Source organism: Meriones unguiculatus, chromosome 6 (assembly GCF_030254825.1).
Source record: "Meriones unguiculatus strain TT.TT164.6M chromosome 6, Bangor_MerUng_6.1, whole genome shotgun sequence".
Taxonomy (NCBI): domain Eukaryota; kingdom Metazoa; phylum Chordata; class Mammalia; order Rodentia; family Muridae; genus Meriones; species Meriones unguiculatus.
The window spans coordinates 72,140,749-72,266,954 of NC_083354.1; the positions used below are offsets into that span (position 1 = coordinate 72,140,749).

Here is a 126,206-nt window from a genome sequence, read left to right on the forward strand (position 1 = left end):
AATTTTGGTGTCTTAAAAAAAAAACAGTAATGTAATGGGAATATGTTTTTGTTTTACTCCCAGGTATGGGAGATGAGGCTGCTTCAGAGCAAGTGATTATGCTTTTGCCTCAAACACTGGCAGGGCTTTGGTTTGCCAGTGGAGGAGAGTTGACATTTAGAATTCTGGAAATTTTACAGAACAGATAAATGCCAGAGCCTCAAGAGGCCCAGGGATCTCCAAAGAGGTGGCAGCTGTTTCCCGGGCTGCTCCTGGTTGCTGTCCTGTGGTTTGCTAAGAAGTGGGAGGTATTCTGACAACGAAGAGGGGACTTGCCCCCAAGGAATTCAATGGCCCTGATCAGCAGGAAGCAGTCTAAAGAGGCCTGCATCCCTTCCCCTCTAACCTTCTTTCTCTCCTATCTAGTTGGGGGGGGGGGCAGGTGGAAGGGAGATATAGATACAGAAACCAAATAAAATAGATTTAGAAAATGCACCAACAACGTTTAAATAAATATTTCATTATAAAAGTTACAGGAATTTCTAATAGTCATAAGAACACTGGAAAAATGCAAGTTAAAGCCATGGCTATCCTTTTTAAAACATTTACTTTTTGTGTGCATGAGTGTTTAATCTGCCTGTGTACTTGTGGATCATCTGCAAATCTGGTGCCTATGAAGGTCAGAAGAAGACATCTAAGTCTGCAACCACCATGTGAGTGCTGGGAACCTAACCTGGTCCTCTGCAAGAGCAACAGGGGCTCTCAACCACTGAGCCATCCTTCCAGCCTCACTGGGTATGTTTTTCGTTTCCACTAGCACGGCTGAAGCCAAAAACAAAGGCAGTAACGAGGGCTGAACAGGATTTTGAAAAACAACTCTCACACCTCATTGACGGGGATGAAAATGGAAAGCAGCTTGACAGTTTAAAAACAGACTAACACACGTGCTATCCATTCTGAAGTAGGTGCCTCAGAGAAAGAAGATTAATCTGCTGAACAAGGACTTGCATGCAGTGCTCGCCGTGGTGTTTCTGATAGCTAACCATGATGCTAACTGAAAGAGGCCGGATCACAGAAGAGGATTCGGTGGTTGTGTTCTATTTACACGTACGGAGACAGATACTACATTAGTGGTTGCTGGGGGCTAAGGGTCAAATGGAAATTCACTATTAAAGAGAGGAGGTCACGTTAAAGGTCATGGGACGTTCTAAAGCCAGGCTTTGGTGCTGGCTACGTAACCCTGCTATTTATTGAGAGTAATTGAGGTAGCTGGACTTAGGGCAGAGGCTCTTTTTGTGAGATCAAGGCTAACCTAGTCTACGTAGCAAGTTTCAAGGTAGCCAGGGCTATGTATAAGATTTTATCTTGAAAAATAAAATGAAATAACCCCACCCCCCAGCAATGAGCGAAGAGACACCTTGGTGGTGGTAGCGTTCTTATATCAGCTAGGGACAGAACAGGTGGCAGGCCTTTGTTCATCTTAGCTTGATGCCTGGCTTGGTGGCCAAAGCTGTCTTATGTCTGAGACGCATAAAAATCAAATCAAATCAAATCAAATCCAGGCAGCTCAAGAGGAAGAAGACAGACAGAGAACTTCGTTTCATCTCGACAGGCAGTAGGGGCGGGCGAAGATGCGCGCAGACCTGTCCTTCATCCCATGGCACAGGTAGACCTTAGGCACACAGAGCCCACCTACCACCAGGCAGTGCAGCAAGGGAGGAGCAAGACAGACCTCCTCTCTCTGGCAGAGGTGGCAGCTTGCAATGCCACATGCAGACCTGCCCTTGGGCACACAGTACAGGTGGGGGGGTGATGCCCACTTGCCACCATGCCGCGCAATGTGGACTGAGGATGTCACCCAGAGGCCGACCAGCCAAGCGGCCAGCCTGCAGCAGGAGCCACCACAGCGTGCAAGTATGGGGTGGACAGATGGGAGAGAAAGAGAAGTGGAGCAGCTTGAGCATTATGAAGAGAGAAGGAACTGGGGACTCCATCTCCAGCGCTGATGAGTAGCCTGGTGTGGCCAGCCCCACCACCTGGAGCCATGGTGAAGTCCCTGCCTGAGCTGCCACTGAGGGCCATGTCTGGGGCCACAGCTATGCAGTGTCAGGGGTCGGCATCGCTGTCCACGAAAGGGTTAGGCTAACTTTGTAAACTATATGTCTTCTAAAGCCTATAGTTTTGAGTTTTAGGTCCAGGTTAAGCTAAAGCCTCTTAGTACCTTTCCAGAGAGTGAAGGAATGTGACCCTATCTGTGAGGACAGATATAAAAAAAGGCAAGCAAGCAATGACCTTCACTAAGCAAAAGAAGGACCAGACCCTTGTCTTTGAGATAGCGTTTCTTAGCAACGAACCTAGACTTCTTCTGAGTAGCTTTTGACCTCCAGCCAAAAGTCTGTAGCCCCTAATCTTCAAGGATGAGCTAACCACCCCCACCTTCAATTGCAGCTGCATCCACACTTGGCAGGACTGCCCAAGCTTGAGCATCTAAGACTAACCAATTATCTTACTTTATAGCTTCCTCATCCAATCCTAAATTGCCAAGACTGCAACTTCAAATTGCCCACAATTTTTCTTTTAAAAACCTAAAGGCCTTTGTCTCCCAGTGTCACTCTTTGCTGACCAGCAGGGGTGACCCCATTGTGCAATGGTTAATAAACCTCTTGCTTTTGAAACGAGTCTTGGTCTGGGGGAGTTTCTGCAAAGGGCGCAATCTTGAACTCCTGAGCTGTGAGACCCCAGGTCTTACATTCATGCCTCATATCACCGCTAGAGAACACGGCTGTGTCCTGACAGCTGCTGGGGACCACGCGGATATCCAGGGGCTGCGCAGAGCCATCCCCGCCCCTCGCTGGCTGCGGGCCCCACCTCTCACCTGCAACAGCACTTGGGAGAGTGGCCCTGCACCTCAGCTGAGCAGCACAGTAGAGCTGGTCCTGGCGGCAGAGGTGTGGTGAGACAGCCCCAAGGTTATGTATGAGGGAAGGAGAGCTAGCCCTGCCACTCACTCGTCTGCTGTTTCTGCTGTGCGGTGGCCTGGGGGTAGGGATGCTCTCTGCCCCCTCACCCCTTACCACCTGAAGCAGTCTGGAGAGCTGGCCCAGGGAGGTCATGAGATCAGGTGAGTCGGCCTTGCCGCTTGCTGGCTGCAGCACTCAGCAAAGCAGGGCCCTGCAACTTGTCTGCCGTGAGGTGCTCTTCCCTCACCTCCAGAAGTAGTCAGGAGACTTGGCCCTGAGCGCATGAGAGCAGAAGAGCTGTCCCTGCTCCCTCACTGGCTGTAACACTTGGGAAGGGGAGCCCAACACCTCGCCTGGGCAACACAGTAGAGCTGGCCCTGATGTCGCAGGCGTGGATCAGCCCTCCCCCAGGGTGTGAGGGGGGGAGGGCGGGTCCAGCCTCACAGCACAGGGAAAGTAGGCTCTGCACCTTGACTGGGCAGCACAGTGGAGCTGGTTCTGGAGGGGTGGGTGCAGGTGAGCCGGCCCTGAGAGCAGGAGAGCAGGAGAGCTGACCCTGACTCCTGCCAGTAGCAGCACTGGGTAGCCTAGCTGGAGCAGTGCTGGAGAACTTGCCCCGGGGGTGTGGATAAAGGAGATGCAGAGGGCTGGTCAGCTCAGCTACCCCCTCAAGCCCAGATCCAGGGCTCTGAACTGGCCCACACCAAACTCTTTATCATGTGCAAACAGTTGGGACGCATGCAAAGGCTGGTCTTGCTGATCCAGAGCTGCAGGATCTCCATGACACAGGGCCACAACAGGATAACCGCGAGGAGGCCCAGTGAGGACCCAGCATTGATGGCATCACAGAAGCCAGAGACCTTGATCCAGACCAATGACTCACTGCAGTGAACATTTGCAAATGAAGATGTGTGGACACAGGGATATACTGTGGGACACACTGTGACACACATTTTTCATGCGGTCTCTGTGTGTGTGTGTGTGTGTGTGTGTGTGTGTGTGTGTGTGTGTTTTGGGGGGAAGCTGCAAGAGTGAAAGGGAGATCAGTGGAACTGGGGTGCATGGTGTGAAAGCCATAGAGTCAATATAAAAGAACTGAGAAGGGAAGCAGAATCAGGCTGATGAGGGAAACGAAGGGAGGGTAGTAGGGGCTGAATGAGTGAGAAACTATAAGGACACATGTATGAAGATGTGGTATAACTAGTTACTTTCTATGCTAATCTGAAAATGAATAAATAGACACTAGAGTGAAAAAATTAAAAATTTTTAAAAATTAAATTACACAACAAAATAATTGAAGGGGTGGTTAATAGTGCTCGCTGGCCGCTCTTCCGGAGGATCTGAACTGAGCTCTCAGCACTCATATCGGTCGGTCACAACCACCTGGAATTCCAGGTCCCAGAGATCTGACACCTTTGCCTAGCTTCCTCAGGCACCTGCACACACATGTGCATGCACACAGACACACTTGAACACGTGTAAAAAATAAATTATAAAAAGATAATCAGATGCTTACAATGGACACATTTTAGAGTATTTAAGTTAAACATATTCAAGAGCTTTTAAGTTTTAAGTTTCTGCAGAGTATTTATCTGTAACTTATTAATTGACCTTTGAACCAATGAACCTACCTTACTTTGCTAGCATGTATTCATTTTTTAGCAAACTAGCATCATAGAGGATGATGTTGAAACGCTGTCACTCACCCTCACTTGCCAACTGAGCAACTACAGCTATGAATAGACTTTCGAGTGTATGCCATCCTCCATCAGGCCCCACTTTAATCTGACAATGTTAGGCAATGTCTTCAGGCTCTAATATTTCACAGGCAGATCTGTTTGAAATGCTAACTCCTAAACCCAAAAGAATGGCTTTGCTTTGTTCATTCAATTAAAAGACTGAAAGCTAAGTGCTAAGAAGAGAGCACATATTTTAATTTTATTGTGGTCGACTTTTGTCCCCAAAGTCTGGGTCTTGTTTTACCTAGCAGAATGGCTTCTCCACATGAAGGGGGCATTAGCAGACTCTGGTTTTATGTTGGCAGCAGGTCAGAAATGTTCATCCTCCAGTCATCATGTGGCCTGCTTAGAACTGTGCTATTTTAGTAATGAGAATGATCCACCTAAAAAAAGGAGCCACAGTAGATGGGGAAAAAACAAAACAAAATACCCCCCCCCCAAACATCAAAACAGACCACAAGTAGTGTCAGTAGATAGGATCTTCCTGCTTGGGCTTCAGTAACTGGGTTGACACTGTACCCCCTTATCAGATGTTTCCACACTGTCATTACACAGGCCTCCGCTGGGCTCTATGCTGCACACAGGGACGAGGGAGTTGTCTAGTCTCTCCTTTACTGAAAAATTGACATCAACTGTTCTTTTCAGATGGGATTACAGATGCAAATTAGATTGTCTCAACTAAAGACAACTGAGCACCGTATGGAGGTAGAATGTGATGAGGGCCCCAGAGTCTGGCTGCGGAAAACCAGACCTTCTTTGCAACATGCCTTTTTATTCTGATCTGAATCTTCTCACTTCTAAGTCCACCACCAGGACTGAGCCACGGTTCGCAATGTCCTTCCTAACTAGAAACTCTCTGACTCAGCCTTTACATTTTAATTTGGCAATACATCACCCCTGGGGAAAAATGGGCTCTGTGATCTCATGTGTTCCCTGGAGCTGAGCGCCCCATGAAGTCCCTGTGGCTTCCTCCCTGGGGGCAGGGGTGCCGCCCCTTAAATGTTCCACTCCCTCATTCTTGCCCCTTCCCCTGTGGGCTGTCACTTTCCTGCCTCTTTTCCTTCCATTATTTTCTCCACATCAAGCTTCTTCCTCCTCTTAATGCCCTTTCCTTTCCCCTGGGGACCACAGTACTTGCTGGACCATGAGGGACAACACCAGGCTGAGGAGCGGACAGAGTGTCCTGCAAACTTGATGACTTCCTTCATGTTTCAGGCCTCTGTGCTCTGTAAACACAGTGTTTATTCTTCCCTCTAGAACATTCAGACAATGACCTATCATAGCAAATTCTGTTACGTAGACACCTGGTTATTTGAAAGTAATTTTTTCTGTGATTACCAATAGGATCATGAGTGGTAAAGTAAATAAGACCAAAGCTTGATGATGATTTCATTAAAAAGCATAAGGTAGCTCCTTAATTACTGACAAAGAACAATGGTCATTTGTAGAATAGTATGACCAGAGAAATCCACATTTGTTTTTTAAATTATATGTTGTTTGAATGTTGTTGGAAAAAAAAAACTGGAATAATTTAAATGGCACACAGAAAGCATTTGCTTTGGGTGAGAGTCAAGGACTGAGGAATAAGGAAGAAAGTAAAATTTTTGCTTGTATACTTTTAAATTGTTTGACTGTCTTGAATCAACATTTATTTAATAATTTAGCCACAATACCCACTTGGCTACCTTTGGAAAGCATAGCCTAAAGTAGGGCTTTATTAATAAAATTTAAGTACTAACATAAATTTTCTTACCTACTAGATATTATTTTAGTCCCCTTTAAAGCTATATCCTTTAATTATATATATATATATATACATATATGTGTATAACAACTGATATATTATATATAATAGATGGATGGATGGATGGACACATGGGCAGGCAGGCAGATGGACAAATGGATGGAGAGACAGACAAATAAGGTGACAGAACTGTCTTGTTTTTGTGTGTGTGTGTTTTGTTGTTGTTGTTTTTAAGTGTAAAATGGCCCCAGCTTTATATTTTGCCTTCAAAAACAAGCCTTCCTCCCTTTGGCTTCTCCCCATTTCAAATTTCTTAATCTCCTAACCATAATTATCATCTATCCCCATGTCCTAGCAAGACTCAGATTCCAGGGACCTGAAAAGGAGCAGAGGTGAAATTTGGGAAGAGGAGCTGGAGAGGTGGTTCAGTGGTTAACAGCGCTTGTTCTTGAAAAGGATCCAGGTTGGATTCCCAGTACTCACATATAAGTTCAACACCTCTTTGGGCATCAGGCATGCATATGGTGCAAAACACTCATACACATAAAATAATAATAAAATAAATCTAAATAAATATATAAAAAGGTTTTTTTTTAATTTTTGAGAAGGGTAGCTTTCTCTTGAGACATCTTTTGAAATTTCTTTTTCCTTATTGGATTCAAGCCAAAGCTTTATATAATTAACTCACCATCTAGAGAACAGACTCAAGTTCTGCTTCATTGGCTCTCGTTACTATAGATTGATTTTAAAAGTTATTTCAACCCTGTTTAATTTGCTGTTGGGAACTTTCGACACACCATAAAACCTACTACAGTGAGGTTGTGTATTTCTATCACCAAATAAAGCCATTTCCCTGAGTATCTTCTCTAAGAGAACCTTTATCAGCTGGCTTTGTTTGTGACAAGCTATGGTGACACAGGTCTACTACAGCGGTGGATACTGTAAAGCTCCAGCGGCACACACATGGAAGTTTCCTTCACTGCCCCCTCCCCACACCGTCTGATACATCTTTATGTGAGAACCACACCCCCGGCATCCAATGTCCAAGGAGGAAGTTAGTAAGGAAAACCCGAGGGTGTGATCTGCTCCCACATCCTGCTACTGTCCAGCCTGCTTGAAGACAGCTAGCTATCCATAGACAAGCTCATTGCCTTGGAAGGCTCTGCTAATTCTCCTGACAGGACAACGACTCAGCACTCTGGAGTGCCTATGTTTACGGTTAAGATAGATGTTCTCCTCTGGCCAGATGTGGTGAGTCAATGGGAAATGCATGCTCTCACTGCACATCCCTGAGAGAGCGGTTAACAGTGAGTGTGTTTCCTGGAAACAGCATGGACCTGAAAATACCCAGTTCTCATAACTTAAGAAAATGTTGATGTAACTATGAGACGTATGCATCTCTAGATTTAGCCCACCTTTCCTCCTAAGAGCTTGGCTGCCACCACTCTTATGAGGCCACCTCCATCTTTTTCCTCTGGCCTGCTGCGCTGTTGCCTGATTCATCCCCTGCTTTGACCTGGCCCTGCTATATATGTGTGTTCTACGCATAAATTTAAGAATGTATGTCAGATCCAATCCTAAGCTCACCGCTGAGCCTCCTCCATCATGTCCCCACCGTGGACCTACTGCCCCGCCCCTGCCACCCACCATGGTCTTGGCCCAGCCCCTACACATCAGCTGCCACTTCCCAGCTACACTTTTGAGACCCAGCACTTTTGCTCGTGCTGGCTTGGCACTTTGCTGTGCTCTCCCTCCACCCCCTTCCTGAGACCCTATCTCTAGAGCTCTTCCTTGGTCTCTCTTCTTCTCTGTCTTCAAGATCTCCTTAGAGATGCTGCCTCTCACCCTGCAGGAGAGGCTCTCTCTGCTCTCCTCCACAGCCTCTTCCTCTTCTCTCTGCTCATACCTAGCATCCCAGCAGCTGTTTACTGCCTGCCTATCTCAGTCTGTTGAAGCCTCCTGAGGAGGCAGGCTTAGGGCTGTACCAGATTCAAGCTCTTCCAGCCTAGAGAGCATACTCTATTGCCAGGACAAGTTATCATGAGCTAGTTTTCTGTTCAACTCCCAGACAGAAAGCAGTGGGTCTTGAGAAAAGAGGGGTGCATTGAACAGCCCAACAGTTTGAGGGGTGTGTTGACCAATTTTGTGACTGGGGAAGATTCAGACATAGCTCTAGGACAGGATGTAGAAGGCTCATTCCCTTCTCCCAGATCATACCATGATTAGACAACATCACGGTGACCTCACTACTTTATTTGAAAGAGTGAGAATTCCAGGGTCATCCAGAAAGAATAAGTGAACACTTCAATCTTCTCTTACACTCTCTGTACAACTGCACCCTTCTGTTTATACAACCTTTTATATTAATATAAAATTTTCAATATTTTTAGCCTTTAATAATAAGGATTATTTATATAGTTGTAAAAATTTAGTCAAAATTAGAACTGTGACTGTTTTATAGGAACTTGGGACTTGGGTTTAGGTACAAAAACTCAACATGAAACGATCATATATATATATATAAATATATATAAATTCATATATATATATGAATTTCAAGCACAAGTGTAAATAGCCACTGGAATCGTAGACTGAGAGGTGTATAGAGGTCTTAAAAATCACAGAATTTATAGTGAAAATGTCCTTCTGACAAGAATAAATCAAACTCCTTGTGTCATGAGTTAATCCCAGATAGGCAGGTAAGCTGCTGTGCTCGCCCAGCCAGCGACCCAGATCCCTGACTCGGGAACTCAGTCTTTCTTCTTCTAGGCTGCCTCCTTTTCTAATCTAATTGGAAGAATTTTTCTTGAAGATCATGTTTTGTTTTGTATGTTTTTCCCTGAAGTGATTTTAGTGATTATCTATCACTGTACTATCATGAAACACCCTTACAAAGAAAAGAGGCTTCTTTAGCTCATAATTTGGGAGGCTGAAAGTCCAAACAGCCAACTCTGGTGAGGGCATCTCCAGCTGATCTCCTCACAGTAGGTGGTCTCACAAAAATGAGAGAAAATGTGAATCACATGGTGAGAACAGAAGGCTACAATGCTAGGAGATCATAGGAATTTTCTAGATCTCACTTGAGCCCTTAGGAAAACTATAATAATCAGCCCTGGTGACATGCCAGCAGTTGCCTGAGGCCCTTCCCTAGGCTCTCCTTTGTGAAGTATGTTCTCAACTTCACCGCACCGAGAGCTAAGTTTCCAACACACAAACACCTAAATCACAGCCACAAACTGAGTCTTGGGGAGATCACAGTTTTTGCTTGGGATAAAAGGCACACGCCGGTCATAAGGTTCTGGGGACCTGTTGCCTCATTGCTGAGGAAGGCTCTTTCCGGCTTGTCTCTTGCAATTCCACACCCAGGGATGTTTAGAACCATCACTAAGCATCACTGTGGACACTCTGAGCAGGACTCCATCTGATTCTACCATTGGCTGCAGTACTCTGAGCAGGTAGAGAGATTTCTAAACAGTACTGTGGTGTCTGTCCTCAGAGGCAAAAGTAAGAGGCTCCCTGCTCCCTGTATCCCGAGAAAGCATTCTTTTATCCTTTGAGGTAGTATTACAGAGAGTTCCTGGGAAAAGTGATCCTTTGGTGCTATGGAGCTTGTGAGTCTGTGATCTTTGTACAATATTTTCAAAGCAGTAAATTTTATTTTCCTAGCACTAACGCATCTCCGTGCTTCTCCACTGTTTCGGATTTTTGTTTGTTTGTTTGTTTGTTTGTTTTGTTTTTTTGAGGGGAACTGATGTGATTTTGCTGGAGATGGGGGTTTTTGCCTTAGGAACTGAGACAGCCCCAGGGCTTACGGAACTGGTCAAATGCAGGACCTGCTACCCATCTCTTTCTCATGGCTTCTTGTTTCCTGAGCTGCTTCTGTTCAGTTTCCTCTCTCTACTACCTGGTTGACACTGCCTGTGAGGGATGTCTAGACTTCCTGGATTGTGGTTTTGCATAGGTTTCACTTGGCATGGCCCCAACTGCCCCTTAGAGTACCTCTGTGAATACAGAGCAAACCAAATTGTTTTTCCTACTATACTCCCACACAGACCTCTACTCTAATCAAATGTGTAGGGGCCTTGAGTGTTGCTTCACAGCCAAGCAAGCAACCAGCACCGGGGCACCAGCTCAGTTCTGACACTGGCTGCTGGAACATACCACCAGATCCCAGACTGAAAGCTCAGTCCCACAAGACAGGCCCCTGCTTAGATGCCAGTTTTAGGCCATATTGTTAGGACTGTGCTTTTGCTTGGCTGTAAATCAACGCCAGGCTTGAATGATGCACTGCAGCGGCTTACAGACCTCAGAGAAACATTGCCATTCACTGTCTGAATTGTAAAAGGTACCAGGGAGGAGGCAGATATGGCGATTCACAGGACAAGGAGCTTTGCACCTCTAGCCCTCTCTGGGTAACTAGCCTTCAGGAATTTCCACATGTACCCAGCAGCTCTAAAACTCAATCCTTTTTGTTTGGGGTTTTCAGGAAAGCTTTGTTACATAGCTTAGCCACTGGTGATCAACCTGTCAGCACTGCTCCCCTACCTCCCCAAGGCTGGAAATAGGGAATGGGAGCCGAACATCTCAACGCACCAATTCTATCTCGGTCTGATCTATGACAAATTCCCAATCTTGAAGCTTGCTAGAAGCTGCTAGCCCATCAGTCATCTTGCTGACATACAAAAGGCATCACTTTGAAGATTCCAGGATCTTAGGAGTTGTATACCAGGAAACAAGGCTGGAGAACAAATGCATATTTCATAATATCACAGCACAGTCCATTTCTACTCCTTTTGCTATGGGCCCATTCTTTTTTTTTTTTTTTTTTTTTTTTTTTTGGTTTGTTTGTTTCCTTATCCAGTTTTTGAAAGATGAGGAATCTGATTGGCTCCATTCATTGTTTCCAAAGGTACAAATGTCACAGACACTCTTTGGCTGTCTGTTGGTTGAGTGCCCACCTTATACCAGTTGAAGATGGTTTCTATCACACAGTAAAATAGGGGTCTGCTGGTGCAGTGGATTCTTTAAAGAAGGAAAGACATTGTATGCCCAGAGCATTTGGTTTGTTTGTTTTGTTTTAATCTTCTGGAACTGAATTTCTTAATTGGCATTTTTTTGAAGATTTTCCATGATTTATACAAATATGTTATTCAGAAACTCTTTATTTAACTGCGAGTCCCAGCAATGCTGCTCCCATCTGTGAGCTGGTTGGAACTTTTCCAAGAATCTATATTGGCTTCCATTCCCTCAAGCTGAAATTTTAGTGTGACTCTGGTAGGGAGTGAATCCATGTGCTCTGGCCCCTGAGCTTTGTCCTGGGGCCTGGTGACTCCCTAACTGGACCACGCCTTGGTGACATCTTTCCTAGAGGTCCTTCCGTGCTATACCTAAGCTTCATTCTCCTGTACAAGCCCTATCCCACGGCCCCTGATAGACTGCTGACTCAGGATCCAGAGAGGCTACACGGACATTAGCAAGAGAAGCAGAAGAAGGGATCTGGTATTCACTAAGCGTCAACCTGGTGGGAGATTCTCCTCAAACAGACAAGGAAGACGAGAAGGCAGCATCTAGCGACCTGCAAAGGGCAGAGGAGAGGTGGAAATCAAGTCACATCTACCCAACTCCCAACCCCATTCTTTGTACTGACTCAGACTGCACTGCTGAGAAGGGGAAATATTCCAGGTGAAGAGAGTGTGTCAGGACAGGGTGCAGCTGTGAGCAGTTAGAAGGTGTGCAGTAAACACTGAGGGAACAGAGTCTCACGGAGGACACAGAAAGGTTAGACATCTGTAGCACATGTTCATTCTTGCACAATAGAAAGCACAGGCTAAAGAGTCACTGACATATTTGGAGGTCATGGGCAGTCACAGAAGGCAAGGCAAGAATGACAGCTCTGAGGCAGCTGTTCCAATTAAGAGATTAGTCTGGAGACAGGTGTCACATGGGTTGGACTAGGAAAAGCTAAGGATGACTCAGACATGCAGCTCTGGAGGCCTTTTAATCTCAGGGAATGTTTCACAATTGGTTTAATACTCCCAAGCATGAAACCTATGCCAAGTTTCTTCTCTGTAACACTCACAGTCAGTTCTCTGTGTTAAAAACAGAACACAGTCTCACCTTGGATTAAGAGAAATACAGGTAATTAGCAGTGGTGGTTCAGACCTTTAATCCTAGCACTTGGAAGGCTGAGGCATGCAGATCTGAGTTTTAGGCCAGCCTGGTCTACAGAGTGAGTTCCAGGACAGCAGAGTGAGTTCCAGGACAGCCAGGGCTACACAGTGAAACTCTGTATTCAGAAAACAACAGAGAACTGCTGGTAATTTCTTGTAATAAATCCTACCAGAAGCTTCCAAAATTGATTTTGGATAGATTTTGAGGGACATGGGTGGTTTGTGTATGTGTGTATGTGTGTACTGGTATACAGACACATGTGCCCATGGAGGCCAGAGGTCAGCTATGGGTAGGTATTCCTTAGGAAATGATCCACCTTGCTTTTCTGACAGTCTCTCACTTGCAATAAAGTCACTAGGCAGATTGGGTTAAGAGCTGGTGAGCTTGGCCACCTGCCTGTCATTGTCTCCCCAGTACAGGGATTACCAGAGAGGGTCCCCACTACCAGCTTTCCTAAAAAGGACCTAAGGATCAAACTGGGGTCCTCCTAGTGCTTGAATGCAAGCACTTTACCTATTGAGTCACCTCCCCAGCCTCCCAAAACCGAGCTTTTGATTTTTAAAAACAGAACTACTCCGAAGGGTAGCGAGTACTGAGAAGCTGAGGCTGTGGTCTAAGTTTCCCCCGAAAGTGTTAACCACCAGTGTGAGCTTGTATCTGTATCAATCACACCATTCCCAGCCCTGCTCTCTGTTCCTGTCACCCAAGTGTGAGAAGAAAGATGATTAAGATAAAGGAGAAGTTCCTAGGACTTTACCTTCTAGTTCTCCTTTTTCTTTCCACAGTAAAATGACCAAGGAATTGTAAGAAGTTGTAGGCAGCAGCTACATTACTTGTGGGTTTGTCTGGGGATGAACAAAATAAGCAAATTCAAATTTTCTTCATACATTTTGCAGCTACTGGGGCTATTCTTATGATTTGGGTGTGCTACACCAACAACCCAAACAGTGCTGGCTTTGAAGGTTGTATTTCTGTCACCAGAAATTACATATAAAGTATGGAGGAGGGTTAGTCATCTTTCTTGGTGAGAAGAAGAAAGAGTTTTAATCCTGAGACCTTGAGGAGGTCAGTGATTATGTAGCTTCAAAGCTAGTAAATCAAAACAGAGATAGACTCATGCCTTTTGCCATAGGCGAAATTTGGAGCCTTTCTTCCTTGACATATTTTAATAAGCCAAACTTACAACTTTGACAAAACCACAGGGAGAAAAGTCTTTTGTGCTATCCTCTGCCCAGTAAAACAGTAATAAGGCCAAATGAGAAGCATTAACTGGCAATCCTCGATGTGCAAGCCACTGTGCTGGAAGCAAACACCAGTCTTTTCTAACAAGTTCAATGACAGTGATAACAAAGCCCCTCCTGAAGCAGAGGCGAGTGGTTAAAATATCCAATTCCATTTAAGGCCTCCGAGGAGGACACCTGCTATCCGGTACTTCCTCAGCTGAGTTCTGACGTCAACTCCTAGCACCACCAGTGCTCAAAGCCTGGGCTATCAGAATCTACTACATACATGGCCACAGAAGAAGGACACATGTAGTGGAGTCTTTAAAAACTCAGTTGTGCTAACATGCTTTTGTTTTAATCCCAGGTGTGGGACATGGGGCTGCTTTATTGTCCAGAGTAGCAGACAAATGCCTTGTGCTGGCTCTGAGAGGGATGTGATCATTGCCAGCTGCAGAGAGTTATGGGGACTCTGAGAGGGAATAAAGGCCCTAGCCCAGAGGGGGCTGGGGCTGCTTAGAGGAAGAAGGCTGCTGCTGCTGCTCCCCTTGTTGCTCCTGGTTGCTGTTGATGAAATTTGGTGATAGGTTGGAGATATCATGAAATGAAAATTGGACTTGCCCCAAGGAGCCTGACAACCCTAATCAGCAGGAAGTAGCTAAATAGAACTATGCCCCATCTCCCAACTAGCCTCTTTTTCTCCTGCCTGGGGTGCTGGAAGGGATTATGGTGAAGGGAGGTAGAGGCCTAAGAACCCCCCCAAAAATTTTTTTAAAAAATACACACCAACAGACACATATTCCGGGACTGTGTGGACATAAATGCAAGGCCTAGCCGACAAGTCAAAGGTCATTACTGCTGTGTGCGCACGAGGACCTGCTCATAGTGTGCCTCAGTTCAGCAGCTTAGGGTGGCCTGATGAGTAAATTCACCATATCTTCTTTAGGCTTGGAGTTTTATGTGAAATAAATAGGAAGTAATAACAGAACACAAAATGACTTGGCCAGAGTAAACTCTTTGCATTGTGCTGGTGGTAACTAGTTCAAACCCAGGGAGGTTCAGGAAGGGTCTCATGTATACATTTGCATGTATTAGCATTTCAAAATCTAGGGCAGACCAGCCATAGCAGATCTAATGGTTATTGGTGTTTAAACTCTATGGGGGGGGGGGAGGAAGTTTGAAGAAGAGGATATTCAGGTCTGTGTCAATGGCTCAGAAGGAAGAGAGCCCCACTGAGCATGGAATTCTCTCACTAGAGTAAAGAAGGGATGCAATTTATAGTACCCATACTGAGCACTCATTGTTTTTTCATAACAAAGGGGCATCTTTGAACACAACAAAGAGCCATGTCTTCTTTTCCAAGGGAACTTGTCAGTTTCTATGTGGGGAATGGGTCAAGGGGCTGTACAACCTGTGGTTGCTCGGGGGCCAGACAGTCAAGGTCGTCTGCAAAAACTGAAACTGTTTGGGATCGGGCCAGGGTCCAAACTTGGAAATTCTGATAGGAATAAGGCATGCTAGGGACAGAAGGAGAATTGGGGACAGCAGTCATGAATGAAAGCAATTGTTGAGGAGTAGAACACTGCAGAAGTGGAGGCAGACAGAGGTGGGTGGACAGGGTTAGGAGAAGGAGATAGCAGCGGCCAGTGGGGGAAAGAAGACATGGTTTTAGTGACAGAAATACAGCCCTGTGGGGACTTAAAGCTCAAACCCTCTGTGGCCACCAGCCAAGTTTTAGATATCAGTATGGGCTGTGTAATACACATAAACAAGGGATCTTCTGAATTGCTACTCACATATTGGCTCCTGTGAAAACGCTACCATTTTCACTGGTTTGGGGATGTGAAAGGTTTAGGATGGTAAACTTACACACATTAGACTGGGAAGTCTGACAGCTGCTGTGGTCAGGGCACACAGGGGGCACTCCAAAATGAGCTGTTGAGATAAGGATTGCCCTACTGTGTGGAGAAATTACCTACATGCCTGCCACAGTTACATAACATCAAAATATATAATTCGGTGCTTTCTGATTGCCCCTGAAAGTTTGTTTGCCAGGGCACATACACTAAGAGGGGCTTCTCATCCTTGGGTCAGGTAAGGAACCAGAGAGGCTATGTGGCTGCAGATACCTGCTTTAGTTACTGCCACACAGCTGAGGATATGGAAGTCCTAGTCTGGTCAACCAGCTCTCTCATCCCATAGCTTCTGTGCCCTAAAACAAGAAGAAATCTAGAGCTTAGTATGCAAGGCACATCTCTTTATTGAGAGCCACTTAGCCATTTAGAATAACAAGCCCATTCTTGCTTTGGGAGAACTTCCCTTCAAAATGAGCAAGTTAAGACAACAGTAGCATTGTTGGCCATCCTGAAAGAAAGCCATCTTCCACAAAGAGCTACGATCTGCTGGGGGGTTCGAGGTAACTTTTGTCAATCACTGAACATATTACAGTTGCTATGATCTTACCATTATAGCTTGAATGGGAAATATTCCCCATAGGCTCACATGCTGCGTGCTTGGTCCTCAGCTGCTGGTGCTATTTTGGGAATTTCTGGAAATTTCAAAAGATGGGACCCAGCTTCAGGAAGTAGGTCACTGGTGTCTTCCTGTCTCTTTGTAGCAAAGGAAATCCTTTGTCATGCCTTCCTGCCACCATAGTGGTTTCTGTGTAAATGCATAGGGGCAAGTAAATCTGAAATTATTAGAAACCATGAGCCAAAATAAATCCCTCTTCTCTTGTTTGCCAGGGTAGGAGCAGAGAGTTCTACCAGATTCACCAAGCACATCTGCATCTCTTAGCTCTCGGTCTGTTTGGTGAGGCCAAGTGGCACATTACCACCGTTGGCTGAATGGCAGTGTGGTCCCTATGGTTAGAAGGGTCTGGTTTCCCTCTGCTGCACTCTCTACTCATACTATAGCTATGGCTTCTGTAATGAGGGTTAAACAATCTTTCCTGTTGCTGTGGTATACAGGGAGAAGGCTCGTTGTGAGCATCAAACACAGTAAAACATTCAAAGTACTATTGAGTTCAGAGCTTTCTCTCAGAGCTGATCTGTAGCCACAGGGTCCTTATGCCTCTGCGTTTCTTAGCTGCTCCATGCTCTCACCCATAGCACAGGGGAGCTGCACTGTTTTCCTCATTTTTACAGTGTTCACTCAGAAAATGGGGAAATGCACCGATAGCTCCTGAGGATGCTGATATACCAGACCACCTCTGAGAGGTTCAGAGATGCCTCAGCTGTCCCTCTGAAGTTATGCTGCTCGAAAGAGAAAGCAGCACAGCATTCGCAACCGTAGCATTACTAGTGCTTTGCACAGCTCTTTCAGGACAGTAGTGGGGGTGGGGAGGAACACTTCACGGCCCAGTGCTGTCATTCATTTTTGTCCTCTGAGGAGGCAGGCACATTCTTTTCAGATTTGATAGTGCTATGTTTTGTCACAGTTATTGCATAAGCCAACAGGCAATGGTTTTCTTGTAAATGGTGCTTTCCTGTGTCTGTAACCACAGCCTGCAGTTCCAGACAGACAGCATCAGAGCAGGTAAAAGACTAGATAAGCAGGAAAAAGGCAAATCCCCAGATACACTGATCACTGCGTTTGCAAATCTGAGAACAGGCAACAATACACACAGAGTATCGCACTCTTTCAGAGTCAAGCCACCATCAACCGTTACCTCGCTTGCCTTGTCTTCCTGGAGTGGAAAGGCAGCAAGTGGCATAGGCTCCAACAGGCTCTCCCTTAGCACATCCACGGGAACAGGAGATGCTGAGACCTTGGGCACACCCCAAAGGACACTGGCCTAATTATTTCAATGACCGCATTTTCTCTTTCTGGGCAAAGAGGACAAGATGATTCTGGGGGGTGAAACTTGGTAACCCTGGATTGAGAAGTGAAGATCACCTTGTTCTATGGAAAACGAAAGAGGAATTGAAGCAAGGAAACCAATGCTCTTCATTTAGTCCCAGAGTCTCATCTTTCTTCTTCCCTTTCCTTGAGTGCTGTGATTACAGCCCATGGCTTCAACTCTGGGTGAAATGTTTTGCTGTGTCTAGTAGAAGATACTCAATTACTCAAATCCCACCATTCTCCTCAAAGACTACATGGGGGGGGCACCAATTAAAATATAGTAAAGATAAATTTCTGGTGTGCCATTTTGAATTTTACTCAATGTTTGGACTCATGCAACCAACAACACAATCCAGATGTCCAACAGTTCTGACCACAAAATGTAGTCATGCTATCTACCCCCTTGTTAATAATAATAATAATAATAATAATAATAATAATAATAATAATAAATATGTTCTCCCACAAAACCTCTTATAATCCAACCTCAGCATGGTATTATCTTTTCTGGAAAATTCCAGAAACAGAATCAAAGGGTGTGCATATTCTAAGACTGTCTTTCTTTCTTTGCTCACTATATACCTCTGAGAGTCATACATGCTTTTGTGTTTATCAACAGCTAACTCTCTATAACCAATGAGAAATAGTCTACTGTTCTAATATGTATTTAAGGTAGTGTGTCTCAGTATAATGCAAAACCGATGAATCCTAGGAAGAAATGGTGCATGGGTCAGCAAGTGAGGAATTAGCTATGATTTGTTCTTCAAGCTCATTGGTTACTTGTCGTAGTTGTGCTGAATGTTCATGTGGGGATCAAAGGGGAGCAAGCTGGTCTTTGTGCAAGAGCAAAAGGAGTGCATGAGAGTAGAAGGCCCCCTTTAGTCAGCATTGATAGTAACAACTCCCCCACAGGCAAGCTGTCTATGTGTTTTGACGGTACTCTCTACGGTAATGGCTCTCTGTACATGGTGAGCGTGTTCCTCCTCGTGACTCATGACAGAGTCTGGAGACTTTGACCATGACTAGGGGATGCTACTAGCATCCAGTGGGTAGGGTCCGGGGATACCTCCACTTGACCAGAACACAGCAAAGATTCATGTGGCCCCAAATGATGGGATACGCTACCCTGTCAAAGGAGATTTTGCAGAGCGTCTTGTGTTGGGCCTGACACCCTTAGCAGAAGAAAGGTTGCCTTTTTGTGAAAACCTATTTGCTTTTAAGACTTAAATGGCAGGGAGGGAAGGAGAGGCAGAAAGACGAAGGGAGTGATTATTCAAAACTAATGACTTGTCTCAGCCCCCTTCTGAACAACCCTCACACTCCTGTTGCTCCCAGTGTTGCTCCCCAGCGCACTGCGGCTGCCTTCTCAGGGTGAGCACTCATCCCACCTCTAGCTCCTTCATCCCTCTCTGGAAGGCTTGTCTGACAGGTCGCCCTCTTAGCATGTCTGGAATGGAGGTCTTTCCTTATGGCTCACAATGCTACTGACGTGTACCTGGAATGTGATCTTCTTTACCTTGTCTTGAATCTGATGTCACTCCTCACTGTGGCATCTTCTGTCCAGAGTATAACACATGGCATCAGATGAGGCTCACTAAGTAGCTACTGAATTAATAAAAGCACTTTCTTGATGCCTGTTTGTTTACTACATATTTTAGTGAGCACTTACTGAATTCTAGGCAACCTCCTATATGATTGAGATAGAGGAGTACAAACAGAGCTTTCAGCCAAGAGGATACCAAATACCTACAGCTTCGTAGACTGTGATAGTTATTGCAATGACTCAACTCTGCCATTGTAGTGGACAAGACAGTAGCTGCAGCCAGACAAGGCTTCTCCTATGAAAATAAGCAAGTGGGATTTTGAACACAGGTTGAATTAGGTCCTTCTTCTAGAGAAGTAACTATGAAGTAACTAGATATTAGATTTGAGTAATGAGCATGATTTGATTAAAGATCAAGTAAGTGACAGAAGGCAGAGTGTGCATATGCAGAGGGTCTTCGAGGAACGGCAGAAGGTGCCTGTGTGGTTGAAAAGTTGCAAAAATTTGAGGGCAGGCTGCATACTACGCGGACTTTGGGATTACTACTCACTGTGCTGGAGTCCTCGGAGGTTTCAGGAGGGAATAGCATGTCCCTAGCGCTCTATATGCTGGTTGGTTCTTGTCAACCTGACACAGACCTACGCATATCTGAGAAAAGGGAATCTTAATTGAGAAAATGCCTCCATAAGTTTGGCTTATAGTCAAGTCTGTAGGGTATTTTCTTACTGATTGATGTGGAAAACCCCACCCATTGTGGACAGCATCATTCCTCGGCAGGTAGTCTTGGATGGTCTAAGAAAGCAGGCGGAGCAGGCCAGTAAACAGCATTCCTCCATGGCCTGTGCTTCAGTTCCTGCCTTGACTTTCCTTGGTGTTGAGCCAAGAGTTATAAGCTGAAACAACTCCTTTCTTTCCCAGTTTGCTTTTGGTCATGGTGTTTGATCACATCAATAGAAACCCAAAGACATTCTCTATCAAACAAGAGAGGAGAGGATGGCAGTTCACAACTCTATAGTTTACACAGTGGGTTTAGGTGACTAAAAAGGCTGCATCATCTCTTAGGCCTCCCCACCGCCCCTCATTGCACAGCTATGCACCATTGTCTGTGGTCTTCAGGGCTGCCAAGGTCATGTAAGCTGAATGGCGTTCCCGACCCTCTCTAGGGTTTGCTATGTGGTATGCAAACTGTTGTCCGATAAGGAGACTCAGGGGTTCTGACTTAGAATCTGAGGAAAGATGGAAAGGGATTTGATCTTATGGGTGCCCCCCCCAACCCCGAGAGAAGTCTCAGCTAAGTCCTGAGACCATCAGCTGTTAGGAACAGAGCCCTGTCTCCCACATACAGAAACTCGTGAAAAGGAACCTTCCAGTGCTGATGGTGGTTTTCATATTTATTCTTTGTGAAACTATTGGTTGCCAGGAAAGAACTACCGCACTTTTGCAGGCAGGTTAAGTTTCTTTAGCTCCGAGCCACGGAGGAGAGTAAGAGTAGGAGTAGGAAAGTGATGTGCCTTTCACCATTCTGTTATTCTTAGCCTGGAATAAATCAGGCCCTGAGCTCTCTCTGGTAGTAGTTCTAGCCTTTTACTGTTTTAGATGTGTGGTGTAGCTGAGAGGAAAGGACGAAGGGAATCGTTATTGCTATCACTAAATCACAAAGTTTGGTGGTGACAATGCTTTCAGAACTGCTCTAGACCAGTGCACTGCGGCTCCATATGTCGTGCCCCTCCCCCTCTCCCCCAACCTGGTGACATATGAGCAAATGTCTGCTCATCCCAGAAAGCTAGGGAATGATAGGCCAGCTTGCTGAAGCAATGAGTTTAACTGGCATCACCGTAGCAAGAGCAAGGAAATACCTACAGGAACATGGGCAGCTTGCAGATGGGCACCACCACAGAAAAGTCCCACCCCACCCCCGCCGCCACCAATGACTTACATTACAGATGCTCAGGGAGAGGTGGGCCCTCTTGAATGGTTTTCTGTGCTGCTCATGGACCTCTTGTAGATATGCAGTGAGCCCACTCCCTCTGTCAGGGAACATTAGTGGGCCTGGTTTTGTGCACAATCACAAGGCTCTAGTTTTGAGACAGTGATGCCCATGACCAGAAGACAACATTCCACAGTTTTTCTTTTTTTTTTTTTTGTTCTTTTCTTTTTTTTTCTTTTTTCTTTTTCTTTCTCTGTCTCTCTCTGTCTCTGTCTGTCTGTCTGTCTCTCTCTCTCTCTCTTTCAATATTTCAAGACAGGGTTTCTCTATGTAGCCTTGGCTGTCCTGGACTCTCTTTGTAGACCAGCTGGCCTCAAACTCACAGAGATCTGCCTGCCTCTGTCTCCTGAGTGCTGGGATCACAGGCACGTGCTGACAGCACATCTTTTAATTTCCCAATGCGCTGGGGACATTGTGAAGAGTAAGTGCCCCCCTGGTAGTAAAGATTCCCCCAGAGCCGGACCACGGAGTCATGATAAGTTTGCACTTCATTCTCCGCCATTATTCATTGTCTTCATTAGCTCTGCAGTTTGCCCTAACCTCAGGTGCATACAGCTCTTCACTTCCTGCCCTTTATTCATTTGCCAAATCTAAGAACAAGTTGGATCAGTTTTAAAATGAAAATTCCCCAAAGCCAAATACAGTAATATTAATTAGGTAGAATATTAATATGGGCAAAAGCAATCAGATAGTATGGGTCTGGGTGTGATGAATATCTCTGAAGCTGGAAGAAGATGAGGGGCACACCCCAGCGCTGAGCATCAGCCCTGGAAATGTCAAACCAGCCGACACATTACTGTTTTTAATTTGTTCTTGGTGTTATTTACAGGTAAAAAATGCTTGCTAAATATTCTTTGTTGAACAAACTGGGAAAACAGAAATGTACCTCAGGTTGCAATAAAAATACGGGTTAGCTATTCTTGCCTATATCCTCCTTTGAGAGGTGCGAGTCATGTCAAAGGCCACAAAAGATGCTGGGCTGTGAGGCAGTGCTGAGAAGAAATGGGCAGCTCCAGGTGGCCCTCCTACTGTCCCGGGTTGTAGCCCCATGATGGCTGGAGAGGAAGATGGCTTTTCACGATGTCGCTTTTCTCATCTTGACCTGTTCAGTTCTTTCTAATAAGGTTAGGCTAGGGAAAGCACAGGCCTGAAGAGAACGCTGGGTTTCTACTAAATTCCAGTTAAGTGGCCTCTTGTCTGACTCAGGAGTGGGGGGTGAGGCGCACAGGAAGCCAAAACCCGTCACAAAACAACCCAAAAGGGGACCTAACATTGTTCTTTTTAAAATCTCTATCTCTTAAAGGGAGAAACTAATAGAATGATGGAAGAAAATAGAAGAACAGAGAAAGGGGAAAGAGGAAGTAGAATTCAAGAAGGGCAAAAGAACTCAAAGACCTCATTCTAGTGACTTGTAACAGAAGCTGCAGTTTCACCTCCTCTGCCTTAGACTGGCTTGTTCACTAGCCCTGCAGCCCAGAGCCTGGAAAGCTCATGCCACCTGCTGATTTAGAGCCATCACCATGGAGGAAATGGGCAGTGTGAGGGCAGCAGGGTGCTGGCTGCTGCAGATCTCATGCTCCTCATCTCTCCAAAGGCTCTGCACAAGAGGATGTCAGTGGGATTACATAACTGATCACTTGAACGTCAGGTCTGCCCTCTAGACACAGAAATGTTTGGAGAAGAAAAAGAGACTTTTAAAAGGCGAGGCAGGAGGATCATGAGTTAGAGGCCAGCATGAGCTAGCCAGTGTGGGCTACACAGCACGACTCTGCCTCAAAATAAAGAAAATAGACAAATAAATGCAGACCTGAATACTCTCTATGAAAGTTTTGTATCTTTGGGCTACACCTATGGCCCACTGAGTTCACTATTCAGTTCTGAGAAGGTAGCAAAGGCTGTGGAACTCACAGGGGTAGATGCATTTATTTTTCCTCAGGTAAAATGTCGGGCAGAAGCAAGTTCAGGAGGGAATGATTTGTCCTAGCTCATGGTTTCAGAGGGATTTAAGTCTGTCCCAGTGGGGAAGGCACAGTGGAGCAGTGGGACAGAGAGTAGAGGGTGTAGATGGGAGCCAGGGACGGGCTAACCCTCAAAGGCCTGGCCTGACACAGGCCATACCTCCTACAGGTTCTACAGCCTTTAAAATCATGCTACCAGTTGAGCATTCACAGCATGACTCAGGTCATGACAAGAGGTATGGCAGCCCAGGGCTGCTATCCATTCAACAAGGTTACTGATTTTAACTTGTCCCTTTGTCAAAAAATATCTTGGTCAAGCATGGTGGCATGCACCATTAGAGAATCCTAGCACTGGACAAGGTAAGGCAAGAGGTTCTTGAGTTCTGACTGAGTTATAAAGGAAGACCATATCCTACCCCACATCCCAAAAAGATAGATGTTGCAGGAGTAAGCTTCGTGCTACTGATTGTGAGGCCATGGTTATGGGTCCAAGAAGTCATTTTCTTTCTGCACAGTACAGTAGACTTTCTCTCTCTGCTTCAACCCCTAAATACAAAAGTGTACACAAAGCCTACTTAACATCATATGCAAAGAGAAAGAATTTTAGTCTTCTAATTTAGTTTAATTTCAGATTTCTATTGGATTTGGGACAGCCCAACATGTCATTTTAAAATATAATGTGAGATTGTGATGAATGGAGGAAGTCTTGAATGAGCAAAGTCCTGAGTGAAGATGTATTGTTTGACATGAGCACAGCCATATCAAAGGCCAAAGCCACAGACCCAGGGGAAAATGGCAAAGGTTTCCAGGGCTAGGCTCATGAAAACGGTAAAGCCATCCCTCCTGGTCTGAGCGCCAGTATTAATAGTGTGAGCAGAAAATGTCCACCATGGATGTTCACAGCCTGAGACTGCTCTTCTATAAAGAAGTCTCCTTCAGAGGTTAACTAAACTTGCCTCCTTGTTCAGCTTTAGTGTCTCCTTCTGCTGTACGAAGTCCTCTTGAGCAACAGTCCTTGTCCTTTTGCTCCTCCCTGGTGTTCTGGTCTCTGGCAGGGATGTGTTTCATCTGAATCTCAACCTCATTATAATCAGTACTCTATGAAGACTCAGTATGTAAGTTTCATGCAATCAAACATGACCTCTGAACAATTCTGAACAAAACTGGGCAGAGCTAAATGACCAGGATACTATGATTTTCCTCACCTGAATAGGGACTATTCCAGTTGAAGTTCCAGTGAGTCATCCAGTGTCTTTGGGTGTACAACGGCTCTTGCACTCATGTGCTTTCTGCAATGGAGCAACCTTATGGTTTCTCTCTTCTAATTATCTACCAATCAACATTAGATGACTCTTAACCCAGGTGAAAACAACATTCTGCATCTCTCCTAAGGGACACCCATGTGGCCTCAGTATGAATCTCTGTTCTCTCCGAGTTCCAGAAATGGAAGACATTTTCGAAAACCAATACTCCTAAAAAAAAAAGAAAAGAAAAAAAGAGAAGACTCTGGCGCCCTCTGCTGTCTCTTCTAAGTTCTGCTGTAGGTTGGAAAAACACAGCATGAACAAAGGCGCACACACGTACACACATGTACATTCAGGCAAGATGTGATTAAAAACATGTTTCCCATTGATAGGGGAGGTCTTCCTCCCCTTCCAGCTGACCCTAGCCTATCAGGTCTCATCAGGACCGGCTACATTGTCTTCCTCTGTGGTCTGGTAAGGCTGCTCCCCACTGGGGGGGGGTGGGGCCGTGTCAAAGAGTCAGCCACTGAGTTCATGTCAGAGACAGTCCCTGTTCCACTTACTAGGGAACCCACTTGGACAGTGAGCTGCCATGGACTACATCTGAGCAGGGGTTCTAGGTTATCTCCATGAATGGTCCTTGGTTGGAGTATCAGTCTCAGAAAAGACCCCTGGGCCAGATTTTTTGGTTCTGTTGCTCTCCTTGTGGAGCGCCTGTCCTCTCCAGATCTTACTATTTCCCACTTCTTTCAGAAGATTCCCTGCACTCTGCCCAAAGTTTGGCTATGAGTCTCAGCATCTGCTTTAATACCCTGCTGGGAAAAGTCTTTCAGAGGGCCTCTGTGGTAGGCTCCTGTCTTGTTCCTCGTTTTTGCCTGTTTTTGAAAGCTGTGTCTTCCACTCCCTGGAATCAAAGCCTGCATTTGTCCTCTGAGAAGCAGGTAACACTGGCCCAGAGGGTTTTCCTGACGACTCAGTGAGACAGGCATCCAGAATGCTCTGCAGGAGCCCGACAGACAGTAAGCCTTGCTATGTGTTGAGTCATTTCTTTATTAAAATCAACTCTGGCATACGCAGCCCTGCTTCTCTTGAACTCATCTCCCAAGCACCTCCAGATCAGTAGTACTTCCTAATGATGCAACCCTTCAATACCTCATGTTCTGGTGACCTCCAACCATTATTTCACTGCTCTATAACTGTAATTTTGTTACTGTTATGAATCGTAATGTAAATATCTGATATGCAGTTGAGAACCACTGCTATAGATCAAAGAAACAACTGGGATTGGAGAGATGAAGAGGACCCAGATTCAATTCCCAGCACTCAATGCAAGCTCACAACTGTCTATAACTCCCACTCCCTCACACATGCAGGCAAAACACCGTGCATAAAATAAAAATTAGCATATTTTAAGGAAGGCCTTACCTATACCACTGCACATCAGTTACCTCGGCACGAAGATCTTAAAACAGGCATGATGGCTGCTCATCAGCAGACCAGCTGCCTTCCTCTCAGGGAAGCAAGGATTTGGAAGACTGATATTTATTGTTCACAAAGTTGTTTGTGGTTTTTCCTTTTGTTGTTGTTGTTGATGAGTGGTTGTGACCTAACAATCAGAGCCATATTCATTTAAGGCATTACAGCCATTTAAATGCTATGTGAAGACACAAGATACATCGGGGACAGGAAGCATGGTCTATTCTCTAAGGCTTTGAAGGTGAAGAAACTAAAGCTTTTGCTGTTGTTTGTTTACAAAACACCAGACATACTCGGAAGCCATTATTTTCTATGAAGACAGATTTTTTTTTTTTTAAGAGGCTGTGTAATGCTTTACCAAACATAGGCAAAATCCTATGAGATGGGCTTCCTGAGCAGGAAGAAGGCCTCATTTAATTCTAAGTGCCACCTACTAAGGTGGTGAAGAGAGCTGACACAGCATAGCATAGCACTTACTAAGTCTGCCTGCTTCACATTCACTGAGTTCATACTCACTCTAAGCCAGGGCGCTGGCTACTGGTCCATTCAGCAAATGAGGAAACTGATGGCCTGCAGCTGCCCAGTAAGCCACGGCAGTCCTTAGTATTTGGAAGTATCTTAGGAGGAGCTGGTTCAGCCTCAGCAGAGATGTCGTACAGCGGGGAGGACACCAGACCAGGAATCTAGTGTACCAGCCCAAGTTAGCTCTGCCAATTGAAACAAGTCATTTCTTCAACCTGAAAGCTGAGGGAGTGAGAGACTCAGGAGGTTCTCCGGCTCTGAAGTTTCTGAGCAAATGGAGAATTCTTGCTGAGAAAAACAATAAAGTGAACAGACTTGGATATGGCCTCAAGTACAAGTCTGCAGCACGCCTGGCCTCTGCTGGGTTCAACATCTGTCTGGGCCTTCAGAAACAAGAACAAGTGAGACGGCTCCTGGTACCTTTTGTAAATGATAAGCACAACTCATCCACGGCTGTGTTTCAGACGCTCACAGAAAGGTGACCTGCTGTCAAGAAAGTTTTACAACAGCAGTAATAATCAAAGGAATGATAATGCACATAAAGAAAAATACACAGCAAGTAAGGTGACACACAGGACCAAATATTTACAGAATTAAATACAAAACCAAGCATTCCATGTATTTAATTGGCATTTTTGGCTTGCCAATGACAAAAGCAATAATCATTTTAAATTTAGCATTAATAGTTGTGAAAGCTAAATTCTAGTTTGGTTTATATGCTGAGAAAAAAAACACACACAATCTCAAGTCTGCACAAGTACCTTTTATTTCTTATTTTAGAGAAACATTAACTTTACTGAACCTTGAATGGAAATGTCAAATCATCTAAGCACACACAGGCAGCATTATTTTGCGGATGGAAAAACGATGGCAGAGATGAGACAAGGCGTTGGCTATTTTCCAACATGGTAGAGATCTGAACTCAGCGAGGACGTCACTTGCAAGGCATCTCTCCTGTGAAAGGTCAGTCAAGGTTGGTCAGACCTGGGGGAATTCCTTCTACAGGTCTGTGCTGGGTTGAGTTACAGGCTGTGGCCCTGACCCTGGGGCACCTGACCTAGGGGCAGCTGCCTTTCTGTAATGCTTCCCCTGCTTGAGCTAGCTCTTCTGGTCAGCATGTCACCACTCAGGGGAGACATGCTGACAACAAACACAGGCAGAGTGCCACTGAAGTAAAATGCCTGGCATCTTGGAGAAGCCAGTAATTCACTCGAAGTGGGCGCCTTGAAGCAGCTCTTCCAGAACAGGAGGTTGAAAGAGTTACTCAGTCAGTAGGGCCTGGTTGAGAGGTTGTAAGGTCCGTTGGCTGATTGTTCTCTTCTTTAACAGCAACACGTTGGATTTCTTATCCCGGGGGACATGGCAGAGCAGAGCATCCAAAGTGTAAGTGGTGACTTGGCCATTTATGTGCAGCTTCCCGTACATCTCATCAAATTTGGCTGTGAGGGTGGGGTTGTCCTTCAGTTTTGCCCTCACTTTGGTCAGCTGGAGAAAGAGTAATCACTACATCACAATGATGTCTTCATATATTCCAAGAAGCACAAACAGACATGGAGAGATGCACAGCGTACACATATAGATAACACCAGAGCACACAGGCATGGCTGCCTACAAGAGCCTCTCCTCTGTAAGCCACACACAAAGAGCAGAACCAAGCCATTGGATTTTACCTTATAAAGGGAACTCAAATAGCATGTGCCTTACAGTGAGGCCTAACCAGGGGAGGCCAAATGCCAACAGAATCAACCAACCGGGTAAGAGCTGGGGGCAGGCCAGATTATACAGGGTGTCACACATAGTCCATGGAAAGATGCTTGGAATCCACCCTAAAAGCTAGGGGCATGAGGAGGGCTAAGGTCTGACTGAGACTTAACATGCTGCACAGAGAGTAATTGGGGAGGGTGGCAGGAATGTGGAGTTAATTCCAGAGTCCCTGTCACAGCCCAGAGGAGGCTGATTTAGAGTGGAAAAAGCACAGGTAAGATGGAGAGGCAAGTGCACATGAGGCAGGCAGACTGTGGGGTTGCAGCAAAGGACTCACTGCTAAGGAGCTGAAGGAAAGGGGGCTAATGTCACCTTCCCAACCTGGGTCTTAGGAGCATGGTGATGGACATTGTGATTTACTGAGATGGGGAGGAGAGGGAGAGCCAAAATCAGAGGGAAGAGTCCGGAACTCTACTCTGAAGGTAAGACATCGAGGTGGACATGGCAAGGACACCACCGGCCATCCAGGGCTGAGACACAGAGCAGTGGCAAGGCCGGAGCAATCGACCGTCGTCAACAGTTGAAGACACTAAGCCCACAAAAAGGGGTCATCTCACAATGAGAGTGTGGTGGACCTCGCTCTACAGGTCTAAGATAGGTGTGACGTCATTATTTAGAAGAGGAAAGGCACCTACGGAATAGTGCAAGACAAAAGGAAATGGTTCCCTGAGAATTCCAGAAACCATATTATGCCAGGAAGAAACAGTCTTTGCATGAACACATGAGACTTCCTGAAACCTCAAGGGAGAGACTGCTGTGTCTGACCTGTTCTTCTCAGGACGGTGACACCAGGCGAGCGTCTCAACAGGGCTCTTGCACTTAGTGCCATCTACGGCCACACTTACCACTTCCTCTGAGAACATGTGTCTTTTCACAAATTTCGATAAATTTCTGTCAAGAGTGTCCTGTAAGATCTTTATCAGGCTTTCCATCATATTTGACTGGACATGGATTAACATCTGAATAAAAGAACAGACAAGACTGAGCTGGCATTTCAATGTTGAGAAAAGCCTGCGCTTACAGGCACCCCTTAGTATTATTCCCTAATTTATTAGCACAGATTGGCTTTTGTTTGTTTTTTGTTTTTTAAGTGCTTTGCATGTACACTCACCATCCAAAATGTACTTTCCTATAGCTAATGACATCACTGTAGTTGGGGCTAGTAAGCTGCCTCACACAACAGAGGTGCCTGACACACAAGCCTAGGTTTGATTCCTCAATTTCACAAGAAGAATCTCTCTCTCTCTGTCTCTGTCTCTCTCTCTGTCTCTCTCTCTGTCTCTCTCTCTCTCTCTCTCACATACATACACACAAAGAAAACAAAATAAATACCATAACTTGAAATCTTGCTTAACACCTGGGTGGTGCCTGGCTGAAATCTCCACACTAGCAATTACCAACTATGTGACATTGGACCATCTGCAAATTCCACTTTTAACTTGCTCATCTGTTAGAAAAATATTCCCAAGGCCCACATTTTGCATTACTATGCACATTAAGTTAAATACCAGCACACGGGAGGTCCACACACATACTCCACTTGCTTTCCTCTATAATCAAGGGCCATGACAATCAAGCCATTGCCTAAGTCTGGCTGGAGGACTGTTAAGTTACCTGCAGCACACAGGCTGTGGCAGGCAGAGTGGAAGTTGGCTGAGGTCTCAGTGAAGCCTGCCTATGTACACTGCACCCATTAAAGACCCTTCAAAGCTGGGTGCCAAACCAAGCTTTCAAAATGGCACTGCTAACCACTTCCCGTCAGCTTGGCACACATAGCACATGGAAAAGCAAGGCTCATTTCCCCTCTAATTATCAGCACTCACTAGGACAAATGAGGCACAGAGAAAGGTTTTAAAGATGAGAATAACTGAGAATTCATCAACCAATGTCAATCACTGTTTATGATTTAATGTGTAATCCTCAAAATGTATTTTCTATAAAATTGGATCTTTCCTTTTTCACGGACTAAATAATCTTGCTTAACATGAGAAATGATTAGAATAAAACCTCACATTGAATAAATGCATAGGAACTAACCATGGAAATATACCATACTGTATTTTATTGACTGATGTGTATACATGGAAATAAAAACTTGGTAGTTTCCTGGACTTGATGAAGTTATTAAACAAATGGAAGAGACACTTTGAAAGCCCTGGTCCCTATGGAAGGCAGCATCTCCTCCTCCATACTGAGCTGGCTGTACTGTCCCCCACCTCTTCTGTAACGTCTGTCTGCTGGGACAGCTGACGCAGGCTGTGCAGGAAGGGAAGAAGCCTGTTAACTCACAGTTCTGGCGGTTCAGGGCATGGCGCCGGCCTGCGCTCAGCCAGGGAAGGTGTTCACCATGGCAGACGGCGAGGAGTAAACACACATGCAAGCAAGGTCATTATCTCACAGAGGAAAGCAGACAGCAGATGGTGGGGCCTGGCTAGGCTTCTAGAACAACGTTCATATTCAGTCTGTCAGTCTCTGTCTCTCCCTCTCTCTCTTTCAAGACAGGGTTTCTCTGAATAGCCCTGGCTGGCCTCAAACTCACGCATTCACCTTTCTACCTCCCAAGTGCTGTGATTAAAAGCATGCACCACCACACCCAGCTTGGAACAACAGTCTTACACTACCCCCATCCTCTAGGCACTGTCTTTTTCCTTCTGGTTAAAAAAAGTATTTTTTAAAGCAATTTCATACATGTATATAATACATTTTGACCACATTCCCTTTCCCATACCACTTCCTCTGGACTATTTCCTCTTTCCAACACACCCCTCCTGTTCTCACACCCTTTTAAGGAGTAACCCGCTGAGTTTATTAGGGTTACATGTGCATGAGTTATTTCCTAGGTCTTAGGTAGCTTATAGTGGCTACACTCCTGAAGAAAAATGACTCTACCTTCTCCAGACACCACTAACTGCCAACTGTTCCATGCATAAGGATGGAGCCTCATGTAGGTCTCCTGTCTCCTGAGGGACAGACAAAATCTCAAGCCAAGCAGCTCATCGTGGTCAGGGGTTACCTTTGATGCTGAACAGCTTCACAGCATTAAAACATCTGCCTGCATTAGCAAATACACAAGAGGAGTGGGCAAACTAGTCACTTGTCAGCACCTCTGCGAGGCAAATTCTGCTCCAAACTGAGTCTCTAGTTAATGTCATGCCAGATTTCTAGAGAAACGATAAGGATCCAAATGCAGTCACAAAGTTGTCCTGTACTTACTGGCCTCTGCTGCTCTCATAGACCTGAGACACTGAGTGGCCCAGCTGAGGAGGGCTCATGGCTCTTCTGAGACTGAAAGCGAGTCAACATGCATGTGTCTTAATGAAATCATAGGCTAAATGAATGCAGTATGTAGCACGTATCAGCTAGAAAAATAAACCAGGGCCATACAGGCAACAGAAGCAATTCAGATATAAGTTGGAGCAGGATTAGATAAGTTCAACTTCTAATTCATAGCTGCAAAATATTTAAGTCATTGATGTTTAAATAGATCAAGAAAAAGAAAACTTTCATCTACTTTTGCTAATACGGACTCTCTTTTGTCAGGTTAACAAACTGTTTAAGGATTCCAAGTAGATGACAGTCTTGGAAAAGCTGAGGGCCATTATGTCACTTTAAAAAGCTTGGCTTAATAAAAGAGCCAGAATCTGAAGGCCTCCTCAATGAATATAAACTGTCTTCTGGTCATCTCAGAGGATGATGACACAGGTTTATAATGCAATACAAGGAATTTAGAGTGGACATTTGGAAGTTGCCCAAGTGGGGATTCTTAAATAATAAGACTATCTTATTAAAGTTTTCTGAAAGTGGCTAGTTCCTTTTGGGCATTCAAGCCGGGGATCATATTTAACATTAATTCAAGGTTCCTTACGCACAGTCCTGGAGCATGACACGCTGACCCTACCCAGGTACTAGCTGGCTTTCCTCCCACATCAGAGAACAGGAAGTGTCTTGCAGGTGCACATGTGCCCTGCACCCTATCCCAGGCTCCACAGCTCTTCCGGCTCTCAACACCACAACATTTCCCCACTTGGAAAACAGAAATCAGTACATTTCTGTAACAACTGAGAGACGGGTATGAACAGTGATCTAGGCCCACAGAAAGGGCCACCAGCCCTAGTAGTGGTCATGCTTGTCATTCCTGCGATCTTTGAGTAGTGAGGCGTGGCACAGCCTTCTATCTTCATGGGTCTCATCTCTCTGGGCTTCAAAGTCTCTGCCAGTGTTAGAACCCTGACTCTGCTGTCTACTTAACTGTGAGAACTTGGCAATTCACCTGCCCTGCACCACCCCTTTCCACATCTGCACACAGAGTAAAGCTGTCCCAACACAACTCTGCAAAACTAACTAGCAAATCAAAAAGCACTTAGTCTGGTACCTTGACTAAACCTAAAATCTGCCTATCTCAGGCTCTTCGGCTTCTCCAGCAACTTCATCTCTTGTGTAGGAAATGCCAACAGTAGCTCTCCCCACAGGCCCAGATATACTTTTCCTTGCTGATACCACAGCCACGTGGCTAGCTGGTGCCAGCAAGCATCCCATCCCAACAGGAAGTGAGCACACTTGCAGGGTACTCTCTAGTTACTCTAGGTCACTCAGTGCTTGCTTACAGCAGTTACACACTGGACACAAGAGCTGTCCATCGCTAATGGGAACCAAGAAGACAAAAGTAATACAGTCCTTCTCTTGAGATGACTGACGAGGGGGTTATGATGCAGTTAGCCTGGTGCAGGAAGTAGGCAGTTTTTGATACTGGCAGCATTTGTTTGACATGGAGTAAGTTAATAAAAGGAGTCTTTTTGTAACAAGCCCTAGGATCGGGTTCAGACATAGCTCCAAGCTTCTGAGGAGACAGTAATACTTACAGGTAATAACTTTCAGCTCTGCCCATAGGAATTATCCTCAGAGGCTCCCCTGCACCAGTACCCACAGGACTTTCGGGACTAGATAAGCTTTCAGGGCACACTTAGAAAGCTAACGTCAGACACAAAGTCTAAGACAAGAATCCTGTAGATTGGACCCAGGGACTCAGATCTAGTAGGAGGTGGTTATTAGCAAGCAATCAACCGTGTATTCTTTTATCAAAGGTCTCAGCAAAAGCAATCTGTGGGAAGCACTGTCATTCCACCTAATCCCTCCAGCCCCACAGCTGGCAACAGAACACATGAGCCAGCAGGGGATGTTTCAGTTCCAACCTCAGCAGCCCTCCTTCACGCTCTGTAGTTTACTCTGCAGCCCGGCTGTGCCTTTTCTTGTCTCGAGACACCTACTGCCTGGCTGTGGCCTAGTTCATATCACACGGGTGCTTACATATTTCTATTCCACAAAGCTGTATTCTGTTCTTCAGCTTAACCCCTGGATTGTTTTAGAAGACAAGATCTTGAGAAGTGAAGTGAAAACTTAAAGGATTGGAGAGATGGCTCAATGGTTAAGAACACTTGTAGTTCTAGCACGGGATTCATTTTGACTCCTAGTACTCATGGAGTAGCTCACAAATGTCCATAACTCCGGTTCAAGGGGATCTGATATCCTCTCCTGACCTCTATAAGCACTGGGCATGCATATGGTGCACATATATACATGCAGGCAAAATACCCACACAATAAATAAATAAATAGTTGGGAGCTTGTCTTCCTCAACTCCACACAGCGCGCGCACACACTCAGTACACAGGGAAGGGGCTGTGTACTGAGTGGGGCTGGCTGAGTGGGGATATGTTCTCTTTAACTCACTGCTTTAAAATGAGGAACAGTGACAGGGTTTGCTGTGATCTCTATTACTAAGGTGCTCCTAGCGTTCTGGGAGAAAATTTTCATTTTCAGTTTGTATGTTTCATGTCTTCACTGAATGAGTGTAGCCCCTCAAAGACCCACACAACAAGGCCCCACAAGGTGGCACAGGAGTCCAGATAAGCTAAAGGGTGGATATCCCTGGCAGACTGACAATAAAATAGGACTGCAAACTGTGCCTACTGGCGGCATAGCAAGCATACTAGCTTACCAGTCACAAGCACACCACGACTGAGTGATCAGTCATGGGATGCAGTTAGCACACAGGCTTCACCCAAGGCCTGGGAAGGAACCTTGTAGGTCTGTCCACCTTAACCTACAGCCTTCTCACATGTTCAGAGTATACCTGTCATATACCTGAACAGATCCATCTCCCACCATTCATGACAACAACTCTCCCCCCCCCCCAGCAGAAACCCAATGGTGATGACTTCTCTCACAGGAGTGGTTCTTCACAGAATGGAGTTTGGTAAATGAGTATTATTTTGAACTAAATGACAGTGTTGGACAATCAGGCCATTGCACGCAGACATGTTACCACATTTCAACTCACTTTAAACTGTAAGGAAACCACTTACATTTAAGTTAGTACAGGCTATACTTTCTGGATTCATGATTTGAGAGAAAATGGACATAGCTTTTTCCACGTCGTTCTGGAACAGAAAACAAAAGTCTTACTCCAAAGCATGCAGCCATCATTCTGTTTTCCTACAGGTCACTTACAGAAAGCAGATGTTCCTACACATGGGGCCTCAGGGTTTTCAGTCAACAACGAAATGTTTTAAATAACCAAGTTAAACAAATATTATATAAAGGTTTTTACCCAGAGACATGGCGTCTTTTCTTTCAACAATCTCTCTGAACCTAGTTTTTAAACTGGAGGCATTTCATTAAATAGGCATTTTCCTTTCTTCTACTGGAGCCAACTTTTGGGGAGCAGGGCAAAGAACAATGAGAGGCAGAAAGCAAACCTCATCATTGGCATTATTGGTGAAGCCTCAAACCACAGAAGTGGGTATATGGTCAGAATCCTTGGAGATGGAGCCCAGCAAGGTTGAGGGGGGAATCAGGCAAAGGTCCTACAAGCTACAGAAAGGGCCTCTACATTCTACTTTCCAGGGGGTTCTCCACCAGTACAACCTAAACTCTATCACTTAAGTGCCTGCCTACAGTGACTGGTGTTAACTTTAGGACAAAGGGGCAAATCTGGATCCCTAGGAAGGCACAGGTGAGTGGTGGTGCAGGTTCGTCACTAGGCTATATTTGCAGCAGAGAAGAGGCTGCATCCTGACATCCTGTTGCCATAGACCAGGAAGAAACTATGTGGGCATGCATACGCAGGACTGCAGCTTACAATGTGGAGCTGCTGCACAGCGCAAAGCCTGCCGTCCACACTAGGATTCTGGGGTTCTGCCTCACTGATGTGAATTTCCTGCCAACAGTTTCTAAAAGAAATTTATACTTTTGAGTGGTGAGCAATCAAAAGAGAACCAGTATAAGAAGTGGATTAAAAAAGTTTGAAAAATAAAAGAGGAAAAGGACATAATAATAAAACAAAACAAAACAAAACAAACAAACAAACAAAACCTGAGAGAATGATTAGTAGAGGAAGCTCTGGCACAATGACGTGCCAGAAACAGAGGACAAAATGAGAACGGAACAAGTTTTCATATATCAGGTATAGAAACGAAATCAGACAGACCTCACAGGAGCACCGGGGCCAGACACATACAGAAGACAGAGCCTAAAAACAGCCAACACCCTCCAAAGCAGGTGCTATCTCAAAATGCTAAATCTGGCAAAAATAAAAGTCAAGAGCTCAGGTAATATGATTTGTTCGATGAACTTACAAGAAGGCACGCTAGAGGCAAAGGGTCTGGAACTCTGGAAGAATAGCAAGCCATGGCAATGAGCAAAAAGCATCAAGACACGAAGGCCCACAACTGTGCAGATTAGATTACAGAACTGTGTGAATGCTATGCACCTGGAAAGGAAGGGAGTACACTACACAAAAGGAAAACAAGGGTATAAAAAATTTAGAGTGCAGTATTCAATGCCTCTCCTTCACTTCTTCTTTAAAGCTAATAAACTGGGTATATTTAAGAGAAAGGCAAACACTGCAAAAGGTAACTATCAGCTAAAATTCCACTAAGAAAACACATTGACTTCACTATTGGTATCTGCTGCCACAGGAATTAGATTGAGAAAAGCATGTAACAACAGGGCTTTGGCCTAGGCAGTAGAGCGGGCTCAGGACGGGATGACCTGTGATGGTGACTCAAGGTTTGCTGAGGCTGCGCTCAGCCCATTCAGAGCAGCGTCTCCACCCAATTCTCCAAAGTTCAAGATGAAGACCGCCTAATACAAGGTTTCTCAGGACTCTAGTATTAATGAGGTAGAGTAGCTGCAAGGAAATACAGGGGCCACGCGAAGAGCAAGCCTCCCCACCAGCTCTGGTTTGCCTCACTGGCTGGCACCTAGTTATCTACACACTGAGCAAACCGCCTGCAGAAAAACACTGTCCTTCCTTTCACAGACACAGCAGAGAAGTCACTGTCCTTCTCTAAGCACCTGTCCTTCTTCTTCATTCATAAATTCACCAACCTCACTTTAAAAGTAACGTAGTAGTATAAAGCAATGAAAACCAACTACCAGAAAATATTTTAAGTTCTAAACACTCAAAGCATCAAATATAATTCCACCTAAGATCCCACTTGTCATATGAATATAAACAGATTAAGAAAGACTAATGTCCTATTGGAAAGCCAAGTTGAAGTTCTGCAACATATAAAAGATATACCTAAACCAAAATGATTCAGAAAAACTTCAAATAGACTAAAAAGGTGTTGGTACACAGATGCAAATGTGATCAAAATGAACAGAAACAATGGCTGATGCTCTTAGACAAGGCTGATGCTAGGGAAGAGTGATAAGAAGTCCTGAACAAAGCTCAGCTAGAAGATTCAAACACATGGCAGGAGGTTTATCTGCATTCATAAGAGCACTCTTGCATTCTGCAAGAGCTACAGAAAGACTGGGACACGTGTCTCAGATGAGACTTCAGTATTGAGACATGTCATTGAGCAGAGTAGGAAGACATGAAACAACTTCCTCAGACAGACAGGCGAACTGCTACACCAGACACCTCATGCCCAGTTGGTGCCTGGTCGGTGTACCCTCGTAAGCCGTCCCCAGCTTAGGGAAACCATCATCCTGTCAGTTCTAAGTACCTATTCTAATCAGTTTTAAGTAAAAGCTCCCAGCCTTGTTTGGCCAGCTGGGCAATAACTGAGTGTGGTTACAGTTTCATATCGTAAGATTTTCATTTTTCACATAGCAAATGTGCCAAGTACTTCATATATTTTCGGTCTTCCAACAGGGAATCTCAGAGGTTTAAGACAGCAGGTGTTCCTGCACTTTGTCCTTCACCCAGATCAATCTCGAGGGTTTCACCTTTCTTTCTGGGCTTTGGCTGCTTCATTTGTCAGTGAGGGAGGGGATAAGGGACTAAAGGAATGCTAAGGCTCCAACTACAAAATAGCAGATGGATCTAACTAGCAAGGACTGACTCAGGAGTCCTTGCTCATCTAACTTTGGAGAGAACTACTTTAAAAAGATCTGAGGACGCAGCACAGGAAGCATATGTAATAAAGACACTCCCTTAGACTGCAGCTTCATTCTGAGTCTTCACAGTATCTTGGCCCAACCAATCTAAATAGAAATGCATGCTGGGTCTTCAGCTACAAGTAAAAAGGTTATTTGCAGGCATAGGCATAGCAGCAAACTGCTGTGATAAAGAGAGGAATTACTTTTTTTATGGAACTTCTTTCCAATACAAAAACAAATGAAAAACAAGAACAAAGAAAAGCAGTAATATCCTGCCCACTTCTAAGCCCCTTCTGTCTCCTCTGCCCCAAGGCCTTACCTGATTGAGAGCTAATGCCACTGCAAAACAGGATGCTCTCCTGGAGATAATGTCTCCCTTAATTAGGGCTTCTTCTCTTAAAGTAGTACAAATCTTAAAAGATTCCGGGCTATTCTGTGAGGAGATGGGATTGCTCAGTCAATGTCATGAACTGTTAAATGTAATGATTAACCGCGTTTAGTATCTCAGATTTCCTTCTGTAATAACTTCCCAGAGCCTACCCGAAGTCACTTGAAAAATTAAGCTCAGTAGACATGACAATGTGGACTGAGGAAAGGCCGCAGGCTTCAGCCCTACGCAAAGATTACAGGAGACTAAGGAGTGTGCAGAGTGGAAAAACAGTCTTCCCAGGGAAGAGCACATCCATTGGTTGTCCAATATCATATGGTCAGCCCTGATGACATGCATACACGTTATACAGACTGGGCAGGTTGTACTGTGGAATACACACATCTACACATATACATACATGCATGTAAAAACGGATTTAAAAAAGCCACGAAGTTGAAAGAGAGCAAGGAGGGGTATATCAGAAGGTTTGGGAGGAGGAAAAGGAAGAAGAAATGTTATAATTACATTATAATTTCAAAAACAAAAGAAAAAAATTAAGTTATACCAAGACCATTTGCAATTAGGTTAGGCTATCTATGTGGTAGCAGGGCTCAGGATATGGTGCAGTATTAAGAGCAGCTCTTGTAGAGGACTAGGGTTCAATAGCCAGCACCTACAAGATTGTTCTTAACTCTGTGCAACTCTGTATCTGGGAGGTCAAATACCCTCTTCTGGCTTCCACAGGCACCAGGCATGCATGTGGTGTACAGAATGCGTACAGATGAAACCCATGTAAAAACAAAACAAAACAAAACAAAAAAACAACAGTACTGAAAACAAAACAAAAAAACAGCAATCATATGTGGAGCTCGCACCCAGGAGGATGGCATGGTTTTCAGAGGGCAACAGGAAGGCGGGTCTAGATAGACTAACCTACAGGGACTCCGGAGCTCAGCAGGAACCTGTCTCCTGTCTTCAAGACTGCCATGCTTGCCAAAGAAGGGCAATGATCACTTTCCCCATAATAAAATTATCTGACAAGGCTAACTTGAGTTTTCTAAAAATGGACACATTTAAAAATTAAAATAATTGCTCCAGCTGGAAAATAGAGGAGAACCAGAGAAAGAAAGAAAAAAGGAAAGAAAGGAAGGAAGGAAGGAAGGAAGGAAGGAAGGAAGGAAGGAAGGAAGAAAGAAAGAAAGAAAGAAAGAAAAATCCTCTCTGCTACTACTCAATTCCCAGTGCCTTGAGAGTTAAGGGGAATAGTCTCACCAGTTTGTAGCAAATTGCAAAAGCAAGGATGTAAGTGTCTTTGCTGAACCTTACTTCCTGGTTTTTCATTTCAATCAACACTTCCAGTGCACCTGTGAGAAGGGAAAAGTGGCCAGCAGGGTTAAAAGCAGCGCCTACGGGCCGCTGCCAAAGCTCTAACCAGTTCAGCACCACTTACCAAAAGCAGATTTCATCAAGATAAAAGCCCTTCCTCACAGTTAAATAGCAATTATCTAGGTGTTGAATTAAACCATAGGTCAAGCAGGAGGAGGAAAGTCTGCTGGGGTTTTAGATAACCTGGGGTGATTCATTTCAGCCACCACACATGAGATGTTTTCAAATTTAAGGAGTGAGGTCACAGTAGGCTCCTCAGTAGGAGCCTAAGGGTCACTTCTACGGCCCTTCCCACCCCAGCTGCTGGTCCACTAAGTTTTTCCATAACCACAGACTGTATGTAATACTTACTTTCATATTTGCCTTTGGTAAATAATATATCCATCAAAATATTGAATGATGTTGAGTCTAGGAAGAAACCTCGTAAATGCTAGTGAAGAGAAACAATACAGTCTGGTCAAAAGTTAAGACTATTAAGGGGATGCCACATACTTATTCTTTTTTTGAGATCAGGTCTCACTAGGTAGCACAGGCTGTTCTGTAACTCATTATGTAGATCACTGGATGGTCTCAAACTCAGAGAGACCTACCTGCTTCTACTTCTCCTGTACTGGGATTAAAGGCATGAGTCACTTTGCAGGGCCTACATCTTATCTACAAGTTTTATTTTGTGGCTTCCTAAATTCTCTAGTAGTGTAGTGTACAAAGGATTTTTTTTTTTAAAGCTTAACTGCTGAACACTGTTATAGCTCTGGGAATGGCCCCATTAGACAAGAAGCAAGAAAACTCTTGGTTTCCTGAGTAGTGAAGAAGTAGGAACGTGGCTGTGAACCTGTTTCCAACGAGTAATACCAAATAGCAGCAGCAAGCTGATTCCAGAATAAAGGAGAGAAGGTCCCAACTGTACTCAGCACAGGCATGTGATACACAATTATCTACTTCTGAAACAGTGGCTCGCAACATTATTTTTAACATATTAAATAGACAAAACCATCCTGTACTTAAATCATTATATTTGTTTTTAAAATACACCCAAAGCAGAACAGCTAAGTCAGGTAACATTTAGTACTTAAGACCTACTCAAGAAACTTAAAGATCTATTCTCGTCATAAACTTTAAAGGATAAATTATGTTACTATCATCACCATGTTTTACAACAGTTCAATTCTTTTACATCACAGCATTTTGAATGACATAATGTGATGATATTCATACATCATTAAGTAGTTTTCTCCCTTGTTCTTTCATGAGAGCCTACCGTGTAGATCCTAAATGCTGAGAAAAAGGACCGATAAACAAGACAGTGGTGGTGGCGGCGGCGGCAGCAGCAGCTGCGGCGGCGGTGGCAGCAGCCACACATGCCTTTAATCCCAGCACTTGGGAGCAAAGGAAGCAGATCTCTGTGAGTTCACTCTGGTCTACAAAGCGAGTCCAGAACAGCCAAGAATACATAGACAAACCTTGTCTCAAAAAAAAAAAAAAAAGTCCGCTATAATTGCTAGTTGGGTTTTAGTCTCGGAGAGTTTAGGTGGGTCGGGGAGACAGTGAACAAGGGAATAAGAGAAGTGAGAAAAACAAAGCCATAGTCTCAGTCACCACCAGGGGCTACAGAGGCCAGTGATGAGAATATAGAGACAGTGGAAGGAAAACTGTTATAGAAGCAAGATTAGGCCTCAGGCCTCAGTTCTAATTTAGTTCACTCTGTTCTACAGAAGACCTTCTTACACATGGAGTTTCCATATATAAGGTCTAAGAAATTACTCACATTTGGTTTTATTGTCATATTCATAGCTTTGGCATAACAATAAAGTTTATATTGTCTTTCAATTGTGACATTAAAATAATTATTTAAAATATTAAATGGGCACAAATTACATAAAAAGTGAGATTTTAATAGTTCTTACCCTGAAGACACAGTTTACTTTCCAGATTTTAATACACACATACTACTAGACTGTAACCATGTGTATGTGTGGATAGGTATGCACATGTATGTCAGTGTATGTGAAGGCCAACAACCCTGTATATCATTTTCTTTGCTTGCTTCTACCCCTTTTGTGTTTTAAGGCAGAGTCTCTCATGGACTTGGAATGCACAAGTAGGCTAGGCTAGTTAGTCAATGAACCCCAAGAAGCCACATCTCAACTTCCTAGGTGTTATGATCGTAAGTATGTATTGCTATGCTGGCTTTTCTAAAATATGGGTTCTGGGGAGCAAACTCAGCAAACTCCTTTTAAGTACTTTTTCCACTGAGTATTTCCCCAGCCCCTTCCTCCCTTCCTTCCTTCTTTCTCTCTTTCTCTCCTTCCTTTCTTCCTCCCTCCCTTCATTTGTTCCTTCCTTTCTTTCTTAGAATATAATATCAAATAGTGAAACTGGTCTTCAATTACCTTTCCTCTACTCATTAATACACTACGCCCATCTTCTGCATGCATGGTGTTCTTAAAGAAGGGCAACCCTAATGGCAGGGTTGTACATATCTGTGATCACACCATTCGGGAGGCCGCGGCAGGAAAATTCAAGCTAAAGGCCGGCCTGGGTTACTTGTCTCAAAGAAAAATGCCATGGAGGTCAGAGGACCACTGTGTCCTCGATTCTCTCCCCTCCACATTTACACAGGTTACACAGATTGAACTCAGGTCATCAGGCTTGCATGGAAAGTACCCTTATCTCATGGGTATGCAAAATTATGTTTTGTTTTTTTAGAATAAGAAAACAAAAATATATAAAAGTATTTTAAACCCTGACCACTTTAGTCTTCAGTCAAAAACAAAGAACACAAAAATAAGTGTAGATGCAGGATAGAAACTCCTGAGATGTGTCCTGGGTCACCACCTGCATCCAAAGTAGATAGCCAGCAGGACATCACTTCTGCACTGTGTCTCACTTCCTGAGACACTTAAGTCTGTTTGTGAGTCAACTCCAAGGAAGCACTGAAAAGCAGAGAGCTTGTTTGTTCAGCCCAGTAGCGTTTCCCTGCAGGTCCAGTAAACAATATGCAATGGAAAGGACTTCTTTCCTAATGGCCCCAGAGTGCCAGGCCGCAGTGGCGGGGAAGGAGTAAAGTTACCTTGTCTTTGATGAGCTCTGCAGCAGAGTCTTCCAGGTCCATCTCATAGCACAGCCTCATGAAAAGGGGCCCAAACTTATATTCCCCCAAAGTGAGATTTCTGTTTTCTGCATGGTACCTGGCAATTAAAGTTACTCCATGAGCAAAAAGATGGGCATAGCAAAAACAGATACAGGAATGAGTGGCTCTCAACCAGCAAGCAGAAACACCCAAGTCTGGATCCCCAGCACCCATGTAAAAGCCAGGCTCATGCATGTGGAACTCAAAAAACAAGGTTTAGGGTAACTGAGAAACATACTTGATTGTGACTTCTAACCATGTATGTGCACCTTCAGATGCAAACATATACACACATGAACATGTATACGCACACACGCACACACACATACATGCATATGTGTACACACACATATGTATACACACACACATACAGCACACACACAAGGACAGACACAGATCGCAATGTGCACTCTACTAGATGCTGGGAACACAATGAAGAATAAGGAACTCCCAGTTTAGGAGAAACAAGGATTTGAATAAAATCAGGAATTCCAGTGTTTAGTATACTGGGCATTGAAACAAAGAAGTTTTGTTAGAGGCCAACACATTCTGTGAAATAAAAGAAGTAACACACACACTGTAATCATCCCCTAAATTAAGCAACTACCTGCTGGGCCAGGAATGAGCACAAGCATGTTAGACACAGTGGGGTCTCCTCAGAATGGGCCCCACCTACACAACAAAGGACAGGAGCTGGGAGGTGTTCCTTGCTCTCAGGTGGCACCGTGCCCACATAGGATGTCATACAGCATCAACCTCTGCTATTCTAAGTTCATTTGCTAAAAAAAATTAAATGCACTTTTAAAGTTTTCAGTCCCAGGGAAAGGCTAATTTTAATGGCAGTGCCATCTGACTACACGGCCTAAGGTCTACAAGTGGCCAGTCAGCCATCTGAAACTAACCAGCAGAAAACTACTTCCAGTAACCAGCCAGAGCTGCTATAGGCATCTGCGATGACAGTCTGGTGACCAAAGGAGAGCCTCCTGATTCCATGCGAGTCAGATTTTCATGATGTAAATGACTTTAAAATGTAGACTTTCCTAGAGAACATTTCACCTTCTGCTGGAATAACAGAGGAAAGCTGGGTTGTATTAGGGCTGGGGTGTTGTAAGCACCACAGGCCAAATACAGTGACAGTAAACATGTGACCTGCTTCATTATAATACTTGAGAATTGAGTTATTAAAGACAAGAAAGCATAGCGATTAAGGACCTCAGACTGCTTCGGTGTGCTGGCTCAAATCTAGCTCTTCTATTTACAGACTATGTAACTGTGAGTAAATCAATGAATCATCTGGAGTAACAGCTCCTCATCTGTGAAGTGGAAATAAGAATTCCAGTTTTGTGCAAACTGGATACGGTTTGCTTGGCAGGTGGCAATTCTTTTAACGTTAGCTCATGTAAAAACATAAGGCACGTTCAATATCCGTAAGTATTTCAGTAAATGACAAACTTGTGTCAGATTAAAAACAGAAAGCCAAAGTTTCCCTGATTTGATATCCACATTCAAAATGACACCAATAACAGGGCGGATCTGAAATCTCCCAGTAAATCAAACAACAGCAGAATAAGGCTATGAGGAGGCCTACGTCACTCCCATTTGTGGCTCAATAAAGAGGAGCTTCCGCTTCAGCTCAGCACGTCTCAGGAAGACAGACAACAGGTTGGTTAGCCCTTCTTCCAACCTCCTCAGCTGTTCACAAAAGTGCCAAAAGCAACTGGGTTATGTCGTGAGCCTCAGCAGAGAACTACAGTCACACTTTGGATGTGTATGGTGAATATAAAAGCAAAAAGAGTATACAGAACTTTTATCCTGTTGTATTATTCTTTATGGCTTTAGGGTAAGAAAAAAATATAAGAGAAAAATAGCCAGAGAGTCTCAAATGATAACATAAAATTAGTTTTGCTGACACAACCTGCAGGTTTATTGGTAGGCTGTGTCATAGTTTGAATTTGGTTGCCCAATGTGGAGTCTAATGGGATGTCCTTAGACCAAATGGAAATATTGCTCTCAAAAAGGATTAAGTATTTTTCACGTGATCACCTCAAGTTCTAGAGGAGTTATCATAAAAGCCTGAGTCTGGTCCCACCAGCTTTCTGGCCTCTGATATTGAGATGTGACTGTTTACCAGCACTGACCAGCACAGTATGACCTTTAGGAGACCTAGGCTGATGCCAGTGTCATGCCCTACAATGTCCAAAACTGTGAATCAAAGAAATCTCCTTTCTTCATTTGTAGATTGTCTCAGGTATTTCATTACAGTAATAAAAAAACTGATTAACACACTCTCTGACTCCAAACAGAAACAAGAGTACCTAAGTTTTCTACAATTACTCACCATGACATTATTTGTGCTGAGGAAAAACTAGAAGTAATTTAGATCTCTAACAACAGGAAACAGTTGTTTAAAATACCTAGTTAGTATATGGTGGAATACTGTATTGCCACTAAATTATGGTTTCTTAATATATAAATAGTTAAGATTAGAGTATGTTATATTAATTTAGAGAATACTATCTTTTATATAGTAATAACTGGGACTAAGAGGAACTAAGTGTCATGACACATGGCTGTAATTTCAGCATTCAGGAAACCAATGGAAGAAAACTGTGCATGCAAGGCCAGTCTAGGATAACAGGAGGCCAACCTGGGATAGGTAGCAAAGCCTGTCTCAAAAATCAATCAAATAAAAAAAAACCCACCCGAACTATATAAAAGAAAACCTACCCAAACCATACAACATTAGCATTTTAAAAAGCCTATGAAAATAAGTAAATATTTGCAGATTGGCTTTAAAGATAATCCCATCACTTCCAGTCTACCCAACACGTTCTGCTGCCCCAACTATCCAGAAGTGGGATCCCTTTCCCTACATCCAACATCAGTATGGCCAGACAAATCGCCTTAGCTAGGAGAAACTGAGTTGTGTGCGGTGCTGCCCCAAAGCCCAGCAGTTCCCAGCTTTGTGCAGGCTTGTGCTGCTTACACCAGGCAAATGGACAGTGGGGCATGAGAGGGAGAAAGGGTGAGACCACATCGAGGAGCATGGAAGCATCTGAAATCCAAGGGAAATCTTCTCGGTTTGTGCAGTGCTTCCTTTCTGACAGAGTTCTCTAGAAATACCTAAAAGCAGACAGAGCGGGCAGGAGGGCAAGGAGGCCACTGGTGCCAGGGAGAGGGGAAGTGACAGACCATGCAGAAATAAAGGCTCCTCTGTGACTGAGGCTGCAGAGGAGCCAGGGATGGGAGCTGGAGGACTGGCCAGCGTGCTGGTGGTGTCTGAGCTGCTTTTCTACACTTGGCCCCTGAGTAAGTATCAACATCCGTAGCTGAAGGCAGGCTTTTGGGTAAGGTATGTAGAAGTGACGGTGGATGGGCTCGCCCTGGGAAGGGCAGAGCAAGGGGTGATGAAGGCTGGTGGGGTTCTCAAGAGATGCCTCACCTGTAAATGACAGCCTTCGCCAGTTCTACATCCTCCCGGGACTGACACAGGTGAAGCAAGGTTTTCAACTCTTCCTTCAAAATGAGTTTGTTCTGGGTCAACTTCTCTTCCAAGTTTCTGAAATAGATTTCTGTAAAGAAGCACAATCTCTCAGGATGAGCGGGACTGCAAGGAGGCTGACCTCAGTGACAGGAAGCCTAGCCACAGCTGAGAGGTACCAGAGGTACCTCTCATGTCATGGCTCGCTTCACTGGCCAGCATGTCTAGAGCAGTGGGGTCTGACGACGGTCTCCAAGGACCTGTGTCGTAGGCAATTCTGGGCCATGTTCCACCTGAGTCTCTGGAAAACACAAACTGAGGGGGTAGCGGTGTCTCTGGAATTCTTTGGGTGATATTCAGGCACTCTCAAGTTGGACAACTACCATTCAAGTCCCAATAAGTAAAATACAGATGACTCATAAGAGGAGGAAATATAGCCAGATCCTCAAACCATCAATTAGCAAGAAGTGAAGTAAAAGAAAAATATGAATTTACAATGGAGTTAGCCAGTGGTTAGACCAAGTAATTCAGGCATAGTTTGTGGTCTTGCATTTAATTCAGCTTTTCCCCTTTCATCTTCATGGCCTGTCTTTACTATGTTATAAGAAAGTAGCCAAAAAAAAAAAAAAAAAAAAAAAAAAAGAGGGAAAACAACAAAGATAAAACCACCAACAACCAACCAAAAGCCAACCAAAAACCAGTTCTCTAAAACTAGCACTCTTTAGCGACAGAACCATTTTCAGGTCATCACTATCTCTTTTGGTCCCTTGTCTTTGCACTAATGACAATCTCTAGAGTAGTGTTTCTATGGGAACAAACACCAAAGGGAGCACGGCTTCTGAGCAGTACTTTCCTTAACACTGTTGTGAGACACAATGCAGGAAGCAAAAGGTAGGGCTTCCGGGTTCAGGAGTTGCCAAGAAGTTGCCAAGGATTTGCTACAAGGCCCAGAGCTTTGAAGGAATGCTACTGATGTACACTTGCAATATAAGAGCGAGAGCCAAGTCACATGTTTTTGGTGTACAAGGATAGACCTATATGGTTTGTGACCAAGGCACTGGAACTTTCAATCTTTCCCCTCAGAACCAGGTGATCATTTTACAGATGACCTGACACACACTATGAAAAGACCCTTGTCTGTGAAATACCATTCCTCATGCCCAAAGCAAAGTCCATGGTGCCTATACCTCATGGGATTGCATGAGGATAAGTACAGAAAGAATTTGGCATGGGGCCTACCATATAGTAGGTATTTACCACATAATCATAGTCCGAGCAATGCCTCTCTCACACAGTTATGGCTCCTCCCGCAGAGCTAAGTCTACGCAGGAAGGCAGGTTATTGTCATACAGGGCAAGTGAATGAATGATACCAACACAGCAGGAAGAGTCTTGTTCTCACATCTGTTGTTATTCTGAGCAAGACAGAGGGTTTCCTGGAAGTAGGGAATCTCAATAAACGCCGTGATGGGACAGTCTGTACAAAGTGTGGCCTGAAAATAAATGTCATTGTGGGTTCCTAAAGTGCTGAAATAGGGTCAGAACTATGTGAATACCAGTCTGACTACAGAGTAGATAGGCATGGGCTTTTAGACTGAATTTCAGAATACGTTCACAGCTGTCATAGCTTTGTGAAGACCATGGCAATTAGACATAGCAGACAATTGCAGGGAGTCCTTCCTAACTGCAAACCTCACATAGCTAAAAAACACCCAAGATAAAAAGATAAAAAGAGATGGCTGCGCAGTTAAGAGCACTTGTTGCTCCTGCAGAGAACTCCGGTTCAGTGCTCTCGAGCTACATGGCAGCTAACAACTATCCGTAACTCCACTTTTAAAATATTCAACACCCTCTTTTGGTCTGTGTGAGCACTGCAACCACATGGTACATACACAGACATGCACGTAAAATACCAACATACATAAATTAAAAAAAAAAAATCTTTAAAAATATGTGAAAGAAATAAAAATTTTAAAAACTTCAGTGACTCCACACTGGGTGCACTCAAGTGAAGATAAAAGTATTCTCCCTGACTGCTAGGGTTCATCTCTGGATTCCACAGTGGCACCACCACAGGATCAGTAAGAAGCAACGAGAGGACCGCAGGATGGGAGGGATGGAGGCATGAAGTGCCAGCCAGCAGCTCTACAGCATCTGGCATGACAGGAAAGAGAGCTGGGCCTCGATCTGAAGAAATCAACTTATTTCACTAGGTCACAAGACAAGCTAACAGACATGAAAGGGAGAGAAGGCTCTGGAAGGGATGGCAGGGAGTGGAGGGTGAGAGTGGTTAGTATGTATCACGGACGGATGTAACTCATCTAAGAACAAATTTAACAAGTCAACAGTGACAAACAAGAGCTCTCTTAAAAAGGAAACAAGAAAAGCCAGAAGTCTTAGATATCCTTATAAAGGAATTTGAAGTTCTAAAAAAATTCTACCTGTAAAACAGAGGGAATGAATGCAGCAAGATTGCAAGATGTTTTTTAGTGTTTTAAAATTTAAAAGTATTTTAACTAAATGCATTTAATTAAACCTCTGAGCATGGGTTTGTGCACATTTCTGCTTGCAAAGACCAAAAGAGGGCATCAGGTGACTTGAAGGTAGTGTTCTATGCAGTTGTGAGCCACCCAACGTGCATGTTACAAACCAAACTCAGCTTCTCTTGAACAGCAGCAATCACTCTTAAATCCTGAACTCTCTCTCAAAAGTAGGAATAAAAACAAAAAACAATATAATAACCCTCAAGTGCCAATCAGGCCCAACAAATACCAATAGTTTGCTAGTGCTGATTCTTCTATACACCCTAAACACAATGGACTTTTCAAAGTAAATCCCAGATTCTACAGGAAAAAAAAAAAAAGCCAAAATGCACTATTACACTGTGGTCTCATTTACCTACAAGTAAGGGCTACGTTCCACCAAGGATTAACCAACATTGGAAAGCCAGTCACCTGGATCTTGAACTAGTGAATACAAATCATCTTCTGCCTTTCTAATCATATCTCCATCCATCTCCCAATTGATGTTGATGCCAGTCCTCAAATCCTATCCTGAGGGGCACAGATCTAGATGATTAGCTACAGGGCTAATTTTACTATTTCCTGGGATCCCAGGGGGCAGGGCTAAGAGAAGAGTTTAAGTAGCAGAGTATGAGATAAAAGGTAGACTAGGAAATTAAGCAAATGTTCACTTTCTTCTCTCTTTTTGAGGGGTTTTGAAAGAATGACTAGAGACAAAGAGGAAATTTGAAAGACAATGGATAAAATAATTTGTAAAACTGATAACATTACCTTTGGTGCCAGGAAGGTTATACGCAACAGCCACCTTCTTATGTTGAAATTCCCTTAGTTTCACAACGCTATCTGTGAGTAGGTATCTTTTAGCTAGAAATGAGAAAAAGAAAATAAGTGAAATAATTTTGACTGTTTTTTCCCCCTAGCAAATAACATAAGAGCTTGGTTGCCTCTAATGAACTCATCTTCACTTAGTACATTAACAATGATCCATCCATGGAGGTATATATATTATAGTATTCGTGGTGGGGAAACAAACACCGGTATACTATTGGATGCATATTTTGGCAAAAGTCTTACATTTGGAAGAATGTGGTGATTAAGGGAGTGTGAAGACTGGTTGACAAGATGAGATGTGAAGGACAAACGGGTATTTGCCCTGTAGTAAGGTCTAGCAACTGCACACACACACACACACACACACACACCCTGTAGTAAGGTCTAGCAACTGCACACACACACACACACACACACACACACACTTTCCTTTACTTTGGGAGAAGCATGGGATACTGGAAAAAGCTACATCATGACTTCCAGTTTTGAAACTTCTGAATTGAAGACTCGGTACTGAGTCCAGTAGCCTTAAATCAGAAATCACTGACCACAGCTTAGCAAGCCTGTAACGTATCCTTCTTTCAGCATCCTTAGCTGTGCATGAGATTAAAAACAGATGAAGGTTGGCCAATAAAGCATGCACTGAGTTCTGTTACGATAAGGTAGTAACAAAAACAGCCATTTATGAAAAGGCAGTCCTGTGAAGCTGTCAGACCCGGGTCTTCAGTTCAAATAGTCATCTGCCAGCTCCCTTGGGCAAGTGACAACCCTGACTGTTTCCTACTTTGTAGACAGGGAAAAGATGTGTACTTCTGTCACTGGACGCTGACTGAAAGAAAGGAATTCATTTATGTAAAAGACCAACAGAACGTCAAATACTTTTACTGTCACTCAGCAGTCTCACGTTTAATATTTTCAGAAAGGTGGTAAGGAATAACTTGGGGGATGAGGGCGCCTGCCTCGAGTCTTTTAGAATGTACGCAGCGTGGCTCGGGTTCCCATCTCTTAAACTCCGTACCAAAACCTTGCAGAAAAGGACACCCAAGGAATGAGGAATGTTCTCAAAGGGCAACGTGGGACTTTGCGAGTCCAGACCCTAGCTGCCCGTGGCTTTCCAGGCACCAGGTGAAGGCAAACCAGGATGCTCTCGCGTGCAGCTAGAAAAGGGCGCACCAGCCTCCTCCAAAGACAGACGCCGCTGGGTTTTCACGCCCCCGTCTCTTCCACCCTCCCTCCTTCCGCAGCGTGAAGCCGCGGGTACCTCCGAGAGCGCGGCGGAAGCAGGCGGAGCCCGAGCCCGTCGCCCCGGGACTCAACGAAGGACGGGGCGCCCGCAGCCGTTCCAAGGGCCGAAAGACCACAGCCATGTTGTTCCGGGCCGGACTGCACCAACTGTGGGACTCGAGCAGGGGGGAAAGCGTCCAACGTGATCTTCCCACTTCCGGCGGGGGCGGGCTCTGTCCCGCCCTCCTCCGAGCCTCACCCCCGGGCCGGCGTTTCACTGGGTACGCTTCAAGATGGCGGCCCCCATGGTGCGGTGTGGGTCGCTCCTGGCTCGAAAAATATCGAGGTCTCGCCTTTCTCTCGCAGGTTGGTGACGGCTGCCTTGGAGTTGCAGCTCCTTTAGACGTCTCAACACGCTGTTCGCTGAATGAAGGGAGCGATGGGCTTTCAAAGAGAGCGTAAATGCTTCTAGGATCCGGTTGCTAGAGAAGCCGATTAGGGTATTGGTACCGAAAAAATTAAAAAATAACATCTCCTTAAGGGTAGAACCCGCCAATCCAAATTTAAAGAAGTGTAGGAATGCTGTGACGTGAGAGGTTTTGCGTATGTCTTGCAGGTCCAATATTTTAAACTAATAGGTCTTTGGCTGAGCAGGAAAAACCCGAATATGTTTACTTCTGGCGCTAGAACTGTTTTCTTCCTCCTGAGATTTCTTTGGAGGGGCATCAGGCAAAAGTTTTCCTCACTGCCTCGTACTTGATGGTCCGGACTCTTGGTCGTCACTTCGTGAAGGAATTTTTCAATACTAGCCTCACTTCACCTGATGACCTTGGTCACAACGTCTGCCTGACGTTTTTTTAGTTTTCCACGTGTAGGTAAACAGGTAGAGCATGTTGGGGTCTTGAGTTGACATCACTCAGAGCCTTTTTAGTGGACCTCATGATGAAAACATATTTTAAAGTATTTACAAAAGCTAAGTTTGCAGTGGTCACAACCGCATATTATAGAAGTGAAATGTACCAACCACTCTTGGGTGTTTCCATTGCTGCTTATCTCCTGCTTTCAGTCGACCTTCCTTAACACAGGTTTAAAAAAAAAAAAAAAGCAGCGCACTTGCTCACACTGCTTAATGTACAGCCATTAAGAAACTTCATAGTTGGCCTCAAGAGTTTTCTGAAGATAAAGTGTTTGAACTACCTGGTAAGAATGTTGCATATCCCACATTTGACCCATTGATAGGAACAATACTTGGCACCAAAGTAAGGATGCTTTGTAGAGCTACTCAGGATATTTAATTATGATTGCTGGTAAATTCTTTGAAGTCAAATAAGACCCACTGTAGTAGATAAGGGAGATTGTGTTGGTTGCTTATAGTGTCTGGGGCAACCATTCTAACAGCGAAATGGAAATTACATCGAGCAACTTGACAGAACCAATAATTTAGCAGTTTGGTTTCAGTTTAAACTGGTAAATTTATGGTAAGGTGCACCCGTGCTACTCCAACACTCAAGATCTGGATATGTGGATAAATGACTTACAGACATTGAAATGTTTGAGCTGGAAAAATATTCTGCTTTAGACAAATTCATGACCAGATATGCAACACTTTGAACCTTCTATCTAGTCTACTTAAAATAGGATAAAAGAGTACAGCTAAAATGAACAAAAAGATGGAATTAAATGAGATAGAGCAACAACAACAAGACAAATAAATGGAAAGGTCAGAGGAAGGAAGCTTGCAGGGTACTATTACTTAGTAGACAGTAAGACACTAGTGAGTCCTTAACCACCATGCTCAGACAGGCAGTATTCTCTCATTCTGTGTTTGAAGAAAAAATCAGAAGCGCTGTGTGATTTGCCCAATTTTTTATAGCATTTATTATTAGCAAGGCAAGAGTTAAAAGTTAAATTGTGACACTAAAGCTTATCCATTTCCACAATCACATTATTTCCTTCTTTTAAAAACAAAGCAAGCACGATGCTTGGAGACATTTGATTAAAGGCCTAAATAGAGCCAGATGTAGTGGCATACACCATTTGTCCCAGAACTCCAGAGGCAAAGAGGCAGAGGGTGGCGGATCTCTTGAGTTCAAGGCCATCATGGTCTACAAAGGGAGTTAAAGAACAGCCAGGACTACACAGAGAAACACTGTTTCCAAAAAACAAAACAAACAAAAAGGCTGAAATAACAAGTGTGTAAGGATTTAAATGGAACAGATATGATTTTCACCAAATTTGAAGTTCTGGTCTTTCAAAGTATTATAGAATTCAATGGAGAAAACATTTCTTTTTGTTCAGGACACTTATTAGAGAATATTGTTGCTCCAAGGAAAGCCATCTAACAGTAATAGGCTTGGGAAAATTTTAAACACTCTAGTCTTTGAGGCAGGGTCTTGTATGTAGGGCAGGTTGGCTAGAAACCCTATATAGAGCATGTTGGCCTTGAACTTGTAGACACTCCCACCTTTGCCTCCAGCCTGGCTAAGCAAACATTTTAAATGCATGTACAGAGAGGGATTGGGCAGGCTGAGACCTAAGCCTGAATTCAGATGTGGTTTGAGGACTTTCATTGTCATTACCCAGTCACTTAGATGTGTGGAATCTGTCTGCTCTCTAGACATACTGTTGTATGAGGTTATTAATATTTACTATTGGTTTATCTTCTAGTAAAGCTTGCTGTTAATCTTAAACAGCTGTATAACCAAAGCACCACACAGAGACTGGTTTTTTAGTTAAGCTAGAATACAATGCTGGGCAATATTTACTCCCTCCTAAACATCCAAGCCCTCACTCAGTTTCCTAACATTTAGATTTCACACATTATACTTGCTTTTTGTGAAATCTTAGGTCTGGTTCATGCTCCACTTCCTCCAAGATCTCTCCTCCAGCTCTGCTCTCCTAGCTCTCCTCTCTCCCCTTCTCCCACTCATCTCCTGCCTTCTGGCTCCTCCCTGCTCAATATTGTGTCTAGTTGCTTTATTTTGTCCTGTTTACACAAGAGTTGAGACAGGTTGCTTAGAGTGAGTATCACAATGCGATATCCGGATTGAAACCAGAGAGTTGGGGGTGGGGTGGGGGGAGAAATCAGTATTTGAGTGAACAAGGGTAAGGTGTATACATAAAAAAAAAAATTATACCAGCAACATACAGAACCACTGTATGTTGCATTTTAATGAGATTCATATGCAGAGTAAAGTTGGAGAATCTGATCCAGGTCTTTGCTTCTGGTCCATTTCCGTTCATCTTTTGCCCACAGCTGTAGAAATTCTTCGGTTGTAACATTAATATACAGACCCTCAGTTAGTGTGCAGTAATGGAAAAACCTTTGGTCTATATGATATTCATAAAGCATCACTGAAAGGTTAATGTGTTGTTTTATTTTACTTATAAAAAAGTGTGTGTGTTGAGTATGTGTGTTGAGTATGTGTGTATGCATACTTGTGTGCACATGCTTGTATATGAAGGCCAGAGGTCAAAGTCAGGTGTCATCTTCAGTCCTTCTCCAACTATGTAAAACTCAGGTTGTAATGCTTGGGCCATCTGTTAGGATGCTGTGTATCTGCCTTTTATTTTGGAGTTCTTCTTTTCCTTTGCTTGAGGTAGAATTTACATGCTGTTCAATTCACACATTAAAAGTATACAGTTCTGAGACTTTCAGAGTTATGCAAGCATCTTTACAACCAATTGTGTGATATTTTTATCACACCCCAAAGAAATCTATATTTATTGCCAGTTACTCTCACTTTCTCAATCCCCATTCCCAGTTCTAGGCAACTTGTAACCTACTTCCTATCTCTTTAGACTTATCTGCTCTGATGTTTCATGTAAGTAGAATGTAGTATGTGCTCTTTTGAAACTGAAAACTTTTCACTTAACATAATGTTTTCAAAGTTCTTATCTTTAAATTGCTGAAATGTTCCATTATAATGATGTACCAAATTTTGATATATAACCTGAGGATATTTTGGTTATTTCTGCTTTTTATCCACTATTAGAAATACTTCCATGAACATTGGTATATAAATTTGATGCAAATTTAAGTTTTCATTATTCCATCTACCTAGGAGTAGAATTGCTAGGTCACTTGGTAATTCTGATAACATTTGGGGGTGCTGTCTGTTTTCCCATGCACCTGCACTACTGAATAGTCTCACCAGCAATGGATAAAGTTCTCACCCCTGACTATATTTTTGCTTTGTGATTGTGTTCTTCATAGTTGGTGGCTTTGCTTTCTATTTCCCTACTGGCCAGTTTTGGTAAGCATCTTTGCTTGTGCCTCTTGATTGTTTGTGTGTGACAGTGTGTGTGTGTGTGTGTGTGTGTCTGTGTGTGGTATTAGGAATTGAACATGAGGCCTTCCGTTTGCTGGGTTAGCATGCTATCACTAATTGCCCAGCCCTTTTGTACTAATCTTCAAAAAGTTTTATTACATTATTTATTTACTTTGTAGTAGAGGGGAACACATATATGCTCTGGTACTGTGTGGAGGCTAGAGGGCATTCTCCCTCCATCCAAGCGTTGAACTCAGGTTGCCAGGGTTAGCAGCAAGCCCTAACCCCTTGAGCCGTCTTACTGGCCCAGTACTTGCTGGTTTTCAGACTAAGTTGCCTAGGCTGACCTTGAACTAACTCCGAAGCCCAGAAAGGCCCTGAGCTTGGGAACCTACTCCTTCAGCCTCCTCCATGGCTGGGATTATAGACTTGTATCACTAGGCCTAGCATACCCCCCCTTTTTTTTGAGAAATATCTGTTCAAATCCTTTGCCCACCTTTCAGTCGGTTGTCTCTCATTGTTAAATTGTAAAGGTATTTTATGCCCCTGATACAAGTTACTTATTTTTTTTTCCATGTTGTAGATTATTTTATCACTTTCCTGAGAATATGCTTTGAGATGTAGAAGGTTTCACTGTTGTTGAGACTGCCATCAGGTCTTTCTCGTTTATTCTGGGAGTCCGTGTAACTGAGCACTGTTTATTCCCAGCTTTGGGGAATCCAGCTCTGCCACCTGTGTGATACTTCTAATTCACCTTTCAGGTTTCTTTTATCTTCATGGGGTTCTGGGTCGCTGATAAGATACTTTTATTTCCTTTATGCAAAATATGGATAAATATGGTAATCTAAGTCAAATAGAGATGTTTTCAGAATTGATAACTCATCCATTAATGATTAACAATAGTACTGCAGGTTATTTGGGATCTGGGAATGATTTTAGGACTCTGAAAAGCTGGGCTGTAATTAAATAGCATAAATGACTTTCAGTTCTAACGTTGAAAGAAAATAAGCAGCATGCTCACCTCTGAAACTGTCGAGAAGCTTTTCAGCTTGTTCTGCATTTTGTCGTAAACCATGTGGTATTCATTAGAGCATTATGTTAGAATTTGAAGAAATACATACGCTGGTAATTGCAGATATGACAGAAGTCATGTTTGGTAAAGGTCTGTGAAACAACATGCCTTTTGAGATGATTGTCTCTCCCTCAGGTAAAAGATGCCTGCTTTCCGCAGCTTACATCGACAGCCGCCAGTGGGAAGCCAGAGAGAAGGAACAATTCCACCTGGGTAGGTGCTGCCCCGTGTTCTGTCACTTATGGCACTCCACATGCCTCGCATCATACGCTGTCATGATGCATACATGAAAAGATACTTTTATGATGACTCAGCTCATAGAAGTACACGTTCAGTCTTAAAAAGCTATGGTCACACATGGAGGCTTGCCTTTGCTACCCCTTCCATTCCTAAAACTGTCTTTATTATTTGCCTTGATGGTTACACCACCAAGGTTGTATAAACATTTTTTTCTTGCTTTTTGTTCATTGTATTCTGTAGTTTTCACACAACTTGTCTCTGTTTACAGAATTTTACACTTTATGTGTTTGTCTTTTCAAACTCATTGTTTTCTTAACTTCTATATCATTGCCAAGTGACAGATTTGGAAGCAAATTTGCAGTCTCATGGAAGCCATGAAAAAATAGTGTCTTCCCTGCAGCACGCTCCTCCGCTCCCTGTTTCTCTTGTTCAGATTGCAGCCTTTCTTGTATGAATTACCAGGGCCTAAACAATGCCACTGACCCCTCACAAGCACCTTTTCCAAACACCACACACTTCCCACTGCCCTGCCAAACATAGCCCATCGTCAGGGTCCTGCAGAGTGACATGATCAGGGACCGGTTATGAGACTGTAGCGCCCCGAGCACGGAGGCAGACCTAACATATCCCCACCCACCTCCACACACTCGTTCTCTCACTCTCCTCTGTGCCTGTGTTAGATGAGAGCAAAGTCTTCCTTTATGATGGACTCTTCCAGAAGTGCAGGGACATAGCTGTCAGTTCTGACTACCTTTTTGGATGCCAGCAGCTCTGGAATGGGCTTATGTGGACAGGGCCAGGCAGAGCAGAGCTGGGCAGGGTGTAAAGGTGAGCGATCAAGACCTCCACAGCCAGCCTACAGTAACTTAAGATTAAATCCACATACAATGCTTTCTAAACATGCTTTTTAAAATTTATACAATTACCATGCTGTAAAAGAGAAACAAAATGAAGTAATTTGATGAATAATCGTGTTTTGAAATGTGGAGAAATATTTAGGCCTCACTGAGGACTTGGAAGTCACCTCATGCTTTCATTCTGCATGTACAGCTTTGAACAGAAAGGACAATGCGCATGGGCACAGATGTACTATACTGGTGAAATCGGACATCACAAGTGTACATAGACTGACATTTTATTTAGAAAACAAGCAGCTTTTGGTAAAGCTCTGAATAAGTCAAAGGCATTGAAGAATGCATTAATGAAAATGCGGCCTATTTTTAATTATGAAAGAAGTACTTTGTGTTAATGTGTAAAGTGAAATCAGTTCCATTGATTAGAGACAGGTTTTTAAGTAGTAAAAAATAAAAATGTCTCTCACTGAACTTGGAGGTGAGCTAGCTACCAGCAAATCCAAGCAGGCTTCCCACCTCTATCCACAATGCCCTAGAAATGGAATTACAGGCCTGCACACAACCTCTCTAGGCTTTTGATGTGAGCTTTGGAGATTCATACTCAGATTTTCACACTTGTGCAGCAAGTACTCTTAACTTACTGAGTCAGATCCTACCCCTGGAAGTAATTTTCAGCTTACAAAAAATTATCGAGTTTCTCCTCAACCTTTGCTCATATTCACTTTTTGGTACCATTTTGATGTATTTGCTCTTGCATTCTAATTCGTGTGTGTGTGTGTGTTCTATTCTGTTCCTATCAGGGAAGTGTGCACGTGCTGTTTTTTTAACTATCTGAGAGTTTGTTTCCTACATTATAGCTCTTTATCTTAAATTCTTCAGTATGCATTACCCAACATGTTATATACCATAGCACATTTATTGAATTCATTAATTAATGGTTTTTTTCATGTCTTTTATTATTTGACTCTTTATTATTTGACTTTTTATTGTTTTTTCTTATCATTTGACTTTTTTATTATTAACTGTCCTTAATCACATTTTTTCTACTCCAGGTTCATGTTGCATTTAAATCAAGTCTTTAATTTGAAATTATTCCTTATCCTTTTTTACCTCTTATCTTTATGATTAGGTGCAGTTTTGCCTCCCCAGACAGGCTGCTTTCTGATGCCATGACCCTGTCAGGTTGTCTGAGCTGCACACAGCTGATGTCTCTGTGCCTCCACCAGGCATGTCAGCTGCAGTCCCCTAGTCGCATGCATCTGATTTCTCAGCTGCATGGCTTTTTTTCCTCCCTCTTGACTAGTAGGCTGTAAGTAGGGAGACATTTAACATAATGATGACTCCCTGCTGCTTCTCAAGTTCCCCTAAGATTTTTTCCCCATTCATGCTTCTAGCCTGAGTCAGACTATATTGTGAAGGTTGCAAAGTGATGATTTTCCAATTCCCACAACTCTGTACCTACTTAGCACCCAGCGTTCTCCTTAGGCAACAGCCCTTGCCTTCTTTTGTGTTTCTTTCTCATTTATGCATCTGCGTTCATACATTGTGTTGACATCTTGTTGATTTTTGTGATGTTTTTCAGTGGTTCATTTCTGTCATTATGTGGAAGTGAGTGTCCCATGCCTGTTGGCTAGCATAAATGCCTTCTCCTTCTCACTCCTTCCTTCTTACTCATTTAACTGTGTTGTCTTTCCCTTCCCTAGCCTGGGCTCAGCCCTTTCTTGGGAACTCTTTCCAGTTCTGTGTGGAGTGGGTGGTATTGGAACAGGGTCTGGTGTTAGATGCCGTTGATTCTTACCTGCTACCCCAGTCTCCAGCATCTGCATGGGGGTCCCCTGGTCTAGATGGGGTCTCCTGTCTGCTTAGAGCTTGGCTTCCAAGAGAGGCAGCATTTTTTGGGGAGAGTCACACCATTGCATGTTATGCAGTTTCTCTGTCTTCTACCCAAAAAAGTACCAGCTATGTCTTCTAGTTATCGTGAAAGTCACCGATAACCTACACAAATGTTAAGATGCCCTCTGAGTCAGTTTTTCTCTTAGAAGCCTCTGTTCGAGGAATAATTCCAATGTAGCTTCAGCTAGTTATATAACAAAGGTTGTTCTCGTGTGCCAAACGAGTTTCCCACAGTGCTATGGAAATATAAATATGGGAATGGTGCATTCTGGGAAAGCTTGTTGTTAAACATTTTTGTAGGTATGGAGGAAAGGTGAGGAAATGGAGACAGCTGCTGTTTGTGTCTTGTGTCAGGTATAGTTAGGTCTGTTATATGGACAAAAATCGACGGATCCTTGTCCTGGTTACATGAATAAACAAGTTGTTTGCCAAAGAATGGGATGATAATCTGCGGCACATGAGCATCACCGGGAGGCAACCGTCTCCTCTCTGTTAAGACTAGTGTTTGGGAAAACAGGAAATTACGATTTGCTGAGCACCTCCTGTCCTTGCCTGTCTACCTCCAGTGCCTTGGTACATTTAGTCAGAACTGTTTCCCTACCCTGTGTCTGTTTGTGCTTTCCTTAGGTAGCATGATGTGGATTCTGTAGCTAAGAGGCTACCATCTGAGTTTGTGTCCCCGCCCGTGTCTATGACTATAAGTCGGGGGTGGGCGATGTCTGCCTTCGTTCCTAAACATTGATCCCAGAAATAGGCAGAATGAGTGAGTCCCTGGGTCCTTAGTGTTTGTCTCTGTATATAATATTTCATGTGAAATAAAGTTTGGAATTCAGATTGCTTGGAAGAAAAAGAACCCTTCGGGGACTGTATTTTCCCATTGTATAGTAGAAAGTTAACTGCTTCCGCCTCTGCTTCATACATGCACATTTTTCTGTGTGACAGCTTGCTTGCTTTGAGGGTTGAGATCCCCCTCTGCTGCATCTCCGCCTGACGGGCAGTAGATGGCAGTGTGGTCCTTATGAGAAACGCTCTTCCTCCTGCGGGTGGCGCGGGCCTATGGGGAGCCGTGCGCTCATGTGGAGCACCGTGATTGGACTCGGGGCTGGGAGGGCCGAGAGGTGCTCGGGTCGGGCCCCCTGATTGGAGGAGGGAAGAGGGCTGATATGAGGCATTTCGTGCTGTCGCGCCCATTGGCACAGGAGCGGGTGTGGCGTTCTTGGCTCCGCCCTCCCGCCCGACGGGGCCTGGAAAAGCTGCTTCCGCTGTGCCTGGGGTCCTTGAATTTAAAATGCTGCATTTCTGTTTTCTTGAAAGATGCTTGTTGCATTGTCTTGTGCATTCGAATACAGTGAGTTACCACAAAGTGAGCACACCTGTCTAGGAGATGGAGCATTCTTCACGCTCTGGAGGCCGGGTTGTGCCTAACTCTCTTCCGAGACACCCGAAATCCTGACTTGGGACACCATAGGCTTCTTTATAAAAGCGTTTTTCAGGAGAAAGTGTAAACAGGAAAGTAGAGACAGTGCTGTAAAGAATCCCGTGACCAGCCGCCTGCTCTCAGCAGTTATCAGCTCAGTTTCTTTATGTCTACTACCCGTCCCTATTTTTTGGATTGTTTTGAGGCAAGTCCCAGGAAAGCAAATAATTGCTCACGAGTGTTTGTGTGTGTTTCAAAAGGATAAGGATTTTTTAAAGCCATTGTTACATATAGAACAGTCACGTAAATATGAAATAACCAGCGTCTGGTGTTTTGGTTTTTGAGACAAGGTCTCACCGTGTAATCCTTGCAGATCAGGCCAACCTTGAACTCGGATATCCATCTGCCTCTGCTTCCCAAGTGCTGGGATTGAGTGTGTGTACCACCGCGCCCAACCATATTCTGTATTGTTATAAACACAGTTTTAATGGCCTAACTGAACACGGACCCAGCTGAAGCATGCCAATACAGTTGACTGTACTTTCTCTTGACTCTTCAGTAAAATCTTTTTGTAGAAACATGGGGGTGAACCAGATTTAACAGTTAGTAATTTGATTTCATCAGATTGCTTAAGTAAATCTGTTACCTAATCATTTTTTATGTATTTTGATATATACCTCCAAAAAGATGAGTGTTTTTGAAGACAACTATAGTGCCATAATTAAATAATCCAGCACACATTTCCTCATGTCTTAAACATGTTTTCTTCTTTAGAGAGGACTTACGTGCGTGTCACACTCACCTTCGAAGTCTTGCCTTTAGTAGTGTCTCTCACATCCTAGACGTGCTTGGTTTTCCATCTGTCCTGTATAAACGGTAAGGTAGTTATAAAAAAGTAATTTGGTCAGATTCAGGACTTGGTTTTGGTTTTTGTGGTTTTGGTTTTTGTTTTTGTTTTCATGGTTGATCTGAACTTATTTTTGGTCATATTTTGTTTGTGATTCGTCTTATCCCTTGTTTTTGTTTTGTTGCTTTTATTTATGTTTGCATGGGTTGTAAGAATCCACATCTTTACAAAGTCTACACGCGCCGACTTTGGAGGTCAGTACAGCCCAGGGATTCTTAGACATCTCGGAAGCCGGGGTACAATAGCAGTCTCCCAGGCTGATGGCTTTCATTCTCCACAGTTACTGCAAAGAGTTAGTCCTTGATGAAAGAGCTAATTGGTGACTTCTGTGTATTTGATTTAGCTGCTTGTTACTTTATGGCTTAGAGAGATTCTATGTTAATGCATGGAGCTGAGTGGAGAAGGCTTCAGAAACAAACTCAAGGTCAAGTTTCAAAAAACATCAGAGCTTCTGTTGAAGTTGGTGGAAAGCTCACGGCCTGGGTTTCCTCCCTCACCCCTTCTCAGCCCCGGCCTATCTGCAAAGGCAGGAGGAGAATAACAGTGCAGTTGGACCTATTTAACCAAATGGCCAACATGCACTCCCAGCTTTAACCCATGTTGGAAGATTACCACATGCACTTTATTCTGGCCTACCTGAGCAGCCATTTCCCACAAAACAACAGCAGACAGTGAGGTGGACTGCTGTCTGGAGAGCTCTCTAAGAGTGCTATTTGGGGAGCTTAATTCTTTTAGACACAGGGAGATATTTTTCTTGGGTATCATGTTCCTGTGATAGGTGCACACTTCCTGCCCACTCATCCAAGTTTATCCTAAATCCTCTACTCTGTGAGTGAGTTCTCTGAATCCCAGCTCTAGCCTGCCGTAGGCCCCAGGGCATCCTTCTTATCTGAAAGGGGAGGCCTCAGCTGGGGCAGGGTTGAAGCTAGAAGTTGAAGGACCCCAACTCCTGTTCTTTCCTGGTTCTCCTTGTCAGTGTTCTCTGCGCCAGCTTTCTACCACTGTGACAAATACCTGAGGAAGACAGCTTTTAAGGAAAGGGAGTTTATCATATTCCCTGGTCTCGAGGTTTTGGCCCATGGTTCCTTCTCTCTTTCTGAACTGTGGTGGAAGCCTATGGAAGAAGGCAGTTCACTTATATGACAGGCAGAGAGTGCCTCCTCCAGTCCCCTTCTCTTGCCTTAGCTAGAGGTGGTTTGGTTTGTACTTTTTTTTCCCCATTCCGCTGGTCTGAAAGTTGTGTCCTCTATCCCCATTTTCCAAAGATTATTGTCCTACATCTTCTAAGGTAGTTATTTAACTCACATGCTAATGCTCACCACTTTATCTTTTAGGACAGCTCACACACACATGCACACACAGAGTATGCTAGTGTTCAATGCTAAAGCTTTATCCTTCAAAACACCTCATTTAAGCAGCTATTTTGACATCTTTATTTACTCCCAGTTTTTCTGCTGTCGCCTTCTAAAGATAAACCTGCTAAAAATCAACCCCGGAGTGCCTTAGCGAGTACTGCTAATACATTTGCTTTGTTTGTTTAAAATATCTTTACATTGACTTTTTTCTAGGTGTACAGCGCTTGCCTGTTAGCGTTCCCTTCTGTCATTTTGCTCATCTAATTTTATTGCTGCCTTGGGTAGTTGAAAATTCTGCTAAATGAAGAACTTATATTTCAGATCCATTTCCCCATAGTCTTTGCTGTCCACAGCCATCAGCTTCAGTATGTGTTCCTGGGGAGCTGAGAACCTAGTGAAATGTCTTTGGCACAGCCGGTTGAACAGAACTTGGGCATCTGTTGGCCCCTCCCTAAAGCAGAAAGTGTGACTTTGGCTGGGGAAGGCCACGGTCCAGAAGCCTGTGGTGCTGGCCTTCCATATGCTGCAGCTGTCCTGCCTTCCTAGCCCTCCCGCCCTTGCTGTTTTCTGCCTCATTCATCACACTGTTGCTGTAATGCAGGGTGATTGGTCCCATAGTGTATTTGCAGCAAGTCTTTCTGACTTGCAGTGTTTAAACGTTACTCATCGGATGCGAGCTCTGCAGCTGTGGCCTCTTTTGAAGCCGCGGCCAATTCTACTTGACTGAAGATGCCTGGGTGTAAAGTCTTCAGAGAGAATCTGGTTACCATGCTTGGAGGTGATCAGTGGCCATCTCAATCCTGTGATGGGCGAGATGCTGTGCGGGCTATGTGAAGGGACAAGAGAAAGGACCCTGGAGGCCATTTTAATTAGGACAGCATCTTCTGATCTTGGCTTATGTTTGTTTGTTTATTTTAATACAGCATAAATTTTGGATAAAGGGAGGTGATTCCTCATATTGGTCATTGATGTGAGTGGTCATAATTATAGATTTGGTAGCACAAGAGAGTTATTTGGTATCTAATTAAGAGCAAGTACACTTGACAGTATTGATCCCTGATAGGAAGGGGTTTTCAGGATCTATTTGTGGGTTTTATAGATGCTGTAGTCACCCGTTTCAATACTTTTTAAATGGTCATTTTAAAAGGCTATTTCTTTACATCATGTCAGCTCTTAGGAGTTTTACCAAGTTGTTTTTCCCCAGTTGCTATAAATCAGAGGGGAAATTTCCCCAAGGAAAGAAGAAAAAGTACTTAATGTGCAGTAAGAGGTTACCAGTGAACAGGTGTCTGTTGAGTCTCTGAATGGCTCAAGATTGTTCCACTCCCCCGACGCCCACCATGAGGAAGCCTGGGAAGTGTAATCATTTATTCCTCATTCTTTCTTCCTTTGATTCCTGCCTTTACCTATTTCCTGAGTGCTTTTCATGGAACTGTCCTGTAAAATGACTGTAGGTTGGTGAATTCAGTTCTTCCCTGACACTTTTAACGTAAGGGAAGGAGAGGACCATCTTACATGGGCATTTGTAGTTAGTAGTTTTGGTTCAGAAAGAGGATAATAGGATCTGAACTGTTTAAAAGCCTCCCTCAACCTGCATGCTTGACAGCAGTTCAGTTGTAAGGGTAAGGTGATGTGTGCATTTGCGTGGATGATGCAGCCTACATGTGTATCTCTGCATGTGTGGGCGGAGGCTAGAGGAGAGCCTTTGCTTTTTAGGACAAGATTGCTCACTGGTCTGGAACTTACCACATCAGCTGCCTGGCTGACCAGATAGCCCCAGTGACCTGCTGGGATCATAAGCACATGCGACCATGCCTGGTGTTTTACATTTGTGATCAGACTTGGGTCTTCACACTTGCTCGGCAAATGCTTTACCAACTGAGCTATCCCCTAGTACCCTTTGATAATTAAAGTATGGTCAGGCAGTAAGAGATTGAAAGGGCAGCAATGGAGATAATGAAATAAATGTATATATTCAAATCTGAAGCTGATAGGTGTTGTTGGCAGTTACTTAGAGAGTGTGAAAACCAGTGGGATCAAGGGTAGCTCCTTCTTTTTCGGCTAGCCAGCCATCTCTTGTTACCAGGAAGGGGAAAGCATATTTAGAGTGGAGAGTTTTAGAATTTAGAGGACATGCAATTGAATGGCCTATTAGACACACAGATGGAGATATCCCTATACAACTGGAAGTGCAAGTCTGGAATGAAAGGCCAGTTGGGGTAGGTATTTACACACAGAGCCAACTATGAGGCTGAAGCTGTGGGAGAGACTGCCATCATGCAGCACCTGAGGCCAGTGAAGCCATAGCGGACTCCGCTCGGAGACCCGGGCATTCTGACATCTAGAGACAGAGAGAAGAGGTGATCCTGGAGAGGAGCCGGAGAAATGGGTGGAGGGTGCAGGATACATGTTTCCTTAAGGATATCTCTAGCTAAGGAGAGGTCAAATAAGAGAGGCTGGAGAGCTGCCATTGGCCTGGGAGATTTGATACAAGGATGATGTTCTCTTGATTAGTTTGGCAGTGAAATGGGATAGAATCATCAGCTGAGAGTGAGGGGAACTAGAAAATACTGTAAACTTGAGGAACAGTGGTGTGATGTGACATAAACAATTTGGAGTGTGTGTTGCCTAAGACTGCAGGTGATTTTTAGCATCTGAGATGAGTGTAATGCCACAAGTTCCAAGTGTCTCCAAGGATGTTCTGTTGAGAGGCACTAACACCTAGATGGTGGAGGGTACTAATCAAGAAGGACAGGCAGGGGCTTCTCTGCTTTGCTCAGGAAACGTATGAAAGTGCCCTTTGTAAAACCTTTAGGGTAGCTAGCTGATTTGACTGGTGGGCACTGCTGGGGGATAAAAGACAGTGACAGGTCCCTATGCTTGCCCTCATGTAGTATCTGTTCCTGGACTTGACAAACATAATACTTTGTGATTCCTTACAGAGGGACCTTATTGATCCATTTTTTAAGAGCTGAATTTGCCCTTTTTAAATTATTATTTTATATTCTCTAGTTCAGCGAATTATTTAAAACTGTGACAACAGTCAGTTGTCCTCAGTTTCTGAAAAAGAGCAAGAGTGAGCATCTGTTCAGATACTGACTTTGTAATGTTCACAGCCATCTGGCAGGAGCCAAATCTGTTAGATTTTTATGAAATGTGTATGTTTAACAAGGTTCTTTCTCCTTTGTCTTCACAGCTGATCTTGCATCCTTAATGGACAAAGCATATGAAAGAAAGCTGCCTGTTAGTTCTTTGTCAATATCACGGGTAAGACCATTTTAAACCTATTTTCAAAGAAGGAAACAAGCAAGCAAGACTGCATACAAGGCTGTGTTGTAGAAATGTGGAAACATGGGAAATATAATTACCAATGGATAGTTTATGATATAGTGGCTGAAAGGAATGGAAGTAAGGATACCAGACTCAAGTTAGCAAGCACGGATTTATAAAATATTTTTCTTCAGGTTACATTATCCTGTGTATTTAAAGTTAATGTATCCTTCAGTGTAAGAGTAGTTAACATAATTTCAGTAGCTGATACTAATGTTGAGCTGACTGCTGCTAGGTAGTGGTTAGGAGGACAATCAGGCCAGCCATCAGGAGTGGTAATTGGTAGGAACCACTACAGAGCCCTTCCATGGCAGTTACTCGTCTAGTTTCTTGCCATACATCATGTTCATTTCCAGAGGAGCCATGTGAGACAAGTGTGGTATTTGTGAGGGATAAATGATGAGGGAACTTTCCAGAATCACAGTTTGTAGGCAGAAAGGCTGGAACATCAAAGCCTACCTCTGTTGCCTTCATCAAATGTGCCTGGTCTTGTTTTGATGGTGATATAAGGTTATGATACTGGGCAGCAGTGCTCCTGGGTTTCCCCATTTCCAGGTTGAGGGTGGTTGTAGCTCCCTTGGAGGTGATGACATCTTAGGAACGCCTTTTGTGGAAGTGAGCAAGATCCTTCTATCAGGACGTCCTAAACCTAGAAGAGGGAAAGGAAAGAATGAATCTTTGCAGCCGTTTCTCTGTGTCTTTTGTCCTCTTAATATGGAAACAGTTCAGCTGCCATCAGTTAGATTTGTGGGGCTCAGATCTGTCACAGTGGAGAAGAAATTGAGAGACCATTGTTTTCAGGGTGGCCACCCCTCTTTCGTTTAAACATCACTTGGAGCTTTAAAGCACTTTTTTTTTTTTTTTTTTTTTTTTTGTGCATGTTCCAACCTGAGACTCATAGTCCTCAGGGCGGAAGCCTGTAGCTGTTGATACAGATGGAGCAGCCAGGTCCCAGAGGGGCCGTGCCATCTGTTTGTGTGAGAGCAAGCTATCAGGAGAGCTGGTTCTCAAGCTCAGGGCCGGTGCTTGCACCACATGTTATCTGCCCTTTAATGGGTTTCTAAATCAAACCCACAAGTCCTGGTTATTTTTAGAACATCTCCCTTTTTCTCCCTTCTCTCTCTTCATGGGGTTTTAGTTACACTCACAGCCTGCCTAGACTCTCGTTCTGTCCTCCGGCTTGTGATTCCCACCTGAGAGCAGAGTCTATCCTTGGGTACTATTTTCTACCCATTTAAACACATTTAGGAACATACTCAGAGTTTTCACATTTTTGTTTTCAAGTGCTAGAGAACGAACACAGAGCCTCATGAATTTTGGTCCAGTACTCTCCACTAATGAGCTGCTCTCCCAGCGACAATGCTCCACAGATTTTGTAGCTTGATGAGAGCCCTCAGTCCTGAAATGCTTGTTCCATATCGGCCCTAAAATCAGAGTGAAAGTGGTGCACACTGGGTTCTCTACACTCTAGGTGTTTATTGTTCCAGCGTTAAGAATCCCCACCATTTCAACCTTTGTTCCCTGAATTTTGGAGCAGAAATGATGTAGAGGAAAGAGAAAGGGGCAGGGCTGTAGACAGTACTGGGAACGGCTCGTGCTATCTGAGCAAGGCTCGGGTTTAGCTTTTCCTGGCTGCTTTGTTGTTTGGTTTGGACCAGGATTATTCTCTACATATAGGAGAAGCTACGGTGTGTGTGTGTTTTCACCAGTGAGAAGGGTTTTTAAGGTGGAGGCTTACCACAGGGGGTATCGTTACAGTAAGGAGAGTGCATATCTTCTAAAGAGCAGTGTATGAACTAGACAATGGCATAATTGTATTTTTTCTCTCTCCTGTAGTTTGTGGACAACATTTCATGTCGAGAAGATATAGATTCTGCAGAGTACTATCTTTACAAGTAAGCTTTTCTTCACTGCTGGTGTCACACCCACTTTTAACACTTTGGGTTTTTATTTTTTCTTTTGTAGTACTGAGAAGTTTGTGAGAAAGAGAGAGAGAGAGAGCTTGAACCCAGTTACATTAACAAAAGATTCATGTATTTCCTGTTCCCATGTAGACTGTGTGAACTCCTGTTCACGTCAAATCCAAGCCACTGTACTTTGACATCTTGTCATTTGCTTTAGTCAGAACTAATGCTCTTATTAAGATATCTTTTTTAAAAATCTATTCTTTTCATTATCAGAAAAACTGTTTCTCAGCATTTTTTTTTTTTTTTTAGAAAACATTTTTGTGACTTTGTGGATGTTTTGTGTCTTTAGGGTTGGGGTAAACCATGCAGGGACAGTGATATTGATGTATGCCAGCTGTCTAAATGACTCCTTCCCAGTCTCAGAGTTTATACAAAGCATAATATAAAGCCTCAAAACAAGTTTTGTAAAAATGAAAAGTTACAAGCTATGAACTCTTGGAGTTTCTCTTAAGTAACTGAAATTGGGGTTTAAGCTAGGACACCAGAGACCTGACCCTCTGAGATATTTCCACTAGGTAGGCCTTCTGTGGTTCTTGTGGCTAGCATCCCTAGAGAATGACTTTTGACTTCTCAGGGGGACCTCAAAATCACTGGCCTAACATGAAGGCATATTGAGCAACTTCTTAATCTTAGCCTACAGCTTCTGGCTGTCCTGCCTGGAACAGTTCTTATTCCCTAAGCAGGCCCATCACTTAGAGCATAGGTTTTCAAGCTGTGGGTTGTGACCTTTTGAGAGTCAAATGACCCTTTCACGGGGGTTACCTGAGACCATTGGAAAACACACATATTTATAATTCCTAACAGTTATGAAGTAGTAATAAAGATAACTCTATGATTGGGGTCAACACATCATGAGGAGCTGTGTTAAAGGGTTGCAACATTAGGAAGATCAAGAACCAGTGCCTTAGAGTAACCCTGCTGCCATGGCACAGGCTCACCACCGTCCCTGTCACAGCCAGTAGCCACCATCATGTTTTAACCGACCGATGGAAAGCTGATGGGCTTTCTACCGTGGATCGGGGCACAGGTAGCAGCTGCAAGTTACCTCAGCTCCCAGGACCTGAGGCACATATTCCCTTCTCATCTTATCCCAGGAGAACATTTGAAATTTCTCGACATCACAGATCTGAAAGCTTGGGAACGCCAGTATCTCTGGGTACCAGGGATCTTTACAGGAAGTCTGTTGTTGAGGCAGCAGAAGGGACAACAAACATCTGGACATTTGGGCATGGGCTGTACACTACTCTGTGGGAGCTGACCACAGTGGGATACACTGCTTAGGAGAGAAAAGGAGCGGATGATGTAGTTACCACGGCAAACTGCAGGTGTTCAAGGCAGTGCATTCGTTGACAGAAATCCAGAAATCTTACATCTGAAGGGAAAATAAGAGTAAAAGTGACTCAGACAGTGGGGAGGTTAAAACTGACAGTCAGCACTTGGAAAACAGGGCATGCGGAGAGCACCAGCAGAAGTAAAGCATGTAAAAGACAACTGACACAGGAGAAGGGAACTGAGGCAGACACGTGAAGTGGGTGTGGTTTGGCTTCGAGGTTGGGAAACAGGCCTGGGAGTGCTGCACACGTGCTCTTCACCCCTCTAGAGCACTCTTCTGGAGTGGTCTTCAGGCCCTCCTAGCCTTGGGTAGTGGGTAGGGAAAAATGAGGACGAGAGAGCCCAACTGTGCTGCCATGGGCCCTTCGCTTCTGCGAGAGAAGTCATGCCTCCATCTCCTTTCTATGTTGGGGTCTGCAGAGAACGTTTCATAGAGATCTACAAATTGGGTAAGCATGAAAATCACATTTTAGCAAATCAGTAATGCTTAGCATTTTCTTCCGTTGTGAGTATAGATGGCAGATGCCTGTACTATTTGCAGCATTTGTCTTTCTCACCAATTAAAATCATTGATTTTTTTTTTTTTTAACCGTATCACATTTTTAGCAGATGTTTTAAAAACTGCTTGTTGCAGCTTAGAAGCTGGTAGTTAGACCTGGTCCTGGCTCTGGGGTCTCATGCACTGATGATGCAGCACATACCTTGCCTCATCTGAAAACCTCTTAGTATCTTGATACTTGTGTCTGGGTAGTTGGTTTCAGTTGTGAAAAAACAGTTTTGAGAATTTTACAGTTTTAACGTGGACTGTGGTTTCTAGAAAAGGCATGGCGAATGTTGAATCCATTGTCACACTGTAGAAAAGGCTGCAGCTCTTCAGGGAAGGATCTTTTCCTCAGAATCAGAGGCCTGCTGTCATGGAGAGCAGCGTGCCAACCAGTGATGAGCGGAAGGCTCAGCTCAGGGTCTGGCTGTGGGGCGGCAGCACATTCGTCCATCCATGCTGCATCCCGGCCATCCTCAGTTGATTAGCTGGCCTAGCACATAACAGGCGTCCCTGGTGGGGGTGGACGACAGGTCAGGAACAGCTGGGGGAGGCAGATGGCAGCCTGCGTGTCTCCGGGTCCCATGGTGGCAGCCCGCCGGAGGACCAAAATAGCTTCATTTTTCAATAAGCAGGAACGTTGTGATGGCTCCTTGGAAGGTGCTATGGGGAGAGTGTCTGTTAGGGGTGAGCTGCTTGCAGATTTACACAATAGTTGTTCTCTTTGAGGTCTTGGAGATTGTGTTCCACAGCCTTCTTACATTTTTCTGTTAACATATTGCTTGGTCTCTGTGACACACACTTTTTTAAAGTCTAAAAATCAAAGGGCAGCAAGCAGTTCCTAGAGCTTATTTTTTTAGGAAGAGTTCCCTTTAATACTTTTAAGAACAGCAGCTTTAACACTGTGTGCTGTCATTGTTTTATTTGCTAATCCTTACCATAAGCCTGGGAGATAGTTAATTGTAATTAATGCTCTGTATTAGACAGGAGCAGATTAGCAAAATTCGTTCACGCCTCACCAGAGATTCATGAGGGCTTGGTGATAAGAATGAGAGCTCTTGGCTTCTACTACTTGAGAGTCTATACTTCCCTCTGATCGTTGAGCCTGGAGCTAGAAACAAGAATATGGTGTGAGTTCATATACTTCCCCAGGTGTGGCTTACCGTTCCTCGAGTGATCTGAGGTGATTGCCGCCTTTATTACAATGGGGAGATGACTTGCCACCCGTAGGGGCTCTTGTTCTAACAGGCCAAAGCAGTCCAGGCTGTTAAGAATATCTATGGATCCATCTTTGTATAGACGTGTTTCTCTGGGGTGAATTTGTAGGAGAAGGGCTGGAACATATAGAAGATACATGTTTGACTTATAAAGAATTTGATAGTTGTTTTACAAAGTACTTAGCCCATTTTAAAATCCTAGTGGAATCTCATTCCTCTCCACTTTAGCTGACAGATTAAGCTGGACAAATGTATATTTATTTTGGTTTAAGTTTGTAATTGCCTGGTGATTCCTCCGTTGACAAAATGTTCAGGTTTTTGCCTTGGTTTAGTGGTTGTTTTCTTTTTACTGACTTTGAAAGTTTTTTTTCTGTGTCTTGTGTTTTTTTTTCACTTAACATATTTTTCAAAGTAAGATTTTATCTTTGATATAAATCAATTTTTCCCGAGTTTTGTTTTTTGTTTGTTTGTTTGCTTTTATGGTTTTGGTGTCATCTAAGAAATCTTTGCCCCCACTGAGCGTCAGAGATAATTTTCTCTGATATTTTAGTATAGAATTTTATAATTTTAGGTTCTATAGTTAGATCTATAAATAATTGAGGGGTTTTGTTGTGTTTTGGGTAATTGTTTGGTTTGGGTTTTTTTTTTTTTTTGCTTTTTGTTTTGTTTTTACATAGGATAGAAAATCAGGGTTTGTTTTGTTTTTCATAAAAACATCTGATTTTATCTAGACTATTTACTGCAAACACAACACTGTTTTTGAACACTGCCTTGAACCTCTTGGTAGTAATTTTCATGTCTTTTTCTTCCATTGATCTCTGCTTTGATTTATTTGATGATATAAATATATTGTCTTGGCAGCCATAGCTTTTAATGTCTTTTCAATAGATAACATGGATCTAACAAGGCTCTGCTTTAGCAAAGTTCTTTTGGCTAATTAGGTCTTTTCCATTCTATATTTATTACATGTATATACACATTTGCATTTCCATGTGTTTTTTTAAGATATATTTTTATTTTGTGTATGAGTGCTTTAACTACATGTATTATATATGTGCACTCTGTGTGTGCCTCGTGCCCATAGAGGCCACAAAAAATGCATCAGATCCCGTAAAACTGTAGTGTGAGCTGCCATGTAGATGCTGGAAACCAAACCTTTTTTCTGCAAGAGTGGCCATTGATCTTAACTGCCGAGCCATCTCTCCAGCCCACACATGCTTCCCTTCTTTTGTTTGTTTGTTTTGTTTGTTTGCTGTGATAGGGTCTTAATGTGTAGCCTTGGCTGACCTAGAGCTCACTATGTAGAGCAGGCTGGCATCTTACAGAGATCCACCTACCCATGTCTCCTGATGCTTACCTAATGCATGCCACCATGCCTGTATGCAACTTTAATGTGGAAGTGACTAGAAATAAACAGTTCAAGCAATATGTATTGAATGTCTAATATATATTTAGAAAAAAAGGGGAAAAGAGGTAAATATAAGGAACATGAAGGGAAAGATTAATTTTGTTAGTCAGATATTCTTTTTCCACTGAAACAAATACACTGCTCTGATAATGTTTGAGGTGAAAATACATGAGGACAAATACCAATTACTGGATCCTTAGGATGAATCAGCTCTGTTTATAGGGGAAGTTCTAGAGCCAATAGAAGATAAAAGAGTGTTTCTTAATTCGCTAAAACTGTAGTGTATTCAGAGGAAAGATGCTATAATCAGTACAAATCCAGAAAGACTGCAGATTGTTAAGAATAAGTGTATATGTGGAGCACTTCAAAGTCCAGACAGATCCCAAATATACTAGGTAAATTCTCTGTCTTTTTATAACAAGGGTTATGTTTTAAAATACGTTTGGGGTAAACCGAAAGAGGGAATGTTGTCAGCAGCAGATGGGCATAAAAAAGATAGGGCTTGACTGGGAAAGCTGAAGTGAAGACTGACCACACGGCCTGCCATCAGAGAGAGCTGCCTGAGGGAGGACTGAGAAGCAGGGCTGATAGACAGAGGGAGAAAAGGATTGCAGAAGAGAGTTTTAATCTGTTATGATTATATTCATATTAAATTTGTAAATTGGCACACGCTTACATCTCAACACTCAGGAAGCTTAGGGCAAGAGGGTCATGAATTTGAGGCTAGCCTAGGCTATATGGTAAGATCCTATCTCAGAAACAAACCCAAATTTATAGAGGGATGTTTAGCAATATAAAACTTATAAATGCATATAGTCTTAGATCCAGTTGTAGTTTCAGATATTTAATCTAATATAGCCTCCTACATATGAAATACTATCCATTGCAAAAAGTAAAACTTTGCCTATTAGCAGGAGTATACTTAACTTAGTTATTCTATAACCATGTAGTAAATGGTATGCAGTGATTAAAAAGAATGGAGGCTTAATGTCTGTTTGTATTTTCTAAAGAATAGTTACAGAATTAGGTGAAGTTGTGGTTTGTGTGAAATGCGTGCATGTGCTTTGATACATGTATATATGTAACTTGAGTATGTGCACAGAATGTCTTGGAGTGGTAAGCACTATGTTAGCAATGTTTTCTTTCAGAAAATACTTCTGCGTAACTTTTCATTGAATTCTCTCTTGGACCTTTTGAGTTTTATGTTGTGTGTATTATGTAGTCAAGGAGTATTTTTTAATGATCCGTAAGATAATCATCATCAGTAGACTCTTGAGAAATGTGTATAATAACAAAGGTATTCCATGAAGATTAATAACAGTTTTTTTTTTATTTAAATAGGTAAAGGTAAAAGGGAAATTAATTTTTCCTGCTTGCAGTGATAAAAGACCTGACCTGTGATAATAATCAGCAGTAGACATGAAGAGAGAAATGTATTATACACAGGAGGGGAAAAATAAATCAACAGAGTTAATGAAAAGTTGAAAGCAAAGAGGATTGGAAATTAAGTCCTGGCTAATGGGAAAATGACTGGTGCTTTGGCAGAGGTGCTGAGTCGGAAGCAGATTAGAAAGCAACAAGAGGCTGGACATTTCACCTCTTACTGTCCACATATGTGTTCTAAGTCTGCTGCCTTCTGCCCCTGATTGTACTGAGGCTGTTAAGAGAAGAGCTGGCCTCAGACCTTTGGAAGAACAATTGTCAAAGCATACCATTAGGTCTTCCTGGCATTCTGACACCAGCTGGGAATCTCTGAGGCTTGTCAACTCTAGAATCTGAAATGGAAACTGAAGTGACTTCTATAAAGTCTCTGGCCAGTCAAATTCTGACAGCTGTGGGTGGAGTGGGGACTCAACCCAGGGGCTTATCAAGTAGGCCAGTGTAGGTTATCAAGTAGGCCTGTGCCTGGTTTTTCCAGAGACAGTCTCAGGAGGAACCAGGACAAAGACACAATGAGTGCTTAACATACTGTATGACAGAGTGACAGTCAGACCTAAAGAAAGCATAGCATGTAAAGAGACCAGTGTATATGGAGGATAAGTGCTTGCAAACCTTGATATCCTCAGAACAGTAGTGCTTGATTAAGCCCCAGTTTGATGTTAACTGTTAAGCCCATTCAGCTGACTGGACATACCAGCTACGCAGAGGAGCACCTGGCCTTGTCTCATTAAGATTGAAGCCTCAGACTTCGTGAGCATGAGGGTCTGGTCTGCTTAGCTTCTCAGAAACACTGATCACTTAAATGTTATTGTTAACATTTCAGTCAAATGAACTGATTGGCCTGCTCTTTAATTACCTCCCCCTGAGGGGGAAGCAGCATTACCAGGCCACAGAAGACAACGAAGTCACTCCTGATGAGACCTAATTGACTATGATCAGAAGGAAGGAAAAGAGGTCCTCCCCTATCAGTGGACTTTCGGAGGGGCATGCATGTAGAGGGTGGAGGAAGTGGGGGATTGGGACGAGATGGGGGAGGGAACCACAGGGGGATACAAAGTGAATAAAGTGTAATAAATAAAGAAAAAAACCAAAAAACATTTCAGTCAGTTCTGTCATGATTATCAAAAGAAACCAGTAGATGTAAAACTAGATCACAGAAAGAATGGGGTTTCTGATCTGTTGTAGGTCTTAGTTGTAAATAGCTGTGGTGATCCCCACTTACTTTCTAGACAGCTATTTGTTGTGTAATATTTATATTCCTATCTTCTATCTATGAAAGGTTCACAAAGCACATTTTTGATGACTTGCATGTAAGTAGGAAAGAAAAGGGCTAAAGAAATCTATTCTAATAGCTAGCTTCCAAAATCTTTGAAGAGTAACCATTTAAAAAAATTAAGATTTATTTAAAAAGATATTCTCTGGGTTCTGTGTAGTCCTGGGATCTTTCTACTGGCTGTGTCCATGGTCATAACACAGTCAAGATCCCTGAACCAAGTCTATGGGACTCAGATGTAACTAGACCCTTCTGCCGATTGTGAGTTACTTCTCAGGGCCTGGCCCGGTGTTTAAAGGAGAGCAGAGCAGATAAGCAGAGGCTGCAGGGAGGTTTGTGGCAGCAGAAGTTGTAGTTGATTGCATCGTGAATTTTGAGGTCAAAAGCAAATAAATTCTTAAGTATTTCCAGATGCTCTATGTCTAGAGAAGTGAACACTTATGAGCTTTGAGGCAAATTCTCTTCACTGATTGTCACTACTGTCATTTTCATGATTAGATTTCCCCTTGTGTTTGTTTTAACCAGGCAGGGGTTTTTGAGGCCTGTTCTGTTCCCTTAAGTAGCAATGCTGATTTTAAGACAACACCCCCCTTTCCTAGCCAGTCTTAGTTGAGCTTGGAACTTAAAACTAGGTTCTTTCAGCACTAGACTAAGCAGCCTGTGAGGGAAATAGCTCGCTGCTTCCTGCTGCATACTCAGGGGTGTGTGCTGCCCAGAGGTGATGTTCCAGGAGGTCATGGTCTTCATTGCTACAAGCCGTGGCACAGCTGATAGAAAAGGCTTGGGAAATGCTAAGGTGAGACTCTGGGGTCTCTTAGGTACAGATCATCCCCGTTCTTCACTTGCTGGGCTAATGGCAGGTGACGAAAGATAGCATGTGTGACACACAGTGCTGTCACAGCACAGCCACGGTGGCTGCTGTCCCAAGAGTTTGTTTCCTGTCTCCTGTTTGCCTCATCTGTTCTTGCCCTGACTTTTAATCTAATTTCTGATCCTCCCTTAAAATTTTGTTTCAGCTATTTGGTGACTCATAAAAAAATCAGTTTTTCTTTACTTGAAAAGCAGTTTTGAAGATTAGGCTCAAACACAGAGTCAGGAACTAGTGTGCCAGGCAGGCTTTGAGTGTCAGCTGTGGCATATGCTAGCAGTGTGGTTTAGTTACAGTCTCCACTCACTAATAAAATCGATATTAAAATAGTAGTCCTGTCTCAGGGTAGGCTTGGAGGAACTGTTTAACAGCTGCTGCAAGGGTTTTAGAGCCGAGAAGGTGAATGCTTGGTCAGATTTCACTGTGCTTTGTCCTTGAAGACCAAGGACTGTTTTTTCCCTTCACTTTTCTTCTAGGGAAAATGTATTTTAAATTCAGGTTTTGTTTTTGTTTATTTGTGTTTGTTTGTTTTGGTTTTGGTTTGTCAAGACAGGGTTTTGCTGTTTAGCCTTGGCTATCCTGGAGTCAGTTTGTAGACCAGGCTGACCTCAAACTCACAGAGGTCCACCTGCCTCTGCCTCCCTGAGTGCTGGGATTACAGGCGTGTGATACCATGCCTGGCTCAGATTTGTTTTGTTTTGTTTTGTTTTTTTTTAAGCCCATTATTCCCCAGTGATTGCCAGTTTTCACTAAGGGGCATCACAGCCCAGGCCTCATCAGGGCTCAAAAGTGGGGAGAGACAGGTATGTGCTTATGAAGAGTCCTAGCTCAATACCCAGAGGGAAAGGATGGTAAATTTTGGAGAAGCGTCCTGACCCTAAAAGATAGCTACTTGAAATCGCCCTATTGGTAGCAACAAGTTTTACAGCAGCCATAGCAGACCAGAAGGGAGCAGCAGAGAGTCATCTGCTCTCTGTCTGCAGAAAAGGGGTGTATGAAGTAATTCCCAGGTAGGAAAGCCTGCCCCAAACCCAGCCTTGGCCAGATGTTACTGAGTCGGTAATCAAAGCACAGAATAGAGACCACGTAGGAGTTCTGGGACACAGGCATTCAGACAGCTGATAAAAAACCTGTATGTCTGTTCTGATGATCTTCCCACGTAGCAGCTTAGCATGGCTGAAGCTGTCGGCTATTGTCAGCCTCTCCCTGATGGAGAAATTGGTAATCTGTTTGTGTAGCCCATTGTTACGTGGAAGAGTGCTCTACTGTGGCCTGAAGGTTAGGATGAGACAGACAAAAATTTCAGTATTTTAAAAATTATGAAAAAGGTCATTAATTCTTTTAACTTGTAAAGAAAAAACTACTGCATTTTAATGTTTTCTGGCAGTCTTTTTGTTTTAATCTTCATTTATCTGTTTTAAGCAAATTGAAATATTCAGATTTCATTTATAAAGTTAATGCATATTTTTTGCGGAATTATTTGATAAGCTAAGAAGATAATCCTAAAATCAAGTGAAAGAATAGAGGGCCAAGAATAACTTAGAAAACTGACGGAGTAGTCTGCCGGTCGATAACAAGGCTGATTGCGATGTGCTGGAGGAGCAGTGTGCGCTTGCACGCAGTGTGGTGGCGCAGAGCAGCAGGGCAGAACGAAGCTGCACGCATGGAAACCTGAGGTGCTCCCTGTGTCAGGGAGAGGGGCTAAGTCACGCCTGCTGCTTGGGTGCTGGCTTATATGAAGAAATGTGCACACGTGTACACTTTTTTTTAAAGATAGAACAGCAGTCTAAATGATAAAAGCAAACTGCTTCTTTCTGTCTGGAAATAAAGGAGAATGCTAGAGCTGTGGCAGTGAAGGCTTGTTGTGAATATGATGGGAAAAAAATGTAACTGACTAAAGGTTGGTAACTCCAGTGTATGAAAACATAAACATTCTATAGAAGAGATTAATACACCAAAAGCAAGCAAGATGTGCAGTCCACCTGTGCTTACTGGGATAAGATGACCGTGTTCACTTTGGCAGCACATATACGAAAACTGGAGCATTACAGAGATAAATGACCGAATGGAAGGCTCCACAGTGATGCTGGCAAGGTGTTTATTATCCTGATGTATTGCCAGAGTTAGGCTTGTACTTGGGAAGATAGAGTTGTGTCTGCTTAATAATAGTGTCTGTGATTTTGTTTAGTCTGCTCGTATCTCTTGGTTTCAGGATTATGTAATCTTACAAAATATAGCAGAAATGTTCCCTCCTTTGTTTTCTCAAAGTTTGTATAAAACATTATCCCTTCAGTAGTTGATAGCATTCACCAGTGAAGTAATCTGGACTTGGATTTTTATTTTAAATATTTTTAATTACAATTTGGTATATTTTAATAGCTATGTGGCTTATCAATCTTATTTTGTCTTGTTCAGTGTTATTGAGAGTGGCTTGTCCTTAGTAAGAACCATTAATACCCTTTTCAGCATCCTGCTTAGGTTACTGGAGTTTTTGTTGTTGTTGTTGTTGTTGTTGTTGTTGTGATTTATTAGGCTTTTTGTAATGTTTACAGAATAGCTTTGAATTAACGTTTTTCTCATTTCTTTGTTTTTTTATTGTTTTAATGTATAGTAATATTTGCTGTGTTGGTTCTTTGTGAAATTTAAGTTTTAAACTTTTCTTTATGACTTTTATATAAGACTGATATTTTTCATCTTAATAAATTTCTCCCAGTTATGTATGCTTTTCCTTTTAACATGCAAATATATGTAATTCATGTGGAATTACTTTGAGTTAATTATGAGATACAGATTCATGCTTATACATGACCTTATATGTAGAAAACATATGCCCCAGCCATACTTATGCCATTTATTGAACAATCCATGATCCGTGATGTACCTTGATATAGGAAACATTCTATCTACAGTTCTCCCTGCATCCTTGCTTGACTTCTATTGTTCATCCTTTTGAACTGTATTTAATAACCTTATTAATTCTCAAACCCTCCCTCCTTCTCCCAATGGAGAGACTTAGATGGTAGCTAAAATTCTTAGATATGTGGCCACAAACTTCAGATAGCCTATAGGGCTTTTGCTAATAATAGTCATAACCAAATATCATTCTCCTCATTTTCGTCCTTCTCATAGAAGAGCCTGTGGATTCCAAAGGGAGGCATTATATGTCCCCCTCTTCTGTAGATGAAGGTTATAAACAAGAGAAACCTTCCCACAGCCATACAGCTAGAGACTGATCAAAGACCTTCTGCTGGATTCTTTGGTTTCTTCCTCTAAGCCTGAAGGAACATTTGTTTCCTTATCACTCAGTTTCATAAAAACGTTGTTTGCCAGCTCCACAAGTGTCGGGTCAGGTTAACTTTACCCCGTCCCAGTGCTGTGTTGCTCCTGAAAGCACACTGGCATTCCTGGTGTGTTTGTGTCACTTTCTCTAGCGGTGTCAAAACACTGCCTCCTATTCAGGAACACCCGTGCTACAAAGAGAAGAATGTCTTTTTAAAGAAAGGCAGAAAGAGCCTGGATTTATTTTTGCATGTCAGTAGAGGCCTGTAAGTCTCTGGACTTTTGGAAGATGTTTGGAAAGAGGATGGTTTTCAAGTTAAGGCTGTATTCTGATAGTAGTGCTGTAAGTTTGTCACATATATGACTCCCAGATTTTATTTTAAAGCGGTGACTGAAAGACTTCAGAGAGGGCCTCTTTTCCTACCACAAAGTGAAGCTAGCTTACCTCACACAGAGTGTGGATTTGAAGCCAAGGCCAGCATCGTGGGGCTGATCATAATGTGCATGGGATTGAGGTGGCAATCACTGAGGGTGTTCTAAATGTCATGTCCTCACCCCCACCCTCCACCCACCTTCTCTTGGTTTTCATTTTGAGGATTACCTTTCTTTGTAGATAATCATCATTTGGGCTCCACTCTCAGATCCTTCTAGCCAAGTATTTTCTGGTGGTTCTGAGTTCCCATGATACTTATTTGGAAAGTGACATTGGAGCACTTTATGTCTTAGGATCTTGATATCTTATTATGGTAAGATAGTACAGAGTCTCTTTTATTGTTTGTCTTGATATCTTCATCTTTGGCAGCAATAAATCTGGCCCCTCCCGCCTTGGACAGAATGTAGTGTATTTCTGGAGAACTGCCAGCTAAGGTTCATTCTTTGAGGCTGATTCTCTCATAGTGACTTTGTATACTCAGCCCCTGGCCATGCTGAGAAGACAGCTGTTCTTCAGTGAATACTTGTTGACTGAATGATGGAATGAAATTTATAAGCCGGTTAACATTTAGAATTCTGATTGTGTACATGTTGTTTTCCTCGGTTCTTGCATCCTTTGAACTCACTTAATGAGCAAGTAAGGATAATGGGGGGGCATTTATTTTTTAAATGCATATGAAGTATAGAATATCACTCTAGGGAGATGGTGTGACTAGCAGTGGGCACTGGGCTGGAACCAGATCTGTGTGGTTCCACCAGCATAACCCCAGTCTGAGTCTTGGCAGGCTGCTTAAGCCTTGCTGATCTCAGCTTCTTCATCTTTAAAGTAAACAGAGGAAGCTGTGGACCGCTCTTCGATGGCATGTGCAAATGCTCTGGAAAGGGTAAAGCCTGCTACAGGTACAGAGGAACTGTGTTCTCTGTGGGGCTATCTCCAGGGCTTTGAGCTCCATTGCAGGAGACATGGAGACTCCTCACCATAAAAGCAGCATATTTGCTAAGGTGCGAGAAGACCATGAACTCAGTGGCAGCACATTTCTGGTTCTGTGTGTGTGTTTCCTGCCCAGCTCAGTACCGTTTTTCTTGTCCTTTCTGCTTGTAGTTATGAACTCAGCCAGCTGTAGATTCATAGAGCATTGGGAAAATACGGGACTTTTTGGGGAATCTTCTTTTATACTCAGTCCTGGTTCCAGGAATGGTGCTCTTGGGTTCCTTCGCTCAGTTAGGGGCAGGGCAGCCGTATGTATACCTTATCTTGAGAACCATAGGGTTCTTCTATGGGCCCTCTTCCTGACTGGACTTAGACTTGTTCAGACAGGGAGTGTGTGGGTGTTTGGAAGGACAAAGAGGCAATGGGCATATCTGCCTTTCTGTCTGGCTCATCAAGGCCTGTTGCTTTTCCCTGTTTTCTGTCTCTGCCCAAGGTGGCATATCATCTTAAGCCAAGCTCCAGAGTGTTTTCTGATTTTTTTTTGTCTACCATTTGTTTTCTTTATAGCACAAATGTTTCTTCTTCAAAGATGAGAATAAGAAAAACTATTAACCAATGTGTCAGGGCCAGGTGTGGTAGTGTGCAGCTTTAATCCCAGTATTCCACAGCCAGAGGCAAGTGGATCCCCGCGTTCAGGGACAGTCTGCTTTACAGAGAGCATGGTTTGCAGTACTGCATCGTAAGATCTTGATCTTGTCTCATTAAACCATAAGTAGATCGATTTGAAAAAATCTTGATTTCCTGCACAGAACCACCCTCCCATCTCCCTTAGGATACAGATATTACACATCATACTAATGGTGTCCTGGATTTGCGATTCCCAGTTGTGGGCAGGCAGATGGATATCGCTGCCCAATTATTTTATAACTTTGCCTGTTGAGGTGACAAGCCAGTGTGACGCACATGCTCTATGTTCAGTCATCAGTGGGTCCTCTGCCATTCCCAGAAGTTAAAAGAGCAGTAAAGTGATTAGCCACCTCAGATCCCCACAGCCGTCCTGTCTTTCAGGAAGAAGGTAAACTGTCTGGCTCTGTTCCAACCAACATTTCAGCCAGGTATCACGATAAAACAGTTCCTACACCTAGAAAACCGTCTCTCCCAGCTCCTCCATTCTTACTCAACAAGCATTAATTGCACTTTCAATAAAAACTGAGTGGTGCTCTGGCCACGGGGATTCATTCCTTTTAAAAGTCTGCCAGACCATGGCGCCGTTCCGCATCACTCCGCCAGCGGTAACCTCCTGGCTTGCACACTTGCCCTTTTTTCACCTCTCCCAGGTACACTGATCATGGGCCTGGCTTTGTGACATTAGTAAGCTATGAGAATAGCAGTAGTTTGAAAAAACTTCACTGAATAAAACCTCAGAATTCCCATAGGGTCTTCTGTTTACAAATACTGGCAGAACAGCCAAGACTACACAGAAAAACTCTGTCTCAAAAACAAAAAAAACCACAATAATAATAACAATAGTATTGGCAGGAAGTAGTAAGTGTTCAGTGACAGTGAGTGTCTACTGTAGCCAATTTTTGCTGCTTTGTGGGTTCTTCTTTTTCCCACCCTTTGTCTTCCCCAACCCTCCAGTTTCGCCCCTATCACTAGATATGACAGAAAGGAAGATAGAGGGGGAGAGAAAGAGATAGAGTTCCCTGAATCTAATTTTTTGTTTGTTTGTTTCTTCTTTGAGCTTGACTAACAAAGCCACCAACCTCACCTGTGGGGCTCTGATATTGATATACCCTCTGAAAAGTTCCCAGACTTCCAAGTGTCACACAATGGCAGAAACTATCTGCAACTGGCAAAAACATGCCTCTGCTAGAGCATGAGGCAAATCATAGTGCTGTGGTCAGTTTGAAGCAGTCCCATATCCTCATAACTGGGATTAAAAAGGAAACATTCTTATATTTTTGTGTTGTTGTTGTTTTTGTTGTGTTTTGTTGTTTTTTTTTTTTAAGAAACTAAAATTCCAGAATTGTCACTACAGTCTACCACTCTTCTTTTGTGAAGCCTGGCTGCCACTGTAAGCTTCAGGCTAGAATAATTTTCTCCAGCTCTTCTCATGGAAGTGCTCTTGAGTTCCATATCTGGGCTTCCATCGGGCCAGTTGTTCCACGTGCTTCTGCCAGCCTTGTTGCCTCCTTAAAGCTGCCATGACACAGAGTAGCTTGAAAACCGAAGAAGTTTGCTTTCTTACAGTTTGGAGCAAAAGTGTGAACTCAGAATGCCATAGTACAGGACTCTGCGGTCTCCAGGGGACAGTGTTCTGTAGTGTCCCCTCTGGCTTCCTTGGCATTGCATGGCTTGTAGATGGGTATTCTGTCTGACACTCTCGTGTGTGTGTGTGTGTGTGTGTGTGTGTGTGTGTGTGTGTATGATTCTCTTGGAAGGGCACCAGTTGTGTCAAATTAGGACACCCCCAGTAACTTCATCTAACTTGATTACCATAGTTCCTAATAAAGTCATGTTCATGGGTACTGGAGGTTAGAATTTCAAGATGTCTTTTCAGGAGATGTATTTGGCCTGTAATCCTGATGAAAACACATAACATAAAACTCACCACTTTAAAAGTACATTCACTCCGGGCACCGGGATATACGCCTGTAATCCCTGTCTGGGAGGCAGAGGCAAGTGGATCTCTGTGAGTTCGAGGCCAGCCTGGTCCACAAAGCAAGTCCAGGACATCCAAGGCTATACAGGGAAACCCTGTCTCAGAAAGAATAAAAAATACATTCACAATTTTGTGCAGTAACTACCTGGACCTAAAATATTTTCGTCATTCCAAAGGAGAAAGCCTTTGCCCAATAAGCTGTTAATCCTAGTCACTTCTTTGCCATTTGGCAGAGACCAAGTGAAGCAATTGTTTTTTACCACCTCTCCTTTAGCCCCTGGCAGCCTCAGGCCTACCCTCTGTTTCTGAGGATTTATCTATTCTACTATTATCTATTATTACATGTATCATGTATATTGATAAGCTGTTCCCTCTTGTGTCTGGCTTCTTGAGCATGTTTTGAAGTTCATCTTCATTGTAGTAAATATGCTTCTTTCATTTTGCAAAAATATTTCACCCATTTGCCACTCAGTTCATCTGCTGGTACACACTTCAGTTGCTTCCATCTTTGACTTTGTGGCTAGTCCTACCGTGGACACGTGTACATGTATTTGTTTAATTACCTGTTTTCAATTTGGGGTGAGTATATACCTGGGAATAAGTTGCTGTGTTCTGTGACAGTTCTGTGCTTCATAACCCCCAGTTTTTTCCATAGTAGCTGAACCATATTACACCAACGATATGTAATGTTCCATTTTTTCGATTCTCACCAACATTGTTCTATTTTGGGGAAGTATAGTAGCTATCCTAGTTGCTATATCTATTACTGAAAAATGAAACTTGAAACCACAATGATGTGTACATATCACTGATATATACATATGGCTCATTCGGTAAAAGTGCTTGCCACTAAACCTAAGGACCTGAGTTCAATCCCCAGGACCAATAGCAGAAGGAGAAAACTGCCCCTGGCTTCCTCACATGTTATGGTATGTCTGCATACATGGCTACACACACATACAAAGAAATACATTCAGTAAACATTTTTAAAAAATACTGTTCTCACTATAATGTAGCACACAGCTTCCTGATACTCAGTTGTTGGTGTTTTGTTTTGTTTTTTTCATGAATCTCTAGCAGGTTTTTTTCATTGTTTCAGTCAGTTTCTGATCAGCAGTATTATCACACCAGTGAAGTAGTTTTTCAGAAACATATGCAAGATGTTACTTAAATATAGATTATTTAGCTAATTATGGCAGAACATAGCATGAAACTTGGCAATTTGTTGTCCTGGAAACAGCCCAGCATTTTATGCATATATTGAGTGACCTAATTATTTAGAACATTCTGAGTGACTACTTCACCATTAGTTCAAATGTGTTGCATGCTACATTTTTTATTAAATAATGATTTTTACTCTCTTTCTCAACCAGCACTCATTTCCTCTGTCCAATGTTTAGCACAGGTAAAATAAAATTTCTAGTCAGTTTTAGTACAGTGATGGACCCTCTCCTCTGGTTATAAGTGGTAAGTTTTTCTCCCTGTGTGATTTCACCCAGACCACAGTAGCTAAAAAGTAAGTGTGATAATCTTGAAGTTATGGGGCTTTAAATAGAAGAAGTAAAAACAGCAAGGAAAACAAAGGCTGATGTCTGAAATACAGGAAGATACAAGACTTTGAAGGCAGTCTTTTATCTTCCAGATAGGTTACACATGGGCCAAAGATTCACATTTAGCAAGTGAAATATTCCAAGTATATGCAAATGCAATAAAAAAAATATTTTTTTATAATCTTGAAGCTTGGTTTTTTTGAACATGGTATGAATGTCAAAGATCACATTAGTAAGAATTAGGTTTGTCTTAGAGATTATAAAATCAAATGTAGCAAAATGGCTTACAGCTAAGTTAAATAATAGGAAAAATGAGAAACTAGTTAATTATTGTATTAGTTTTCCATTAATCACCTTAATAGCTCTAAACTAATAATCGTAGGAATTACAAACATTGCAATGGGGAGTGAGAAAAGGCAATTCTAAAGGAAGACAAGTTGCCAATAAACATATGTAGTAGGCTTCAGCCTTGCCAGGAAGTATGTAAGTAAGTAACATAATGGTAAATGTTTTAAAATTAATAGTTTGGTTCTCACGGAAGCAAATATTCTCCCACCCCAAATACACCCACTAGCTAAAAACTTTACTTGGTAATTTTTAAAAGGAATTTGTCCTATGAAGAAATAGATGCATAACTCAAGAAAATTAACTGTAGTTTTGTTTACAATAATAAAAAAAGAGAAATACCCTAAATCACTAAGTAACTGGTTAAATGACGATTGTAATACTAGCTCTGGATGACCCCAGTTATTTTTGCTTCTATATTTTTTCTGTAATGAATAAAATTACTAGGTTTATGCCAGAAAAGAAAACTTTCAAATGGAAGCTTGCTAGGAAACCACTGGGAGAATTGGATTTTTAGAGTACAGCAGATTATTAGATAAGGTGTTCAGAAGGACTGATTGTAAGAGTCAGAGTATGGAGTGTTCTGGCTTGTTTAGTTTTAACTGTCCTTACAGTGGGTTCAAGAATACAGAAGGCGGCACGTGTCCATGCGAGAGTGAAGAGGCTCAGCCAGGGCTGTGGTGTATTTGAAGACCTGGGAGAAGGCACATGGAGATGGCCCTGTGGCAGCACGATGCAGTCCACCGCTGCTGGGGGGCACTTGGCCTGGAGACGTGGGTTCAGTACTGTCTGCAGCTAACCTATCTTACTGCCTGCTGTGTTCCTCCATATTGTGCTCCGGCAACAGAATTCCTGAGGCTGAAATGAAGATATCAAATGTATTCTTCAGTTCTAGAGCCTGGGAAGTGTGAGAGCAAGGTGCCTAAGTGTGTTGCTAAAGGCCCGCGCCTGCTCCTGAGGTGGCGCCTCAAAGCTCTGTCCCCCAGAGTGCCGCTGCTCACAGGGCGCAAGGGCAGAAGGAGCCACTCCACGCTGTCCTCAGGGTGCTGAGGCTCTGCTCTCCGACTGCAGCCTCCCACTCCACCAGCCTTTCTGAAACAGTATTGTGTTTAGTAAGAGTTGAGTTCCAGCCAGGCATGGTAATGCCCGCTTATACTCCCAGCACTTGGAAGGCTGATCTCTGAGTTCAAGGCCAGCTGGATCTACAAAGTGAGTTCCAGAACAACCAGCGAAACCACAGAGAACCCTGTCGAAATAAAAGGGAAGGAAGGGAGGGAGGGAGGAAGGGAATTGAGTTCCAGTTTGAGACTTAGAAGTGAGAAAACATTTAAACCTATTTCCATAATGTGTTTGACCACTGAAATGACAAAATGATTCATTTATTCTGCCCAAATCAATGAAAGCACACAGTTTTCTATTGCCTTTTGTTTGGTAAATTTCTAAAACAAACAAACAGCAACACACAGAGAACATAATTGAACACTGTCTTTTTCACAGTAGATGGGAGTGTACTGGGACAGAACGCTGATCTGTTCTCTTAGGTTTTTGGGTTCACCTGTCAGCCTTTCTAGACAGAGGCCCTCCCTCTTTTTCTTGGACTGATTCATGAAGATACTGTGGTGCCAGGTATTCTGCAAGCTCAGTTAACTCTAAGTTCTTAACACTCTTGTAGACCAAGTCCTTGAATAGATAGGTAGTGCCTTCTAAATTCCACCTCCACCAAGGCAGTCATCTTAACATAACCTTTGTTTTCTTCATTTCTGCCTTGCCAGCCCACCCTGAACAAAGAAAACAAAGGCATACAAATCCAGCTTTTATTCTTTATTCCCACCACAGCTTAGAACTGTGAATTGTTGTTCTGAAACAGAATTTCCATAAAACTCTTGTCCGTGAATCCCCAAGGGAGCAGGGAAGCTCTTGCAGGCCAGGGTCACTTGATTCTGGAGTGTTGGCAACTGGAGCAGCCACAATGGCCACTTTCTCACTAGCATCACTCAGTTAGAAAAGAGGCAGCTTACCACTGTGAATTCAGGGTGGTCAGTTTATTGTAGGGAGAATAATAACCCAAGTATTTGTGGACCTTACAAGGCAGGGCTTTAGTGTAGTCTTTTTCTCCTCAGGATCATCTGATTTAGCCTCATTTCACAAAGCTCAAACTATAATGAAGAAGACATAAAATATTTTGTTAAAGATACAAATCTATCTGTAATAAGACTGATGTATATAGAGCTATGAATATTCCACTAAGAAACATCAAAACAATACAAAAGGCTAGAGGTATTTCTCTGAGGTAGAGCATTTGCCTGCTGTGCTGGCCCTAGGTTTGATTCTCAGCGCTGAAAACAAAAACAGTGTGTATGTTGGGGGGGGAGGGGGGCGGGCGGTCAAAGCCAAAGTTTCAGGTGTCTGAGGCAGCTGAGGTGTGATTCTCTTTCCTGGCGCATGACTGTGCATGTAGTGTACTTACTCTTTGTTATTTCAGAAGAAAATGATCACACAACATGGCTCTTACAGTCTTTGATCGTCAGCTGTATCCTGTGCAGAACAGCCAACAAGACAAGCCATTCTTTATTTGTTCATGCCATTACATCTATTGACGTTTGGCAATTTCATGCATGTATATAATATACTTTAATCATATTCATTCACACTATTTCTCTCTTACCTGTGCTGCCCTACCTCCAAGCCCTTCATTCCCACAAGGCACCCTCCTTCTTTGACGTCTTTTCTTTTTTCTCTGTAACCCACTAACTTTAATAGTTGTTTGCATTACTTGAGTATGGGGTTTTCACTAGATGTGCCACACCCCTCCCCAGCAGACAGTAGCTCCTCAGCTAGGAGTGGGACCTCGTGTGCTCCTCTTATACTGTACTTACTTAGGAAGTCATCCTGGGGGAGCTTTTTTAAATCCCAGCCTTATAAAGAATGGCATGCTGGTCATTCTGTGCAGGTATTGGTGATGATCAAAAAATAACTGCATTAGGCTGCAAGAGCCGTGTAGTTTGGTCATCTTATTCTGAAAATCTGATAACATGAGTCAGTATGGAGGCTCCAATAAAATTAGAGAATAGCGGCCCATTGTTTCAGGGCTCACTTAGGCAAAAGGCCAAAATCAGATCCAGTAATTCCCTGGATTTGATGAGTCATCCTACTGCTTCTCTGTCTGGCCTGTGTATTTCTTCAGTTCTAGCTACTTTGGATAGCTGGGTGAAAACAGTGTTCGGTTAATATATTTTACACCATAAAATTATCAGAGTTCTCATGGTCAAGTTTGAGTTCAGTTGTTTGTAAACAAAGAACCCGAAAGCACTTAGTGGACAGTATGAAGAGTATTTCCTGGGCCTCCTGTATTCAGTCAACAGAGTATTTTGCAGTTGAGTCAGCCTGTATTCTTTGACCTATCTTCTCTTCCTTAGATTTTATTTATCCTTTTATTAATGCCTGGAAGGATTTAAAATTTTGGAATAGCTCCACCTATTCTTAATTATATGGTGCTATTATTCCATATAATAGCAGTTTCTTTTGTATGCCTATCTACAAACCTGTTAGAAAACACAATATGCTTCCATAATGCACACAATACCTTAGGCATGTACCAGTAAGCACATCTGTGGCATCCTCAGGATGGAGATTCATTATGGTACTTGATTGTTATTAGTGAATCATAATGGAAATTTTGGAGCCGAGGCAGCTTGCTCATGAGCCTATTGATAATATTGCATTCTAGGGCCAGGAGTAAAACAAGATGGCTTCACTCTTTATGATTGAATCCACTTGATGTTTTCAAAATCTGAAATGAAAAATCACACCTTCTAGCCAAAGGTCCCTCTTCTATAATTAAAATAGAACCTCATGATTTACTGTTAATAATCGGACTCAGGCATGAAGAAGCCCCAGGTGTTAGCAGAAAGCAGATAGAGACTTTTATCATCTCTGTCCACCCAGTCACCAAACCTTAGTACCAGACAATTCATGGTTGAGAGCTTCAGAACCCAACTCTCCAAATCTGAATTCTGCCATGTCTCATATTGACTATATGACCTTGAGAAAGTTTTAGTTTTGAGGCTCCTTGTCTGTAAAATGAGCATAATATGCTTATTTATTTAAAAAAAAGTTATCTTGATTGTTTTGCTAAGTAAATAAGTACTCTTTAAGAGGTAGTAAGTTCAATGATGTGCAAGTTAAGAAATTGTGACATGTTGGTTATATTACTGAATGTAGTTTCTGTGTGCTATCAGCTTGGAGGCCTGTGGAAAAACAGGTGTGAGACCAGGCATGGAGCAGTGATCAGGTGTGATGAGTATCCCATGAGGGCAGGTTAATACTGACTTAAAATAGGCTTGTGGCCTTGGACTCCTGGCTCGGATGAGTTTCCTGTGTCAGCCTCCTCAGCAATGGGGACCATAGGCGTGCTCCGCAGCCCCTGGTAATGCCCTTAGCCCTTTGTCTATTCCTGCTGTTCGCTCAGACTTTCTGTGATTACTGAATGTATGCCAAAAATGTGTCACATTTTAGAAGTGACAGCTTAGAGGAACTCATAGAGCATTTTGCTTTAAATCAGTAAAGGAAAATGACATTCATATTTCTTGGTAGCAGGCACTTCTCTAAAGAAAAGCACGACGGTAGCCAGAAAGCAAAAGACCATTAAACATTTCTAATAGCAGTCCTTATTAAAATTTGAATGACCTAAATTCACTGAAGAAGAATTTTTTTTAACACAGCCCTTGGAGGTGTTTTAGTCCCTTGAATTGGTACAGAAGAAAAGTATCTAATGGCATGGCTTGCGTACAATGTCAATCCCATGTGGCGTTCGCACAGATCCCCAGAGGAAGCAGGTGCTATTATGTACCGTAGCTTCACGGGAACCTTGTTCCCTGCTCTTGTACATGTCCGAATTCACTAAAGTCTCACGTCCTCTCCCCAGCATCTCCTCAGTCATTCTAGGATCGGGAAAGGAATTTTGCTTTCTGTCAGCCTTGAGACTATTAAGTAAAGACAGTTTTATTTTTCTTCCCCTCTTAGTCCTTTTTCCTTCTCTTCCCCCTGTAAATACACATACACATTTTCTATCTGCTCTGTAAAGCTATGGCATCCTGGTTTCTGGGTCAGCCCTTTGTAAGAACTTGCTCTCCGTGTTCTGGGCCTCATTATAAGTATATGTTCCTACTGTGCTTTTCTTTCTTTTCTTTTTCTTTTTTTAAAATCTTGTAGGAGTCATTCTCCTAGGTTCTTGGCCCTTCCAATATAATAAAACATTTAATTTAAATGTGTACATATATATGTTTTTATGGGAAGAGGTCCTATGAATATTTCTGAAGTTTCACCATTTTAAATAAAAATCATGCTAGGATTTTGACTTAAACCTAAAATCTCAGTACTTGGGATGATGATCTCTAAGGTTCAAGGCTACATAGTAAGCATCAAGCCAACCTGAGTTACATAGCAAGACTTTTAAAAAGCAAATGAATGAATAAATGATTGCAATATTACATAGTTTCCTATATATCTATATTTCCTATATATCTAAAATTTTATGTATATATAAAATTAAGGTGGGTGTGGCAGCTTGTGCCTATAATCTTTCAGTTAGGGGGTTCAGGAGTGTAGTATTGAGATAAGCCTGGGCTACAAAGTAAAACCTCATCTCCAAAACACAAAGGGGAGGAGGAGAATTTATTAAGCCTGGTTGTAGGCATACTATATTGGGTTCTTACATCTACTACCCTTCTGCACCCCAATCTCTTCTAAACCCCCCCCAACACTAGGTAGGTGAGAAAGAATGTTAAAGGGAAAGGGGGAGATCTCTTTAGACTACTTCCTGCTGACCAAGGGCTGTGTCCATCATCAGAATGTCCAGCTGGGGGAGCAGCAGTGCCCACAGGTCCTCTCTGGGCTCTCCCATTTATATACCCTCTCCAGGGTCCCCAGAATTAAACTATCTGCAGCCGTCAAGAATCACTTCCTAGAACAGGAGACAAGCAAGCCAAATTCTCACTACACCTGGTTGTCTACTCCAAGCAAAGGCTGCTGAGGGCTGATCTGCCACAGTCCAGACAGAAGTTTTGTATTATACTGATTTGCCAGGCTTGTAGAAATGAGTTCGGGGGGGGGGGCACTAATGGGTAAATGACTCCCTATTGGTTCACCCCGCTTCTACTGCTTTCTCCTCTTTGACTGTTCTCTGTTGTAAGTAAATCAGAAGCCCCTACCAGTTATTGACATAAGTGGCACACACATGTGACTGTGTAAGCTTTTGTGACTGAAAAGCTTCTGTCTCCTCTGCTTCGCCCACCAGCTCCTCCTTTAAGACTGTCTTTGGAGGAATGAGGGGAGAGGGACTCATTACCCTCTTGCTGACCCTGTCCTGCCTACCCCATGCCATCCACTCTGGCTAATGGCAGCCAGGCATTTGTTGCACAGGTGCACTGAGTATTTGTTGGATATGGCTGGAAATACTCGTAAGAGTTCACATTTTATTCAGTGACCTGTTCCATGTGGCTGCTATTCTGTGCTGTGTCTGGGGCATGTGAAAATGCCATGCAGCAGCCATTGTGCTCAGTTTACATAGATTGTCTCCTTAATCTTCATTATCAGTCCGTACTTCTACCATATCAAGTAGGTATAACTTGTACCCTCATTTTATAGATTAAGATCCTGAGCCAGTTTCCTGAACTAGTAAGAACTCTATCTAATCCATGTCTTGTATCTTAACTTCTCTACTGCCAAGAGCAGTGATACCACAGTCCTTAGTGCTTGGGTTTGAATGAATATTTTGCCACGTTCAGGTGAGAGCGCTTGGTTGTCAGGATAGTGCTATTGGAAGATGTTGTGTACGTTTAATAGGTGGGGTCTAGTGAAAGGTCCCGGCCATTGGGATGTGCCATCAGAAGGAATTGGGAGCCAGATTGTTAGGGTGCATGTAGTGGGTTCTGGGTTTTATCTTCAGTATTATAAGAGTGTAAATGTCCTAGCCAGTGTGCCGTCTCTCTTTCCTTCCTGACTTGGACGTGAGTATTGTGTCTACCATGCTGATTTAGTTTCCTTTTCTGTTGTGATAAAAGTACTCTTCTAAAGCCACTCAAGAGGACAGAAGGTTATTCTCATAGTCACAGATTATAGTTGATCACAGTAGGAACTCAAAGCACATCGAGGCACATTGTTTCCATAGTCAAAAAGCCAAGCTCAGTGGTTAAGAGCACTGTCTGCTCTTCCAAAGGACCTGGATTCAATTCCCAGCACCCACATGGCAGCTCACAACTGTCTGTAACACAAATTCCAAGGGATCTGACACCTTCACACTAACGCACATAAAATGAAAATTAAATAAATTATAAAAAAAAAAAAAGCCAAGAGTAGGGGCCGGAGAGGTTGCTCAGCAGTTAAACGCACTTGCTGAGGCCCTAGATTCAGTTCCCAGACCACAGATGACAGCTTACAACTGTCCATAGCTCCATTCCCAGTGAATTCAGTGCCTTCTTGTGGCCTCCCCAGGCACTAGGCATGCATAGTGCACAGTCAACACACGCAGTCAAAGTACTCATACATGGGAATAAGATTACAACCAAAGAAGGGGCGGCAGCGATGAGTGTGTTGCTCAGTTCCCTTTTCCACTTTTGTAGTCCAGGCTCCCAGACGTGGGAAAGTGCCACCTACAGTGGGTAACAGTGGAGATAATCATCACAGGCATGCCCACCTCCCAGGTGAGTTTAGATGCTGTTGGCAGGGAACACTAACCGTCATGCACACATTCCCACCATAATGTGCTGCCTCATCAGAGGCTCGCACCACCATATGAACTTGATCCTCTGGAGCCAGGAGCAAAAATAAGCCTTCCCTCAGAAGCAGGCTGTGCCAGGCACTTGTCCGCAGTGACAGAAGCTTAGCTGACTGGTGTGCTTAGCATTAAGGGTTTTGATCATCAGTACCAGACGTAATGCCATCAAGTGCCTAATCACCTAGACTTATGCTTGGATGTGTACATATTTGTACTCTGTTGGTTCCAGCTGTCAAACACGAGCCTAATTCTCTTTTGATTTCCGTAGTAACTTAGTGATTATAGCATTATCACTTCTGCTTTATAAATGACAAAAGTAATTCTCAGGATAAATGACTTAAGCCAGCCAGTGAGTCAGGGCCTGTTCTCATCAAGCACAGAGCAGCATCTTGTCAGGAAGCTCCTGGCCACAATGCCTTTTTTTTTTTTCCCACTGTACAGGAGAAAAGCTTGATCCTCCCATATGTCTGAGCAAATTCTGTTGGTTCTCTTCCTGCCCCTACCCTGGTCTAATTTACTTCTCTGTCTAACAGACCCTTAACTACAGAGGTAAACATGCCTGCACCTTTGAGTGTTCAGCAGAAGACACTTTCTGGGTGTTGTGAAGAGCAAAAATATACATGAGGAAGAAGGACCCTGTCTTATCCACATGGCTAATACTTCACAGAAATAAAAAAGATCAGGAGGAGTACTTTCCCACTGAGAGCTGTGTGTTCAAATATACATAGATGTAACTTGTTTTTGATAATCAGGCCAGGAATATGTTTATTCATCATTATTAAGCAGTTCCAGTATAAGTATTGTGTCTGGTAAGTGAGGGAGTACACATGAGTAAAGATTTGCCTTCATCAAATGTTCTAGTAAGCTGTATTAAATAATTCTAAATAGGTCCAGAAACTGAATTCTCTCTTACTTTACATGAAGTTTTTCTTTAATTAAAATAAAAAATTTAAAGGACAACTCAAAACACACAACAACAAAAACAAACAAACAAACAAACAAACAAAAAACCCTACTTTTTGGTACCAGTTCCCAGAGAGCTTCATTCATTGCTGCAGACACGTTCGTGTGGAGAGCTTTCCTGTTGTGGTGGAGATGCCACTTCACATCCATTCCTAAAGGACACGTTCCAGCCCTTCCTGCTCAGTGAATTGGCCGGTATATGAGCTGACGATTTTAGGAAACTCAGGAAGCAAAGGTATTTGCATGGCCTGTTTCTCAGCCCTCACCAACCAAGTGTAGCCGTGATCAACAGTCTGCATCTTTGGAATGTAGAAGATACCTCCAGGGTCCGCAGCTCACAGTGCCAAGCAATAGACCCTCATGTGGTAGTGTTTTGTCCCCAAGTTGCTCTTAGTGCTCTGGTTAAGCCTTTCTGGAATCTATTTAACTATTAGTCATCAAAGCCTTAAAAATAATAATAATAATAAAGTAAGATAAAAGGAGAGAGGCAGGGAGGAAGGCTAGACTGTTCTCATCTTCCCCTATGACTCATCGCAGCAAACAGAGCCTTGGAAGGCTGCCTGGAGTCACAGTAAAGCAGCTCTGCTGGCACCTCCAGGCACTGTTTTAATGCTCTCAGACAGTAAAAGATGTTTTTCAGATGGTTCATTCCCTCTCTCTGGGCCAGCTAAGAGCTTTTATTTTGCTGAAGCATGGGGTTTTTATGGAAGATTAGCCGCAGACTTTTGTGTTTGGTTTATCACTAAATAAACCACTCTTCCATATTCAAAATTCTAGTCTTTTTTTTTTCTGGTGGTTGTCTTAGTGCCAGAAGGGGTTGTATGTGGCCTTTACCCTTCCCATGAGGTAAAGTTTACATTCAGTCATTACGAATGTTCGTAGCATTTTATGTTTATATATTTTAGATACTTTTTTTTAATGTTTACGGGTTTTGATACAGAAGCTGGTTTGAGTTAAACAGAAAAATTGCCTATTAAATACCTTCATCTAGATCCTGGTCATTTGGCAGTACAAGAAAGAAACAGGTTAATGAGCTTTCCATCATCATAAGGGATAAACTTAGAAAGAGAAAGGGGCTACTTTGGGCTTATAGTTTTAGAGGTTTGAGTCTTTGATGCATGGATCCATTGCATGTAGGGTTGCTAGGGATAATAGCAAGTTGGCAGAGCAAAACCACTCACCTCATGCCTGGGATTTGGAAGAAGAAAAAAAAAAAGCAAGGAGCTGGTCAGGATCTCACAACCCCCAAAAAGTGGGTTTGTGGGAGAAACGTAGGGTCCAAAGTAGGGCTGGAGAAAAGGCACCGTGCTTATGGGCATTTGCTGTGTTTCCTGGGGACCTGAATCGGATCCAAGCATACATGTCAGACAGTTCACAGTTTCCTGTAACTAGCTCTTGGAGGTCTGACACCCTTTGGGATCCTTTGTGGTCACCTGTACGCATACATGTGGTATAAACTTAACTGACACATGAATATAGAGGAAGATGGATTTTTCGAGTCAGGGTTTCTCTGTGTATCCCTGCTGTCCTGGAACTCGCTTGATAGACCAGGATTGCCTCAAACTCAGAGATCCCCCTGCCTCTGCTTCCTGAGTGCTGGGATTAAAGGCATGCGCCACCATGCCAGGCTGACACCATGCCAGGCTGACACATCAAAATAAAAGCTAAAATAGTCACCTTTTTTTCCTGCCTTTATATGTAAACAACTTAGAAATCTTTTTTTTTTTTAAGTGGCAAATTAAAACTTTCTGGAAACCAGTTGGACTGACAAATGCAAATCTCAGTATGCAAACTTGCTTCTTTATTAAACTGAAGACAATGATTATATCATTTGTATGGTTCCAGAAGCCAGCTGTCAACTAAGTTCTTATTATCTCTGTGCCCACACCATCTTGAGATCCTTTTTTTAAAAAAGAGCTCCAGCATTTCTGCTGTAGGAATTTCACACCAAAATAAGTGATGGTGGATGCTTATGATTGCTGAGCAGCAGTATACTTACAGAATAAAAACAGTAACAGAGTGAAGCCTGGCTCTAACCAGACAAAGGCTATTCTCACTCATAAAGAAGCCCCTCCTTGCAGTGAATGGAGATAAAGGCAAAAGCCCATGGCTGCACAAGATGCTAAGAATAATGGGCAGCTGAGGCCTAGACCTTAAACAGGAGATTTTACAGCCCCTTGATGGCTCAGGGAACACTGCAGAAGAGGGTGCAGAGACAGTAGAAGAGCCTCAGGCTAGGGAGAGGGGTTGTGAAATTCCATTTCCTAATCAGGACAGGGCCATGGGGCCCACACACTCACAGCACTGTGTGTACAGCACTGACTCCACAGCACTCAGGCCTTCCAGGCAGTCAGCTCTGGAGGGGAAAGGAGGTAGCAGGCTGTTTCCCACTCGGGCCCACTGAGCTCTGATGGTCAGGCCCACACTCAGGGTCACATAAAGGGCCCTCTTTAAACTCACACTAGTGAATAGGGCAAAGGAATTTATATGGGAATGGGGGAGCTACGATGGATAGGAAATAAGTGGGGACAAGGAGAAGAGCTATGTAAATATACAGTATATATGAAATTGGAAAAGAACAAAATTTATGAAAAAAATTTTAATGCTTAATGATATACAAAACAGTAATTTCTATTCCATAAAGTAGTTACTTTGGTTGAGTCTTTAGATCTAAGTTGAATGTTGTGAAATGGGCAGTTGAGTAGAAAACAGAATAGTCAATTATTGAAACATTTTACTTCCTACAAAATTCGAGCTTTAATTAAAATGTACTTGGAGGCCTTGTGTCAAACTTTCATGATTGTATCATTTCACTTTGAAATTTAGATGCTGGCTTGCAGGCTCTGATATCCCCATCATGTCTGCCAGTGAGTTAAGGGTTTTCCTCCAGGGCCAAGCATCTGCTTAACATGCACAAGGTCAACAACCTTGTCTTGTTCTTCATTTAGTGGAATTACTTTGAGTTTCTCTCTAGTTAAGTTGTTGGCTATGGAGTCGCTTTAAATTACCTTCGTTATGTTAGGTATTTCCCTGAGTCTCTAGTCTCTCTGGGACTTTTTTTATGAAGGGGTGTTGGATTTTTGTCAGAGGACTTTTCTGCATCTAATGAGATGATCATGTGGTTTTGTCTCAGTTTGTTTATGTTGTGAGTTAGTTACACATATCAGTTTGCATAGGTTGAATCATCCCTGAGTCTCTGAAATGAAGCCTACTTGATCATGACAGATGATCTTTCTGATGTGTTCTTGAATTCAGTTTGCGAATATTTGAGAATTTTGCATCTATGATCATAAGGGAAATTGGTTTGTAATTCTCTTTCTTTGTTGAGTCTTTGTGGGATCTGAGTATCAGGGTGACTGTGGCCTCATAGAATGAGTTTGGCAGTGTCCTTCTGTTCTGTGGAGAATAATTTGAGGAGTACTGGAATTAACTCTTGAAAGTCTGGTAGAATTCTGCATTAACACTTTCTGATCCTCTGCTTTTTTACTTAATTTTATGCTTAATGACTGCTTCTGTTTCACTGGGGGTTGTACGTCTGTTTAAATTGCTTATATGATCTTGAATTAATTTTTGACAGGTGATATATATCAAGACAATTATCCATTTCTTTTAGATTTGAAATCTAAAAGAATTGATCTTAGTAAAAGATCCAATTCTTTTACCAATTTGGTAGAGTACAGGTTTTTAATGCATGTCCTTATGATTCTCTGGATTTCCTCAGTGTCGTTATATCCCCTTTTTCATTTCTAGTTTTTGAAATTTGGAAATTTTCACTTCTTAGTTAATTCAAATTAGGGATGCCAATCTTGCTGATTTTCTAAAAAAAAAAATTCTTATTGCATTGATTCTTTGCATTTTTGCTTGTTTCTGCTTTGTTGATTTCAGCCCTGAATTTGATTTATTTTTTGCCATCTACTTGGGAGTGCTTTCTTCTTTTTGTTCCAGAGCTTTCCCTTTTAAAGCGTTGTTCAGTGTTGAAGGTGGTTTTTATTAGAACTTTGTTAGGAGGATTCTTTGAACCCCTGAACAGCATCTTCTGCCAGCCTGTCAGAACCTCTGCTCCCTACATCAGAATCCATGCCATCCTTCTTTCTGTGGGCTACAAAGGAAACAGTAGGGGGAGGAAATAAGGAATAGATGGTTCCCTGTTAGTCTTTGTCCTTTGCCATTAGATGGGTCTCCTCCTGCTTTGTAGGAAAAAGACAGCATTTCCTCCTGGCTTCAGCTCTATTTATAGACAGGATAATACTCAAAACTGGCAGTGGATGGCTGTTTCCATATAAATGATGCTCGCCAGTGTCAGCATATAGATTGGCATTGGTAAGTGCTAGTGGGCCGCATCATCAAGTACCTGAGGTGTGACAGGTCCCCTGCCTTGTGAGAGCCTAAAAGCTTAAGTTGGGTTGTGCAGCTGAAAATGAGTCCAGTCTTTCATGGTAAATGAAAATCCTCAGGGATTTGACTTTGCCACACGCTAGGAGTGTCGGAAAGCCGAGAGCTCTGAGAGGCGATTTTCTTCTTTATTTGAGAAAAAAAATCCGATTCTTAAGAAATCCAGATTAGCACTGAGCTTCTCTCCCCTCAGAAATGGTGAAGACATCTGTAATCCCAGGGCAGCCATGTCAGATCTGCTTGTGAGGGCTTCCTTCCTCTCTGCCATTGCACCAGAGTGCTTCACTCCTGGGCCCACTCATTCATATTGTGGCCGACAGAGCCCTGCCTGCTTGAGTACACCTAGAGCATTCTGGAAACACTGACTTATTCAGTCAGACCAATATCCTGTTGATTTTCTTTCCTTCGGTCTCCCTTCTCCTTCCTCAGAGTTATTCTAATGTAGCCATGACTAATCAGTGTGTGGGTTTCCTGCCTTGTTTACATCATTCTTGACTTTGTAGTTTTGTCTGCAGCCCTCAGCTTTAGAAGACATCAGCAAATGTTTGTATTTTGTAAACCCACTTGTTTCTTGACTGTAGGTTTCATACTCAAAACTGAAAAACATTCCCTTATCTCTGCACAAACCAAGGCAGTTCCCACAACTTGTATGTTTTTATAGAGAAGATTAGTTCCAAGATCCAGTTTTCCTCAGCTCCCTGCCTCTCCTAGCCAGAGGCCCTCTCCTTTTAGCATCCCCTCCTGCTTCCATGCTACTTAAAGCTAGCGTGAGCCTGTGGAAGGGCAGCGTTCCAGTGGCCAAACAGCCCCCACGGTGGCCTCTGGGTGCAGTTTTACCCATCAGTTAGTAGCCATTTCTTCTTTGGGGACCTTCACCAGGAGAGCACCCTGATCACTGTAAATATTTTTTCTTTCCTTCTCTCCTTATAATGCTCCCCATCTAGCCATGCACACTGCCTGTTAGAAGCAGCTAAACCAGTGTTCCCAGCACCAAAGAACAATAGGCTTTGCTCTGATTGGCTTCCTTAGGTCCCATGAAAGAAGGAACCAAAGCAGCACATGTTCTGTCTAAAGTTAATTTTTTTTTTCATCAGAAAATAAAGAGGTTTCATTTCCAGACTGGAGTTAGAGGGGTTGCTAGGCTGGCAGGGGTGGAGCGGGTCATCGTACAGGGCCGTGTGTGGTGTCTGTCTCCTGGGTTGAGAAATGTCATTCTGACAAGACAGCAGCTGGTTCCAGCAAAACCGTATAGGATATGGAGGCACATGTCCCCCGTGTCGTCGTTTCTGGTTCATGGCGCTGTCCTCATGCAGTAGTTTGTGGTGTGTCCCCGGTGGAAGGCCAGCGGCCTCATTCTGAAGTTGTGGACCTGATGAGTTCAGACTTTGCTAGCAGAGGAGCCCTTCTGCCGCAGCTCTTCATCTCAGTGGCGTGTTGTTATGCTGCACTAATGTAACACTGCGTGTTGTAAAATTCTATACCTTTGTTATTTCACCAAAAGTCCCTCGCTTACTCTCCTTTCAGGCTGGCCAGCAGAGTGCCAGGAGGGCTAGAGGCTGTAGAGCCTACAGAAAGCTGCTTTCCAGCTGCATTGTAATGTTTCTCAAAGCACTTTTTGGAAATTGGCAGAATACAAATCATAACCAACCAGCAGATACAAATTGTGGTACATGTTTGTTTGTTTGTTTGTTTGAGACAGGGTCTTTCCATGTAGCTCTGGCTGTCATGGAACTCACTATGTAGATCTGGCTGGCCTCGATCTCACAGAGATCCTCCTGCCTCTGTCTCTCCAGTGCTGGGCACAGGCATGCGCCACCACGCTGGGCTTATATAAAACTCCTAGAATAATGAGAAAGTCCTTTGAGGTTGACTGCAGAGGGAGCATGGGGATGTCCAGGGCAATGGGATTCTCCTTGGGTCTTCATTGTAACCATGGTTGTCCAGCTGTCATCTGTAAAGTGTAAAGGTAAAGCTGAAAGACTGGAATTTCAGGATTTGATTATCACAGCTCTGTAACTCAACTGAGAAAACTACCTCAGTATTTAATCAAAGACATCCCATTCATGCCACGGTAGCTAATAAACTGCAGATGTCCAACCTCAGGCTTTGTATTAATTAGCCTTTGGTAACGGACAGGGAAACATCTTTTAAAACATGATATATGTATTTAATAGACGCTTAATATATTTTTCTTGAAAGTTAAAATTAACTGAAACTCCTTTAAACATAAAAATATGGGATCTCAAGTAGCAAAGAAATTTTAATTTGTAATAGTGATATTTCCATTTTGTGTGTGATAACTGAAGGATTGAAGATTGTGAGTCCTGAAATTAACAGTTCTGAAAGCTGAATTTCCTGCAGGATGGAAAAGAAGGTAATTATCTTTCCAATTACCTTTTTAGGATGAGAAAATAGGCAGCAACCATTGAATCAGAGCCTGAATTCGTACCACCATACTCTTGCTTTTCGGTGGGGGAAGCGCTTGACCCTTTGGATAATTGCAAACTTGGCTTCATGGGTTGATTCACACTCCACACTACAGCCCGTGGAACCAGCTGCACTTTCCTCTTGGCAGCCTTCTCTACTGCCCCTCCTCCACGTCTGCCTCCCTCAGTGGCCGAGGTTCCCCTCTGGAAAGCCTGTTGCCGCAGGATACAGAATCGGCTGGGAAAGAGGGGAAGCGGTGTGCATGGCTAAGTTTAGCCGGTGGCTCACACAGTCAGGGAAACCATGTGGAAAGCTTGCTCATTCATGTGCAGAAGCCCGGGTTGTAGCTAAGCGGTAGGGCTGCTGCGGGGCTCTGGGCCCTGAGGCCGTGCCTGAAACCTGCAACATTTGGAGGTGTGATCCGAATACCGCTGAGTGTGGCCGCTGTGTCATCCAAGGACGATGAGACATGCATTTGACTCCCGTGGAAGAACAGCCATAATCCACTTTTATTGTTTTGATTAAATAATTACATTGGTCACAAATAACTATAAAGTCACTCTCTGGTCTTTTCCTTTTTACTCTCAATCTCTTTTAAATGACTTCCCTTACCTTCTAAGAAATCAAAGGTGACCAAGGCTTTTGGATCTGTGTCTGTTTGACTAACTGACTTCCTGCTCCTGCCTCCTGAGCAGTAAAAGCAGGTGAGCTGCCATCCTGAGCAGTCCTGAGCAGTCCCAGGCATGGCCTGGCTAAGGGAGAGAGGATGCTTCTCAGTTCCTGCTACTTACTAGCTTAAGCATAGAAAGCTCTGGAAGCCCCAGTTAGCACTAGGGACAGAGTTTTCTTCGGCCATGGGTAGAACCAGAGTGAAAACTTGACAGCATGCTCCTTCCTCTAAGAATTGCACATCCAAGCTGGGCGTGGTAGGATCTCTGTGAGTTGGAAGCCAGCGTGGTCTACAGAATGAGTTCCAGGAGTCAAGGCTAGACAGAGAAACCCTGAAAAACCATAAATAAATAAGTAAACAGACAAACAAATTAGAAATGCACAGCTATAGAACTGAGCTGTACACTGTCTCCTGCCCTCTTAAGCACAGCATTGTTGGGATTATTTGAGTTGAATTGTTTATCCTGTCTATCCTCACAGTTTGCCAGCCTTGGCAGCCGGCCGCTTCAGCTGTTGTGAAGCTGCTGTTGAGCATCAGGTGTAGAGGGCCATCCTACAGTGGCTGTCTGTGATCTGCCAGTCTGCCGGTCAGAGCAGAGGAGAACAAAAGAGTCTGTTCGCAAGAAATAGTGTATCGGCTTGTGTCCTCTTCACCTTTCCTGAGGTACTGCCCAGCAGACCGTAGGCTCCTGTAGGTGACACCCATTTCAGAGCCTAACCTGCCTGTCACTGGAGTTACCACTGGAGTTATAAAGAGGATCCACACAAACTGCTTGTGAAATTGGTAGAGGAATTCCTCTCATACCATTCAAACTTGGCTCCCTTTTTGGCATACTGTGTTGATACTTTCGTGTTCTAGAAGTTGTGCGTTCATTTTCTTTCTTCTTAGTTTTAACACTCATCGAGTCTAGAGAGGGGTTTACTTGCTGCCTATATGGGAAAGACTGGGATTCCACTTGGGAATCATATGTATATATACATTCCTGAGGTGGTGTGATGGTGGCAGTTAGTGTCCTAGGCGTTTGTGAAACCTTATGCACTGTGAAACCTTACAGACCAGAGACCACTGACCTGACCTCCCAAGGGCTGGGCAGCTGTGGCTAAATGAGATATATGAGAGGTCATTGTGTTAATGCTTCCTTTAGGCTTTCAAAAGTAGAGTGAAAAACAAAGACTTAAGAAGGAAAGACTTCCCTTTTCTTCCAGACATTACCCTTAGACTGTTAGCAAACTGCTTGAAATTCAATTTTAATTTAAGCTCTGAAGGTCTGTATCACAGGTCCTATTGTCAGCCTTCAAAGCTCAGAATTGCTTGCTGATCATGAATAAGAAAAAAAGTGCTTGCATGGATGTGGTCATGAATATAACCACACACAGAGCAGATTAAAGTCTGTCAGCAACAGCAAAAGAGCTGTAGCCTCTGGCCATCCAAGATGTTCTAAGATAGAAGATTAAAATGGAGATTAGGTTTAAAGTGCTCTCGGGTAAAAAGTAGATAGATAGTTGACATGTTTAATCTGTTTTGAAACAAGAGATGGGCTAAACCACCAAAGCCACAAACCTTGCATCCAGCAATCCCCCTGGGTCATGCCCTCCTTACATTGTTATTAAAGATCTGTGTAACAAGGCTGTAAATGCCCCAGCAAAGGAGTTGCCATTCTTCATACATACCATAGGTGTAAACAGTACAGTGGAGCACACCACTGTGTACCATTTAATAAATGTTTGACAGAAGCTCTGCTTTTATTTCCTGAAAACCTACATGGGCCACGAAGTGTCAGGCACCGAGGAATCATGTGGAATAAATGGGTGCCCATGTACCCCATGAGTTTCTACCAAAGAACGTAGTCATCACTGAGATGATTCACCTGCTGGTCTACTTGGTGGTCCTCTTCCGCTTCCTCCTCCTCTTCCTCTAGTTAGACTTGGCTAAGGTACAACTCAGGAGCAGAGCCTTCACCCCGTGTGTATACTATCCTGGGTTCAACCTTCAGTACACCTAAAATTAAATAAAATAAAAGTAACTATTGACCACATTTTAAATCTTAATTTTTGTGTGTGTTTTTTTTTTCCATGCCAAATCTAAGATCCATAGGTAGCCAAATCTAAGATGGATGGATGGATGGATGGATGGATGGATGGATGGATGGAATAAACTGGGTATGTAAATGTGGCTCATGAGGCAGAGGCAGAGGAATATACAGTTTAAGCCAGCCCGTGCTACGTGGCAAGACCCTTCCTCTTTCATAAAAGGGTGATTTTTTTAATATGACTCCAAGTCTATAAAGTATTTTCAGGTTTTATTTTTGGCATATCTCTCCCCAAAGCACAAACAGCCTAAATTAAACGTTATCCTGTCCCCTGTCTTTGAAGCTTTCACTTTGTCACCCAGAGAAAGGGAACAATCCCAGAGGCTCATAACTGGAACTGACTGGTAACATGTTGACGAATCACCTCTAAAACACTATTAGCATGTGCCCAGGGCTCTTAAAATGGCAAAAAGTCTTTACCTCCAAGTTTCTCAAAAAGAGTTTGACCTTTGTGGGACCCAGAGTCTAAGCTGCTTTCTGGGTGGTTAAAGAAAAGGGGAGTGGGTGGAGCTGTAGGATGTATGAAGGTCTGTCCTAATGAAAACAGGTAAGTGTTTAGACATGCCCCTGATAGTTCCCCTCTGCTTCCTGATAGTTCCCCTCTGCTTCCTGGGAAAGAGAGGAGAGAGCAGCCTTCCAGCCCAGGCCATAGCCATGTGTGGGCACTCAGGCCAGAGCAGCATGCCTGGAGCCATTTTTCCAAATGACTACTCACTCATGTCAGGCTGCCTCTGACACAGGACCATGAGGGTTGCTGTGGCAACAAGAGGGAAGGCACTCAGAGCCTACAGTGGAGCTCTGAGGAAGGCAGTGAGTGGGTCATGGTTCCCAAAGATCCTGCAAGTGAGATCTTGCTCAGCTTCTGTTTGCTTATTTTCTTGACTCAGTACTATCCTGGTTGCTCCTGAGTAAACAAGCAATGCTAGTGTAACTTGAAGCTGAATTCAGAATTCTTTGCTGGTCTGGTTTTCTTTTCTTCATCTGCAGCTTCACAGATCCCTTCTGATGAGATCTGTATTTGCATAGTGTCACAATTGATAATAATAATAATGTCATCTTTTCCATATAAATGGAAGCAAGGTATTAAAAGCAAGGTATTGAGGCAAAGGGTATTAATTACATGATAAAGCCAGGTGTGGTGACTCACCTCTAGTCACAGCACTTGGAAGGTAGAGGCAGACAAATCTTTGTGTTCTAAGCCAGCCAGGACTACTTAGAGAAGCCCTTAAAACAAATTAGTAGGTTTAAATTTTTCTTTTTTTATGATTTTTGCCTTCTCCCTTTCCATCTCAGACTTATAGTTAAAAGTTTCAACTTCAAATTTTTATTAGTTGTCGACTCTCCTGACTTTTAATCATATTGACTACACCCAGTAAGTATTTTAAGAGAAGGACCCACTGATGGAAGATGTTGGACTTTAACATTGAGAAGATAACACCAGTATTGTCCTTCTTGTGTTTTATTTAGATTTCGACACAGTCCCAACTGCTGGTACCTGAGAGACTGGACTATCCACACCTGGATTAGACAGTGTCTGAAGTATGGTGCACAAGACAAAGCCTTGCATACCCTTATTCATAAGGTGAGGATTTCCTGCCAGAGCCTTGTATACCCTTGTTCATAAGGTGAGGGTTTCCTGCCAGAGCCTTGCATACCCTTGTTCATAAGGTGAGGGTTTCCTGCCAGAGCCTTGCATACCCTTGTTCATAAGGTGAGGGTTTCCTGGCATACTTCCTGGGTGTATATGTGATCTGCTGTTTGTACTTATGATGGTGCCATAAAGAGGGGTACCAGAAGACACATTAGGTTGTCCCCTCAGATTCCTTCTCATGCTGTAACTGCTTCTTTTGCAAACAGAGTGCTCAGGAAAGGACATGTGGGGGTGGATGCAGTGGACTGCTGCACTGCTGCTCACTTCATTCTCATCCTTCAGCCTCGGAGTCCTTGTCTGCTTCCCTTTGTACGCTTTGGGTGAATAGTGAGCTTTTTCAGTGGAGTGTGAGCTCCAGCTCATTCTGAGCATCTTAACACTTTTTAGAAGACATTATTCCTGGATAATAGTTCGTCCTTTCTCCTAAACTCCATAGCTCTTCCTCCCCACCAAACCTCAGAGCTCCCATGATTAAGGTCTTTCTCACGTTGCACTTCATCCAACACTTCGGTTGTCGTTGACTTCATGGCATAAAAGTATATTCAGAATAAGCACAGGTTGTAGAAGTTACTATTGCCAGAGTCAACTTAAACACCATCATGAGCCATTGAAGAATCTTAACAATGGGGCTGGAGAGATGGCTCAGAGGTTAAGGGCGCTGGCTGTTCTTCCAGAGATCCTGAGTTCAATTCCCAGCAACTACATGGTGGCTCACAACCATCTAGAGTGAGATCTGGTACCCTTTTCTGACGTGTAGGCAGAATGTTGTACACATTTAAAAAAACAATTGTAACAGTATTTTCATAAAAATATATTATGTTCATAGTATCACCAGAACTTGAAGATTAGAGTTCAGGCAGAATACTGATTTTGTCTTTGATTCTTCTCTGTGAAGAATGATTTTTGTTTGTAACTTAGTCCCAAATCAAATCAACATTATCTTCTACCCATTATTTGTGTGGGATGATAGATTGACTATGGACATGAAGATAGAAATGAACAGTATCTCATTCCTACCTAGTGGACATAAAGCAGATACTGCTCTCACTGGTAAACCTCACATTAGAGAATTCTAAGTGCCATACAAGAGGAATTAAAATGACAGAAGGAAAGGAAGCTGGAAGGAAAGAAGTAGAGGACATGAGTGCATTTAAACCATCTCCAAATGATGCTCATGGAGTGGAATGTGTGGCCCTTTTGCCCACAGACATGGTTATATTCCGAGGGGACCGAGTCAGAGAAGGACAGTCAAGGTTTTAAGGTTTCAGTCTCAAGAAAGAAAGGAAGGCCCCAGGGGAAGAAAGAGATAAAATCTCATTCTCCTCATTCCAGAAATTACACTCAGAGATGAAGATCCCTGTGGACACAGATCCAGAAGGATCTAGAAAAGTAGAGCAAAGATCTCTTCTCTGTTGCTTCCAGGCCTTTAAAAAGAGAAGTCACCAGATGAGGGATCAGAAAACCTAGCCTGTAACCCCTTAGGCTCTGTCAGGTGCCCGCAATGTCAGGCAAATGGTTTTCTCCTTTGTGTCCTGTTTTTCTCAGCTCCAACTTGAGTGAATTGTATCAGTGATTTACAGTCTGAACTTGCCTACTGGAGTCCCCCACGGGTTTTTAAATTTACAGCTGCTTGAGGCTGGGGAGATAGCTGAGTCAGTATGCTTACAACAAGCAGGTTTTGGGTGGGGATCCCCAGCACCCATATCAAAGTTGAGCAGGACAGCCCGTCCTTGTATGTACACACATACACATACACACACAAACTATTAAGCATTACAAATATTTGTCTTTACCCCTACTATTCTGATTTAACCACTCTTTCTGGGTCTAGGCATTTGGAGTTCAAAGCATCACTTAGTGGAAGAGTAGAGATTTTCAAACACTCCTGTCCCAGCACACACACAGCCTTCCCTGACCAGCGTCCTGCTCCTAGAATGGAACATCTGTGGTGGACGCACATTAGCGCTCAGAACCCACAGTTTACATCAAAGTTCATTCTTGATGTTGTGCATCCTGTGGATGAAATGCTTAATGACATGAATCTAGCAGAAATATTCATCTGCCTTCTCATCCTTCCCAGGGACTTTTACATCAGGCTTCACTTGATCCATGGCCAAGGTTGAGAGTCCTGTACTGGCTTATTTCTTTTTGTTTGTTTTGCAAACCTTACCCTGAATCCCGGATTAGATCTTGCTGTGTAGCGCCAATTGCCCTACAACCCACCTTAGTCCTGCCTCATCCTTCTGAGGAATTATGGGCACCATGCCCAGCTTGGACCACTTAATTTCAAAGGTCTTTCTTAGCTCTAATGAATTATTGTTCTGAAATATTTTGACTTTAGCCTTCCTTGGATTGGAGCTGATGTGGGTGAGTTCTCTGAAACCCACAGGCTCAGCCTCTGACACTGGAATACTTCGGCCCACCCGAGGTACCCTGTGCTACTGTCCTGAGTCCGTTCAGTGATGCACACCTCCCAGGGTGTAGCGAGGCAGGGAAGGTTCCCCAGGGGTTTCTGGTAGTTGGTGATGCCATGGAACAGAGAGGTTAACTGTTGAAGTAAGAATTGGGGATAATATTATAACTGTGGTCTAGGTAGTAGGTAATCAGGCTCAAGTGTATATGAAAATCACAGAAGCCCACAAAACTTCAGGGTTCCAACCTAGTTCTGATGCTGTGGGGCTGAGACTTTGAGGTATGAATTGTTAAAATGCCCCTACCAAGCCCCTAAAGCAGGTGCTAAAGCATCCTTATTTATTCCTAAAGGATTGCTTTTAAATTCTGACTTCTTAAATGTGCAAGTAAACAGAATCCTAGGAGTTTGATTTATAGCAAAGCGTTGGAATATTTCTTGGGTATTTAGAAGCTCAAGCCCAGACCATATTCTGTATAATTCATGCTTTTTTTTTTCTTTCTTTCTTTCTTTCTTATGGTCTGTTTTCTCATTTTCATTCATACCTGTGGGAAGAATCATTGGACCAGCTATGTGTGGAGGAGGGGATTGGTCTTTGTCTTTCTGTTGTGGTTTTTAGCTATGATGAGCTGTTACAGTTGAGCCCTATTTCCACGTATCAGTTGTCAGACACCCACTGACAACATTCTCCCCTGACCTCATGAGTCACAGCTTCCGTCTCACTGTCACAGGTGCTGCAGAATGACAGTTAGGTCCCTTAACTCCATGGCACAGAGGTTTGTCCTGAGTAATTTAAAGGTGTATATTACAGACTGAATTAGAGAGGATTTCTTTCTCTCTACAGATTCAGTATGGAATTTTCCCAGATAACTTTACATTCAATTTACTGATGGATTGTTTCATAAAGAAAGAAAATTACAAAGGTAAGAAAAAAGATCACAATTCAGTTAATACAGGCCTTTCAGCCCCAAATGGAAGTGTACAAATGCAGACAGCTTCCTCCTCCTTCGTTTCTTAATTACATCTCTTTATGTTACTCTTTTAGTCAGAAAAGTTTACATGAAGATCATTATCATTTGTGCCAAAAATTTTAAGTATCACCCTTGCTATTCCTGGGATAGAAAATGTCAACAAATGTAAGTGACTATAGAGGAAAAGTAAATTATACGGGCCAATCTGACTCTACTTCTCAAGCTGATTGAAATGCAGCGTATAAAGAATAAAGTAGAAATTGATTTAGTTTTCATGTGTAACCTTAGAATCTATAGTGAACAGTTGACATTAAATTTACAAACAAACAAAAAAGGTCAGTTAGGTAGCTCAGTGGGTACAGGTGCCTGCTTCCAAGCCTAAGGACCTGAGTTTGATTTCTGGCGTCCACATGGAGGAGAGAAGGGACACCCACAAGTTGTTTTCCTCAGACCTCTACACTTGCCCCATGGCATGAGTGCACACACATGCACATGAAGTAAATAAAAATAAAGTAATAATGCAATAAAATTAATTAATTAAAGTATGGCTTCAGGAGAATAAGAAAAAAGTAGAGACTTAGAGCTGGAGAGAGGGCATGGTAACTGAGAGCACTTGTTGCTCTTATGCAGGACAAGGCTCAGTTCCTGCACCCAATGGCAGCCAGCAACCCTCTGTAACTCTGCTTCTAGGGGATCTGGTGCCCCCTTATGGCCTCCTCAGGCACTACACATGTGTTGACAGATACATATAGCCAAAACACCCATACCTATAAAGTTAAATTTTTTTAATCTTAACAAGAGGGCTGGAGAGGTGGCTCAGAGGTTAAGAGCACTGACTGCTCTTCCAGAGATCCTGAGTTCAATTCCCAATACCCACATGGTGGCTCACAACCATGTATAATGAGATCTGGTGCCCTCTTCTGATGTGCAGGCCTACCTGCAGGCAGAACACTATACATAATAAATAAATAATCTTAAAACAAAACTTAACAAGAAAATAGGCTTTAGTCCTTGTGCTCTCTGAAAATATTAGCATAGTTATTTAAAGAAAACCTCAGCCGGCATGGTTGTGCACACGTTTAAACCCAGTGCTTGGGAAGCAGAAGCAGGGTTCAAGTCCAGCCTTTCTACACAGTGAGTCTCAGACTAACCAATGCTACAGAACAAAAACATGTCTCAAAAACAGGAAAGAAAATCTCTTCCGGGTCCTTACTTTGCTAGATTTGCTAGGTGCTTTACTGGTCTCTCTGTCTCAGTTTCCCCATTTGCAAAGAGAGTAAGAGCTGATGCCTTTCAGCCTCCCGTTGCAGTGTGTGCAGAGCTGGCTAGGAGCAGCTGCTTGGGGGTAATGCTTCTGTAGCTGTGAGTGCATGCAGAGTGAGCAGAGCAGCACACGCGGACAGCGGAGGACCTTCGCTATACTTGTGGCACGCACAGGCATTCTGTTCCAGTGTTAGCACTAACATTCTCTACCTTGACCACGCATTATTGAGGGAAAGGAATTGTTTGAACTTGCTTTTTTTTTTTTTTTTTTTTAAGCTTTTGTCTGTGTTGTAGAATATCAAGGGAAAATAGGAATCATCAGGGTCCATTCTTCTACAGCCAGCATTCATGTAGACATAAATAACATATGCTGTATATTATGCTCAGGGGCTTATAAGTTATGAAGGAACATTTTCCTTTCCCTTCTTCAGTTCTCTTAAACTGTTCTTTGAAATAATACCCAGAGTTTGGGAGTTCCTCTAGCCTTTGTCTTGTTTTGCCTCAGCAGTGAGAGAGCATCATAATGGAGAGAGAGGCAGGCAACCTGCTCCTGCTTGCTTGTCAGGGTGGCCTTGACAGTGGTGTGCCTCTTTTCCCTGTGCCTTAGCTCTTCTGGCTGATGGACATTGTGTGAGGCATTTTCATATGCATTATCTTGTTGAAGTAAATAGAGCAGGCAGTATTTGATCTTCATGAAGATGCTGCTTACTGAGGGCCACAAGATATTCAGGGCTTTGCTCCATGTGTGCATCACTGATGCCCAGGCTCCTAACTCATTTGCGCGCACAGTGTGCCCAGTAGGCATGAATGGCTTGAAAAGGACCTGCTTCATGGAAAACCTAGGACGAGACCCATGTTTCCTACTTCTCAGTTCTGCTTATTTTCCACTGTGCTAGCTGCACTTGGAAGGAGTGTTTATATTTGGAAATGTGGTGATGCTACCTACAGTTAATTTCCTCTCGTGTTCACCTTCACCTTCTTGCCAGATGCTTTAGCTGTGGTTTTTGAGATCATGTTGCAAGAAGCCTTTGAAATGCCGTCCACCCAGTTCCTCTCCCTCCATGTTTTATACCATTGCCTCGCAGGGAAGACAGACCTCACGGTAAGTGATTGCCCTAACACAGGACTGCGAGCCTGAGGAAAACCACGCAGTGATTACCTGCCTAGGCAGAAGAGGGCCAAGGAAGCCTTGCGCTCAGAACCTGGAGAAAAATAAAAATATCCATGTGCAATTCTGGCCATGTACAGCAAGAAATGAACATTCATTCAATGTGTTTTTGTTTTGTTTTGTTTTGTTTTTCCTCGTTTCTAACAGTGGTACTGGATACTTCCCATGTAAAAGCCCTTATGCATGTTTATGGGGTTGGAAGAAGTCATTTTTGCTTTGATATTGGGGGTTTAACCCGGGGCCTCTTGCATGCATCTTACTATCGAGCTACAGCCCTAGATACAGTTTGAAACTTGAGCCAGTCCAGTGACCTCAGACATTCCAGAAATGAGTCATTGATAACTACTGAGAGCCAGGCATGGTGTGTTAAAGAAGCAGGTGGGTGGTCAATTTTGAGCTAGTGTATTTAATGCTGACCATTTTGCTTGCTTCTGAAGAGAAGTGGAAGGGGGAGAGGCAGGAGAGGCAGGCTTGCTCTGTGTTGATTGGCAAGGAAGAATATAAAATGGGCAAACCTTGGTGAAGTGGGATCTGACCTACTCCACACTGCCAGCACAGTGTCCTAAGGACCTAAAGGGTTTTGGAGTTGAGACTTCTTTTTAAATTGGAGAATATTTGCACAGTAAGATAAAAGAGATGGAGCCAAATATCAACACAATATCCATATACATTGTCATCTGCCACCCACCTACCCACACATTGCATTGGAAAAGTGACCAGGTCCTTAATTAGCAACTCTTTCTTATCTACGCCATGGAAGCCTTTATGGAGTTTCTCTCCAGGGGTCCACTGGTTTCCAGGGTGTAGGGAAATCGCAAGAACTGGTGCTTGTGCTGCATGGAGCTTGGTCAGATCTGTGCCTTTAATACCGCAGAGCCTCCCTCCATGGACAGAGCCCCCTCCATGGGTAGAGCCCGGCTGGTGGCAGCAATTGCAGTTGGTAGGCATGCCTTCTCTGCCTCTTCCCTAGCTTCTGGGGCAGAGACAGACCATGCAGCCTGGCACATGGCTGTGGGAAAGGGCTGCAGCTCTGTCCTTGTGGAGGGCATTAGAGAAATACAGCTCTGATTGTCGTTGTTGCCAGACCTTCTCTGAGATCTGTGTTCTGAGTGCCCTAGGCACAGTTGTTACTGATGTGTGGCAGCCCCGGTGAGGCTTGTAGCTTTGCCCTTTTTTTTTCCTTGTCTCAAAAGGCTTCAATTTTATTGAAGTACAATTTTACACCCTGGGTTGAAAGACATAGTAAGTGTTTCTGATTGCCTAGTGTGTTTTTAAGAGGCACAAATCTATCTAAAAGCAACTTAATGGTGGTACTTATTTTAACCATGAAGAAGTCTTATCGCTGCTTGGTGAGTGCGCTCCCCCTCTCTGCAGCAGTGCAGCTATGAAGCTGACAGCCTGTGCGGCCTCTTCGACCCTCTCAAGTCAGCGTGGGGCCAAGCTCTATTCTATTTTCTTGGCTTTTTTTCTTACTGTAAAAAGCACTGGTTCATTACCAAAGGTATGGAAAATGAAAAGCACAAAGAAGAAAACCAAAGTGACTTCATGATTTCACCACCCAGGAATCGTCTTAGTTGTATATAGGGCATTTCTGTTCTGATTTTTTTAAATATAAATACCTTTTATTTATAGTATTGGGATAACTTTTACACACTTCTGTTATTTTCATAAGCTTAATACAGGCATTCAGTGTCATTAAAAAATATTTTGCATGAAGTATCTGTGGCTTTCCTAGACAGTGAGCGGCTGTATTCTGTTGCAGGAGGAAGAAGAAAGGAACTTTGGTGCGTCCCTGTTGCTTCTGGGCCTGAAACAAAGGAACCTAGTAGGCTTGAGCTCCCAGCTGTACGGCTACGCACTTCTCGGTAAGCTGAGTGAGCCTTGCTAACGTTCTTTGTGGAAAGACAGGGCACAGCTTTTTGTCTCTCTACTAACAGTAAAACTTCATTTCAATTTGCTAGTAAAGTTCCAGTTATAACCTACATGTATACATAACAAAATAACCCTCCGTGCCCGTGCAGTAATGGACAGCTAAGGCCTGTCAGCACACCTGTCACCACTGACAAGGTCAGAACTGGTTTTGTTACCTATAGGTAAAACTCACCTTTGGTCACTGTGAAGAAGGGACAGCATAAGGAAAGTTCTGGTGATCTATCAGGAGAACTAGCCAATACTCTTTCACAGTATTAACCAACTACAGTTCAGGAGCTAAGAAAGAGATAAGGGCAGATTGCTTCTTTAACTTTGTTTCCAGGTGAGGGAGGACACTCTTGGGAGAGTCACGTGTTGGTCCCGTGAGCTTACACAGTCCTGGTGCCCACTGTGATGGGGAGTGGGGTGGTGCAGAGGAACAGCCTCAGCACCTGGGTTGTGTGGATCTGCAGACCCTGCAGCCTGGCTGCCATAACCTTGTCCCCGTTTACAGTGACCATTACATGTATACCTCATTGCTCCCCCATTCTCTCAGAAGCCAGGCTTCCCTGAAAATGCCTTTTCTTTGTTCCCTGCTCCTGCCTGTCTTTCCAAGTTATAACTCTTTGTTACTGAAGCTGATCTTTGCCAACAAAATAGTTTGGATTTCCTGGGTGTTGATTCTGGTATAAATTACTGGGAGACCTTAGTTTGTCTCAGTTTATCTCTGTCAGACTGGCTAGCAAACTAACACAAGAGTGTTCACTCTTTGTTGTTCAGTTTTTAGGGTCTTGTTTTGTTTTATTTTGGGAGTTTGGGGTTTGGGGTTGGTTGGTTGGAACAAAGTTTCATGCCCACGGCCTTGAGTTCACTGTGTAGCCATGGAGAAATACTTTGAACTGCTGATCCTCCAGCCTCTACCTCTAAGTGCTAGAATTACAGGCATGCCTGGTTTATGTGCTGCTCTGAATTGAGCCCAAGATCCTAGGCAAGCCCTTTACCAACTGTGCTATATCTTCAGTTTTTGGCCTTTCTTGCTACAGCCCAAGCTAGCCTCACACTTGAGTCTTCCCATCTCCATTCCCTAGGTGCTGTGATTGCAGGAGTCTGACACTATTTTTTTTTTCCTTTTGTGTTCAGATTAATGTTCAGGACTGCTGTATTGCATGGATCATTTAGAAAGTTGGCGAGGCTAAGAAAATGTACTTGACTGTTTTTTGTGTATAGAGGCCCTGTGATGGGCAGCCATGCGATCAGATACATCCCATCCCCCTACTCCCCACCCCCACCCCTGCTCTCATTGTAGCCTGCTCTGCAGCCTCACTCATCTCTGGCCAGCAGCCCAGAATGATCCCTGTACAGCCCAAGCACCTTAAAAATCTAAAATTAGCCATCTCCTGATAAGCTTTGTCTGTTGGTATCCTCCTACAGCTTCCCAAATCCTCCTTTCCAGGAAAGATGAATAGAGGCAAACTTAAGACCCAGCTGCCCAAGGTGACTTTGCTCAGTGATGCTGAGAGGGTTCTTCCCCCTGGTGCAGGCAACCCCTGAACATCCCAGGACCCTCCGCCCCACCACCGCTTGCATGATAATTAGAGGAACCCAGGAGAAATTCAGGCCCTGTGAGCCAGGAGGTTGCTGGGACTCTGACTTAAGAACTGATAATTCTCGAGAGAGTGGGTTGTTTCCTTTTTCATAAAGACAATAGATTGGATATTTAACACTTTTCAAAACATGTCAGACATTTCCTGGCAGGGGAAGGTCATCAGATATTCACAGGCTTTTCACAGTAGCAAAGTGAGATTTCTTTTTCTGGGCTAAGGTTTTGGCCTTGAAACAAAAATTAGTATTATCGGTTTCTTGTGTCTTTAAGGGTGGCCTTCTGTAGAATCAACTCTGTCAGTCTCTCAGAATTACTCAGCCCAGAAATTCATGGGCCCAGGTGAATCTCCAGCCAGATGAAGCACATAAAACAAGTTCTCAAAGCTTGCATTTAAAACGTGCAGGGTGAGGCTCCTTGTCAGGCTCCCGTTTGCTGGTACCTTCCAAGCCTTTCGGAATGGGGAACCATGCTGAGGAGTGTTTGTTGCTCTTGGCCACAGGGAAGGTGGAACTGCAGCGAGGGCTGCGGGCTGTGTACCACAACATGCCTCTGCTGTGGACCCCAGGCTACCTCGACAGAGCCCTTCAAGTGATGGAGAGGGTGGCTTCCTCCTCTGAAGACCTCAAGCTGTGTAGAGAAGCGGTATGCCCCTTCCACCCTGCTCAGGCAGATGGAGCCGTCGCTGTCTGGCTGAGTGGTTTGAATTTGTTTCCATTCTCTCCTCCCCTCCCCCCGCTTTCTAAATTTGTATAGAATTGGCATTTATTCAATTGAAAAGGATGAAAAGAAACCACAAACATTTTCAATGTTGCTGACAAAAAGGCAATGGAAAATAAGGTTATTGTTGATTTATACCTCATTATGTAAGAGGAATACTGTCCCCTCCCTTGATAGTCAAGCTCAGATCAATAAATACCATCCTCTCTACCACCACTCCCATCCAGAAGGAATTAATGAGGGTATAAGAGAAAGAGTAAATAATTTTGGTGGATTTATCCCTGTGTAGTCTGGAGAGACTAGATAGCAATTTTCTTTATTATCCTTGGCTATCAGTAAAGCATTTGGCTCACCAGGTTAAGTATCTGAGTTCAGATCCCGGAACCACTTAAAAAGCCAGGCACAGGAGTGCAGCTACAGGCCAGGTAACGGCAGGATGGGAAGCAGAGAGATGTGGAACCCTAGAAGCTCGCTGACCAGTCAGCCTAGACTGCTAGGTGAAGTTGCAAGCCAACAGCTCCTGTGTCAAACAAAAAAAGCAGAAAAGGCCTGAGAGTGACGCCTGAGATTGTCTCTGAAGTCCATATGCAGGCACACACGAACACCGGCTCAGTCTTCATCCTGCCACACAGAATCTGGGTACTGGAGAAGACTCCATCTTACTTTGTTCCCATTGGACTGTCCTGTAGTGCATGTGATGGTATCTGTGTCACGTGGTCCTGCAACATTCTGAGGTGTTTGTTTCAAACATTGTCCTTCCACTTGTACCAAAGTTCATTTCTTAGTCACCTCAACCCCTTGACACTGTGAGTTCAAAGGGCTTAGTCAGACTAAGAGACATAGGAGGCCTTCCACCTGACTTGGAATCACAGTGCTTCCTCCCATCCCTGCTGTTCTCCTAGAGCTACCCAGACACTTGTCACATCAAAATGAAAGGTTGCCTTGGAGATGCTCTTTGTGTGGCCTTGACCCTGAACACTGAGGCCCATCCCTTGGCTTTCATTTCAGTCATGAGGTACTCGGTCCAGTGCCTACCATGGCACTTTATGCTGACTCCTACTGACACCATAAACATTCTTTCCCGGTCATTATAACCAAGGAATACACACAGTGTGTGTGTGTGTGTGTGTTTGAAGCTGGCTGTATTCAGTACTGGTAGTTGAAAATACAAACTTATACAGAATTCTTTGCAGGGATACATTCCTTCTAATTTCAGCCAACTTTACATGCTCTGTATTCTAATTTATGGGGATGTGATTTGAAGGTCAGCAAGAATGTGCTGTCTGTCTAGTCTCTGTGTAAAGGTTAGAAGCAGGCATCTTGCTCTGCTGTGATGCTGGTGGGGTGATCATGTCCAAGCAGGTGCTAGTGCAAGCCCATCTCTCGTGAGCTCTGTCTGGGTTAGGGTATGGGAAGGAGCAGCACACACTGGAGGTAGACAAGTAAATGCCAAACAAGAAGAACCCCCATGTTTTCAGTTGCTTACTATTTGAGTCATAGAAATCGCCACCTCATTAAAATGAATTTCCTGTGTGCATCTCTGCCTTGGCCAGATTAGCCGACCCTGATTTATACCCACTCTGTGCTGGAGCCACTCTCTGCAGGAGGCCGTTGCCTGTCTCCAGTAGCTTTAATGTGCATTCAGAGAAGCCTTTTGTTGTTTGTGGTCTGTGGAGGGCTTTCTTCCCCTTTGTCCCAAGTCCAGACTGGCTCCAAACAAAGACATGAACGTAGGGAGGTCCTTAATGCCCATCAAACTTCATTCCTGAGTTCCTACCTGGTTAATTAAAAATAAAGTTCACTTACCACTGTGCTGTTCACTCACACAGGTGTTCCTTAGCTCAGGTTTGTAGCTTTTGTTATACCAAGTTCCTTGAGCTGTCTGAGAGGGTGTTGCTAATGTATAAAAATAAAATTATGTTTCCTTCTTTTTCTTTATTGAACCCAGCACCTCATACATACATGGACCACCATTCCAGGAACCCCTCGATGTTACCCTCACTGTCATCCTCAGGCTTGTGGGGGAGGCTGTTTTCTTCTTTGTCTTTGGACTTGTCAAGTCCATAACAAATGATGTCATTCTGGCCCTCTTGTGCCCCACAGCTCAATGTGCTGGATGGAGTCCTGAAGGTGGTGACGTCTCCAGCTGGCCAGGCTTCAGAGACACAGCCCCAGGAAGAGGAAGGCGGCTTGGGCTCAGCAAACCTGGTGGAGCAGCTAGACATTGAGGAACCAGAGCAGTCCAAGCTTCCCCAATACCTGGAGCGCTTTAAGGTGATTCATAGCAGAACTGAGCCTTTTCCTGCATCCGTCACACACAAAGGCATTAAAAACTCACATCAAGAATTGCTTTTTGTATTGCTTCCCGCAGGCCCTGGCCTTCCGAGAAACCAGTGTAATTTTTATGATTTTGTGCTTGAAGCTAATCAGTCACGGTTCTGTTCACTATGGCAGCATGGCATCCTCAGTGGTCCCTCCTCTGTGCCTGATGGGTAGATAGTCCTTCCCTCCTCCTAACAATAGCCTGACTCCACTCAGTGTGGAAAGTCACTGCTCGTTTCTCTACACGACGCCAAATGTGCTCGAATGGAAACCCAGGGAGACACTAGTCACACTTTCAGAAGAAATAAGATTCAGGCATCCTCTGTGGCTCGTGCCAGGCAGCTTTGTGCTAGCAGGACCATTAGAGACAGTACCTGATGACTGTGTGGCATATGGAAACAGGTCTCCCGAACAGCGCTGAGCACTCAGGCTGGCTTTGAACTCTGTGTCCCAAATGCTGTGCTCTTCAGGGAAGAAAATCCATGGTCCTCCTTTCTGCTTTGTTTCATGTCTATTTAATACAAAAGAAAAGAATCCTTTCCACTTACTAAGTCATTATAGAAGCAGAAAATTTTCCCATTCTCATCAGCTGGCCGCCTGTGCCTTTTCACAACAGGTAGGGAGGAATGTTGCTGGTTTTTACCCTTAAGTGTGGGGCTTCTCAACCTTTCCCTGGACTCTAGTGAGGATGCCATTGCATTCTAGGCACTTGTTTCTCCCCACTGTAAGCGAAGCCATTGCTCAGCTTCTCTTCTGTAATTTGAAACTAAGAATAAAATAATAATAATAATGTTCCTGTCATTCCCCCAAAACAAATCTGAGTGAATAATTTATGCAGAGTTCTTCCCTGCGCCCCACAGACTCTGACTCATCGTGCTCATGCTGGTTAAGGTTGCTGGGTCTCTTTTGGTTCATTTTTCCATCCTCATTTCAAGATGAAAACCGCGCTTTCACTGACTTCTCAGCCCTTCCACAATACACTTCATGAGCATTCAAGAAAGAACAGAAACAAGTGTTTTCAGGCTAAGAGCAGTGACCTTAGCTATGTTAGGCCCTGCTGCACTTCCTTTATCCTCACAGGAGGCCTGAGTCTGTCTGTAATTGAAGTTTGGATTTGGACAAAAGTCTGCTGCCTCACAGTTGAGATTTTATTCTCGTGTCCCTGGCTATCTCTTTAGCCTCAGACTACCTGGAAAATTACATCAAAAATAAATCATTTTCAGTTTACATTTTCTTTTCTTCCTGTTGCCTGATTTTCATTAGTCTGAGGTAATCTGTTTGGGGCTGTTTTCTATAATTTGACCTCTGTCTGCTCCTTGGAGCTCATGGCCTTGCCTCCTCCCACTGTCTTCCTGGCCAGGTCTTGCCCTGTTGCACTGTGTCATCTGAGAACACGGCCCTGTGTGGCTGTGCCGCAGCTGCTCTAAAGGATGCTCCCTGGCGATGTGCATCTTGAAGCACTTAGGTAGATTAGTGCTTTGGTACTTCTCAGGGCATACTGCACTGACCAACCAGGCTGCCAGCTCAAATGGAGCTGCAGGCAGGCAGGAGGTAAGGGCTGCCCTGCAGGGGGCACAGCAGGTGGAGGTCTGCAGTGCACCAGCACTCCAGAAAGCTGTTTGACATTGATGAGAAAGCCTTAGCCATTGCCACCTGTTGAAAGGAACCCAGGGAAGTGACACTGAAGTCACTTGAATGAAAAGAAAGGGAAGGCTCTGCCTTCAGACATCCCTGCCATCTTGTTTGCATCCTAGAATCTGGGTACTTGGAGCTCACTGCTTAGTTTGGAGCAGGCAGGAATGGAAATATGTGTTACAATTCTGCTGTCCTGTGGCTTAAATAAGAACTGACTCGGGGAACGGGGCTGTGGAGCTGCCCTCTGTGTGTCAAGCTGGGCTGATCCCTGTGCTGCGCTGCCCTGTAAAACCTGCAAGCAGACAATGCAGGCTTTCAGCTGGGGACTTGGTGGTGTCTCGTGCCCTCTCTTTCTCCCACCTGCTCCCTTACCTTTATTTGCCCTTTGTTTCCAACAGGCCTCTCAGTCTAAGCTGCAGGAGCTAGGCAGAGTGGAGCCCGAAAGTCTTCTGGCCCTGACCAACCACCTTGTAAAAGAAGAGCTTCCCGCCTGCGAGGCCAAGGACCTGGCTGCCTATGAGCAGAAGCTGCGTGAGTGGCACCTGGAGCGGGTGCAGCTGATCCAGAGGGAAGAGGCACAGCGGGAAAAAGCGAAGCAAGAATACCAGGCGCTGCAGGCAGCAAAGACTGCTGCCTGAAGGGCCTCGGGCCACCCCGACATTCGTCACAGGCAGGGTGGGACTCAGCCCCTGCTGTCCAGCTTCTTTTCTTACAGGAAGCTGTGTATATCCTGAAAGCTAGAAATGCTGCATGTCAAGTGTGCACACCCAGATGTCAAGAGCCAAGGAACTAAGAGAGTGGCAAATGGTTGGGCTGAAGCCACCAGCCAAATCTCGTATACGGGGCTTTCAAGGCCCACAGTGGAGTCCTGAGCAGAGTGTGAAAAGCTCCAGTATCTGGTGAGGGTGAGGAGAGAGGCTGCAGCTGAAGAGTGAGCACAGTGTTTGAGTGATTTCCTGCCCCTGCGCAGGCACATGGGGCAATGATGCTGGTGAACCAGGTGCTCCTCCAGCCTACCTTCAGTGGACTCAGCACCAGTGGCCACAGCAGCAGCTGCTGTCAGATGTGACACCTTTCCACTGTCTTCACGGGCCACATATTCTCCCTGTGTGTGTGCGCCATAACCTTTCTAAAGCCCTCGCTTTCCCAGCCTGCACCCTTTCCATCCCCACTCTTGGACAGCCATTTGTATACCCCCTCCCCAATAAATCCTTCCTGTGACGTCTGTTGCATGGTAGCATTCCTTGACACTCCAGTAGCCACAAAACAGTTATATCTGAGACCTTATGCCCCATAGTCCCTTCACTAATGCAAATAAATATCCTGGTGATCTGGCCCTTGGTGCTCATGTGTTCCTATTGCCTCTTCCCCACCACAGCCTTCCCTCCTCATTCCCCTTTGGGAGAAGTCCAGCACAGAAGGTCTCCAGGTGGGTGACTTATTGCAGGTACACACAGAGACACTTACAGGATGCAAGTGCTTTTGAGGAGAAACTTTGACCTGGGGGTGAAGCCCTTACGGCCTGGCCTTCAGCATATTGAGATAAGTTCCCACACATTGTCAAATAGGGTAAATGAGCCCTTGGTGTGCACGAGAGCACCCCTACACACACACATAGACAACTTTAGAGCAAACATTTCCAGTAAAGTAAAAAATGAGCGGGGATGATGTTAAACCTGAGAATTGCGAGAGAAAGACAAGTTCTACAATTCTGGGGCCAAATTTGAAGCAGACTTTAGTTAATTACTAGTCAGGATGATGGGCTCTGGGGAGGACCATTCTGGGATTCCCAGGAAATGGCAACAAGTCACATTTTACTGCAGCTTATAAAGGCACACCCGTCAGGCCCCTATATTTCCCATCAGGCCCCGTAAGGAACAGGCATATATCCTGACGTACTTCCTGCCTGCATACCTCCCTCCCACATGTGGTCAAGCACAGCTGGTGCAGATGGGACAAATAGTAATTTACTCTTAACTGTCTTAACTACAAACAGCCACTAACCTGCAAAGTATATTTTCTCTGTTTGGTCTCCCATTACTTTGCAAGGTTTATTCTTGTTTCTGGTTTTGGAGCAACTGCATAGGTGATAGAAATCAGTGTACACTGTCAAAAGATGAGTATAATATTCCGGGAAAGCCATGTCATGTTGCCTCTAAGTACAGCAGTGCATCTCTGTTCAAAGATTGTATTCTATCAAAACTTGAAGCAATCGTGACACCAAAGTAATTGCAGAACGCTTACCTTCAGGGAAAGGAGGGAGAGGGTCTTGCCCTTGTTACCTTTCCTATTTTGAGCAGCACATTTTTAGCCCTCTTCCATCAGACTCTGACAAGTGTGGTAATAACAATCATTACTCAGTCATGAGGCTTGCGGTGTGCCAGTATCTTGGGCCTTTGAGGTAGTGCTGTTATCCCTGTGCTCTAAGGAAGGCAATAGAACCAAGTACCTCCCCCGAGCTCAGTTGCTGCCGCCCAACCCACACTGTCCTCTTTGCCTCAGCCAGGGTGCAGTACTGACAGGTACAGGGTTATCAGCAAAAGTCAGGACTGGCACCCTGGTTTATCAAAGGCAGGGTTTTCTTTGCCATTCCTTCATAGATTCAGGATAAATCCAATGGCAACCAAGAAGTGACTATTACTGTTGAAGCTTGTTCATTCTTTGGCTCCTAGTTTTGCCTTCATTCTTCTTCCCCTAACGCCCCTATTGCTGTTTCAGTCCTTGCTCGCAGAGACATTCCTGTCCCTGAGTCACCGCCCTGGCAGGAGCCTACAAACTTCCCCTCCTCAGATTCCACTGTGACTGTGTCCCCATCCTGGGAACTCATGGCTTTCCAGACTCTTTTCCCTTCCCCATGTACGTGTCTTCTAAAGTCCAGTGTTCTCCTCTCTCACTTGACAACTGAGGCTTCTGGCTACAGTTGTCCTCTGTCCCTTCCTCTGATACCTCAGCCTGTGAGAATCTGGAGCAGACTATCTAAGGTCTTAGATTTGAAGTACCTTTCTCTGCTTTTCTCATACCATGACCCTTGCTAAGCCAGCTTGTCCCTGCTCCTCCCAGCCGCAAACCCTTCATCTGTGCCCTGTCACCCTTCCTTGCTTCCATATAACCTAGACTTCATGGTTAGCCCAGGAGAACCCTGATGTCCACATTAGCATCTTCTCACATTATTCTGGCCCATCATCCATGGACCTACAGCTGGAAGACCCTTAGTTATTCACTAAAAATGGTCCCTACTCCTCAGTACCTTAGAATCTGGCCTTAGTTGGGAATAAGGTCTTTTGTGGAGGGAATCAAATTAAAATGAGATTACTAATCCACTAAGACTAGTGTTGAGGAGGGGGGTTGGATTATAAAGACCAAAGCACGGCACAGAAGAAAGGCGGTGTTAAAACAGATAGGGTAACCATGACCAGTGGGGCAGTTACAAGCTATAGGTGCCCGCCAGGCTCAGAGGACGGAAAGGGCAAGGAAAGAGTTTCCCTTGGAGGCTTCAGACAACTCAGCCCTGCCATGACTGGGCTTCAGTCTTCGAGCTTCCAGAGCGTTCTGTCAGCCAACCTTGATGTTGGGTTCTTTGTAACAGCAGCCTTGGGGATAACCAGTCCATCATAAGTGTATTCTTGCTGTTTGCTTCTGAGCTGGTGTTAGTGTGCAAAGTAATAATTTGAGGCTGATTAAACTCCTCTTCACATTCCTCTGTCCTCTGAACTCATTGTCACTTTGGACAGCTACAGACTCATTTGGATCTTAGCAGCCTCGCCACTCCACCCTGAGAACTGGGAAGATGCCTCCTACTTCGTCAGGAAAATGGGGCCGCATCACATAGCCTTGGTCTCCTTCCCTTCACAGAGAAACCGTATCGTTTCTCTCCACCATCTCCCCTTTCAGGTGACAACTTGCTAGCTTCTTCCTCCTGACAAGATTAGACTTGTTTGTAGCCTCAGTCTGTACTTACTGGTATGTCAGGGACCGTCGAGAATTCCCTTTTTACCTGCTATCAGCCCTATTGAGCTCGTCCATCTCGGTCTGAAGTCTGATTCGAATTCCCCTCCATCCTGTCATTAGTCAAGCTCATCCCTACCCTTCCTTCTGTCAGCAAACTTCTTGAAATGTGGGTGCTGACCAGCCAGTGGTTTATTGATTCCACCTTGAATCAGTCCATAGAACAACATGTTCTTCAACTACAGCCAGTTGCCTGCCTCTGTGAGTTCTTCCACTTGGCCCTACCAACCACCACCTGAGGAACTGTGGTCTGCATCATACATTCTGCACACAGTTAGTCAGCATGTTCTGCATGCGGTGCACCATGCTAAGAGCTATGGAACAGGCCAAGATGAGGGATACAGACCCTACTTTGAAATAACTTAGGTTCCAGGGGCTGCAGAGATGGCTTAGTGGCTAAGAACACTGGCTGCTCTTCCAGATGATCAGTGTCCAGTTCCCAGCACCCTCATGGTGGTTCACAAACATCTCTAGCAACAGTTCTAGGGGATCAGGTGCTCTCATCTGGCCTCTGGGGAACCAGACACATGAGGTACACATGCGTACATGCAGGCAAACACTCATACATGTAAAGATGAACAACCTTCTAAAAGTGGGATTCCAGAGGCAGAGGAGGCCGCCTGCTCACATCTAGCAACAACCAGCTGAAATGATTCAGACACAGGTAAAGAAACAGGGAGCTGCAGAAGAGCCTGGGAGACAGAGAAGCACTAATGAAGGAAAATGAGTCAAGAAGAAAACAGCATCTCTTGGGGCTTTGCTGGCACCAACCTTTGCATTGTGTTTTACTACCTATTACAAGGCTATGGATATCTGGTGTGGCAGTGGGAGGACTGTAGATTTTGAGTGTGGGTGTGTGACATATGTGCTGGTTCGTGTAGGTGTGCACACATGTCCCTGCGGAAACCAGCGGCTTATATTGGGTATCTTCCTCAGTCGTGCTCTTTCTCACTAGTCACCAATTCAGCTTTGCTGGCTGGCCAATGAGCACTCTCTCTCTCTCTCTCTCCCTCCCTCGCACATGTAGGTCTTATTAAGTGACTTAGGCTGTAATTCAGTTCTCATGCTTGCACAGGCGCTCTCTCCACTGCACCGTTAGGCCAGCCCAAGGTTGGAGAGTTTACTAGGAATCGCCAGTGGCCTTGAAAAAGAACAGATTTTAGCTCCTTTTCACCCTGACTGAGAAGCTCCAGCTCTGGCAGCCTCCTAGTTTTGCTTTCAATACTGAGAAGTCAGTGTGCTGTTTTTTTGTTCTTCACTGCAGCTGCAAGTGCCCTTTGAGGAATCTTTAACTAGTGCAGAAAATAAATAAACATAAGTGGCTGCTGAGGTGGAACAAGGAATTAGAACTGGGCAGAAGGAACATTTTTAGAAGCCTGTGTCATTTGGGTCCCTGAGGTTTGGACAGAGTCTGCGGTTCAGGTGTAAGCAGGTTTCCTGCCTGGAACAAGGGATGAGGTAGTGTGGAGACGCACCCCACAAGGGCTATCACCACCTGCATCTGTTGCCAGGAGATGCTCAGGGCTCTTCATTTTCATAACCAATGCCAGCGAACTGGGCTTGGGACTAGCTCTTGGGAGTCCTGAGCCACCACTTAAGGGCTCTTTCCCCAGTGCGGTCTTGAATGGTGTGCCTCCTTTGCTTCTATGGACTATGACCCTCTGCTGGGAAGTTTCCGGCTTCCTGTGACACATACATCACTAGCAGGCCCATTTTCCTGAGACATAATCTGTAGCTCCTGGCATACCAGAGCGAGTCAAATGTTTCAGCTTTGCTCTGGTGGTTCTTCCCTGTCTCTGGGCTCTTTTGTTTCGGTAGATAAAGTGGAGTCTTGCCATGTAGCCCAGGCTAGCCTCATGCTCAATATCATCCATCCTTTGTCTCCTGAATACTGAAGAGACTATTCATTTTGATTTCCTCCTTGCCTGACTTCCCACTGTGAGGGTGCTGAAGGGATTAAACTGAGAGCTTTACCCTTGTCCCTATAGGTTTTTGTGAACCATCCTTAGGGCAAGTTTGCCATACCCCTTACAGTGTTAACCCCTATCCATTTTAAGGATTCTGAATTCCCTGAACTCAGCAGTGGCACCAGACTCTATGAATAAACAAGAGTTCTTACCTTCTGAATTACTGTGTCCAGGAACAGTCATAACCATGAGGAAAGCACTTATATTTACTGAGTAACATTTCCTCTCATGTTGAAAGTCTGAGGACAGAGCTGTATTATTCTCCCAAGAGAACAATTGACTTGCTAAAAGCCACATATACTAAGGTGAGGGTTTGACCACAGGGAAACCTCTGTGAGTAGTTCAGACTAAGTGGTTTGACAGCTCGATGTTTTATGGGGAGAGAGGACATATAAGAATTATCACTGTCTCACATGTATCCTACTAGGCAGCTTGCCCTGTGAGCAGACAACGAGGAGGTGAAGCAGCTAGAAGCCAGCACCACTGTGGCCAGCAAAAGCTAATGCTTATTGATCATTCATAGCCAAATGGCAAAGTAAACCATTTACACACCTTTCTGTATTTAATCCAGAAGAGCATGTTGAGTCTTGTTGCAACTGTGCTTCACACATGCAAGAAAACACACTCTTAGAAAAGTGATGAAGCATCAAGGCCATGGCCTCAATGGGACAGAAAGCCAGAGCCAAGCCAGATCAGACTTGGCAGGTGATTGTCTTGGAAAGCACACACACACACCACAAAAGTAGGCTAGAAGGACTCAATTGGAGTAATCCCAAGGAGGCAGGTGAAAGGGGAAAAAATTCGACAGGGAAAGATGAAAAACCCTATAGGGAATACACAAGTTTGGGGCAGCCCCGTTCCTGCCGGTGACCCTCCAAGAGTCGAGTGCACACCTCGGCAGCTTTTACCAAGGAGCATGGCAGTCAAGTACATGTGTGTGAATTCTTCATTGGGTGGTTGCACTGCTGACCTTCTCCTAGCATACTGCCACAATGAGCCAAAACCCTGGCAGCTATCTACAGGAGCTGGGGAGCTGGGGAGCTGGGGTCATGCTCCTCAACCGACGTACTTTTCTCCCAGTGCACTTTCTGCAATGTTTGTTGGTATTTTTGATGCTCAGCTGAGGGGCTGCTATTGGGATCTCCCGAATAGAGGCCAGGTATTCTGCTAACCATCGCAGAGGGCACAGGAGGGCCTCC

The 126,206-nt window shown here is 43.7% G+C and overlaps 2 protein-coding genes and 1 non-coding gene across 5 annotated transcripts; 2 read left to right on the top strand and 1 right to left on the bottom strand.

Moving 5' to 3' along the window:
* The first annotated feature begins 1,369 nt into the window (after positions 1-1,369).
* LOC132654960 (small nucleolar RNA SNORA48) lies at positions 1,370-1,513 on the top strand. Its single transcript, XR_009592561.1, has one exon. It is a non-coding gene; the product is annotated as a small nucleolar RNA SNORA48 (small nucleolar RNA).
* A 25,616-nt stretch (positions 1,514-27,129) lies between these two features.
* Ptcd2 (pentatricopeptide repeat domain 2) lies at positions 27,130-50,650 on the bottom strand. 2 transcript variants are annotated; one of them, XM_021644122.2, is made up of 10 exons: positions 50,520-50,650; positions 49,199-49,291; positions 45,868-45,997; positions 42,366-42,483; positions 39,647-39,725; positions 39,182-39,273; positions 37,859-37,972; positions 34,512-34,586; positions 28,996-29,109; positions 27,130-27,871 (listed from the first exon to the last, which is right to left on the bottom strand). In XM_021644122.2, exons 1-10 carry the CDS (start codon positions 50,623-50,625, stop codon positions 27,647-27,649), a joined length of 1,146 nt encoding a protein of 381 aa, XP_021499797.1. In that variant the 5' UTR covers positions 50,626-50,650; the 3' UTR covers positions 27,130-27,646. The 2 variants fall into 2 exon arrangements, with proteins under 2 accessions (XP_021499797.1, XP_060241604.1); XM_060385621.1 differs by lacking the exons at positions 39,647-39,725; positions 45,868-45,997; positions 49,199-49,291; positions 50,520-50,650 and having other exon boundaries at positions 42,366-42,476.
* Positions 50,638-120,256, top strand: Mrps27 (mitochondrial ribosomal protein S27). 2 transcript variants are annotated; one of them, XM_021644120.2, is made up of 11 exons: positions 50,638-50,848; positions 55,961-56,038; positions 65,688-65,758; positions 67,658-67,716; positions 104,852-104,966; positions 108,290-108,368; positions 110,666-110,781; positions 112,610-112,712; positions 114,861-115,003; positions 117,182-117,352; positions 119,434-120,256. In XM_021644120.2, the coding sequence occupies exons 1-11, from the start codon at positions 50,776-50,778 to the stop codon at positions 119,671-119,673; spliced, it is 1,248 nt and encodes a 415-aa protein (XP_021499795.1). In that variant the 5' UTR covers positions 50,638-50,775; the 3' UTR covers positions 119,674-120,256. The 2 variants fall into 2 exon arrangements, with proteins under 2 accessions (XP_021499795.1, XP_060241602.1); XM_060385619.1 differs by lacking the exons at positions 50,638-50,848; positions 55,961-56,038 and adding an exon at positions 61,035-61,105.
* The last annotated feature ends 5,950 nt before the right edge of the window (positions 120,257-126,206 follow it).

What these genes read in the sequence shown, in the direction of transcription:
- Mrps27 (XM_021644120.2), top strand. Translation starts at nt 50,776, where the DNA reads ATGGCGGCCCCCATGGTGCGGTGTGGGTCGCTCCTGGCTCGAAAAATA. An exon ending in AAAGAAAGAAAATTACAAAG is followed by an intron (nt 108,369 to 110,665) that starts GTAAGAAAAAAG and finishes CCTTCTTGCCAG; the next exon opens with ATGCTTTAGCTGTGGTTTTT. An exon ending in CAGGGAAGACAGACCTCACG is followed by an intron (nt 110,782 to 112,609) that starts GTAAGTGATTGC and finishes ATTCTGTTGCAG; the next exon opens with GAGGAAGAAGAAAGGAACTT.
- Ptcd2 (XM_021644122.2), bottom strand. Translation starts at nt 50,625, where the DNA reads ATGGCTGTGGTCTTTCGGCCCTTGGAACGGCTGCGGGCGCCCCGTCCT. An exon ending in TGGCATTAGCTCTCAATCAG is followed by an intron (nt 34,587 to 37,858) that starts GTAAGGCCTTGG and finishes TTTCTGTTCCAG; the next exon opens with AACGACGTGGAAAAAGCTAT. An exon ending in TAGCCTGTACTAACTTAAAT is followed by an intron (nt 29,110 to 34,511) that starts GTAAGTGGTTTC and finishes TCTTTTATTCAG; the next exon opens with ATGTTAATCCATGTCCAGTC.